The sequence below is a fragment of the Aedes albopictus genome, chromosome 3, assembly GCF_035046485.1.
Source record: "Aedes albopictus strain Foshan chromosome 3, AalbF5, whole genome shotgun sequence".
NCBI lineage: Eukaryota > Metazoa > Arthropoda > Insecta > Diptera > Culicidae > Aedes > Aedes albopictus.
Genome location: NC_085138.1, coordinates 291,697,584 through 291,835,270, shown reverse-complemented (window position 1 = coordinate 291,835,270; position 137,687 = coordinate 291,697,584). Strand labels below are relative to the sequence as shown.

The 137,687-nt window shown below is 38.9% G+C and overlaps 4 protein-coding genes across 7 annotated transcripts; 3 read left to right on the top strand and 1 right to left on the bottom strand.

Moving 5' to 3' along the window:
• The first annotated feature begins 17,275 nt into the window (after positions 1-17,275).
• Positions 17,276-78,469, top strand: LOC109415951 (bestrophin-4). 2 transcript variants are annotated; one of them, XM_062861272.1, is made up of 6 exons: positions 17,276-17,741; positions 41,346-42,417; positions 65,838-65,948; positions 66,107-66,278; positions 70,764-71,594; positions 76,558-78,469. In XM_062861272.1, the coding sequence occupies exons 2-6, from the start codon at positions 42,347-42,349 to the stop codon at positions 77,467-77,469; spliced, it is 2,097 nt and encodes a 698-aa protein (XP_062717256.1). In that variant the 5' UTR covers positions 17,276-17,741; positions 41,346-42,346; the 3' UTR covers positions 77,470-78,469. The 2 variants fall into 2 exon arrangements, with proteins under 2 accessions (XP_062717256.1, XP_062717255.1); XM_062861271.1 differs by having other exon boundaries at positions 70,764-71,660.
• On the bottom strand, positions 55,912-91,767 carry LOC109418709 (POC1 centriolar protein homolog). Of its 3 annotated transcripts, none has more exons than XM_062861274.1 (4): positions 91,629-91,767; positions 90,690-91,566; positions 90,335-90,598; positions 55,912-55,950 (listed from the first exon to the last, which is right to left on the bottom strand). In XM_062861274.1, the coding sequence occupies exons 2-4, from the start codon at positions 91,554-91,556 to the stop codon at positions 55,927-55,929; spliced, it is 1,155 nt and encodes a 384-aa protein (XP_062717258.1). In that variant the 5' UTR covers positions 91,557-91,566; positions 91,629-91,767; the 3' UTR covers positions 55,912-55,926. The 3 variants fall into 3 exon arrangements, with proteins under 3 accessions (XP_062717258.1, XP_062717257.1, XP_019548494.3); XM_062861273.1 differs by lacking the exon at positions 55,912-55,950 and adding an exon at positions 89,739-90,259; XM_019692949.3 differs by lacking the exon at positions 55,912-55,950 and having other exon boundaries at positions 89,739-90,598.
• LOC109418710 (copper transport protein ATOX1) lies at positions 84,818-89,993 on the top strand. Its single transcript, XM_019692950.3, has 3 exons — positions 84,818-84,978; positions 85,245-85,323; positions 89,536-89,993. The coding sequence occupies exons 1-3, from the start codon at positions 84,970-84,972 to the stop codon at positions 89,667-89,669; spliced, it is 222 nt and encodes a 73-aa protein (XP_019548495.1). The 5' UTR covers positions 84,818-84,969; the 3' UTR covers positions 89,670-89,993.
• Positions 91,768-98,212: 6,445 nt separating the features above from the next.
• LOC109415954 (large ribosomal subunit protein bL21m) lies at positions 98,213-99,102 on the top strand. The gene is made up of 2 exons (XM_019689923.3): positions 98,213-98,402; positions 98,475-99,102. Exons 1-2 carry the CDS (start codon positions 98,345-98,347, stop codon positions 99,029-99,031), a joined length of 615 nt encoding a protein of 204 aa, XP_019545468.3. The 5' UTR covers positions 98,213-98,344; the 3' UTR covers positions 99,032-99,102.
• Positions 99,103-137,687: the final 38,585 nt, after the last annotated feature.

Here is a 137,687-nt window from a genome sequence, read left to right as displayed (position 1 = left end):
TTTTCGAATAATGTATTCCACTTCGAGAAATTTGCCTTTAGATTGTATTCGCCATACAATATTTTTGCGATTTACTTTTTGCGATTTTTCGCACATAGAAGCTAGCGCCACATTGGTCGATGCGGAGAGTAGGAAAACAGCCGATGTAGTTAATTCATTGGTTCAAAATTGACTGAGTTATAGTGGAAAACAGACGAATATAGAAGCCACCGCCCAAGTAGCGCGATACCCTAGTTCTCTTCAGTGAGGAATTTCCAAGGAGAATACCTCTAGAGGAACCTGAGAAACCGTTCCATGAAATGAGTAATCCCTGGAAAAATCCTAGAAGGACAATGTAGAAAATTGTAAAGATTTACTTGTTGGAGTCATTTGAAATTCCTACAGGATTCCTGGATCCTTCCGGCTTCGGCAACCTTTTGAATGCTGGGTTCGACGTAGAGCACAGCGAGCTCGTTGTTATTTTTTTGGGCCATACCCCGTTCTCAATGCTCTCCATCCTAGGTCAATCTCAATGCTCGCTAGATCACGTTTCACCTGGTCCACCCATCGCGCTCTCTGCTCCCTGTGCTCTTGTGCCAACCGGATCAGTAGCGGACACTAACTTTGCAGGGTTGATGTCCGGTATTCTTGCAATATGACTTGCCCACCATATCCTTCCGGCTTTAGTCACCTCCTGGATGCTGGGTTCGCCATAGAGTGCAGTGAGCTCGTGATACATTCTTCGCTGCCACACACCATTTTCCTGCACGCCGTCAATGCTCGTGTTTGGCGCGCGTCGCTCGAAAACTCTGAGTGCTTGCAGGTCCTCCTCGAGCATGGACCATGTCTCGTGCCCATGGATGTTTTACTATGGTCAGAACCGAACTATGGTCAGAACCGCCAACCCCCCCGCTCTCCTCCTAACAAAGTCTACGTGGTTTATGAACAGCCCCATGGTACATTTGAAAGAGAGGCTGCCGCATCACACCTTGCAGGGCTGATGTGGAAGATTAGGTATGAGAGCCCGTCACCTTGTCGCAGTCCCCGGCGAAATTCAAATGTAGGGCTTCTATTTAGGGCACTTTTCAGTCAATTTTTGATCAATTGACATATTTTTTGGAACGTGGTGAGATATCTATAGAGTATCTAGCCGTGTACAAAATTGTCAAGTCAATAGGTTTGGAATGACTGACTTATTGCGAAAAACTACCCAAAATACCAGCTACTGGCCAAGTGGCTCGGTACCCCACTGGATAGTTCAACCAGCACACTCGCATGCTTTGAAATTTAAATTGTTTTTGACAGCTAGTTTAAAAATAAATGCCAAATGTTCTATATTTTACTAAAATTTGAATGCACACTTTAGCAATTCCTGAAGAAGACCACAACCAGTAGGCCGAAACGTCGGCACAGTATAAAATTTCTGGTTTGACTTGGAATTCATTTTTTTTAACACAAATTGCTTGGAAAAATTCACTTTATTTATGTATTATTTTAAGAAAGCTTATGGCCAATTTATTATAGCCCACATGTTTACCACTTCTGTTATGTGCATATTTCCTGTAAATTAATTTTGAACGGATTTGTATTTACCAACATTTTCCAAAAAGTAATACATTTTAATCAATTTCACTAAAATTTTTAAATATGACAATAATTGGCACATTCGCCTAACCACACGCGTGCCCTATCGATCGCACCTTTCCGTCAACCAATGCAGAAAACATTCTGCTGACTTTCACCGCAAAAACAAAATTTAATTCACCAGAACATCCAAATCCATGCTAGGATAAAACATTTCCACCCATGTTCATTCAAAATAGAATAAAAAATTAATGAAATAGAGGTATCGAATATGTAATCAATTAATATTTCGGCGGGCAAATCCGCGAATCAGGCCGGCAGAATAAAAAAAAAATGATAATGAATACGTCACGCAAGAGGAATACAAAAAAAAATCACTTACCGTCCTCATCATAGTATTCGTCGGACATGGTTTCGCGCTTTTCCCTGCTAACTATGTTTCAACCCACTTCACTTAAAAATTGTCCTCCAAAACTCTTCACTTTCCGAATAAAAGTCCCACTAATCAACAGTTTTATTGACACTTTTTTGACACTTCAATCTCAGCCGGTTTACTTGCACTTGCATCGCCTCCTTCGATGCACCCTAATTGCTTTTTATTATTTCGCACACACGGCGGCGGATCACCAATCCGGGGCAAAGCACACTGGGATCGCGACGACGACGACGACGAATTGACTGTCCAACACCGCTGCCAATATGGCGTCGACAAAGCAGAAACTTTCTGCTGTCTGGCACTGCTGCTGTACAGCAAGAGAAGAAATAAAAACTCTTTCACCCCACGAGCGCTTCGAACATACGACCGACGCGTCCAAACACTGCGAAAGATTTGACCGAGCGGTGAAAAATTTCCGACGGTTCAAGTCCCGCACGGGGAACGAAGGCACCTACACACCAGTATCCGCCGCAGCAAACCAGATGGCGTAAGCAGCAATCAACCAATCAGGCAGTGCGAAAATGCGACGGAAGATCGCAGTGCTTGTTGCCGGGGCGAGATAGCACACACTTGTGTGGTACACACCGGTGTGGCTGTGTAGGTGCGCCTTCGTGCTCGTGCTGCTCGCGCCCTTGATTGCCGTCACGAGCTTGGCGCCATTTTGTTGTTTGTGGCTTGGCTCGTTGACATTAGCAAAGGCACATTGAAAGAACGAACTGTCAAAAAGTAAGTTTTTTGCAAATATCTTCAAATTGTTTCAATAGTTTGCATATATTTGTTCGAAAACTACTTTGCTAACTCTTTATCAACCTTCTTCCGGTGGATGCGTCAAAAAAGTCGCACTCGTTTGAAAGATATCGGCTCTCAAAGTCACGAGGTACAAGCAGCACAATATGAAAATGGCTGGTCAAATATTGTATCAACCAAAATGAAGTCTTTAGTAACATTTTTGAGTACATTTTTGAAAAGTACAATAAAATCTTTCAAAATATATGAATCTACCATATATTTTACTAAAAAGATATTCAAAAGTTATATATATTTTCGAGTACTACTTTACTGTGACATATAAATAAACTATATAAATACAACTAATTGTAAAATATAAATTTTCATGATATTTTTAAAAATACAAAAAGAAACCTAAAAGAACGTCAAAATTGTGGCGATAATTTGCTAATAAGAATATTTTAACACATTTTTCCATGATTTTTTTTTAAATGGTAAATAAAGACCGGGGGGTGCACCAAACCATATCCGACTTGTGCAACTTTTTGTGCTACGAAGCAAGTAACTCAGAAGTAGTATCAAAACGAGTTTACCTGATATTCGATAATTCATTTTTCTTCAAATGCGCCATTTTACCTGTTTCTGATAATTTTTTTGGACAAATTAGGAAAGAAGCAGGTTTTATATGAGAATGATCAAAATTAACCATAAGAAATTTTGTTATGAGATAAGGCAACAACCTCGAGTGTACAACTCCAGAAAATAATAGACGGTGTTCAGCAATGTGTCTGATTGGTATAGCACGAATCATTACCAAACGAAATAAAAACCTGTCGGTAGTGGGAATTGAACTCTTACTTAAAGCTTGTAAAGCTATGAAATCTTTGGAGTTAGGTTGGCCAGGTCCAATCAAGAAGTACAATGAATTATATTTCACCTCAATAACATTCAGAGGGATCTGTTCATGAACCAAGTGAGCTTACTGGAGCAACAACGTAGCTTTTTTAATCAATGTTACCCCTTACACAGGCAGAAATCTGCAGAGATAACTTTCCAAAAAAATAATCTAAGCTGTTTATAGCTATCGTCCAATAAATTTCATTTCAGTAAGGAAGAGTTTACTTAAAATGAACTCGTCTCCATCGTTACTCAGGAGGTACCGCTAAAACTTCAAACCGATGAATTTGACCTGTTTAAACACTGGCTCCTATTAGCCAGAGTTCATTAGAAGAAAACCATGCTATGAAATCACAATAAATACGAGTGAACATGAACTCGAATGAACACTGCTTCGTTAGAACATCGGAATAGTGAACTCGAGCTGAAAAAATTAACAAGTTCATGTAATATGTTGCAACACTGGGACCGATATCAGTTCTAAAACCGACCTAGATACAAGTACATGCATACATACTTGCACACATACATGAATGAACACACATCAATGTTTGTTCATTGTAAATATGATGATCATTGTTATTCATGGGACTGTTCAACTCAACGAGTGCAACTTCTATAGTGACTTTGTCCTACGATCCATTATTGTATGCAGTGTTGCATACAACCAGCATCCTTTATCAGACTCTGTGGATGTGAAAATGCGCAAATACACAAATATTCAAGAATATTTGCATGAATTAGGCAATGTTATGAATAAAATAGATAAAGTACTAATCGAGAAAGCTTTTCTTCTTTTGGTGACCGATTTATCGCAAAGACTAACGCCGCAATTCTTAGTTTTGCAATGATGAACATATGAATTTAACGGTCGATTTGAAATACATCATCAGGCATTGGTATAGGGCACTTCACGAAATTCTTTCCTTCTCTTTCACTCTTATAGAAATTTTGTAAACAACAAGGCCAAGAAACGTCAAAGCCCCATACAAAATCAAAACAGTGCAGTGCCCTATTTAGGTGCTTTGCAAGTAAGTATCGTTTTGACGATTAACTAGCTTGAAAGTGTGCGTGTGCTCTGATGATACGACATAATGGCGATTAGTGTGAGTATAATATGGAGCATGATATGCAGATATTACCTTGAAATCCATCATGGCCGACAGTGATTCTCGAGATTCCGACTATAGACGGCAGAGATGTTACATTTTCAAGATCTTTATACCACACGTATTATGCCCGCCCACCAGGCTTCTGACATAATTTCATTGATTACATCGAAACAATAAAATTTAATGTCAACATATCAACTAGAGTATTAGCATCTATTAGTATTATCATTAGCACTAGCGTAGCTTAGCTTAAAGCTAGTTGAACAAATTTGAACAAATATTTATCCTAGTCCATTGTACTTTTTTTCCGTTCCGAAAGATATTCTAAATCTTTGTCGTTTAAGGGCAGACATGTTAGAATCCCAAAATGGCCGCCACAATGGCTGAATTTGGGACCTACTCACGATTTCGAGGGCACAAATCTCTTCATTCAGGCCAAACATTTCAATAGGTCCTATCTGCATTTGAGAGGCTCTCTTTGTTCACTTTCTCTTTCAATTATTGCAATGTAATGGTACACTCACAGACAAACAGACGTAACACTCTGATAATTCACATCGTACACCGATTTAACGGTCTTTTTCAAAATTTGATAGTTGGCCAACTGCCCAACCGTGGCGCTCGCATCGTTTTTGTTCGAGTTTGACGTTTGCTCACTACCGCCACCTAGTTGGTGGTCGGCCAAACATAGGCCTTTTAGCATTGGGCGAATATGTTTTCGTGACTATGATTTGAATCGAAAAATGTTCGAAGTGTTACGTCTGTTTGTCTGTGGTACACTTTTCAATTATTTTTGCAGTGCAAATCAAAAGACGATTGTTTTGACCATCGTTCAATGCAAGGAGACAATGATAATACAAATAAACGGCTGATATATTAACGAAAAAGAGGGAAACCAAAAAGAGGCTCTCTTCTGCAGATTGGACCTTTAGACATGTTTGGCCTGCATTGACAACACCAGTGCACCTGATCTTCTTATTTTAAGCTTATTACAAGTGAGCAAGAACAGAATAATAAAATTCACTGTTGTTTGAAGCTCACTTCTCGAGATTTGTGCGTCTGAAGTTCTGATGCACTGTTGAAGCGGGATTTCAAGACGTTTGTCCTTAAGTATATTATATTGCCACGATTTCCAACAATGATGAGCTGCTTTGGTCACGTCCTTGCGACACATGAATTTCCGTACATTCTTTTACAAATTCTCGGAAAGAGGTAATTCAATATGTAATTTAATGATTATCAATTCATAGTGTAGAACTAGCTTTGAATTAAAATACACGGTAATAAAAAAAATATCAATTCATTGGTATGCATTTTTACATAAACAGCAGGGTCATTGTGTAGCACTCTCAAAACATGCCCAGCCTATTATGCTCTTTCGGCTTTTCTTGCTTTCTGTTAGGCAGTTTAAAAATCGAGGTGTTCGGCCATTCAGCACAAGGTCGTTAGGTCGAAAGGTCATACTTATGTGACTGGCAATTAAACTTCATCGGTGATTAAACTGCAATCTGCATTTGAATTTTTTTACTGACAGCTTCCTCTGCCAATGACAATTTTGCATGTGTATTAGCATGGGACAGAAAAGACATTTCGCTCCTGTACACTTTTTGAGTTCCATCTCGGCCCCATATCAACTGTGCAAAATTTCAGCTCGATTGGAGAAACTATATTTTAGCGCCAGCCATTTTAAGTTTTCATACGATTTACTATGGGGAAAATCCCTGTTTCAAAGAAAAATCGCCACAGGTTGCCCTCTAAAATAAAATCGATGAATAATTTCTGTTGGAAATTTAACAACGAATTAACCCTCCGAAGACCGCAAAGCGATCTAAGGCATGTGAAAAAAGTTATAGACTAAAAATTGAATAACATGGCAACGCTGTTTAACATGTAAGGAATGACAATCTATACAGGGGATGGCCAAAATGTTTGGGATAGGCAACTTTTTATCTCCCACAAAAAAATTCAACATGCTATAACTTTTCATAGAGTGCATCAAAAAATCTCAAATTTTGACTGTTTATCAACCTGTTATATGTGCATCATTGGTACAAAATTGGGCTCGATTGAATAATTTTTCGCGAAGTTAGAATCGTTCGGGTAAAACACTATTTTTTAGACAACTCATTTTTGAGCTGTCATATCTCGGAAACCAGTGAACCGAATTGAATGATTTTTTTTAACGTTTATGAACAATATATTGATACTTAATACAACGTTATAAAATGTAATATTTTCTCACGACGAATTAAGTTATACCGGGTTGAAATTTTTACCCATATAGAGGAAAATAGGTCAAATTTACAATACCATACAAAAAATGCTAAATGTGTTCTTTCTTCAATCTAAATAGGCTCTAATATATCTGATTAGAGATAACTTGAGAACAGAAGTGGAAAATCTTTGGATATCAACACTAAAATTTATTGACATTGATGTAAAAAAATACATTTTTTCGAGAAAAATCCAAAAAGTGTCAATCCATGATAACTTTTTTCAACGTTTAAAAAGTACTTATGTTTTAATAGTTTGTAAAGCATTTACATATTGTTAGTGTACGTTCAAAATGTCATTTGATTCGGTTCACTGGTTTCCGAGATATGGCACCTCAAAAATGAGTTGTCTGAAAAATAGAGTTTTACGCGAACGGTTCTAGCTTTGCGAAAAATTAATCAATCGAGCCCAAATTTGTACCAATGATGCACACATAATAGGTTGACAAACAGTCCAAATTTGAGATTTTTTTATGTGCTCTATGAAAAGTTATAGCTTGTTGAACTTTTTTGTGAGAGAAAAAAAATTGCCTATCCCAAACATTTTGGCCATCCCCTGTATATATAAAAATGCATTGGCATACGTGGGACCGCGCATAACTTACGAACGGAAGATTCGATTTGGTTCGTTTAAGTTTTGTTCTGTTAGTTTTCACCCAAGGAAAGTTTATGAGGCAAAAAACATGGAAAAATTGAGAGTTTTTGAAAATCGATGTTTCATACATTTCGAACGGGAACCTGGACTTGGCTAGGGACTTGAAACATTAAAAAATTGCAGTAGGCAAGACAAAGTTTGCCGGGGACAGCTAGTAAATAATAAAATCTAGTCATTTTATCGATTGGGTAAGGCTTAATAACTTTTTCCCCATACGTCGCATAGCTGTGTAGTCTTCGGAGGTCTGAATCCTCGTGAATGTTTCTACAGAAATCATTCATCGATTTATTTTAAGGGATCAAGGGGTGACCCAAAGCGATTCTTCATTGAAGAAGTAAATTTTCCCCAAAGTAAATCGTGTGGAAAACTAAGAATGGTGGTCGCAAAAATATGATTTTTCCGATCGATCTTAAATTTTGCACAGTTTATATGGGACCAAAATGGAACTCAAAAAGTATGCAGGACAAATGCAGGAGCCGCAGTGTTTCTACTTTTTATATTTTCCCATATAAACCATATCTCAGGCTAATGTGTATGTCGAGAGGCAGTCACGAAGACACTCTTTGCCCAAGGAAATCAAGGACATTTCTTTTACAAAGAGAACTTGAACCGATCGGGAATCGAACCCGTCACCCTAGAACACTTGGAACATTTGGAATACTTGTGACATGTTACTATATACCGAATAAAACACATACTTGTTTTCTCGGTCACAACCAAACCGAGGCATACCGCTTTGAATAAGGACCAAAGTTTTTCATTTATTTACTAAAATATGCTGTTCCATAATGATCCACTGCACGAATTTATGCTGGCCTGCGTGTGAGAGTAAGCAGGCCAGAAAAAAATCGTGCAGTAATCCCACAGTAATGCAAACCAAAAAGGTGATCTATCGACGCTGTGGGCTCCTTTAAAGATTGACCAGGGTATCGACTATCTGGAGAAAACTGGAAAGTCAGGGAATTTATTTCTGGACCTGGAAAGTCAGGGAATGTCAGAGAATTTGTTTGATGGTCAGGGAAATTTTCCACGATAGTCATAAAACGATGTGGTACATCATACATTTAAATCTGAATTTAATTTCTAAAATGTTTCACTAAGATCCTTGTTTTATTCTTATTTTACAAAAAAAAGCAATTTCTGAACCCTTGGCGTATTGACGGCATTGTGGAAAACTTCTTATTAAATTTCAGATGGATTCATGTGAAGTCTATAATAAAGAATATTCAGAAAGATCTGGTGGGATTCTTGATGAATTTTATAAAATTATTAAGAACTAGTTGTCCCGGCAGTCGCTGTACTGCTATTTTGGTGGTGGTTGTTTGACAATTGTTGGGGGTCATTTTGGCACCGCAAGGGTGTTCGAGTATAAAGTTGATCATCAATATTAACTTCTTTTCTCGATCAGCCTAGATAGCTGTGTAGTGTCGGTTGCGATTGTCTCAATTGGCTAAGAATAACACTACGGACTGCTTGTTCCGGTGGTAAGAATCCACCAACAGGTGACCCCTAATTCATGGTGTGATGCGGCTTTATGCTTACACAGAAAAAAAATCTGAAAATTATCTCTAGCATAATTGACGAAATGACTGAAAGATAACTCGTGTAATTAGTTTTTACGCGTAATTTTGTGCCAAACAACATGCACATGCGGGGAATGCCAGAAATGATGCTATTTTATGCGTCAACACTGAAATTCACATTCTGTTCCTCAAAGCTTTATGCTAACTTATCGTATTTTTACACGTTTTCCTTGTACCCCGTCGTCAGCATCGGCAGTAGAGTCGACGTGCTGCAGCCATCTTTGGTCGAGGATAGTTTATTTGTTTGTGTCCCGAAAACAAGATTCAGTTTTAAGTGTTTTTAAAATGTGTGAACTTTGAAGTGATTTGGCCAGGTAGCAAGCAATATTTATTGCTTTCCTGGAGTGAACAATATGTGCAATTGTGTTAGTGGCCGTCCTACGAAAACGCGAACGAAAAATCGTTCTGTAAAGTTTGCCTCCATCGATGCAAAACCTGGAAATCCCGTTCCTCAACATTCTGGTAAACTTCGTATGAAGATGTTTCGGCAATCGACACGAACGCTGGAAAAGCGGTGGAAGTGCAGAGCAGACCTTTGGATTGGTGTTTCCCTGAGATTCTTTTGGTGGTGATTTTTGGCAAAGTTTTTTGCGAAGTGTCAGCGGCAAATGAAAGCCTACAAAAAGTATACCAGTACGTGTGCGAGCTAAAGTATTTTTTTTTTCTGATAAAATGAAGCTGCAACTACAAATTCACTGAAATAAATTATATCATCTGACAAAAAGTGGTGTTTTTTTTATTTGTTTCGAGTTCCATGCGCTGTGTTGTGGTCTGAAAGTGGCAACAGCTGATTTCCGTTTTCGTTGATTGGGCTTGGGCAGCTTTGAAATTCTCTTTCTTCTCATGGTTCGTAACACAAATGCTGGCGAAAAATTACACGCTGGCTGAAATTTCAGCGACGATTCGTAAAAATACTTTCGTACAAAATTTGAGACGAGTAAAATTCATATCGCGCTTAAATTTACGACAATCATCGCATTCCCTTTATGTGCATTATTATTGGCGTAATTTTACATGAAATGTTTTATCTGTGTACCGTGCCTAGGAATGAATGGCTGGGGGTCTAATAAAAAACAAACCGCTGTGCCTGTGGAACCTGTGAAATACCAGGGCGCCCTCAACAGTATGTTGCTCTTACTGCGCTAACCGGAGCAATGGTGCAGTGAACCTTGTGTTTCTCAGAGACAATCAGATACCCTTCTTTAGTCTCACTTGAGAATAAATAAGGGCGGGATTATGAAGATGTTGTTAATTAGTTTAAATTTTCACCTTTATACGGTTTCGCATTATGCGATTTACACAGAGTATTCTGTGTATTCTCGCCTTTGGCGTTTTCCAATCGATACCGATCTGGTTTTATTGCTGCTGTTCTTTGTTGTGCTGTTATTGCGAAGAGTTCAATTCAATCTTACCTAGTTTGGGTAGTGGCTACGGTAAGGATAGCTCAGATCAATCTTCAGCATTAAAGAACAGCAACAATCAATCTTTGTCGAGATCTTTGTAGACTTATGCACAATGGCACAGCCCAAGTGGCCTTGGTCAAAGAACCTTACTTTCGTAAGGGGAATTTCTATCTAGAAAACCTTGTGAACCCGGTGTTTGCTACTTTCAATAAACATAAAATGGCAAACTCGCGTGTCATGCCTCGAGCCTGTGTGCTTGTCAACAACGCAATAGTTGCTACACTCATCTCTGAACTGACCACCAGCGATGTATGTGCTATCACAATTGATGTATTTGTTGTAAACCTCAACAGGAAATACGTCTATTGTTCGGTTTATTTACCGCATGATGAACCATCCGCATCCCCAATGGATGCTTTCAAACATACTGTAGCACAAGCATACTGTACTTCAAAAGGCCTTCCGCAAATTGTTGGCAGTGATGCTAATGCTCACCATTTCATCTGGGGCAGCTCAGACATTAACTTGAGAGGCTCCAGTTTGATGGAGTACTTAAGCAGTACAGATCTTGCATTACTTAACATAGGCAACCGCCCAACCTTCATGGTATCTGCTAGAGAGGACATAACGCTTTGCTCTAGTAGAATTAGTCACGAGCTGATCAATTGGCATGTGTCAGATGAAGAATCTTTATCTGACCATCGCTACATCTTTCTTGAACATTTAAATGTTACCTCGCAAACATTGCGTTTCAGGAATCCCCGGTCAACAAACTGGGATCTTTTTACTGATTTGGTTGCGGCCAAATTTCATGGATACTCACCATCCATTGAAACTCCAAGTGATTAAGATGATGCCGTTGATACTACAACGACCTTCATCATGGAAGCTTTTGAAGAAGCATGCCCTCTACGGTCTGTGAAGATCACAAGAGGAACCCCTTGGTGGAACTCAGGAAACAATGTAGAAAGAGTTGGAACAGACTACGTTCTGCTGGATCAGAGGCTTTCAGGTCAGCTCGCAAGGCCTATCAGAAAGCTCTTCGGTCTGCTGAATGATCCGGCTGGAAAAACCTTTGTACAAATGTTTCCAGTTTGAGTGAAGTTAGTCGGGTGACCAAAATCCTTGCAAAATCTAAGGATTTTCAAGTGAACGAACTTCGTTTGCCAAATGGTGCTTTCAATTCCTCTGATGAGGAAGTTTTGGAATGTTTATTCAGTACATACTTCCCCGGATGTGTGGATATTACATCTTCGGATGAACCTGATGTCTTTTCTTGTAGCTATGATTCTATAGCTTCGGCTCGGAGTATCAGAACTGTAGAATCGATTGATTGGGCACTTAATAGCTTTGCTCCTTTCAAATCTCCTGGGGCAGATGGGGTTTATCCTATTTTGCTTCAGAAGGGATTTGATCATTTTAAACATGTTTGAAATAACTACTTGTTTACAGTTTTGCTACAGGGTATATTCCCAAATCTTGGCGGAAAATTACTGTAAAGTTTATTCTGAAAGTGGGTCATGCGTTGTATGAATAAGCAATGAAGAAGCAAAGAGCTTCAGACCTATCAGTTTGACCTCTTTTCTTCTGAAATGCTTAGAACGCATTGTCGATCATCACATCCGTGGTGTTCATCTGGCCAATGTGCCTCTTCATGTGAATCAACATGCTTACCAATCTGGAAAGTCCACTGTGACTCTTTTACACAAAGTTGTTTACGATATCGAGAAGGCATTCGCTCAAAAGCAATCCTGCTTGGGTGTTTTCTTAGATATCGAGGGTGCCTTTGACAACGTGCCTTCCGATACCAAATTGGAAGCCGCACGGGGTCATGGTATATCTCTAATGATTTCCAATCGGATTCACCAAACGCTCAAAAACCGACATCTCTTCTCAACATTGCGTCAAGCGGCGATTAGGAAATTTAGTGTTTGTGGATGCCCCCATGTGACAAAAGTTCGAATGGGACAAAAGGTCGAATAGGGCAAAAGGTCGATTGGGACAAAATGTCGAATGGGACAAAAGGTCTAATGGGATAAAAGGTCGCACTGGATAAAAGGTCGACTGGTCAAAAGGTCAAATAGGACAAAAGGTTAAATAGGCAAAAGACAAATTGAAAGACAAGAACAAATGATCAGATTTTTTTTAAAAACGACAAATCAAATCCGATAAAAACATCAGAACCAGTGATACCAAATAATTCAACAACTTAAAAAAAAAATTGTTGAAAGATAGGAAAGTGTCTACTAAACCTCATACATAGTAGCTTAAACGCCTTCCCGAATAAAACGGTATCATACAAAAATCATACAGGTAATCCTTTTCAGATTATCTATGATATAATAAACTGGATTATAAATCAACCATACGATGAATCATATTGATGATAGCGGTTATCATTCTCGGAGTTTCAATGATAGACCGAATGGGTTGTTAAGTATCGTTACCATTCAAAAATGCCTTTTTTCTCGAACAAAAATTTTCGAAAATCATTCATAATATAATCCCTTTATCATCGACTTAATGATACAGGGAATAATAAAAACAAAATGGAAATATTTCACCAGCTCTGCTTTATCGACAAGAAAAAAGCACACCCCTGCATCCTGTCAACTCTGTGTGTACCATTGCGCGCATCGTTGTTTACTCTTGCGTTGAAACTTTTTTTTTCACTTCGTTGAAACGGGAAGGGAATCGAACTGTGTGATTGTTGGGATTAATGCAGTTTTTCCTCCAAGTGGCGTTTACGCACGGGACTATTTTGTATTAGTGCTCGCGGTTGGTTGAAAGGTGTAAAAGTTAAGAAGGTGCTTACGGAGAACTGAAAGTGGAAGTGATGTGGGGGAAGTTCTGTGGCTGTTCCAAACTTCGTCCGGAAACTTTTATTATTCATCACGGACAAAGTGCTGCGAAAGTGAACAATGAATATTTAAAACAAGCTAGTTCTAAGTTATGTTACAAAATAATGGCGGTGGAGTCGTCAGAAAATGCAAACTGGTTTTATATCGTGGGGAAGAAAAATAACAGAAGTAGTGTACAAAGCAAGTGGTGCCGTAAGCGGTCGTAAGTGATTAGAAAAAAAAACAGTTTGATCCCGTTTCTTGTGATTATGGAACGTATATGTGACTGAGTAAGTCAAACTCATAATTGCTCCGGTTGGTTTATCTACGCTGGTTATTATGCCAAGCTTCAACGCTGAGAGCATTGAAAAATGTGTCATTAAAACTATTACTGTATCATTACACGTATCATTATTATTAGTGTAATGGTGCTCGAAAAATAATAAATAATTCAATGTTTTGACCCTTAATCATAGAATTGTTCACTTATTATCAAGTGTATAATAATCATTCCATGAATAAATATTGAATAATATGAACGATACCGTGAATTGTATTTTTCCATTCGGGTTATTGTATTCCCGAATAAAACGGTATCATACAAAAATCATACAGGTAATCCTTTTCAGATTATCTATGATATAATAAACTGGATTATAAATCAACCATACGATGAATCATATTGATGATAGCGGTTATCATTCTCGGAGTTTCAATGATAGACCGAATGGGTTGTTAAGTATCGTTACCATTCAAAAATGCCTTTTTTCTCGAACAAAAATTTTCGAAAACATTCATAATATAATCCCTTTATCATCGACTTAATGAACAGGGAATAATAAAAACAAAATGGAAATATTTCACCAGCTCTGCTTTATCGACAAGAAAAAAGCACACCCCTGCATCCTGTCAACTCTGTGTGTACCATTGCGCGCATCGTTGTTTACTCTTGCGTTGAAACTTTTTTTTTCACTTCGTTGAAACGGGAAGGGAATCGAACTGTGTGATTGTTGGGATTAATGCAGTTTTTCCTCCAAGTGGCGTTTACGCACGGGACTATTTTGTATTAGTGCTCGCGGTTGGTTGAAAGGTGTAAAAGTTAAGAAGGTGCTTACGGAGAACTGAAAGTGGAATTGATGTGGGGGAAGTTCTGTGGCTGTTCCAAACTTCGTCCGGAAACTTTTATTATTCATCACGGACAAAGTGCTGCGAAAGTGAACAATGAATATTTAAAACAAGCTAGTTCTAAGTTATATTACAAAATAATGGCGGTGGAGTCGTCAGAAAATGCAAACTGGTTTTATATCGTGGGGAAGAAAAATAACAGAAGTAGTGTACAAAGCAAGTGGTGCCGTAAGCGGTCGTAAGTGATTAGAAAAAAAAACAGTTTGATCCCGTTTCTTGTGATTATGGAACGTATATGTGACTGAGTAAGTCAAACTCATAATTGCTCCGGTTGGTTTATCTACGCTGGTTATTATGCCAAGCTTCAACGCTGAGAGCATTGAAAAATGTATCATTAAAACTATTACTGTATCATTACACGTATCATTATTATTAGTGTAATGGTGCTCGAAAAATAATAAATAATTCAATGTTTTGACCCTTAATCATAGAATTGTTCACTTATTATCAAGTGTATAATAATCATTCCATGAATAAATATTGAATAATATGAACGATACCGTGAATTGTATTTTTCCATTCGGGTTACCGCATAGCATCGCAGTTCGGAATAAATGCCAAAAAATGATAGTAAGTAATGTTATTAATTAAAGTGGTGGAAATAATATTTCTCGAAAGAACAACCCAATTTTAGAAGAAGGATGAATCATAGATTGAAATATTGTCATTTGAAACTCCAATCATTACAGAGATTTAATGAAGCCAAACAGTCTATGAATGAGAGAAGGACAAGTCTCTGGATATAATATGAGCACACAAAACCTATACAGTGTAATTCGCAAGAATTACCTATCAATCCAAAAGGTGGAGTTCAATGAGCACAAGTAGTCAATGATTTTTTCTGCAGTATACTTAGGAAGAACTGAATAAAAGAAGGCAAAATTTCTTGTGTAAAATAAGTACCTACAGAGTCAATAATTATTTCAGTAACAAAACTTAAAAGAATAGTCTATAAATTAAGGAAGGAAAAAATATTGAACAAAAGAATAACTAAATTACTATTAAATACGACATTAACGCAACTTGAAAAAATAGCTCATAAACAAAAGAAGGAAAAATAGAAATGTTAGTGGCTGAAATGCATATAGAAAGCATATGTTTCTCTCAATGAGTAACAACAAAGACTCATCGAATATTTTTTTCTAATAAGTGAGACACACCAGCTGGAACTTGGTTTACTAAAATTTTTGTTCATTCGACCGTTTGCCCCATTTGACTTTTTTTCCATTTCGACCTTGTGTTCCATTCGATCTTTGTCCTATTCGACCTTTTGTCCATTCGACCATTTGTCCCTTCGATTTTTTGTCCATTCGACCTTTTGTCCTTCGACCATTTGTCCTGTGATTTGTCCTTCGACCTTCTGTCCTAAAACCCTTCGATAATACTAAACCAATGTGGAAATAATTAATCTATATAAATAAAAATGGAATAGAGTTTGTATGTCATGAATAGGCTCGGGAACGGGCCAACGGATCTACACCATTCTTTTAGTGTTTCATTCATGCAGGGCTCCGACTTGTTCGTACCGAAAAAATAATTGAGAAAATCGACCGAGAACGCACAGAAAACGAGAAAGTTTGAAATTCCATTTTGTGACGACGTTTACAAATATTTGTTTACACAAAATTGTGTTAAATTTTGATCATAAATTGTGCTTATTACTTGACTTTCTTGAGTGAAAAACTAACTATAGGTTAATACATTAAAAATATAAAACACTTGTTTCTCTTAATATGGTGTTTTGATCGCCTTTTACTTGATCTTGTTTGCCTCCGATGGGTTATTACTTGATCTTGTTTGCTTCCGATGGGTTAACACAATTAATCCAGTTGATTTTTATGTATGTTTCACCTACTTCTACTTTTCGATTAGGAGGTTGTATTATCGCGCTTATCTTTTATTAGAGTCCTGCGGCGGTCGTACGCTCGCAAGGCATACCGCCGCATGACAGTCGCAAGGCAAAACAAAAGAAAAAGTGTTCCCGAAAAAAAAACAAAAGCACGTGGGTTTCGCGAAGTGACAGATGTTTTTGAATGTATTTGTGACGAAGGGCAAGAGTAGCTCAGTGGAATGAGTGTTCTTGCTGTCTAACCCCATATAGTGGAATTATATACTTTTAAATCTGGTGACGCTGTTATGATTAGTGACTGTCGCGCTGATATCAGAAGCCAGAGGCAGATAATCGCCACATTCTGATTTTTCATGAGAGGCATAATACACTATGCTACACTATGATAACTTATTAATGTGAATGTTATGTTTTGGTTTGGTATTGAATCAAACCGGTAAGACAAACTGCGTAAAATGTATACAATATAGATAAACACCGATATAGAATTATTATTGAGTGTAAACGTAAAAAGCCGGTATCTGTTTTGGCTCTCTCATTTCAAAACAAAGAGAGAAAGAGTAGAACAAGAAATAAAATAGAGTAAAAACATCTAAATCGAGAGAGCATGGGAATCCGATGCATTTGGCTGGAGTCAGCTGATGGAAATTTGCATAATTGGAGAGCGACATTGAAGAGAGAGATTAATGTTCTCTCCCGCTAGAGCCGGCATTTCACCGTTTCGCGACTCAGCGATGCAATGCGGCTTTTAGTTTTCGCGAGTTGTTCGTTAGAGTCGGAGATCTCGAGCGCGGTGGTGTTTGGTGACGGCCTTTACATCAATGGAAAATGATATAAGTGGCGTTGGTTTTGGTTGGTGAACGATTTTTTTGTAGGATTGCTAAATTGAATGGTACGGTGAATTCGCTACTTTTGAATGTTTTATTTATTGCAAGTGAAACCATCAATGTGATTTTTAAAATTTTTGATCGCTCTTTGTTAGCGAGATGTGCTGATGTGCATTCAATGTTGAACTGCTCAATTGGCACCAGTTAGTGAATCATCGAAACACGGAACAGAGAAAACAAGAATAGTCAGTAGGCATAAAATAACAAGTTCAACGGAAACGGCGAAAACTCCTGCACAAAAAAAACGACAACTGAGATGTGCTTGTTTTACTTTACCTCTGACATGGTGCAATTTTCATCATAGACGATTATGGCTGTTATGGGCACATGTAAGTAAATATATAAAAGTATTCACGTGCTTATTTTATAATGAAAAAATGCTTCACATGCTGATATTCATCATCAATTACTTCGTATGTAGTGTAGGTTCATAATTTCAAAGATACGGATCATTTGCGAGTACCTTTGAGCGCAGGCATTGCCGCAGCAGTTTTCTGCATCTTTTTGCCTTTCTCGTACACCAAGGTGTACCGAAAGGCTATATGTTCACTCCAAAAATGAAATTTTGATAGAGCCCCCGGAGGGATCAAGTGTTATATACCAATCGACTCAGCTCGACGAGTTGAGATGATGTCTGTGTGTGTGTATGTGTGTGTGTGTGTATGTATGTGTGTGTGTATGTGTACAAAAAAAGGTCACCTCACTTTTAGATAGTAAATATCAACCGATTTTAACGATCAATGGCTCATTCGACGCAGAATCTGGTCCCATTGTTTCGTATTGAAAATGGTTCGGATCGGTCCAGCCGTTCCGGAGTTATGGCCATTTAGGTGTTCCGGATCGGTACCCCTGGAAGGGGACAGACATGAACATGCACCAAACCCATGCATGCGACCCATCAAACCACGGCATTTACGATTATCTGATGAACGGTGAGCAGAAAAATAGTCTCAGACCATATCTGAACCGGTAATGTTCCGGAACCGGTTCTGAGTGTCCCGCCGGAAGTGGCCAAATATCAAATTGAACATAACTCATGCATGCGACACATCAAACAGCGGCTTTTTCGATAATCTGATGAACAGTTAGCAGGAAAACACTATCAGACCACATCTGAACCGGTACTGTTCCGGAACCGGCTCCGGGGGTCCCGGCGGATGTGGCCAAATAAAAAAGAGTACCTAACCCATACATGCGATACAACAAATAACGGCTTTTCTGGTAACCTGATGACTGGTTATCACAGAAATAGATTAGAACCACATTAGAGACAGCCGGTTGTATTCCGGAACCAGTTCCGGGTGTCGCGCCTGAAATGGCCAAATATAAAAGTGAACCAAACCCATGCATGCGACACATCAAACAGCGGCATTTTCGATAACCTGAGAAACAGTAAGCAGGAAAACAGTATTAGACCATATCTGAACCGGTAGTGTTACGGAACCGGTTCCGGATGTCCCACTGGAAGTGGCCAAATTTAAAAGAGTACCAAACCCATGCATGCGACACATCAAACAGCGTCATTTTCGATAACCTGATGAACGGTTAGCATTAAAACAGTATCAGACCAGACGGCTTTTTTGATAACCTGATGACTGGTTATCAAAGAAATAGGTTATGACCACATTAGGGACAGTCGGTAGTGCCGTAACCAGTTCCGGGTGTCCCTCCGAAAGCGGCTAAATATATGTGACAGAGCAAAGCTAGGATTTTTGATAACCTCATGAACGTTAGCAAGCAAACAGGCTAAGACCGGTGAAAAAAACGTTTTACGCATATGGTCAAATGTAAACCGTTACGTAGTAATTGAACTTTACATGTTTTTGACTTTGCTTGTCTCAAACTGGCTATAACTTGAAAATGGTCAAACTTATCGCATTTGAAAGATTATTAAATTTGCTACCAAAAAAAATCTTGGAATCTATTTGTTTAGTTAGATAAATTAAGATAAAAAACTATATGTTCACTCAAAAAACGATTTTTCGAAAAAAGGCTCGGAGGATTAAGTCGCATATACCAATCAACTCAGTTCAACGAATTAGGATTATGTCTGTATGTGCGCAAAATAAGTTCACTCACTATTAAGGCACTTCATATTGGCCGATATTTCTGATTATAGCTTGAATCTGACTGGAATTGTCTGCTATTAAAAATGGTCCAGATCGGCCAAGGCATTCCGATGTTATGGCCATTTCAGTGATCCGGACCAGCACCGGTAGAACTGGCCGTATATAAAACTGAACTAGCCCCATCATGCGATACATCATGGTTGGCGAGTTTTGTGCGGAAATCAGCACTGGAGACCAGAAGCTCCACTAAAACTTAAGATGGCGGCTCCGAATTCAAAATCGCGGCTCTTTAATGGAGTTTTAGGGCCTGAAACAATGCATTTTTGGTATATTTGGTATGGGGATGATTTCTGGATTCCAAAAATGGCGACTTGAATATCCAAGATGTTGGTCCAAAATCAAGATGGCGGCTGTTTAACCTTCCAGGACGCGCGCCATCAAGCAACCGAAACTGCACCGCGCGCACGTTGTATACAACGGGCGAGGTTTTTTGGTGGTGTTGTACTTTTTACAACAGCGCGCGCGCTGAAGGGTTAATGAAGTATATTTTTCGTAGGGAAGATGCCTGGACGCCAAAAATGGCGACCAGAACATCCAAGATGGCAATCTTAAATCCTAAATGGCAGCTTCAAATTCAAGATAGCGTCTTTTTCTTAAGATTTTGAGGCTCAAACATTAAAAGCCAGATAAACGATATGATTTCTGGTATCATGAAATAGATTTTTGTTAATTGTATGAAAGTGCGATATACATCAACATTTCGCTTGATTTTTATTGAAATGGGGTTTCGAAGGCACGAGAAAGGCGCCATCACCGCTAGGTGGATTAATTAGGGTTTTTATTTATTAACGTGGATCTTCTAACTATTGTGATTCAGCTCTTTAAAATTAAATTATTTTAATTTTGAAAATGTTTGAAGACATTCATGTATAGGACAAGCATGAACCTAGCAAAAATAATCTGAGAAATTGTTAACAAAAATTTCTGTAAACTATTTTAAAAGAATTCATGACAAGTTTTAGGAACTCCTTATTCTTAAAATTCAAACATTCTTGAATGGAATTGCAAGAAAATCATGAAAATAAACGTTGTAAATTATGTAGGAAGAAGTACTGGAGAATTCCTATAAATATTCATGAAGCAATTTTAGAAACAATTTGAAATAATAATTTTGAAAAACTTCGTGATGGTTTTCAGCAGAAAATTACTGGATCTTCGAGTGTTTTTCTGCAATTTCATTCGAGTGGCTCCAGTGGGTCTTCAGTGGTTAAGGCTTATGGATCGCTAATCCGGAGACGGCGTGTTCGATTCCCGTTCCAGTTGCGACTCCCTGTGCATAGTGTATCATTGTACTTGCCTCACAATATACAAATTCATGCAATGGCAGACAAAGAAAGCCCTTCAATTAATAACTGTGCAAGTGCTCAAGGAACACTAAGTTGAAGCGAGGCAGGCCAAGTCCCAGTGGGGACGTGAAGCCATAAAGAAGAAGAAGGCTATTGGATAAACTTAAAAGACATTCGTCTTGGAAGATGTAACATGATTGTCTCCTGCAATACACAAAATAGTGTATTTTATTTTTCAAAAGCAAAACATTATATTTAAGATTCCACCCTATTACCCCGAACGCCATTACCCCGAACGTCACTACCCCGAAAACCATTACCCCGAATAGGTCATTACAAAGAAAGCCACTACCCCGAATAGACCACTACCCTAAGCAAACATTTTAGATGGGTTATTCTAATGATGGGTTATTAGTTATTTATGCAACAAGTTGCAAAATGATGATTTTTTCAGCACGAGTTGTACATTTATCCAACGAGGCTTGCCGAGTTGGATAAATACGACGAGTGCTGAAAAAATCGAGTTTTGCAACGCGTTGCATACAACATTTTTTGCAATTACGAAAAATACTCGCTCCGGATAATCTATATAGCTACACATACATGAAATCAAGAGGTACCACGTGGGAGCATCCATGCGCACCGGCGCAGTTTTTTGTTCGATCAGGTAGGCTATGGTGTTGAAGGTGCCACACATTTTCAAGCTCCGTCGTCGTCGTCGTCAATCAGCAACATAAGAAGGAGCAAAAGTAGCTTCAGCTGCTGCTTCTGCACCTGATCGACGGTCCGAATCGAATCGTTAATAGTCTTGATTTGGATTCGAGCTGCTAATTGGATGTAGGAGCAACAGGTTTATCTACGGATATCGCGGTAGTGGGCAAAATGTATGTGATGGCAAAAGTGCCGAAAAGTGCTACTTTTCAGCACTCTTAAGAGTGCCGAAAAGTAGTACTTTTCGGCACCTTTGCTTTAGTGGAGAAAAGTAGGCCGTTTTATCGTTGCAACCGCGAGTGAAAAGTAGGGTAATAAGCTACGTAATTGCAAAAAAATATTTTTCGTAAAGGGATATAGGTAAAGAAGCGTTTTCTTTTTACCACTTCCTTAATTTTTTTCGCATTTTCATTAAAATTATGAAATAAAGTGAACCTTAGCCAAATGTGGTTTAATACAGAGCGTGACTACCCCATAGGCAGGCGATAAAATGCACAATTCTTACGATTCTATGCATGCTAAAACCACTCAGCACCTGAAGTGTGTAAGCCCTACTGATAAGTGCATAATTTCCAGACTACACCAAAAATGTGTAACCCTTACACATTCAAAAAAAAACAGCTCTTACACTCTTCTAGATGCGAAATGTCAATATTTTTTGTTTAGCAAGGTCACAAGTAAACCTAGCTAGATTGCCGAACATTTTTTTTTGCGAATTTCACGATTATGGTGACGCGGGAGCTGATCTTGTGAATATGTAAGGGTCACACATTTTTGGTGTAGTCTGGAAATTATGTACTTTAGTGCTGAGTGGTTTTAGCGTGTGACATTTCCCGGAAAATATTGCAGAATGATCTATTTCTCGGAAACCCATTTTCCGGAAACCCATTTGCTACATTTCTTGTCATTTGCTTATTGACACATTTCGGATTAGAAATCAGAAAAAAATACAAAAAATAGCAGTTATGATGCCAACAGTATTAAGGAATAATTCAATAACATTACTGACAGCTTCAATACCAGAAGATACCATTTGAAAAAGTATCCTTAAAACAAAATAAATGAATAATACGTATTAGAGCTGATCAGGTAAGAGATATAGCGTTCAACAAAAACCCGTTAAATACTGGCTGTCAAACTGGCACATTAGGCCGAAAAGACATTCGGCCAAAGTATCACTAAGTACCTATCATTAGGCCAGATCAAAATTAGACCGATCGAAAAATAGGCCTACAAAAAACAGCAAAATTTCTTGAGGAGTAAAAGTCGGTTTGGTAATTTAACTCTTGAACAGTGTAATAATTAAAAAAAAACAATATGTTCTTGAAAAGAGGGAAAAATGTGATTAGTAGGTTGGCCGCTAATAAGGTCTGCAAGGATATTACTAGAAAGAACAGCCTATATATTACAAAACAAAATATTAGATCATGTTTAGATATAATAAAATATAATGAACTCAAGTTGTCTTCGAATGAAATTTCCGAAAAAAATGGGACATTCCGGAAAATAGTATACAGCCAATTCTGCATAGTAGGGCCACAGCCAATATGCATACTGATAGACTCAATCAAGATAATAAGTTTATATAGTTGGCGTTAAGGACAAACGTCTTGAAATCCCACTTCAACAATGCATCAGAATTTCAAACGCACAAATCTCAAGAAGCAAGCCTCAAACAACAGTGCATTTTACTATTCTGTTCTTGCTCACTTGTAAAAAGCTTAAAATAAGAAGCTCAGGTGCACTGGTTTTGTTTACGAAGAGATTTGTGCTTTCGAATTCGTGAGTAGGTGCCAAAGTCGGCCATTGTGGCGGCCATTTTGGGATTCTAACAAGTCTGTCCTTAAGTTAGACCGGACAATCTGTTTTTCAATGATTTTGGGAAAATGTCCTGCAAAGGCTTAGGATATCAAATCAAGCGCATTATTTTTTTGAAAAACTAGGGTATATGTACCATTCCTTGGCCTATTTTGCAAGCCGCCTTGACAAATTTGACCATAACTCATGAATTAATAGCACTAGAAATAATATGATGTCCCTTTTACACACTCTAGGCAATGCATGTTTCACCAATTGGAATTAAACTAACGTAAATATTCAAGAATTTACTTAATTAAGTTGAAAAGATTCGATGCGATGGTATGCAACGTTGGTCAATGGTACAAAAATTGGCCTATTAGTGGATACAACGTTGGCCTATTGCTTTCCATGCACTAGAACCACTTATTATCTCATTTTTTCAATATTTCTGCTGAAGTATTATCTCTGTTTGTTCACCAATCTTACTTGTAAATTACATTTTCGGAGCAAAATTTTCAAAAAACTGTACATAAATTACTTAAACTAAAGTTCTTTCTTAATTTATTAACGAAAACAATGCAACCCTATTATTGTGTTATATTTTTACAGTCACCGTACACAAAATCTTTCTTCCTGTTCGTTCTTTCTGGTTCTTACGCAAGCAATGTTGTTGACGTCATTTTATCGGTGTTGTTGACGTCACTTTACTGATGGGCCAAGATTTGGGTACATATTGAAAAAAATGTCCTCAATATACGGCCCACATTCAATTTATAAAATATGTATTATTTGTTGAAAACAAATATACAAGTTCAGAATAGCGTCTTTAACCGTCGCATCAAATGTTCATTTATTGAAAAGTCAGTTCGAAATGTTCCAGAATCATGCCATTTATGATCATGTGTATAGACTACCCACTAAGCCGAAGAATCATGGCGTCTACAAAAGCTAAACAAAATGACATTTTCATTCAATTTTATAGCTCCAAAGTGCTAAAATTGAAACGAAATGTTACAGTTGTTTGCGCATAGCTTTTCCAATATCGAGTTATGCGTGTTTGTTTGAGTTTTTGGTTAACGCTGTGAGATAGGCCGAACGAGGGGACTATGCCAACGAAGCATCCCGATACCCTATTATTCTTTTATGAAATAAATCATCTGCATCAAAATAGCAGCGAAAAATTCATAGTTATTGAATTCCTTCGCATATCTTTACCTGCCCAAAAAAATCGCGTGGTCCACTCTGACTGAACGCCGACCATAGGTCAACTGGATCGCTACACTCCAGCAGAGTCACAAACATTGAACGGAGTGGTCATTAGGCCAAATAAATGATAGATTGATCGAATAGCTGGCATCGGAAGAACAGTTTAAACCAACAACTTTACTTGAAAGAACAGCCTATTATTTAAAGAAGAACAAATCTCCTATGCAGTTAATGATTCATGTGCAAATAAACTATATAATACTCAAACTCGAAAGAACACATTCTTTGATGTAAAGAAGGAAAACAACATTCTATAGAAAAATTAACAGTTTGGCTGTCAAACAACTCAGCAACAGTATACGGTTCGACACTACAAACTCAAAAGAACCTATTTTTGAAAGAAGGCAAATATTTGAAGGAATTCAGTTTGGCCATCAGCACAACCATTTGCCACCAGTTAACCCCCGTGTTTGAGTAGCTCAAAACAGCCTTATGGTGAAAAAATCATCACATGCGAATGTGAAGGAAATTTATGTTAAGTACAGCTAATCCAAATATACTATATTAACAATATAGGTCACTCTTACGAATTTTTGGCGACTCCTTTTTAGTGAATGTGTCGCCACCAAGCGTCAGAAGAGGTACTACTACACACTAAACGCATGCGCTATCCGAATGACGTTTATTCGTCTAGCTGTCATTGCATGGTGGGGATGTCCACTTCTTTTTAAATAATCGATTAATCAATCATCGATTTTTTTTTTCAACTACTCAAATTAGGACATATTTTATTCATTCTTCTTCAACATTTTCTGGCGTGATGGTCATGTTTACACAACAAAACCAGCTGGTTCAACGATGTTAACGTTCATCCTCATTATTCTCAGCTACCAGCTGATTATGTTTTCATAACAAAGCTGCTTCTGCCTGAATCGGGTAAAAAAGGCGAAATGGTGACACAAATGTTAGGTTAGTACCATATTAGGGCGAATTAAATTTCGTCGCCAAAGTCTAATTATTCGTGAAAAATACAATAATTCAACTGGAAATTTAATTTTGACTAATTTCGTTGTTCTTCCGAAGTGAACTGTGAGTTTATTCGAATACTGATCGTATTATTCTGGACAACTCCAAGAAAAATTTTCCGACTGGAGCGGAAATCGCCCCTGCTCTAGGGGCAAGACACTGTGCAAACAAAAGTAACTCTGAGAAATTCTGAGTAACTCTTTTCACCAATGATCGACGAAATTTGTTGAAAAACACCCCTAAAACTGCAAGAAAGGCGAGATATCGGGCAATATTGTTTTGATTTTGCGATGAATCAGGCAACACCCAAGCAAAAACGGGAGCAATCCGGAGGAATTCTGAGCAGCTCTGTGAAGAAAAATGTACTCTCCAGCGCAGTGTCTTGCCCCAAGCCCCTGCTAGAAGAAAATTGGATGTTATAAGAAATGTAACATGGAACCGATTTTATGAATAAAATTTTGATACGAGCAGGCGTCCTAACACGTGACTATCAATATTATCATCCCCTTTGTTTTCAGAAATTTGACGTTCATTGTGTCCTCCGTTTTCAAATTTCCCGCAGGAGTGAGGTAAACAGCGCAAAATGGTGCACAGGCTAATTAATTATAATGGATAATTATCCATGTTCCAATTATTTTTCCCTTCTTCAAAATATTAGTATAGTGCATAGCACCTTCACGGGGTGTCCTCAGATTACTGTTGAACAAGAATTTTGACACATTTTAAGCAAGGGCTTTTTGACGTAGTTGCCGTTTTTGTAATCGTGTATAAAGTCTAATAAAATCAAGCTTGACTTCAACATAGATTTTGTGTGTTCGATCTCATGAAATGTTTTGATATAAAAACCCGAAATTCTCCAAGGCTACGAAGTCTATGAGTTACTTCCAAATTATATAAAACGTTTCTATTCAAAGATACGCTCGCAAACGACGAAAAAACACTTTGTCAAAGAACAAAACATGTTCACTTTTTTTAACTCCAACCGAAAAAGGATTATTAAATTATAGGTAGATGTCCTGGCCAACATCGTACCCACGTTTTTATATATATATACTTTTTTAAAACATAATTTAAAAATTCAATGTTGTCAGGGTTTTCTTGTATACTTCTCTGGTCTATTTTTTATTCTTATTTTTGTAGTATGACTGAGAATAGTACAGCAGTAAGAACAACAACAACAATAGGGTAAGAAACCCTAACAAAAGTACGACTCCGTCAAGGCGCAGCATAGGTAAAGTGAACTTTTCTCACTTTTTATCGAGTTCTGCTCCATAGAAATACAAACGAGCCATTTCTGTACAGAAAAGTAAATTCTCTTCCAGATGCGTCTAGAACCAATTATACGATTAAATTGAAGAGCTCTTGCTATGGGCATCAAGAATGATGATATTAAAAGCCATTGTCGAAGGAAAATAGTTAGTTTTGAGGGTGAAAAAGTAAAATCTTGATGTTAAACGATTTCGGTGACGTCACAATGAGGAAGCATTCAATATCTTCTATAGATGTATTCGTAGATGACATCTACTGAAATGTTATTTTGTTTGCGTATATTGTAAATCGATTATTTATTAATCGATTATTTGGGAACAAAAAAACTTGGACACCCCTAACATCATTTTCGAGAAATGTCGCATTGCACGGTAAACTGAAATTGATCAAAATACAATTATTGACATTTTCTGACAACAGGTGGTGCTGTTATCATTCACCAACGGTGTCCCCATGTCGTTGTATGTGAAAACGCGAAGTGACCTATATTGTTTATATAGTATATTTGGCTAATCTATCCCAAACTTTTAGGTGACAATTTGGCATTTATCTTCATGACAGTCGACCTAAATGATTTTTTGGCCAAATGATTGAACATCTTTTCTGTCATTTTCATCAAAAAGCCAGCCAGTTGACTTGGTCTGGAGCAAGTATTCGGTGTTAAATGATGTATGTTTAAAACGAATGTAATGAGGGTATGGTTATCAGGCCGTTTACTTGAATTGCCAGCCAACTTTTAAAAGAAGGGAAAATGTCAGATTGAAATATTTGTAGCTTTCGTAGCAATAACTACTAGGGTAAGAAATCAAACTTTGAACTAGTCAAATTGTAATCTTAATTTGAACCATTTCGAAATTAATTAAAACGACGTACTTTTTAGGCAAATATTGTCCCGAAAAAGATGTTAAACAGCTTTCCGTAATAAAACCTGATAACATGGACTTTAAAAGCATGGAAAAAAGCGTTTTTGTCATGGAAAACAGGCAATTGAAAAATCACTGTGATTTCACCCATTTCCCCCCAGAGAAAGCACATTTTCGGTGCAATCGTAAGCTCATGCATTGTATCACACGCAATATGTAAACACGTCAAATGAAAGCTTATTACTCGTAGAATCAACCAACCGAATAATATTCCGCATGATTTGTCATCAAATTATCAAATTTAAGTAAATCTTACTTGGAGAATGTTATCTTAAGTTGAACCATTTGTAATCTAAATTTGAACTAGTAAACGGGGGCAAGCTTCCAGTGTTGGCCTGCAGACTGCGCTAGTGGTTGTTTTGTTTACTCTTGGGGGAGGAAAAAATCCAAATTTAGTTTCCAAGTTCCTGAAGAGTTTAGAACATTCTTAGTTGTAATTCCACTGCCTAATGAAAAATTGTTATGGGAATTAGCAGATCCATGTGTTTTTCTATTGTTCAGCACGAAATTGGTTGTTGCGGGAGATGCTCGAGCTGCTGCTGCAAGCAGTTCAAATTAAGATTAAAATTGGTTCAAATTATGATTACGATGGTTCAAATTAAGATTAAAATCATTGTTGACGAATAATCGAATTTTTCAATGAAATTCGGTGCAAATACAAACTTTTTACCACTAAACAGAAAGCTTATACCCGTGGCTTTCATGTACATAAGATTTTGCCGTAGTAAATTATTTCCATGTGGGAGATAAAATCACTCAAAATTTGCGGTACTTCGGAAAGCCGCGATTTGGTTCAACTTTTGATTACCTACCCAAGTAACCACTAAGCCGTAAAAATTGGCACCAAGTTGGTTCTATATCCACATGAAGAGCAATGTTAACAGAGCTCATTAGAACTACATCCTAGAATAGATCTGCTTATAAGCCAATTTTGGCGAAATATTCGGCTGATATACGGCCAGCTTCAATCTGCGTACCGAGTCTCTGGTGAAAGAGTTGTCAAAAATGGGTCAAGAAAAAAGAAAAAAAAGTTATTTACTTTCTTTATTTTTTTCTCCGGATGTTTTCCATCGAAGTCTACTTTTCTTTGATTTTTACGGCCTGATCCAGATTCGATCTGATGTCCTCGGGGTTGTAAGTCTTAAGTGGATGACGTCAAGTTTCCCATCTGCTCCATCGATGCACCTAGAGATCGGTTTGCTCAGCACCGTATTTAAGGAAAAGAAGGCAACAAGTTGGGACAGCATTGATGTTCCGATCCGAATGTTCCAGATGATTCGATGTTCGGATCTGAAATCGGGCACAATGTGGCCGCATTGGAAATGTATAAAATGGTTTTATGGAGGGTGGAGAGAGATCTGCAGGAGATACAGCTAGGGAACCCGAGCAGGAATGAATAACTGACACATAACTGGAGCATTCCAAATTCAGGTATCATACCAAAACCAGGTATTGGTCGGTTGTCCAGGTATTGAAAATAACTTATTTTGGTATTTTGTAGGTATTGATAGAATACCTCAACCAGTTATTATTTTGGTTTTGAGGACTGATTGAGGTATTATTCAATTATGGAAAAATCACTATTTGTATGGAAAAATCGCCAATTATTATTTAGGTTTTACCATACCTGAAGTCATTATTCGCGTGTTATGCACAGGAAACACATCAGTTATTATTTCAGGTATTTTACCTCTTATGCAAGGCTTCTTAATACCTCATTCAGGTTGTATGTATTCGTTTTTCCATACCTGAGTTTGTTATTCTTCAGCTATTTTCTCCTGCTCGGGAAGTGTATGAGGTTGACGAGGTTCCGTAACAAGAGGAATCAAAATGGGGCCCATCGATTAGTTTTGGTGTTCGTCTGCAGGAAAAACGATTGAAACTCCACAGGTAAACATCCGATGCATTTATGTCATAATCGAGGAAGCAGCTATACATTTTATGTTTCAATTTAGTGCTTGAAGTGTCCGACGACAAGCTTCCACCGCCCTATCGATCGTACGAAATTACCGAGGAGATTTTATTGTCTTGCTTCGGATCAGTTTTGTTTTGCTTGAAATCAGCTTTGATTGTTATAAACGTCATGCACGCCAAGCCTTTTAACAGAACTGTCAGGCTTCTTATTCGGCTGATAAACATTGGGTTTACAAGCACTTTAGCATAGCGTCATATACTAATATACGGCTTATTTCAGTGCTTACTATTTATAATGCCTGAGAGCATTTGAAAATTTCCTACTGAGCCTATTGACACGAAAAAGCTGTTGTATGACCTTTAGACCGCTTAAGCCAGTGCTCAGTGGTTACTTGGGTACCCTAGTTAAAAAAAAAAACAGCCAGTTTAAAAAACAACAAAAAAGATCGGTACCTAAATCCACAGTTATTAACTGGGAGCTTCCTCTGCCAATGGACATTTTGCATGTGTAAATCGTACACAGGCACGAAGATATTCTATGCCCAAGAAAGTCAAGAAAATTTTCTTTTACTGGATTTTTTTTCCTTGTGGAATTTTTAGTTCAGAGTCATGCGTATACAATTGCGAAAGGCAGGCCATGTTCCAATTTATTTCGAATCGTCGGCAAGGTGTTCAAACTCACAGAGCCGCTAAATACCAATAAGTTGAGCATCGTTTCAGCATAGGCAATACAGCCAATCTCGTGACGTGACCTACCCAATTTACTAGCTAGAACCCCATCATCTGAATGGTAAAAATCCCCATTTATACCATAACAATTCTCCCTATTTCTTCCTCTCTGGCGTCTCTTTCAGTTCGCCGCAGCACTTTGGACATGTCATCAATTTATAGTGGGCAAAAACTGTGATTTGTTCATGTGAAGTTTGTAAGTTATCTGAAATTGGCTCAAGGCATTCAACGTTTTGTAAAAAAAAAAATATTTCAAAATATCTTACTGGTTTGGGAGAAAGCATAAAATTGACTGAAAAAACGTACTCAAAAATGCATTCATTGAAATAAATTTTTCTTGTACTTCTCTGATTAATTTAATCTTTTAATTTTCCTAGTTTCAAAACAGTAATGTAGAAGAAGAGGGACATGTTCACATTTTGACCACCTTATACCCACCCGGTCCCATTATGCGCAATATAGTCACACGTTAAACACTAGACTGACGCCTAGATGCCAGAGGGTATGCCAAATTGGTAAAAATGTGAATGAACTTCCCCTTCCAGGCACACGCTACGATGTTGGGCGGTTCAAGGTCAACTTGTGCGTTTTATACGCGTGAGATTTCGTAGCTAGATAATGATGCTGTTCGGTGGCGTAAATGTTGTCGTGATTCTTGATGAATCAATGGTTGTCGGAATTCCGTTTCCATGTTTTTTTTTTTATATATTAGGTGTTTGAGTGAGAAATCCCTACAACTATCGGACCAATTCGCAATTATTGCTTTGTTTTCTATTCGCCTATCTGTAAACCAAATACATGGTTGTCATACTGAATCGCTACTATTACTGCACAGGAAGCCGCCATCCACGCTGTTGAGACAGGTGCTGACTATTATCTATAATTAACTAATAGAATCGTGAGACTTACTTGGGTATAGCACATCATACTAGAACAACCGGCAAACAGAGCATCTAAATGCTGCAATTCACTCGCGAGTTTCTCTCCGTTTTAATTCGAGTGGACTTTCCTAGATGTGTGCTCCGTCTGGTCACAGTTGGTGGGATTTCAATTAAAGTTAGCGATTTCAGCGTAAATTTGATGCGAATCATTAAATGTCGCAGCCCAGATTACTACATGCAGGAACACACGTCTCGCGTTACTTTTGTGATGAAAAGATACATTCTCTACAATAAAATCGAAAGGAATGATTGTTTTTATGTAGGTTTGTTTTTGATCTAAGGCTTACAACTTTTACGTAAAAATGATAACAATTAATTTATAAAAGAGTATATAAATCAAGTTTCTTTAATTTTACTTAACTTTTTGCTAGTCGCAGTAGAATTTTAAGCATGATTTCAACCTAACACCAGCTAAAAAAGAGCTGAAGGTAGATGCAAGGCAGCTGAAAAATTGCGGTCAGCGAAAAATGAGTTTCAGGAAAAGTGGAATACAAATCAGTCGGTATACGATCGATGCTATTACCTTATACAATACGATACGTATACGTACACCGCTACACACAATAATTTGAACAGCACCTGATCACGATACCTAGTGAATATCATAGTTATATACAACTCTTAAATCATCACCGTCTGGAAAGCGTGTCCCACGCAACAACGCGTGCATATCAATTGTGATGATTATAAGTAGATATATAAAAATTATTGTTCAACATATCATCATAGAGAAATCGTCATATTGTATTAGAGACTATCATGACGACACTAGTTTGGCGAAAAAAAAATGGCTAAGCATATAATCATTACTCATCAGTGCGGCTACAGTTAGTCTCCAACTAGAAATTATTGAGTTGAATGCTTATGCAATTTGCCTGTCTCGGCACAACTAGTTATGGAAGGGTTATCATTTCACATCACAAACCGTTGCTGAAGAGACCACCGAAGATCAACTTGTACATATGTTAAAGGACAACTTCAAATGCCAAACACCATTGGATAATAATGGTCATCCGAATGCAATCAACATTTTGTGGTCATATTGTTAGTCATAGGCATTAGGCAGGGCTTCATATTTTAGGTATTTTCCCATACAACTCAATAGCACAGACAAACAGACGTAACTCTTAAAGGAAATTCATCAAAAACTTTTGCCCGGTGTCTTTTTCATGAGCACACTGTCACCTGTTGGTATAACCGCGCGAGACACTGTCGCCATGATGAATTTCGATGTGGCGTACACAAATCGCCTGCAATTTTCGTATGCATCATTCAGCAAACGTCAAAGCAATCGAACACTAGCGCCTCTGGTGGAAGGATCGCGCATATCAAATGAAATTCGAATTGATCGTTAAATGCATCTGTCAAGCTGTTTTGAAGAGTGTTACGTCTGTTTGTCTGTGTCAATAGATTTAATACCAAAAGACTTTTCTGTGCATGGTGAGATACAGGGGGTGGCCAAAATGTTTGGGATAGGCAACTTTTTTTTCTCTCACAAAAAAAATCAACATGTAACTTTTCATAGAGTGCATTAAAAAATCTCAAATTTTGACTGTTTGCTAACCAATTATACATGCATCATTGGTACAAATTTGAACTCGATTGGTTAATCTTTCGTAAACCTGAAACCATTCTCATAAAACACTATTTTTTAGACAACCGATTTTTGAACTGTTATTTCTCGGAGACCAGTGAACCGAATTGAATTAAATTTTGAGCGATAAATTATCAACGATATATTAATGCTTGGAAATTCTTCAAAACAAAGGTACTTTTCAAACGTTGAAAAAAGTTTTGATTTGACATTTTCACCCATATAGAGGAAAATGAGTCAAATTTACTATACCGTACAAAAATGTTCAAAGTGTTCTTCCTTCAATCCAAAAGGCTCTATATATCTTATTATAGATATCTTAAGAACAGAAGTAGAAAATCTTTGGATATCAAAAATAAAAATTTATGACATGGGGGTAAAAAAAATCATGTTTTCGAGAAATATCCAAAAAGTGTCAATCTATCATAACTTCTTTCAAAGTTTGAAAAGTACTCATGTTTTAAAGAATTTTTAAGCATCAATATATGGTTGATAAACGTTCAAAATTTCTTTCAATTCGATTCACTGATTTCGGAGATATGACAGTTCAAAAATTGATTGTCTAAAAAATAGTGTTTTAGGAGAACGGTTCTTATTTCGCAGAAAGATTAACTAATCGAGCTCAAATTTGTACCACTGATGCACATATAATAGGTTGACAAACTGTCAAAATTTGAGAATTTTTGATGCACTGAAAAGTTACAGCTTGTTGAACTTTTTTGTGAGAGAAAAACAAGTTGCCTATCCCAAACATTTTGGCCACCCCCTGTACGTTCAGCACCTAGCCGTATACAAAATTCAAGTAAGTTGATATAAATTTTGGCACAGTATACGCTGGCTAATGCGTAATTCAGATCCCATTGAGATCACTAAACTCTTCTCAGCAACTCCTATCCATGCTTTCCCGTGGTACCGGCCGGATACTGCGAGCAACTTATTAGGGTAGATCGAGTAGCCACTTAACCAGCCCCGGTGAAGCTTTAGCCGTGAGCTAACAGCTCACGGCGTGTGTATGGGAAAAGTTTACAACAAAAAAAATGGGCATCGTCAAACTTTTCGCTATTCAAAAATAGAGGCTTTCAGCTTTCATTTGCAGGGTCCCTCAAAAAAATCCACCGAGGGATCCCGAACAACTTTTTCAGAATACTGTTTTTCCCCATACAAAATGCACGGTTCCAAATTAATCCCTATTTCTACTTAACAAACATACCCAATTTTTGTATGAAAAAGTTCCCCCGATGGAATATTTCGATGTTGGGCTTGAATGAAAGCTGGTAGCGTCAACTTTCACGTAGCGTAAAAATTAGCGATGCCCATTTTTTTGTAATAAATTTGTTCTACCAGACACACCGTGAGCTAACATATCAAAACGGGACATGCCACAAAAGTTCAGCCTATTGGACGCAGTGGCTTAATTTCCCCAACAGGGCCAACAGGGGAGGAAAAAAAGGGGTTGATGTCCAGCCCTACGAGCCAACCGCCAAAAAGAGTTGCAACGGAAAATCAGCAACAGAATAATATAAACCGAGACTGTCAACGACCCCAGCGTGTAAAAAGGACTTGCGATCGGAAATTCGGTACTTGGAATCTGAGACCTTGGAATTGGAGATTTCTCACTTTTTATCGGGAGCATCCACATACTCGTCGATCTACTGAAAAACCACATGTTCGGCATCGTGGCGCTGCAGCTACGGTCGCATAGGAATAGGAAACTCAGCAGCTGAGCTCAAACGCAAGTACGATTGCTGCTCAAACCACAACGTACCATTTTTTTTTTGTCAGCAATTTTCCACCAGTAGATTTGCACTAGTGTTCGTGAAACCGCGCTGCGAAACGCAATGAGTTTGTGTGAAGTTTTCAAGCCAGCTACATCGACGAATGATCGACAACGGACCAGACTTAAGGCCGGACGGGACGGTGGTTGAATCATCCGCCATTGCTCTTTTGCTAGTAAGATGCAAATCTCAACTTCTACTTCATATTATTGGCTAGAAATTTGATCGTTCATTTGCTCACTTTTGGTGCACAATCGACTAAAGTTTCAGCTACGTCAGTGCAGTGGAAATTGATATTTGCTTCTTCAAAATCGCGAGGCAAATTGTTTGAAAGAGAGGGAAGATAGGAAAAATTACACGTCGTCCCGTGCGGCCTTAATGGTGCACGGCAAATTCTACATTCTGCCGTGAATATCAGGTCCTAACGCATCACTTCAAGCCGGCATACTGTCGACCGCTCAGAGTTAAGGAAAATTATTGCTTTCGGTAATCAATTAATCAAGCATGCGATTTGAATGCAGCATTCAACAAAGTTGTAGCTGATAGAGTAGCCTAGACGAAACAAGGATCAACGAATGCTCTAGGGTACTTGGGAAAATACGGTCGATTGAATAAAAAACATCGTTTTCCCATAGTAATTCCCATACAAACTTTGAAGAGCTTGTGCAGTCTCAATTTTCATATATATATATAGATGAAGTCAGAAAGGGAAGTATGAGGTTAAGGTAAATATATAAAACCAAGAATGTTATGAGGTATGCTTTGGCGCTATTATGGATGCTCCACAAAACAATTTATTGATATGAAGTTCTCCGCGCGTCAAAAGGCTGAAAACCCTGGTATTATAAATCATCATAATTCAAACTGCAAGTTTTAAACTGATTGGATATTAAAAATTTTACCATTAAAAAATGTACAAAATTGAATCGAGGTAAATAGTGGCTGTGGCAGTGGCTGGTATTTTGTGCACTTTATCGCTATAAGTCAGTCAATTCCAAACCTATTGACTTAAACTTTTGTACACGACTAGATACTATAAGAATCTTACCGTGCTCTAAAAAATGGTTCAAAACTGACTGAATTGTCACAGAAAAGTACCCAAAATAGAAGCCCTGCCGAGATGCTTCCTTGAGGTTCTTGTAGAATCGAGAGTCCACTAAATCGAGGTATACCTGTATAGATTTAGATGTTAATTATTGTAAAATTTCAAAAGTAGGTAGTTTTTGTATAAAATTAGATACTGTACGTGCCTAACTCTGTACAAAATTTCAAATCAATCCGTTTGAAATTTGCTTAGTTATAGCGGCAAGTGCCCAAAATAGGTACACCTGCCCAAATGATACAAGACCCTAGGTTGATTGACTTTTATACACTGAAGTTTTTTTTACGACGGTAATGGTACCGCGTAAAAAAAACGCGTTATTTCAAAAAACGTCGTAAAAAAACCGCGTTATTTCAAAAACTGTCGTAAAAAAACCGCGTTATTTCAAAAAACGTCGTAAAAAAGTAAAGTCACGTTAGATGTGATCCTGACTATTTTGCGTGTTTTCAAAAAAATTCGGTTTTTTTACGACGGGTTTTGAGATAACGCGGTTTTTTACGACGTTTTTCGAAATAACGCGGTTTTTTTTACGCGGTACATACTGTGTAAAAAAACCGTGTTGTAGCAGGCGATATAATGGACAACACGTCTTATCTGTTTTAACGTTTATTACAGAATGATGTAAATCGGCAATGATTTTTCATAAGGGCTTAACTGACTTGATCGATTTCTCTCCATCGACTCTCTTTGTCGCTAATAACTTGATCAAAACAAACAAAATCATTATTCTTTTTGTTTCTATAGTGTTGAAAACCGAAGCAATCGTGCACCCCATGTAGCAACCCCGCTACGCCCCTGACAACCGTAACATGGAGTGAAGCGATACATAGCAACTAGGGTTGTTACAAAATTTTCTCATTCCTAATCGAACCACCAATTAGTTCAGACGTGTTCATTAATAAACGTTAGTTCCTGTTCAACCCCGCCTTGTTCTTCGTCTCCAAACCTCTGCAACATCAACAGGTTATGGGTGACCAACGTAAGGAAGCTGCGGTGCACGGAATTCAACAGTTTGCCGGAAGAGGCTACGACGTCTGGCAGTTCCGTGTCCAAATCTATTTGGAGTCGGCGAACGTATGGGACGCTATCGTAAAGTTCCACGAAATGGATAGGAAGGCCAAAGCGATATTGGTGGGCTTCGTAGCGGACGATTACCTAGGCTGCATTCGGGACAAAGGCACGGCGAAGGCAATGTGGAAAAGTCTCGAGGACACTTTCGCGAAGAAGTCAGCAGGTAGGCAGACCCAAATTAGGAAGCAGATAGCAAGATTGCACCTCAAGGATGGCGCCTCGGTGCGGGGGCATTTGCTGGAGTTCGAAGATTTAATCCGTCAGTTGCGAATGGCCGGATCGAAGCTTGAAGAGAGCGATGTTTGCTCGTCTCTGGCGCTAACACTTCCAGAGTCATACGATGCACTGGTGACGGCGCTCGACAATCTACCGGAGAACGAACTCACCTACGAAGTTATGAAAACCCGTCTGATCGATGAAGAATCCAAGCGGAACGAGCGAAGCTACATCGTAGGGGACAAACCGGCGGCGTTCGTTGGAGAAAACCAGAAGAACGGTAACCGATTCAACGGGAAGTGCCACGCCTGCGGAAAAAGGGGACATATGAAGAAAGATTGCAAGAAAGCGAAACGGGACGAGGCAAGTTCTTCAAGACCGATCGTATTCATGGCGGATCGGAATGGTTCGTAGCGAGACAGTGTCGGGAAGATCGTGTTCAAGTTGGACTCTGGATCGAGTGACCATCTCGTAAACTCGAAATCGTTTTTCGCATTACTGAAGCCAGCTCCCCAGACGGTTATCATCAACATTGCTTAGGATGGACAATTTCTAGAAGCCCGGCAGGTTGGGGTCATTGCAGGATCAAGTAACTTTGGAGTCCCGTTGCACGTCAAGGATGTCTTGTACGTACCAAGTCTCCGGGACAATCTGATGTCGGTTAAGAAGTTAGCGAAGGCAGGTATCGAAGTCGTGTTCAACAGCAAATTGGCAACGTTGAAGCTCAATGGAAAACCTATTGCGACGGCCTATCTACGAGGAAATCTGTACGAGCTTGAAATTGAATTCCCGGAGAAATCAGCAAACCTGTGCAGTTCGGACGTAACAAATCTGTGTCACCGGCGACTAGGTCACTTGTGTGAAAACGGAATGAAGACGATGGTGCGAGAAGATTTGGCCAAGGGACTGAACTTCAAACCCGAGAAGCTCAAGTTTTGTGACGCCTGTGTTCAAGGTAAGATGTGTCGAGAACCATTTGACGGAACGCGAGAACGAGCAACGAGACCCCTCGGAAAAATTCATTCGGATGTCTGTGGACCGATAGAGCCTGCGTCCTGGGATGGCTGCCGCTATTTTGTCAGCTTCATCGACGGCTATTCGCACTTTGCGATGGTGTTCCTCCTGAAGAAAAAGTCGCAAGTTTTTGAAAAATTTCAAGAATACGAGGCGATGATGACGGCCATGTTCGGAAAATCGATATCGAAGTTGACCGTCGATCAGGGACGTGAATACTGCTCCGGGAACCAGATGAAGTTTTATAAGGAAAAGGGTATCCAAATCGAGGCGACAGTGGCGTACTCCCCCCAGCAAAACGGGGTGGCGGAGCGGTTCAACCGAACCCTGGTGGAGAAAGTCCGGACCATGCTCATCGACTCGAAGATGCCCAAAGCAATGTGGGGAGAAGCTGTTCTGACAGGTACGTTTTTACTAAATAGAAGTCCTACAGCTGCTCTCCCGAAGAACCTCACCCCGGCGGAAAGATGGTCAGATCGGAAGTTTGGAGAAGTTGAAAGTCTTCGGCTGTAAAGCATTCGCTTGGATCCCGAACCAGCTACGCAAGAAGCTAGATGCAAAGAGTCGTGAGCTGGTGATGATCGGATATGCCGAAAATGGATATCGCTTATGGGATAGAAATGCTCGGAAAGTCGTCATCGCACGGGATGTGAAATTTGATGAGCGCAAGTTTCCGGGTAAGTTACTGGATTATTTAACTGGTTTTGAAGCAACTGCTGTTGGCTCTTCACCTTTCCCAGATGTACCGCAAAAATTCTCCGATATTCCGATGTACGATGATCGTGACCGTTGGATGAATGCTGTGAACGACGAGTTGAAATCGATGGAGTCCAACCACGTGTGGCAACTGGTTCCACGGCCCGAAGGTGTCAAGCCCTTGAAATCCAAATGGGTCTTCCGGTTGAAGGAGAACGAGCATGGTCAAGCGGTGCGGCACAAAGCAAGGCTAGTCGTGAAAGGTTTCCTGCTACGTCCTGACGTCGATTACGAAGAAACGTTCGCTCCTGTGGCTCGTTTGGCAACAGTTCGTGTGGTACTGGCGGTGGCTGTGCGGTACGGTTTCCACGTGCATCAAATGGATGTGAAGACGGCCTTTCTCCATGGCAACCTGAAGGAAGAGCTATCGGAGGTACCGGATGGAGTCAAATCAGCACCAGGGACCGTTTGCAAGCTGCTGAAGTCAATATACGGACTCAAGCAATCTCCACGATGCTGGAATGAAAAATTCAACGCAGTGTTGCTGAAACTCGGGTTTTCAAGGTCGAGAAGAGATTATTGCCTGTATACTTCGACCAACAAGGATGATAAAGTCTACTTGGTGTTGTATGTGGATGATCTGCTCATCGTTGGAAGAAACATCCGAACCATTGAAAAACTGAAGCAACAACTATCTTGTGAGTTTGAAATGTCGGACTGCGGCGAGGCGAGATTCTTCCTGGGCATGAAGATGGACTATGACCGCAGAAGAGGGATTTTGAAGCTGTCTCAGGAGAACAACACTCAGAAGATTCTAAATAAATTCAAAATGACGGACTGCAACGCGACGAAAACGCCTATGGAAAAGGGACTGCAGTTGAGCCGATCCGGACATAGAACTCAAGAGCCTTTACAGAGAGCTGTTAGGAAGCGTGATGTACCAGATGCTTTGTGTTCGACCTGACCTCTGCTTCCCGGTGAGCTACCTAGGCCGTTACCAGCAGGACCCGGTGGACCATCATTGGCAGGCCCTGAAGTGCGTTGTGAGGTACCTGAAAGGCACTACCAAGTTTGGATTGCTGTACAAGCGTAATGAGTCCTCGTCACCACTAACCGGATTTGTGGATGCAGATTGGGCGTCCGATCAAGAGGACTGAAAGTCTGTAACAGGCTTTGTCTTCAAGGTGTTTGGATCAACCGTATCGTGGGCAAGCAGAAAACAGGTGACTGTATCTACTTCGTCGAGTGAAGCGGAATACGTGGCCCTCAGCGCCGCTGTCAGTGAAGCGATTTGGTTGGGCGGACTCCTGGAAGATCTAAACTGCAACTCGAAGGGAGAACCAATCCCAATATTTGAGGACAACCGTGGATGTATCGGACTTGCAAAGAACGTGGAATCAAAACGGATCAAGCATATTGACATCAAGCATCATTTCCTGAGAGACCACGTTGCGGCTGGGACCGTAAAGATCGAGCCAATTGGAACCACAGACCAAGAAGCTGATTTATTCACGAAGTCACTGGACAATGTACGATTCCAAGATTTGAGATCAAGACTTGGAGTAACCGATTGAGAGGGGGTGTTGAAAACCGAAGCAATCGTGCACCCCGTGTAGCAACCCCGCTACGCCCCTGACAACCGTAACATGGAGTGAAGCGATACATAGCAACTAGGGTTGTTACAAAATTTTCTCATTCCTGATCGAACCACCAATTAGTTCAGACGTGTTCATCAAACGTTAGTTCCTGTTCAACCCCGCCTTGTTCTTCGTCTCCAAACCTCTGCGACATCAACATATAGCAACATGTAGTCGTCTTCTTCGCATTTCAACCAAAAAATCTTTGGAAAACTCAATACACATTCTGTGATAACACAAAGAGAGGATCGATGAAGAGAACTTGAAAATGTCAGTTAGGCCCAAATGAAAAATTAGTGTCGAAATGTTCCCTACGTCAATCTATAAAAGTCAATGACTACTGTGTTCAGTGTAATGTTGGGAGTGGCTTAGTGACATACTTAACATACTTAATTACTACACGCGTAAAAAAATCAGTGTACTACACATTTCATGAATTCATTGAATTTCATAACACTAGCTAAACTTCAACATTATTGGATAATTCATTTCATTTCGCAAAACCGGTTTCTGTAAATATTCGCTTTGCGAAGTCCTCCATTCACCCCAAAATTTATTACGAGGGCCACATCACACGATCATTCAACCATTAAGTCAGTTGCACAATTGAAATACCTGTGCACTTTAGGGGCTGTCCAACCACGTGAACATTTTTTTGTGACTTTTCAAACCCCCCCCCCCCCCGCGTGGTGATTAGTCCATACAAAAATGTTTAATTGTCCATACAAAATGGTCATTGGCCGAAACGCCCCCCCCCCCTCCCTAATGACCACGTGGTTTATGGACAGCCCCTTAGTATGAAACACAAACGATGTATAATAGTACATCCTGATTCGAGGGTTTCACGCTGTGTCTAATCAAATGTCTCTCTGCCTATCCAAATTTTAATTTTAGGAGCCGTCGTCAGTCATCAAACTGAAAAGGTTTATAGCACAGCTTGACCCAGTCCAGTCAGTATCTGTATATGCTCGGAATGTATGCTAGCAGCCGACTTGGGACAGAAGCATAGAAGACTTCTGAAGTGTATAATCAAAGCTAATAAGAATCCGCAGTACCTACACAAAACAATCAGCAAAACCGCCCTGCCTGCCGCAAATACTTCTTCCGGGACGAACCAAACGAACAGCGCGAGCGATGATGAATGATGATGATTCCACCATCATCGACCGCCTTTGAGCTCCGCCGGGCACCGAAGCCGTCCAGCGAGCGTGCAGAGCGAGAGTTGATGTCATTCTAGCTTGAGCCCGCAAGCCGGCGACATCCATAACGGAGGCGCGCGCGACACGTCCGGTCCCTATTTCAGTGCTAGTGTGAATCGAGCCGGGATTGGTTGTGGTGACCGCGGTTCTCTGCGTAGCGGGCGGCGGATTGAAGTCGCGCGTGAGTCTGGGTTCGCGTAAAGTGTGCGGTTGAAGTGAATTCCGCATATAAAACGAAGAGTTTTTATAGTGATTGTTTCTGGGAAAAAATGTGAGCTGAGCCACTGCCAAGCTGGTTGAAAGTTGAAAAATATGTAATTATTGGCTGTCGAGAAAGAAAAGGTGCCGAAAAATTCACAGAGCAGCAGAAAAAGGTTAAGTGAAAGTCTTCAAAGTTGTTTGTTGTTGAATAAAAAGAAAAGAATTCGTAAATGTTGGCCAAAAGTTTATCAAGTGTTAAATGTTTTTCGTGATTCGCATGGCAAACCCGTTAACAACCCAACAGTTCTATGGTGTGATGTACGAGAAGCTTGACTGAAATCTTGCTAACTGGTAGCGATAACTCATCATTTGCTAATTAGCCCAACAAACAACGTATCAACTTTACCACCACCGCATCGGCAGTCAACCGCCACTCTACTAACTACTGAGCTAACTAACTAAGCACTGCAGAAACCAACGGACTAGTCACGCAAAATGACCGTCACCTACACCGCCGAAGTTGCCACATGTCGAGGATTCGGCTGCTTTCTGAAGCTTCTGGTCAGGTAAGAATTTTCGTTTATTAAGAAATCATTCCTAGCAGGTGCAAAATCACCTGACGTTCACTGCCAGAACCAACCGATTATAACATACTTGTTTGGACACGGATTTGATGTTATCAGCGAATGGCTTATCTTACAACTGGCAGAAAAAGTCATATCACAAGTCTGATAGTAATCAAAAGCAGTAACAGTATAATTATTCTTTCCGTTTGCCGGAATGGATTTTCTCATGACTCATTCCCAAATAATTAGTAGCGTTCCACTGAATTTCGCTAAACTTCATGGAGCCGCGACGCGATGACTACACTATATTATTGAGCCAGCATTCCGCAAGGTTGAAAAGGAAACTCAAATTGGCGTCGTCGCGGAGATGATTTTGTTTTGTGTGATGTGATGCAAGAGCAAAAGCAAACAATGCCGGGTCCCGGCGGTGAACAGTTCATATTACTCAGTGTTGCTCGGAATCGTGTCAATATGTACCTACCAAGAGTTGAATGGATTGTAGAAGAAAATCATGGGATTTACCACGAGCAGACATCCTTTGTTGGCTTAAACCTCTAACAAGCCACTGGGAATGGTGTGGATGAATCAACTTAAAAAAACATTTCTAAAACCTTTTTTGTTTGCCCCCCTTTAAGGTCAACTATTGAAAAACAATCATTTGACTAGGTAGTGTTATTTATTTTGTTGCGAGTTTTTTTTTGTAACAACGGTTTTTATAAAGCATGTATATTAAACCGAAAAACCGTTTTTGTTCCTGTACACTATTTGGGTTCCATTTCGGTCCCATTTCAACTGTGCAAAATTTCAGAACGATCGGAGAAACTATATTTTAGCGCCCGCCATTCTAAGCTTTCATACGATTTAATATGGGAAAATTACCTTTAAAAAAAAAACCGCCACAGATTGCCCCTTAATAAGTCGATGAATGATTTCTGTTGAAAATTTTACGAGTAACCAACCCTTCGAAGACCGCAAAGTGATCTGAAGCATGTGAAAAAAGTTATTGACTGAAAACCGAAAAGCAAAAGGAGATGGTGTTTAACATGTAAGGAATAACAATAAATAATAAAAATGTTTTATGTTTTTTATCGAGAAAGGCTTAATAACTTTTTCCATCAACGTCGAATTATTTTGCGGTCTTCGGAAATCAGATTCCTCGTGAAGTTTCCTACATTATATCTTAAATTATCGACTTATGTTTAGGGATCATGAGGTGATCGATAGCGATTTTTCTTTAAAAATGTCTTTTTAAAAGAAAAATGATTGTAAAATTGAATAAAAATGAAAAATGAAATGAAAATTTGTTAAAAGCTATTATATGAATGTGCATGATATAACAAATTCCTCGCATCTTAAAAAAATAAAAATTGAGACATATTTCGGATGACGTCTTGAATCTGTTTACCAGATGTAGCAGTCAATGTCACATGATTGTTTAGTTTCCATATCTTACAAAAACATAAGGTACACCGGGGCAAGTTGAAACGGGTGAGGCAAGATGCAACGCGAAGTTTTGAAATAGATTTCAATATAATTTGAAAAATTGTCTTTCGCCAAAATAATGTTTGAATCAAAAAGTATGTGTTATGGCATTCATTCAAGCTGTTTACCATCATTGGATAACATCATGTTAACCCGTTGTTTCATCTTGCCCCACCCGTTTCAACTTGCCCCGGTGTACCTTATAGAATCGGAGCCATAAATACTTTTTTTGCAATTTGGCACTATAATATTGAATTTTATACTTGCCGTTTTAGTGTCACTAGGGCCTACTTTTCCTCACTATAAAAAGCAGTTGCATTATGAGCCATAACGCAACTCATTTGGATTGAATTATGAATCATAATGCAATTGTTTTGGCAACAACCTGTGTTTCCTCGTCAAGAGCTTGAAAAACTGTGACGGTTATAGCATAGCTTGCTTGATTCAAGTTTTGCGTCTAGCTTGATGGAACACGTGGGTGATCCCGTTCAACCACCAGGAAGCATGATGATACTGATGGAAATGGTCATAAAGGGTGATACGGTCAAAATTTGGTCACACATTTTTTTTCATAACTTTAGACTGCGTACACCAAAACACCTGATTTTTGTACCAGTAATGCTACATTATATGTAGCTAATACCATAAAATTTTCATCAAAATCGATTGAGTATTGGTTGATACACTCCCGTTCAAAAGTTTGGGGTCACCCCCTCAAAAACATGTCATTTTTTAGGCCCATATCTCCGCCAATTTGCGTCCGATTTCAAAACCCTAGGTTTCATTCAAAAGATAATAAGTCAAAGAAACTTTGAACATGATTTAAAAGAAACTTTTTCAAAAAATTTTGTATGTAAACTTAACCGAAAGTTGTCAAATTTTCTAAAAAATGAATATAAACTTACGGCAGTGTCGCTGGAAATTGGGTCGACCAAATTTTAAGATGAGAGCGGCAATATGACCCATTTTCTATTAGCTTTCAACTGCTTTTTACAGAACTTAGCTAACAAATCAAGAAAAAAAGTTATTAAGTAAATTAATCCTTGATGTCATCGACCAAAAATAATTAAAATTGAACTATAGATGACGAAAATATCTCCAAATCACTTTTCCACGTTTTACGAAAGTGACCCCAAACTTTTGGCCGATACATCATATTGAGGGGTGACCCCAAACTTTTGGTCGATGACATCAAGGATTAATTTACTTAATAACTTTTTTTCTTGATTTTTTAGCTAAGTTCTGTAAAAAGCAGTTGAAAGCTAATAGAAAATGGGTCATATTGCCGCTCTCATCTTAAAATTTGGTCGACCCAATTTCCAGCGACACTGCCGTAAGTTCATATTCATTTTTTAGAAAATTTGGCAACTTTGGGTTAAGTTTACATACAAAATTTTTTGAAAAAGTTTCTTTTAAATCATGTTCAAAGTTTCTTTGACTTATAATCTTTTGAATGAAACCTAGGGTTTTGAAATCGGACGCAAATTGGCGGAGATATGGGCCTAAAAAAATGACATGTTTTTGAGGGGGTGACCCCAAACTTTTGAACGGGAGTGTATATAGATAAAACCATCGACCTACCTTTTTAAAATTTTGTACAAAGGCGCTCCATAGTAAGTTTTCGGAAATTCAAGGTCAGAAAAGCACAATTTTGATTATAGAACTACCAATACTGCTCCGATTTTTATCAAAATTTTACAGTATAGTACTATTATGAAAATATGTTCTTAGTATAATTTTGAGCCATTTTGTATGAATACTTTCAAAGTTGCAGCAGTTTGAATATGAAAAAAACTGACCGGGTGCCACTTAAGCAAATATAACTTTGTAACGGCTGGATCAAATTGAATGAAATTTTTACACAAGATTTTGATATGCATACTTTACATACAGAAAAATTTTCATTGAAATCGGTTTAGTATCTCTGGCTCTATAAATAAAACAATAAAAATGTGAGAATTCTTTTTGCACAAAATTTTAAAATTTAAGATCTCAGGGTTTAAAAATATCTCCGCAAATACTGGACCGATTTTGATGAAAATTTTATGGTACAAGCTATATATAATGTACCATTACTGATCCAAAAATCAGCTGTTTTGGTGTACAAAAACTGAAGTTATGAAAAAAAATGTGTGACCAAATTTTGACCTGACGTGAAAAAATTTGATAAAATTTGACCACCTAAACAAATACAACTTTAAAACGGCTGGATCAAATTGAATGACATTTTTACACAACATTTTGATATGTATACTTTACATACAGAAAAATTTATATTGAAATTGGTTCAGTATTTCTGGCTCTATAAATAAAAGAGTAAAAATGTGTTCTTATTTTTTAAACCTCTTTGTACAAAATTTTCAAATTGCAGTTTTCAGGATTCACAATATTTCCGCAAATACTGAACCGATTTTGATGAAAATTTTATGGTATAAGCTACATATAATGTACCATTACTGGTCCAAAAATCAGCTGTTTTGGTGCACGCAGTCTCAAGTTATGAAACAAATTAGAAGAACTAATGTAAATTTCGATGTTATAGGGGAACTTACGTATTTTCGGCAGTTTTGTTCTCTTCGTCATGGGGGTTTTTTTGAAATCTGTAGATCCTTCCAAACCAAGCTGGGTTATATGCCCAAATTTCAGGCAATTCGGCCCACAAAAACCCACCATGGCGAAGAGAACAAACCTACCTATAATACCCTTCGTCACCCTATATGCTCATATTCGATTACAGTTTCCAAAACTAAAACTATTAGCTGAGATTTTAATAAATATTCGTACTACTTGATTGCTCAGAGAATACAACTTTTTTTTATCCGTACAACAGTATTTCAGTACCGTAATCTTCCTCTATTCTTTTCAATAAAATCAGGTACAATGCATATGATTCAAAACGAACATTTTTAAAACATGTGGATCTGTATCAAATTTCGTAAACTAAATTCTTAAAAGAAACTGCTACATTTTGTAAAAAATGTTCAAATGGCCAAATTTGAAAACTTTCACACTTAGATTTTTTACAGTATCCGGTAATTTTTTTACCGAATTCTCAACAGCTGAACGTTCGGTAATCCGTTCGGTAATCCAAACCGGTACCGAACGTCCGGTAAATAGAATTTTCGAAAAGCTGTCAAAAATTACCGAATTTCTCCGGTAGAGTTTATTCCTAAATTACCGTAGAGTTCGGTAGTTTTTCAATTCCTATTGGATATTTTTACAGTTTTTCGGTATCAATGAAAATGAAAGATGCAGGGCAGAGTTTATTTGTTTTTATTTACGGTAATTGTATAAAAAGTTGTGTATCTCGGGATAAACAAGCTTCGCCATTTTTTGCTCTAATTTCCGCTCGATCTGGTATATAGTATGAATGCGACGTAAACTTTCATCGTTTCGGAGTTGGAGAAGCTGCTAGCGGCTGGAATTTTGTGTTGATAATTTTAATAGAAGATGACCAGATTCAATATTTGGATGCATATGTACTTACACCGATTCAGCAAATATGATGCTTTACCCGATAGTTACACCATCCTCAAGGAACTAGAACTTTATAAAACAATATCTGAACTTTAAAATATGGAATTACAAATTCCATTTGCCACAACTTGACGTTTCGTAAGTGTTTTTTACCACTTTACTGATTGTTCGGTAATGTAGGGTGCGATATACGAACTGTTCGGTCATTTTTCGTACAGTATACTGCATTTTTTAGTTTCTGCAGTACGTACGGTAATATATTTGACAGGTAGGTGTCAAATTACAAACTGTTCGGTAATCAAATCACCGAACTTTTGTAAAATAGTTGATTTTTACCGAACAACGGTATTTTTTTCGCTCTACCGAATTTTTCCGGTGAAAAAATTACCGAACAGCGAAATAGAAACTGAGTGTGTTCAATATGGCGAGAAGTTGATCAACCAATGACAAAACATTCTAAGATTAGAAAATTATTTAACTAATTTTGATGATGCTGAATCTGAATAAGTTTTTAAAATTCTTACAACTGGTGTATTTTGTATGTTATAAATAAAATAGAGTTTAGTAGGTTACATAATAACCCACATTAAACGCCTAAAAAGAGGCAATTTCTTTAAAAAAAACTTGTTTTTTTGCAAAAATATGCAGTTTTTAAAAAAACTTATATGTTAACATCAATTTTTACTCAAAGCTATGTTCAATAAGTCTGCCATGAATGAATAAACATGTTTTGTGAGTCATGACGTTGATCGGAGGCGATTTTTGAAAGACAGTTTTTACGAAGTTGTAATACACATCCAAAAGATTGATATTTTTATGTCAAATTTGAGATGGGCAAAAATGAGTCTACGTAGTTTATGGGCAGCGCCTTTAAAAAATATCTTGAATTAATGATAATGATGAACCTGGGCGTGTTAGTAAAATACCTGTACGTAAAAAGAAAATCGGGTTAAGTACTGTTGATTTTAATTCCACTGAGAATTTGCATCCTTTGACAGATACGTATTTCGACGTCAACTGTAAGGTCGTCTTCAGTATCTCGTACTTGACTCGACTAAAATACGAGATTGAAGGATGCAAACTCTTTGTGGAATTAAAAGGAACAGTACATAACCCGATTTTCTTTTTAATTTTGTATTAATGCTTTTAGAAATATCTCACAAAACTTCAAAATGAGATGTATGAAGCAACTTTGCTTAAAAATAGATCGCTTTCAAATCGTTAGCCTCGTATGGAAAGGCGAATAAAAAACCTTTTTCCGAACTCAGGGCATGATTCTAGTCTAAAAATGATCATCAGCTTACCGAGTTCAAAAATGCTGTAGACAAGTGTAAACAGTAATTTCAATTATGCTTCTAAATCTTTTACGTTTATTTTAGTCCATTAAATCTAAAGTAAGATGTTCCAATCAGGCCGGCAAATAATAAGAAACTTAAACTTTGACTCAGAACTGACAGACCTCTTCTGTAGGCTAATAACGAGTCTAATAATAATTTTAGTGATATCTGGTACTGGACACTCCCTTGCATGTACAACTATCCGCACGCGACTGAATCGGAAGCCGCACGGTAAATTTCAAGGTGGAAAATAATTATCGGGGAACTGAGCTCACGATGATGATCGTGAATAGTACGAGCGTTGGACATGTTTATGGCAAATTAATAGTGCTGTTGTATGTAGTTTAATAGCACTCAATGCCATTTGTACACACCAGTTGACATGCTACCATTTCTCCATCACAAAGCAATAGGGAAAAACATTGCGAGTTGAACTACAACGTCGCCAAGATGGAATGAAGCTTGCGTTTCCATGTGTATGAATAAATGAACGCATACCAGCTTTGCCGTTCTACGCCCGATTGTCCCATGTTATGTGCGAATCCCATATAACATGGGACAACTATGCTATGCTTAAAGCTGTGTGTGAAAAATGGGAATACAGTCAGGTATTTTTTTACGCGGTTTTCATTTACGCGGCCGCGTAAATGAAAACTCTATACAAAAAAAAATTTATCGTCTTATTTGTGCATGATTCGTCGAGAAATGGTGAGACTTTTTTTACGCGGTTTTTCGAATTTTGAACTGAGTTTTTTTTACGCGGTACGTATCCCTCGCGTAAAAAAAACCTGACTGTATTCCAATAATTATTTTTCTTTAGAGCTTAACTAACAATTTCTAATAGTTGATTTCCTTGACCAATATCTAATTCTAATTTCTAATAGTTGATCTGGGCTAGAGCTTTGTATTTCTTGTTTTTCAATATTTAATTGCGACCACTGTGCGAATGAAGGTTAATAAAGTACAGTCAGAGAAAAGTATGTACACAGTTGTCATTTTTTCGAAAAATTTGCTCAAGTCAAACATTAAATATTGCCTTTCGCGGCAAGTTGATGATTGATGACCTGATAATCCGTACATACTGCGTTCATTGTTCAGTTGGTACGTACATTGACCGACCCAACCCATCAAAAATTGTTGAATTGATTGCTCACCGCAATCAGACGCGACTCACCAACCAAATCGTGTATCGAGTGACATGTTCGATATTAAGTACAAAACGGTCCTCTAGAAATGGAGCCCATATCTGAATACAGTCAAAGACAACTGAATGGGTAAAATATTAGGTGCTTTTCTTGAGAGACGAAGGTCCAATCGATGTAAATCTTGACACAAATGAAGGGGCATGTGGTGATAAATCAAACAAGTTCGAGATAAATCATTAAGTGATGTGATTCCAACTATGCTTTGCTATCAAAGCATCAAACTAATGTAAATCCAACAAAGTTTGTTCACAGAGCTGTTCTTGCCCTACGGAAGACCTTGAATTGTTCATGATGGATAATTCCCCCGGTGCATCAAACTAATCGACAACGCCATGACGATTAACTCAAGCTTCACCGAGCCGTGATTATAAGTTATCGCTTTTCAACACGGCCAAACGCACACTAAGTGGATGAATCTCATTTGCATGTAGTAATTAAGATTTCACTTCAAACCACCCATGGTACGCAGTTATTAATTAGATTGGCGATTAGTCCTGTCACCATAATGGGATATGGAGAGTAAACACATTGATAACGACTTCCACTTGAACAGTGATTGTAGTAGTATAATGGGTTTCTTTTTCTTCGTGGGAAGAAATCAACTTGTTACTGGTGGTAACTAGTTACTAATGAAATCCGATGTACATACTGCAAAGAAAGTAAAATTTCTTGAACAATCAAAACATTTTATTAAGTCTAAAACAACTTTTACATGTAGGTAACATTTATTGTGTTATAATTATCAAATCAAACAGAAATTAATAACATAAAACACGTTTAAAATTGCCCATCTTGAAATGAAATTTACATCACATTCCGTTGTAAATATTAACGCAGACCCAGATTTCTTTAAACGACCCTCTCGATGCCAACCAAGTGTTTCAATAAAATTATTTTAGATAGACTTAATCGATTGATTTTCATACTCGTTCATTTTTTTTCAATTTAGGACGAAATAGTCCTTAGTATTTATAGAAATAGTAATTATTATTTTCCACCAATATTCAAAGATATTTGTTACAGATTTTTGAGTAGAACAGCTTTGCTTTTAGTCCTGTGTACATAACCGGTTCAGTCAACGCCGACGGGATAGCATCAAACGCGAACCACTAATAAATAAGCCACTGATTGATTGTTATCTACGGTTGTAATTGTTTTTATTTGCACTTGGAAGATAACTACTAGTACGGCCACTTACGACTTCATAACACTGTTTGTTTATTGTCGGTATGTTCCAAAGGCTTTTTTGTTCATCAGAATCAGCATTGCCTCTTCGTATAGTAAATATTTGAAAACGAAAACACAAAAAAAAAACTTGACGAAACCGAAATAGGGGAACTTACGTATTCTCGGCAGTTTTGTTCTCTTCGTCATGGGGGGGTTTTTTTGAAACCTGTTGGTCTCACAGTTGACCTCAAATCCTTCCCAACGAAGTTGAATTATATGCCCAAATTTCAGGAAATTCGGCCCACAAAAACTCCCCATGACGAAGAGAACAAACCTGCCGATAATACCCTTCGTCACTCTATACCCTATGTGCTGTAGATAACGAGTGCATGACGCTAAGAGTCGTTAAATGCTGAAACGAGACCAGTCAATAGGTAGCTCGATATGGGGCCAAAACGGACCAGCTGCTGATTGGTTGATTTCATGCTATTAGAAAAAAGCAAAAACCATCCGACCGCTCCCGACCGCGTGTGGACAGTGTTGTCAAAAGCGATTGAAAATACGGTCCGCATACATTTTCAATATGGTATAAGTGCATTATAATAATGAAAGAGAATTATTTTTTTCATTCGTAATAATTAATTAAATGTATTGAAAATTTAACAAAAATTTCAACATTCAAAAACTGTTATTACGGAGATTGTTTCAACTGCTCGGGGGGTTGCTTTATCAATTCAATCCTACTCAAAATGAAAGATTGATTGAAAGATTGTTTTGTTCACTATTTTTTTTTTGTATTTTTGTTAGAAATGAGCACTTATAATAACACCAAAAGAAGGCAATGAATCGGTGCCTTCTCGCTTCTTTTCGATGATGAATTTGGGAGTATTCCTATTTTGACCTTGTTTGTTTTGTAGCTAATGCTACAAAAAAAAAAATTAGCTTGAATAAAAACCGAAGACATTTCTTCTCGTCAAAAAGTAAGCCTAATCTTTCACCAGGAAGCAGAGTTACAGCATCTCAACGGTGACTATTTTGTATGAAAATCGTGATACGTGATCAATTTTGAAGCAAATCTAGCTTTAGCGTTAAAGGTATTTTTTCCAAAGAATTATGTTTATAAATATCATTTAGAACTAATCCTTCATTGCTTTTGATTTGCGAACACGCTATGGATAATCAATTATGGAACTTTCCTTCATTCGCCCGGCCCCCTAAACTCATGACAAAATTTATGGGCACTTCTCATTCATGTTTTATCCGTAAAAACTTGAATCTTGAAGCAACATAAAATGTTTGGCAACACTAGCCCGAACGACGATCGGAGCGGAACGTAAATAAACAACAAACATTTTGGAAGAAAATAAGATCAATAAGAAGCCAGTTGTCCGGTCTCGTCTCAGGTTAAATGCTAAATTGTCATGCATGAGTACTGAGATGCGTTTTGAGTACACAAGAACGAGAGAGCATTACGCTTTGATAAGCCTTTGACACGGACGCGTACAGAATTTACAGAATCATGAACAGTTATGCCCGGAACTCGCTAATTGAACTTGCGTAATTCAATGCCTGTTAAGGGGTTACCTTCTTACGCTCATCCATCATCTCCGGAAATGGAATGATGAGTCAAAGTTTTCATCTTCGACAAAGTGTCACCCTACCTTGACGTAACAGGTGCTAAATTCAAGACACTGATTTCTACTTTCGGAATCGCTTTCAGTTATCTTATCATGCACCCGCTATTGTTCAAATGACAGATGGTACTCGGGGTACATTTAATTGTGATTCTCATTTTTCGTGAATTATGTCGTTAACTTTATGAGGCGCTGATTCATTTCCAAAATTATGTCCAGTTCGTAGAAAAATATTTTCATTTGTCTGTCAAAAAACGACGAGAACTCTTTTCGTTTGTTTATCAAGCACTATCAACAAACTCATCGTTTCCATTATCGCTCCCATGAAATGGTAACCGCTGTTGTGAATGAAACTTGTCGATTCACTTTTCATTTCTTTGACCATGACGTAGTATATACTATAGGGACGATACTACTATTCAAAACGATGTAGAAGGCACACACTAAGCACATATGTATAACTACTGCCATGCTGATTTGACGGCTGTTGAGTTTGAGCCCATGTGAACTATTTCCCACCCTTCAATAGACGATGATGCTGGCACTTGCCAGACTTTGCAGGTTTTGGTCACGCGATTTGTATGTGACCTGCCCAGCTGTAAAATCGATTATTTACATCCATATAGGAATCCTAAACATGCCTTTTACAATTGGGTTTTAAAATTTAAAAAAATGTATTGATTTTTTGTTTTTATATGAAAGAGCACCTTTTTCTGAGCAATTATGATTTCTTTTTCAGATCTTTAGAACTTTATTTTAGTACCTAAAATCAATTACAAATAGATTTTTTGAAATCACCTTTTGACAGCTGGGCAACTGTTTGACAGCTCTGTCCAGTACAAAATGCGACGAGGGGTGATTTGACAAATCGCTCCCATACAAACATCAAATTGATTTTTAAACAGGTTCCCGGGCATCAAAATTCATGAAAATTTGGATTTCGGCTCAGTTTGGCATGCAGATTCAGAATATGGGATTATCTCAACACCGTTAAAGAAGCCAATTGGTAACAGCGGAACAACGTCTATTAAATAGAAAACGATTTGCTTAAACCACGACTTCCCATGGTTAGACTAGAGAGAACCATTGATTTTCGACGAATTCAAGTCAAATTGAATTACATGAATAGGTATGATGCAATAGTTTTTTTGCAATTTCTCATCGTAATAGGCGGTTTAACCTCACGCAAATGTGACTGAAAAAAACCTACTTTCCCACACCAATTTGGGGTTTTAAATTATGAAAAATGTATTGATTTTTTGATTTTGTGCGAAAGAGCGCCTTTTTCTAAGCCACTTTTATTTTTTTCAGATTTTTAGAACCTTATGTTGGTACCTAAAATCAATTTCAAAGAGATTTTTTAAAATCACCTTTTCACAGCTGGGCAACTGTTTGACAGCTCCGCCCAGTACAAACTGCGACGAGGGGTGATTCGACAAATCGCTCCCATACAAACTGCAAATTGAGTTTTAAATAGGTTCCCGGGCTCCAAAATTCATGAAAATTTGGATTTTAGCTCAGTTTGACGTGCAGATTCAGAATATCAAATTATCTCAACATCGTTAAAGAAGCCAATTAACAGTGCTGTAATGGTTCATTACAGCACTGATTTGCGTTGCGTAATGAACCATTACAGCACTGTTTTCAGTTTTGGTCAACTTCTTGATGCTTTCTGGACACAGTTTCGAAAAATTGTGACAACTGCACAGTATAACCTGATATGTTCAGATTTTCTTAAACATGGCTATGAACATCAGTGTGCAGTTTGATGAAAAAGTTTTGTTATAAACTATTCTCAAGGGTAATTTATGAAATTGCAAAAAACGTTGTACGTAACTCGGTGCAGAACTCGATTTTTCCAGGTCATTCTGCACCTTGTTGCGTAAACTACTATTACAGTATGATTGCAATAATAATAAAATAAACCCAAATGCTAACTACTTGTTGAAATTACATAACAATTGATAAACAATAAAAATATCAGAGATTTACAACATTTTTTGTCATCTTATTGATAGCTACAACAAAAATCAGCGAATTTGCAATATAAACTTTTGGTCAAGGAAACGCTTCGGAAACGCTTTTTTTGCATAGAAATAATGACCTTAAAGTCCTGGGAAGGAAAGGGTGTAAGAGAATAGCAGTCATTGTAAACTAATTCAAGCTCACAACCAGTGTTTTACATAGTAACTATTACTTTGGATAAGTTGCGTCTAGTAAGTCTATAATACCTAAAAAAAAATAATTTTTTGTTGAAGAATCAATACCGAGATCTCCATGATTAACTTTTTAAATGATGTATCATTTAGTTCAAATGAAAGTATTAAGAATACCGCAACGTCATACTATAATGTCATACTATAATAGGGATTCTAATGATGTTGTATACAAAGATGTTTAGATAGATAGGGAAGATAGTAATTTAAAATACCAACCTTAATACATACATTAATGGCTTCAGTGTATCGTCATCCAGCGCCGAGCGTTTCCATCTTCGTCGATCTTGGGTGATGTTGCTCCAGTTTACTCGAACGTTCGAGGCTGCAGCCAGTGCGTTAGCGGTCGAAGTTACTGAAGTCTACTTGATCTCCAACCGACTATTTTTTTTCGCAATTCTTTCTGAAGTCTTACGTGTTAGATATGCTTCACAGTATTTTTTTGTACACTTTTTTGCACACTCGATATAACTCTTGACCATTATCTAGTGCCCACCGAGAAATGTCCGAAGCACTTTCGAAAATTGTTCGGTCCACCTCTTTTAACGTCGACGCATTGTGATCGTAAACAGCCACCGGAAAAAAATCAACGCTTTAAACAGAGCGACTTCTGTTTCTAATTGCAAATTACGAGATCTAAATTGGATACTTAGTCAATAAGGGCAACAGCAACACGACTTTTCACTTCACGGGAAACGTTTTTGTGACATGTCACAAGTGTTCCAAGATACACGGATTCTCCTACAACTTGAAACGCGTCCCCATCAATCACTACTACATCACTAACACCACTGAGTTTGCCTCTGTCTCTATCCGCAATCATGAACTTAGTCTTGTCAAGTTTATCATTATCACCAACACGGTAGACACTTCTTCTGCAAAACTCTTTAAACACTTTCCTTCTATCCATCCAGAGTAGCACATCGTCGGAAAACCATCATCTGACATAATCTTGGGAAGCTCGGTACCTTTAACTAACTTGTACGTTGTCTTAAAACCAATGAAGATGTTGTGTCTGCAAATTGAATCAAAATTCAAAACGAGAAAAATCTAAAATAGTATTTAGTAGATCACAAGTTCCATGACATTGAAGAAAAACAACGCAAAAAGTACATTAACCCTAAAGGCGCCTGGGGTCCAATGGACCCCAGGTAACCCTTCCTGGGGTCCATTGGACCCCAGGCGCCTTTCAGAATTCGTCTTTGATGGAACACACTCAGCGAGGTGACGAAACTGAGGCCATGAAGGTATCCCTTTTAGGGTTACTCGAGTTCAGGCATAAAATTATGTTTAGGTTGAAAAAAAAAATACAATTGAGGGTTGAACTAAATCGACAACGATTCACACTAGTCCATCATCCAGTTTTACCAGTAAACATGCCTTTCAGCGCCTCTACTAATGTCGTTTTCGTTTATTCATGAAGCGAACCTAGTTTCGCTCTAGATCCGCCCTAACTGCTGTCGAAACGTTCGTTTATTCGATTGGGTCGGATCCGGATCCGCCCCAGATCCGACCCAAACATGGCGAGGTTCGCTCTGCCGATTTTTTCCGATCCAACCCGAACGAGGTCCATCTGTCCAAATGGATATAAACAATCCATCAAAACAAAACCAGAAAATCAAAATTTTCAACTATTCAAGCAAATTACAGATAAAGAACTCGCTTGTGTGTGATCTGCATTGACTAATGAATGTGTCAAACTGTCAACTAACATTTCCACGTGAGTTTAATCTCTAAAAGGAAGAATTGAACGAAAATGTGCTGCTGACAGTTCGAATGATTTGCACAATGTTTACATGTTGACTCAATTTGGGTCGGATGCGAATCCATATTTGTTCGGTTATTCTTTATTACACCAGCGAACTTAACCTCCAAATGACTGACTGTAGTACCTATTACAGGCAGCAGAAGAAAAATAAATAGCAATGAAAAGAAATGAAATAAATGTCTATAATTTAACATCGAAGCAAATTTTGATTCATACTGACAGACAGAAAATCTCCCTTAGTGTTTGTTAATTCCCATCAGTTCAACCCTGCATCGCTGTTACTTTTAGATTTAGAAGCTTGACGAACGCCGTAAAAGGTTCTCGGGTAAGTACAACCCTGCATTGAAGATCAGAAAAAGAGGAAAAGCTTAGCGAGGGTTTTGACGAAAGAATGAAAGCTTCGTGAGCAAGCGGGAATGAGCTAGCTCTGTGGCGGTGAACGAGTCATTCACTCGGATAAGTTTCGACAGTACAGTCGCGCGTGTGAGAAATTAAAAAAAAAATGGACGCTCGTCGCTCGGAAGCGGAAGGGAATCCGAATTCCCAGGACGACTGTCGTGAGGATTACGACACTGACAAGTCTCAGGTAATTTTGACAGATGTAACATGAGCTTGAAAAGGACAGCAACAAGATCGATAAAGTAGAATATGCTATCCGTCTTTTTCGTGCATGTGTGTGGTCTGTCAAAATGACCTGAGAAGTGTCGAACATTTTCATGGCTAGCTTTGTTGGTGTAATGAAGTAAAAATAATAATAAATGATTTTTTAAACTAACATGATGCCTGCTATGATCAGTCCAATATTTGCTGGGTTTCCTGCTGGGCGCTTTTTCTCCCTGCAAAAAAGGCGGGTGCTGTTTCCGCTTCGGTTTGTAACGCTACACGTGCTGCCGGGTTCCTCGCTGCAGCATGACCGTGCTGCGTTGTTCTCCCCCAAAATCGCTCTGCACTCCCCGTCAAACCAATCGTTTCGTCGATTCCTTCTCACGTACCCGATTGTGCTCTCGGCTGCATCGTTGATGAAGACATCGCGAAATGTTATCGGCGAGCAAGCAGAACGGCGAGAGCATGAGGAACAATCCAGTGATTCTCAACAATGACGGAGAGTTTTGTGCGCAGTTCGACCATCACCAGGTTGTTGTCGGAGTCTATGTTAGCTTCACGATAGGTTCTGAAGTCGTTAATGTCGGAGAAGTGCCGTCCGTCTTTCAGAACGTAATCGATTTGCGATTTTGTTTGCTGTAACAATAAGGGAGGCTGTGTTGGAAAAAGATGCTACGAATTGCCATGTTTTTGGAAGCGGTGGCGATATCGATGAGTCGTAGACAAGGTCGTAGGCTGTTTTCGTTCGTCGTCAGCTGGTGGGTGCTGAACTTTCCAATCATCGATCGGAATTTTTCCTCCTCGCCTACCTGAGCGTTTATGTCTTGACGTCGTGGATTGGGCAGGCCAAAAATAAGAGTGATATTAGAATTCAGCGCTTGCATAACCAGTATTAAAAAGCATCCTGGAAATAACAGAATTTCATCTGTTATTTTCTTGTCAGCATTAATATTTGCAGCATATCAGCTATAATATGATACAAATCGACACTGATTTTTCATTTGGGGCTAACTGACATTTTCGAGTTCTCTTCATCGATCCTCTCTTTATGTTATCACAGAATGTGTATTAAGTTTTCCAAAGATTTTTTGGTTGAAATGCGAAGAAGACGACTGCATACTGTTATAGAAACAAAAAGAATAATGATTTTGTTTGTTTTGATCGAGTTATTAGCGAAAGAGAGAGTCGACGAAGAGAAATCGATCAAGTCAGTTAGGCCCTTATGAAAAATCATTGTCGAAATATTAAAATGGCCAGGCCCACTATGCAGACTGATGGGTTTGACAATAATTCAAAAATTTACGGGAATCAGGTTATCCACTTATGAATAACATGATAGACGCATGTTTTTGAATTTGATAATTGAAGAAACGGGGACAACCGTACCAATCGTTTCATTTTTAGGGGAATGGATTTCAAACGTAGAATCAGTGGAAGTGGCGTAGCTAAGAAACTTAATGCACTTTCCATATCAGCGCGATCTCCTGGGATGGGACACTGATATTTGCTTTGAATGCCCTGGCTCTAATGCCTAAGGCTTAAGCGCCTATACTCGCTCTCTGAAACGAAAAGGAAAGTACCACTAAGCCCCTTCATTTACAAGTTCAAGTTGGATGGAAAAATTCAATAAGTAGGGGGATTAGGGGCATAATGGACACCCCTGTTTTTGTTCTCGGCTGTTCGAGTCCGTATGAAGTTGATAATCAATATTAACTTCTTTTCTCGATCAGCCTAGATAGCTGTGTAGTGTCGGTAGCGATTGTCTCAATTGGCTAAGAATAACACTACGGACCGCCTGTTCCGGTGGTAAGAATCCACCAACAGGTGACCCCTAATTCATGGTGTGATGCGGCTTTATGCTTACCGTGCCTAGGAATGAATGGCCAGGGGGGTCTAATAAAAACCTAACCGCTAACGGAGCCTGTGGAGTACCAGGGCGCCCTCCACAGTATGTAGCCCTTACTGCGCTAACCGGAGCAATGGTGCAGTGGACTTTGTGTTTCTCCGAGACAATCAGCTGCCCTTCTTTAGTCTCACTTGAGGCTAAATAAGGGCGGGATTATGAAGATGTTGTTAATTAGTTTAAATTTTCACCTATATGGTTTCGCATTATGCGATTTACACAGTGTATTCTGTGTATCCTCGCCTTTGGCGTTTTCCAATCGATACCGATTTGGTTTTATTGTTGCTGTTCTTTGTTGTGCTGCTGTTGCGAAGAGTTTAATCTTACCTAGTTTGGGTAGTGGCTACGGTTAGGATAGCTCAGATCAATCTTCAGCATAAAAGAACAGCAACGATCAATCTTTGCAGACTTATGCAAAATGGTACAGCCCAAGTGGCCTTGGTACAAGAACCTTACTTTCGTAAGGGAAATTTCTATCTAGGAAACCTTGTGAACCCGGTGTTTGCCACTTTCAGTAAACATGAAATGGCAAACTCGCGTGTCATGCCTCGAGCCTGTGTGCTTGTCAACAACGCAATAGTTGCTACACTCATCTCTGAACTAACCACCAGAGATGTATGTGCTATCACAATTGATGTATCTGTTGGAAACCTCAACAGGAAATACGTCTATTGTTCTGTGTATTTACCACATGATGAACCATCCCCTACGGATGCTTTCAAACAAGTCATCGCATACTGCACTTCAAAAGGCCTTCCGCTAATTGTTGGCAGTGATGCTAATGCTCACCATATCATCTGGGGCAGCTCAGACATTAACTTGAGAGGCTCCAGTTTGATGGAGTACTTAAGTAGTACAGATCTTGCATTACTTAACATAGGCAACCGCCCAACCTTCATGGTATCTGCTAGAGAGGAAGTGTTAGATATAACGCTTTGCTCTAGCAAAATTAGTCACGAGCTGACCAATTGGCATGTGTCAGATGAAGAATCTTTATCTGACCATCGCTATATCTTTTTTGAACATTTAAATGTTACTTCGCAAACATTGCGTTTCAGGAATCCTCGGTCAACAAACTGGGATCTTTATACTGATTTGGTTGCAGCCAAATTTCATGGATATTCACCATCCATTGACACTCCAAGTGATTTAGATGATGCCGTTGATACTACAACGACCTTCATCATGGAAGCTTTTGAAGAAGCATGCCCTCTACGGTCTGTGAAGATCACAAGAGGAACCCCTTGGTGGAACTCTGATCTGGCGAAACTCAGGAAACAATGTAGAAAGAGTTGGAACAGACGACGTTCGGCTGGTTCGGAGGCTTTCAGGTCGGCTCGCAAGGCCTACAGGAAAGCTCTCCGGTCTGCTGAACGATCCGGCTGGAAAAACCTTTGTACAAATGTTTCCAGCTTGAGTGAAGTCAGTCGGTTAAACAAAATCCTTGCGAAATCTAAGGATTTCCGGGTGAACGAACTTCGTTTGCCAAATGGCGATCTGACTTCCTCTGATGAGGAAGTTCTGGAATGCTTATTCAGCACACACTTCCCTGGATGTGTGGATATTACATCTTCGGATGATCCTGATGTCTTTTCTTGTAGTTATGATTCTTTAGCTTCGGCTCGGAGTATTGTAACTATAGAATCGATTGAGTGGGCTCTTAATAGCTTTGCTCCTTTCAAATCTCCTGGGGCAGATGGGATTTATCCTATTTTGCTTCAGAAGGGATTTGATTATTTCAAACATGTTTTGAAAAAACTACTTGTTTGCAGTTTTGCTACAGGGTATATCCCCAAATCCTGGAGGGATATTACTGTAAAGTTTATTCCGAAAGTGGGTCGCGCGTCGTATGAAGAAGCAAAGAGTTTCAGACCTATCAGTTTGACCTCTTTTCTTCTGAAATGCTTAGAACGCATTGTGGATCATCATATCCGTGATGTTCATCTGGCCAACGTGCCTCTTCATGTGAACCAACATGCCTACCAATCTGGTAAGTCCACTGTGACTCTTTTACACAAGGTTGTTTACGATATCGAGAAAGCATTCGCTCAAAAGCAATCTTGTTTGGGTGTTTTCTTAGATATCGAGGGTGCCTTTGACAACGTGCCTTTCGATGCCATATTGGAAGCCGCACGGAGTCATGGTATATCTCCAATGATTTCCAATTGGATTCACCAAATGCTCAAAAACCGATATCTCTTCTCGACATTGCGTCTAGCAGGGATTAGGAAATTGAGTGTTTGTGGATGCCCCCAAGGGGGAGTCTTATCACCGCTTTTGTGGAATCTCGTAGCAGATACGCTATTGAGGCAACTCAATAATAGCGGTTTTCCTACTTATGGTTTTGCCGACGACTACCTAACATTGTTAGTTGGTATGTGCATCAGCACCCTTTTCGACCTGATGCAAAACGCCCTTCAGGTAGTTGAGGGTTGGTGTCGCCAATATGGCCTTTCGGTTAATCCGAGTAAAACATCTATTGTTCTTTTCACGGAAAGGCGAAACCGTAATGGCGTTCGACCTTTGCGTCTCTTTGATTCTGAAATCGATGTGACTGAACAGGTAAAGTACGTTGGAGTCATTCTTGATTCCAAGCTTTCCTGGACACCTCACATTGAGTTCAGAATCAAGAAAGCTTGTATGGCCTTCGGGCAATGCCGGCGTACTTTTGGTACAACTTGGGGTCTAAAACCCAAGTATATCAAATGGATTTACACAACTGTGGTTCGGCCAATATTGGCTTATGGATGTCTTGTGTGGTGGCAAAAGGGTGAAGTGAGAACGGTCCAATCAAAGTTAGGCCATCTCCAAAGGATGTGCTTAATGGCGATGTCTGGAGCGTTCTCTTCAACTCCTACGGCAGCGCTAGAAGTTCTCTTTGACGTTGCCCCACTACACATTCATCTCAAACAAGAAGCCCTTTCTTGCACTTACCGGTTACGGGTACTCGGTCTACTAGAGGAAACTCCTGTGAACCGCAGTTCAACACACACCTCGTTGTTTCCACTTTTGGTGAATTGGGACAAAATTGTCCTTGCTCCAAGTGATCTTACAATTGCTTGTAATTTTCCATATAGGACATTTTCCACGAAATTCCCTTCCCGGGAAGAGTGGACATCTGGTTATCTGGAAAGAAGTATTTCAGACGGCATCGTATGTTACACTGATGGCTCCCTTCTCGAAGGTCGAGCAGGTGCTGGTGTTTATTCTCGTGAGCTAAGGCTGTATCAGTCTTATTCACTTGGTAGACACTGTACCGTTTTTCAGGCCGAAATCTTTGCTCTTATGTGCGGAGCGCAATCAGCACTTCAGCAGCACGTAATGGGCAAAGTAATATACTTCTGTTCAGATAGCCAGGCTGCTATTAAAGCACTTGCTTCGGCCAACTCCAGGTCGAAGATAGTTATCGCTTGTCGAACTCAAATCGAGGAGCTGAATTCAGCAAACGCTGTTCACCTTCTATGGGTACCTGGTCATTCTTCCATCGCTGGAAATGAATTGGCTGATGAGTTAGCTCGCTCTGGAGCATCACATGACTTCGTTGGCCCTGAGCCAGCTATTCCGATATCGAAGTGTTGGATTAAGCTTCAGATTCACACCTGGGCTGTCACTCAACACAGACAATATTGGAATAGTTTGGAGTCATGTCGTCAAACCAAATTGTATAGTGCTGAGCCATCTCTACGGGTGGCGAAGTATCTAACTAATCTGTCTAAGCAGAATTGCAGCATGCTGGTCAAAGCATTGACTGGCCACTGCCGACTCAGCTATCACATGGCGAATATTCAGCAAGCTGATTCATTTGCCTGTGATAGCTGTGAATCCGATTATGGAACTTCGTATCATTTGATATGTAACTGTCCAGTTTTCGCGCAACTGCGTTCCCGAGTATTCGGTAAACACTTATTAAGTGAAACTGACTTCAGAAACCTGAATCTTCAGGATATTCTGTTGTTCTTAACCCGCTGTGGTAAAGAGCTATAGGCTCTCTTTCGCTTTATGCGTTATTACAGTGCCCTTTTCAGGGCGCTGTTTGAACCCATTGTGGTACGCTTGTGCGTTAGTACCCTCTTCCAGGGTATTTTTCCTATTTCCCTACCTGTCCCTATCCCCATCCAAATCCTTTTTCCTTCCTTTTCCCTCGGGTAGATGATGAAATAGGCTGTTATTTTGGCGATGGCACAAATGTCCCAAATGGAGGATAACGTGCCTCTGGAGCCGGCCTTCTGATACCTGATACCGATACCCCTGTTTTTGCCAAAACCGTTGACTTTTATGGTAAACTTCTAATGCATAAGTGTAAAGCAACAAGTCATGGTTCTATTTTTCAAAAGTACCATTTATGTTGCTCCAAAATAACCAAAATATCATTGAAATTGAAATATGTTCTTCATATGGTGAAATCCTTATAATTTCGAAGCAGCAGCAAATAAGATATTACGAGTGTTAGAGTGTGTCCACCATAAAAACAAATGAATTGTTACCTTATCTACATGTATACGGAGATTTAGCAATGGATGAAGTATTTTATTTTTAATTAGAATTTACTTAAAATAACAATTTTAATGTTGTAGTCGATTCGAGGCGAAATGAACACCGGCAATTACAAATGGATGTACGCGCATTGCATACTGTTAGGCGTTTTAGATAGTTTGGAAAAAATCATTTTATTATTTTAGCCTAAAGTTTACCTAAATTATTTTGATGTTATGTAAACTCATTACATCTTTGGCATTGATCTCCGTAAGTAGATTACTTAACTGATCGATGTAATCAAAGAATTAGCATGAAATATGCAGGGGTGTCCATTATGCCCCGATGGGTGTTCATTTCGCCCCGTACCTTTCCTGCCAGCCCCAAAAAAACACACGATTTAAAATTCGTTATTTCTTCACAATAAAGACTATCTACCTGCTGTAAATGATTGAAATACGGAGGAAACAAGTTAAAGTTGTAAGTCAACTGATAATATGTTAAGTTTTTCTTCGTTATACAGGTCTAACGTACTCATTTGCTTAGGGTGTCCATTATGCCCCTAATCCCCCTACAAAAAAAGTTTCATCTTTTTTACAAAAAATGCAAGCACAATAACAAAGCAGGAACGAACTCACCGGAAATAATATAAGGAATGCCTACAGAGTTCTTTCTCATCCTCTCCCATTAGGCGGCGAAGTATTCTTAGACGGTCTAGACCGAAATTTCTCCATTCTTCCTTTACTCCTGCGAGTCTGGTGGGAATTTTGCAATAATCGCTCAAATCCAAACTGCTTCCCCTGTTCCACTGTTGAGGACCGCGGCTTAGTTCAGATGACGGGAGATCTGTTCAGCAGCTTCTGAAACTACGACCACGGCAGCAGAGCATCAACTCGACAACGACATTGATTTTCCCCTCCAAACCGAACACCAGCGAGAAGAAGACGCGATGAACGGAAACATATCAAATTTAAGGCTCAATCATCCGTCATCATTTTCGGAAAATAAAAAGCAGTTTTCTCGCTGCAAATCAAAACAAGGATCATGAAAATATATTCACTGCATTATATTCCTCATGTGGAGTACAGTGAATATATTTTCTTAGCATAAACTTTTGTTTTGAACGAAAAAACTGCTTTCAAATGTTTGATGATGACGATGATTTCAATGACGAAAAGTTCAACGTTAAACTAGGCGCGTAATTCCCTGACATTCCACACAGGAAACGTAGCATAGCGTTACTACTTTTCCTCAGTCCACTCAAACGCATCATCGCAAGAAAAATGAAAAATAGTTAAATTCGGTTGATATCAAATTATAAATGCAATAATACAATTGCACTAATGATACAGAGTAAAACCGCTCAGCACTAAAATGTGTAAGACCTACTCATAAATGCATAATTTCAATACCACTCATAAAATGTGTAAGAGTTACACATTCACAAAATCTGCTCCTGCGTCCACAAAATCGTTGAAGTTGCATTTTTTTTGTATGGCAATCTAGCTAGGTTTACTAGTGACCTTGGCGAACTAAAAAATATAGCCATTTCGCACCTAGAATAGTGTACGAGCAGATTTTGTGAATGTGTAACTCTTACACATTTTATGAGTGGTGTGGAAATTATGAGTAGGTCTTGCACATTTTAATGCTGAGCAGTTTTAGCGTATATATCCCTAGATTACTTTACATAGTTTACTAAAAGATTTGAAACTATTCCAACATTTAATATTTACATTAATTTTAAATGACAGCAAACCTAAAACAAAATTTGAAATCAATTTAATTAAAAATAAACTGATATCAAAATATGATATCAATTTGTTGTAGAATACCAATCGGACTTTGCTCGGGTAACGAATGATCTTCGGATTTACTGTTCACAAACTTGCTAATCACAAAACACACAACTTCTTGTTTCTGATTAGAAAAATATTTTTTTCATAAAATGAAATTTTCACTTTTCGCGAAACAAATTGATGCGAGAAAATTTTTGGCTTCCGTCATCTTTCACAGTACACTACGATCTCTTCCATTATTGCATTTTTATAACAAAAAATACATAAAATTTGAAATTTTCTCATTTTACAACTATAGTAACTAAATACAATATTTTCTAATTTTCAATTTTTCCTTCTTCCCTTTGCTTCTTCAGATGGCGTGGCAGTATTTACAAGCTGGTTTGGCTGGACCTCACCTGTTTTCTATTGTTGTACTATATTCTCAACATAACTTATCGATTAGCACTAGACGAGTATCAGAAGAAGTAAGTAGTTTCTGAAATTTTATGTAAGTTAAAGTAACTTTTAAATATTCCCTGATCAATGACTACTAATATGAGCGATACAAACGCCTTTCAAGCTCATACGCATACCGTATTCACAATGCATATGCAAGCATAGTAATGTCTTATCACACTTTCAGAATCTTCGAAGACATCGCTCAATACTGTGCCACCTATAGTAACCTAATTCCACTATCGTTTGTGCTTGGTTTCTACGTCACCATCGTGATGACCCGATGGTGGAACCAGTACACCAGTATACCCTGGCCGGACCCGATAGCAGTATTCGTCAGTGCCAATATTCACGGACAGGTAGGTGAACTCGCCCATTGCAGCATCGAAATAAAAATTACGACCAAGGGAATAAACTTGTAATAGTGCATAACGAATAGTCACGGTAGACAACGCTTTGATGCGTAGGGTGGAACGTAATTGTAAACAAACATCTGTTATTTTTATACACCGGAAGAGATTCATCATGCCCGATTAAAAAAAAAGGTTCCAAGATAAACATTAGGACTTGAAATAGCTTAAATAAAAAAAATACGAATAGAACTTTAAAGAATATGCTAAATTAATAAAAATGAAGTGGAAGCTTATACAATTGGGTTCTTTAGGGGTATCCAGATTATTGCATAATCGGTATCTCCTTCCAAAAATTAGTCGAAATCCAAAATTTCATCATTTTTGGTGCCTGGGAACTATTTTTAAAATGCATTTAAAGTTTGTATATGGAAAAATTTTTGTTCGGGGCGAACTGTCACTTTATTGATTGAACTGTCATCATATCCACGGAAATAAAAAATGTTTTGTTTATTTGACCATCAAAACAAAGGAATTGGAACGCAATAAAATCACCTTAGACTCAGAAAAATGAGCTCTTTTGATTAGAAGAGAATTAAAGAAAATGGCAATATTTAATTCGATAAACAACCCAATTGTTGGCAGCATTGCTTATTGATTGATGATTGAAATTAATGAAAAAATGGATATGGTAGAAATATAACAGTGACTAAGTTACTCTAAATTTTGAATCATTACTCATTCTACATGTACATCACATAAGCGACGCTCAAATTATCCACCCACAAATCCCCGCTCACTATTCAACTAAACCCAGACTATACCAAAGTGGACTACCACAACTAGGAAACGGGTTGGGTAAACGAAGCATTCAACAGTCTGTCTGGCGCCATTCTGGATGAGAGACAGTGCGCGAGGTATCGACATTACACGGTTGATGGAAATATCTAGTGGACGTTAAGTTTACGAGCGCTTTTTGAAGTTACCTACTATCTCATGGGGTTGATTGACTGTATCATATCTAGGGAAAAAAATCAATTTAATTTATTATTTATGTGTGAATTTCCTATTTCTTGTTCGGTTACGAAGCTTGAGAAAGGATTTTGGATTTTCAATATTAGTCTTTTGGGAAACCCGATCAGAAATGGTTGCCTGAAAAACATATGGTTTTATTAACTTTGGAAAAAGAACTAGGTGTAGAATTAGCTCTAGGGTAAAATACACGAAATACAGATACCGTGGGGTACCCTAATTTCGCGCGGGTTCAAATTTCGCTCACTGATAATATTTAGAGAACATAATCATAGAACTAATCGTTGCATTGTCCAAATTTCACTTTAGATAGTATAGTTAAAGTGAATTTGGGACAATTGCACAATTGTTTCTATGATAATGATGTCTAAATATGAGCAGTGAGCGAAATTTGGCCCCGCGCGAAATTAGGGCACCCCACGGTAATCGATACCGTCGTGCGGGGCTTCTTTATACACTTTTTCATGGTTTTTCAACTTTATGACATTATAACTCCCAGACTAGTGAATGAATTTCCGCAATTTTTATACACAATAATTGTGAGTATGTATGTAGGATGTATGCAAAATTTGAGCTAAATCCATCAACAAACAAATAAGTTGTTCATACACCAATCGAACACATCTCATATAGAACCGGATGGGGGCTACTTTGGACATTTCAACTGCATTCCAAATTTCAGGGTTATTTGGAAAGCTACGTTGTACCAATACTGTATCATACATAATTTCAATAAAAATATGCATTTTAAGATGGTTCTGTGCTACCTTTGGTATTATGAGCAGCGTGATATTGCTATAGAGATAGCCTGAAAAAAGGGACCATCAATCCTTTATTTTGGTGAAACGGTCATTTATAACGTATAATGATACAAATATTCGATTGTATATGCTACGTTGATACATTTTGAATGAATTGATCAACCCTTTGAAATTTATGAACTGTAGAACAATGCCTACAGACCAAATGTTCTGATACGTTATGTATATTATATTGGTTTATTCGATGTATTTTCGCGTCCTGACAAGCAATAAACGGTCTGTTTGAAAAATAATTTCAACCAAATGAAGGGAAAACTATTGTTTCATAATAGTTCCTAAGACATCAAACAGATTTGAACAATATTTTGAATTCAAAAAATCCATATTCAAAAGTGTCCAAAGTAGCCCAGCATTTCAAAAGTAGCCCCACACGACGGTATCAATAATATCAAGTTAAAAAAATGTGGAATTTATTCAAATTAAAGTACCGTGACCGGCCCTAATTCTGCGCAGTCCCTAATTCGGCGCACTTTATCGAATATACTACAAAATCATGGACGCTAGTTCAATTTTAGCTTCAAATATATTTTTTGAATATTGTTTCAATAGTAATGAAATAGTTTGTGATGAAAATTCAAAACTAACGACCATTATTTTTTTTAAATAAAATGGTGTTGCAAGTACTGGGGAAATTGCCTGAAATCTGTGTCCGTTAGCGAAGCTGCTAAAAAGTTGTCTCATCAACTGAAGCATTTTGCGACATAAATAATAAAGATAATGTCTGGTTTTCCATGTGCATCCTGTACTGCTATCTTCGAAGAATCAGAATCGACAAAAGACAATAGAGTTTTCTTCTTCTTTTCTTAATCTTCTTGTTTTTCTTATGTGCGCAGAATTAGGAACCGGTATTAAATGGTGGTCCTAATTCTGCGCAGACATTTCAACACTAAGTTTTGAACATATAATTAATAAACAAACAACATATAAATGCCACCGTAGTTATAACTAGGATATTCTATGTTTCTAGCAATCCGGTGAATGTAATTACGTTTGAACAAGTAAGTTTAGAAACTTTAAAAGCTAATTTACGCTTCTTGCATTTTTGATCTGATAGTTCAACCGGACTAATCACTGGTTTTAAACATTTGTTATCAGGGCCCTACATTTTCAATTTCAATTGAAATTTTCAGGTGAAGTTTGTAAACAATGTTTTCAATCGTCAATGGAAGCAAGGCGCCGTCGTCGTCGCCCAGTCCGACTGTCATCGTCACTGATGAACCGACGGTGCTGCGCCGTCGCAGATGCCGCTTTGTTTCGCACTCACAAGCTCACGCACGCTCGTTCGACATCAAATGAATTTCTCTGTTGTAACTCAATTAATGAGTGTAACAACCGACAAATCTGTGTAATGTTGATGTATGCTATGCATATTTTACTGAAATAGTCTATTAACCATAAAAAAATTAAGCAAACAAACATTTTAGATAATTTGAAAATTTCAATTGAAGCCCAGTCGGTGTGAAAATGAGCCGCCGTCCGTCGTTGCGTCGAAGAAAGCGACAAAAAGAACGGATGAAGCGAAGCGCTTGGATGTTGTTGTGAATGTTCCCGTCGTCGGCGTCCGTCCGATGCTGATTGGCGCTCGCTTTCAGCGTCATGTTTTGGTTTCGACGATGTAGGCCCCTGTTTGTTATCAACCTCGGGGGAAATTTTATGTATTCATGCAAGCATTCGTGTGACATATGATGTAAACATGGAATTTTCTTAAACAGAGGAAACTCTGGAGCTTGACAAGTTAGAAGTCTCAGTTTGCAAACAAAGATTGTGCCACCTTGTTATGGCGAAAAAGTTTATATTGCCTTTAGAAATGAAAATAAATTTTACTCAAATTTCATGAGTGTACATATGATGCGGATAACTAAAAAGCTTTACATAGTAATTCGATAATGCTACCAAATCTTTTTGTATATCCTGATTAAAATTAATTTTGCTTAGTAATCAAAGTGGGTAGAATCAATGTTGGAGACATGCAAAGTTCCAATACGGTCGTAATGTCGTATGAAAGTTGAAAATGAAGAATTCAATTGAATTTGATCTATGAATCATGTTTTCATTTAATATGTTATCTTTTTGGAGTTTTTTCCATGTGCGCAGAATTAGTGAACATTTATGCGCAGAATAAGGAACATTCCAAAAAAGGGTGCGCAGAATTAGGAACAACGACACATTTTAGAATTTCTATGATTTTGCATAAAAATTTAGTGTTTTGTATAAGAATTATATTTTTCCCTTATTTACAACGCTAATAACTATGCGCAGTCAAAAATTCAGCCAAATCGGTTCGATTTGGAATTTATTACAGCTGATTGAAATTGAAAAAGTCTTAGGTGCGCAGAATATGGGCCCTCCACGGTAGCTTGTTTTGTAGTTAACTTATTTAAATTATTCTAGTCCAATTAGAGAAATAAATTTTTAATGATATTTTTTTAGAGTGATAGAAAATAATATGTACAACAATAGATAGAAAGAAAACAACAAAAACAAGATAAAAATCTGAAAATCTCGATAATAAAGAAAAATAATAATAATAATAACAAGATAAAAAAGAAAGACTTAACTTATGTTGCTCATGAATTACATAAATTTAATTATTTTCGGACCCTCAACTAACCCTAATCTTCTATGTCTTCCGTTCCGACAGGATGAACGAGGTCGCGTGATGCGTCGGACAATCATGCGATATGTGTGCCTGTGCTTCACCATGGTGTTAACGAACATTTCGCCACGGGTGAAGAAGCGGTTTCCCACGATTGATCACCTGGTCGAGGCCGGTTTGCTGAACGACAACGAACACAAGATCATGCACGATTTGAACCAAAAGTTCCCTCGACACTCGAAACACTGGCTACCGATCGTGTGGGCCGCCAGTATTGTGACTCGAGCTCGGAAGGAAGGCCGCTGCCGGGACGATTTTGCTGTCAAGACGATCATTGACGAGCTGAATAAATTCCGGGGACAGTGTGGCTTGCTGATCTCCTATGATACCATCAGTGTACCGCTGGTCTATACTCAAGTGGTGACGCTGGCCGTTTACTCCTACTTCCTGTTTTCGGTCATGGGACAGCAATGGGTTGCATCGAAAGAGAATGTCACCGGGGTAGTGACAAGAATTGATCAATACTTCCCCATCTTCACGACGTTGCAGTTTTTCTTCTACATGGGATGGCTCAAAGTGGCCGAATCGTTGATCAATCCTTTCGGTGAAGATGACGACGATTTCGAAGTGAACTGGATGATCGATCGAAATGTTCAGGTATCGTACCTGATCGTGGACGAAATGCACCACGAACATCCAACGCTGGTCAAGGATCAATACTGGGAGGAAGGATTCCCGGCGGAACTACCGCATACAGTCGCATCGGCAGAGATCAAGGAAGAACCACCCGCTCCATCGACGGACAATATTACGGTTAATCGAAAGCAGGCCGAAGTTATACCGGTGGTTCCATCGTCAGTGCGGGTGGACGAACTGGTCGGTAAAAAGAGTCAAAATGTTGACTACACATTCCCTGAACAGCAGGGAATGCTTGACGACGAGGTTAGCGAACGAGTGCTAGAACAGCTCCATGAATTTACCTTTTTCCTTGAATTTAACTATTCAAGATTCGTATGTTGAGAGGCGCAGTGGATATATTTGAGTTTGCATTTAGCGTTTGCATGATTGACTAAATCAAACAGAGTATAACCAAACTGCGTATTCCTCACAAGAACGAATCGAAATTAACGGTGAAATCCTTAACAATTCCCGGTGGAAGAATTAAAATCCTCTGTGATAACTGCATTTACCCTTAGATTTAGAAATATACCTGCCAATTCAGTCTGTCCGTAGAATGCAGCTTTTTGATTATAGCAATTCGTCCCGTCTGTTATATTGCATTTAATTATTTACACCTTGTTTTATTTTAGCAAAAAATGAACATTGGAAACCATCAAAAACAACTACGCCATTCGTGAGATGAAAACACTTTCGAGCACTCGCTTACTAATCTGGTGGATTATCTAAAAAACATGAATCTCAATTTGTAGCGCTTAAGTATTAGTTATTTATCTTTTGAAGACACGGAACAGATGACACAGAAACCTTATACAAATTCAACCAAATTCTCAGATACTTTTCGTTTATACCTATGCACTTTTTACACCAACTTTTTCACACAAACACCATTTTAACAACTGCACATAAATATGACACACTTTTTACTAAAACACAACGGAAAACACGCATCTAGATTCGGTGACACGAGAATGCTCTCGAAGTGATAAAAAGAATCATGATTGATATCGATAATAGAAAACGAATGGATGTAGCGCAACGCGTGGTGGAAGGCTTTAACATCTACTGAACATTCTTCGTCGGTAAACAATGGCTCGTTCTTGTTGTACAGATATTTAGTGACTAATAAGAAGCAGTGCATGATTTGGGTGATAGATTACGATAGATAGGGTGGGGCGGGGCAAGATGGGTCACCTAAGGATGGATCACCATAACTTTGTAAATACAAATCGTATTGGTTTGTATTCGTCCGCTACTCTTTAATACACTAGTTAGCTATGCTAAAAGTCGATAAAAAGTTCATTAAATACAAAATATGATGTTTAACAAGCAGTTTTAAAAAGTGATCGATATTGGGCCGTGAAAAAAGGGCGGGGCAAGATGGGTCACCTTTTAAGTGATTCACATTTTCTCAACGAAAAACGTCAAAATATAAGATTTTTTCCGCATTCAAATATGCTCCATATCCATACTGAGTAAACAAAAGCTACTAGTAAACATTTTATAAATTTATTTGGAGTATAAAAAACTTTACGATATGAGTGGTCCTAAAACGACTTGAAAATCGATGTTTTCACTAAAAAATTATCATAATTTTATGTTATAATTTTGAGCGTTCATTCCGCTTGATTGAAGTCATTTATGAGATAGGGTAAATCGGGGTAATTTGGCCACCTTAAGCAAAAGTCGATTGAAGATGCAGAAAACAATGATTAATCTCTCGTACATCGTGTGGTCAGAATGTTTCTGATAATACTATACTAGTTGCATAAAAATAACATAGTCTAATCGTGTTTGAATGCCAAAAAATGATTTTTGAAAAAAAGTGTTGTTTTTGGGTCGATTTTGAACCGTCGGGGTAATATGAGCACCCTATTTTCAATAAAGAATTTATATCGCCTAATGCAATACAAACTTAATATGCTTCGCTTGATGTTGAATCATATAGTATCAACCTAAAGTGTACAGAAAACAAACTAATTTGAAAGTTATTTAAGGTATTTGAACAAGAGAAGTCTTATGAGATGTTTTTGTTCAGTTCTCATCGGGGTAATTTGGCCAACAATTTTAAATTTGATTTTTCTAATTTACTATGAGACTAAATTACGTCGTTCTAATGTTTCAATCGCTTCAATATCAGGCCAGTATTGGAGCTCCCAGGTGGATTTTCAAATAATACTAGATTTTAGGTGATTTTCCAGTGGTGCTCAAAGTGCCCCATTGGCCAAATTACCCCGACTACCCCTAGTCTTGTAACAAAAAATAAATAACTTTTGAATGCTCCAAAAATACGTTCTAAATTGAAGGTGACCCATCTTGCCCGCGGCCGTTTATATGGAGATTATATGGAATGTATCGCATAAGAAAAATGGCTAAAAACCATTTTATTTTTTATTTCAAATGAGAGTGAATAATTTTTCAATCAATGCCCCAAGCTTTTGTATATTTACGCTGGTCATCTAACAAAATTATTAACATAATCAAAACATGAGTAATACGCCCGAAAATGGCACTGATCCATCTTGCCCCGCGACCCATCTTGCCCCGCCCCACCCTATTAGAAAGACGAATTTATATAGGAACGATACTACGACCCGAAACCTAAGGACATGAATAAGACATCTAGTTCATCCAAGATGTAATGTCAACTTATCCAAGAAAGTTTGAACTAATTTACTTAGACAAATTTATAGAAACGATATTTCTAACCAGATCGTTTTGTAGACCAGAGAATATTATTGTAGACCACGCGACCCACGCGACAACCGACAACCGAGAGTACCGAGTTAAAACTGCTGGAGAGAACCCAGTATAAAAATGATAAAAAATACCGAACCAATCTTAATGTACAGGTCAACCGAATATTTAAGTAATGCAAGATCAGTACTGCTTAAATACGCCATCAAGCTGGTGCCTCTCAAATTTGTGTCTCAGCAGTCCCAGAATACGCGATAAGCATTAGCGTTGCTCACAACATTTAGTTGAAGGCCCTTTTAAGTGCAGTAGCTTTTGAGGTTTACTATTTAGCAAGTTTTGATAGATACAGTCAGAAAGTGATGTCATTCCATGTGTTGCACTGTGTTATTGACAAGCACACATTCTCGATGCATAACATGTGAGTTTTTTTTCCTAAAAGTAGACCAAATCCGTGTCGAATGAAGAACACCAAAAGCGACAATACACAGAGTACACTGTGTAAAGCGCATAATGCGAAACTATATACACTCCCGATCAAAAGTTAGGGGTCATCCCTCAAAAACATGTCATTTTTTGGGTCTATATCTCCGCCAATTTGCGTCCGAATTGAAAATCCTAGGTCTCATTCAAAAGATAATAAGTCAAAGTAACTTTGAACATGATTTAGGTAAACTTTTACTAAATTATTTGTATGTAAACATAACCCAAAGTTACCAAATTTTCTGAAAATTAATATAAACTTAGGGCAGTGCGCTGGAAATTGGGTCGACCAAATTTAAAGATGAGAGCGGTAATATAACCTATTTTCTATTAGCTATCAACTGTTTTTTACCGAGCTTGGCTGAAAAAACTATGAAAAAAGTTATTAAGTAAATTAACTCTTGATGTCATCGGCCAAAAGTTTCGGGTCACCCCTCAATATGATGTATCAGCCAAAAGTTTGGGGTTTCTTTCGTAAAACATGGAAAAGTGATTTAATTTTATCTTCGTCATCTAAAGTTTAATTTTAATTCTTTTTGGCTCATTTCAAAAATAACCTAACTAAATTTACGTTTGATGTCTTTAATTTAACATATTCAACGATTTTTATACATAAAAATGTTATGTAAAGTTAACACATTTCACTACATTTCAAAAAATGAGGCAATTTTACGTTAAGTTATAGTATGTAAATTTTTACAAATATATGTGGTCCGATGACTATACAGGAAGAACCATTCATTATGTTTCAAATAAGCTTAGAATTAAAATTGAATGCAAGATAACAAATACATCAACAAAACACTTTTCCATGTTTTACTATAGTGACCCCAAACTTTTGGCCGGAACATCATTTTGAGGGGTGACCCCAAACTTTTGGTCGATGACATCAATATTTAGTTTACTTAATAACTTTTTTCTAGATTTTCTAGCTAAGATCGGTAAAAAGCAGTTGAAAGCTCATAGAAAATAGGTAGTATTACCGCTCTCATCTTAAAATTTGGTCGAACCAATTTCCAGCGACACTGCCGTAAGTTTATAGGTATTTATTTTATAGAAAATTTGGTAACTTAGGCTCAAGTTTACACATGAACATTTTTCACGGTGTACAATATTTATAAGGTGATACCTTCCGGTAATCTGACAGTTTTTTTTTGATGACGTAATTCAAATCGTTCTTAGGCGTGAACACAATGATCTAGTACTCCTCACAAATTTGATCAACGTAAAACGATAAGAACGACGTCACATGTTTACATCCAAAAGTGATGTTTACATAGATTACTAGCCTGCCTTGTGATATTTATGCAGTGAACACTTTTGAAAAAGTTTCATTTAAATCATTTTCAAAGCTTCTCTGATTAATTATCTTTTGAATGAGATCCAGGGGTTTGAAATCGGACGCAAATTGGCGGAGATATAGGTCTAAAAATGTCATATTTTTGAGGGGAAGACCCCAAACTTTTGATGGGGAGTGTTCATTATTAAAGCTAATGAACAACATATTCATAATCTCTGTTTATTTAACTTGAATTTAAGCGTTGCTGGTAATCTCCTATCCCTAAGTGTTTAGCTTACGCGTTCATCCGTTCTAATTTAGCCCTTCACTCAAAAGCAAGTTCACTATGACTGTAATGTTTTGTTTGATCTAATTACAGGTGGTGAACAGCCCACTGCTGTCGCGCTAAACTACCGTGCTGCAATGAATGATGAAGATTTATCATCATTAGGAGTTTAAATTTTATGAGACTGCGCCTAAGATGAATTCTTAGTGTCTTAAAATAATATTTATTATCGTTACGAGCTGCGAGCCATTGCTAAGCTTTTAGAATGTGAATTGTGATTAATGTCGAGCAAAAAGGCAATAATTGTATAATTGCTTCTAGGCCATTCTTTAGTGCACCAGGACATACTTAGGTTGAGGGCCATTTCAAAATCATCTAGCCTTTTCATTATACTAACATCCTTTCATGATTTCCCGCAGGCCGATGACACCGCGAGTGGAATTCACTTTTCAGCGTATGATAACAGACCGTTCCACCGGACTGGTCCCTCTACAAACAGCCTTGGCAGTGTAGTGAACACCATGACCCGCGTCAATACGGTGGCGTCCGCATTGAAGAGGTTTTTCAGCAAGGACGAAGGTAGCAGCGCCAGCAGGCCACAAAGTGCAACTCCAGAGGCCCAAGCTGGTCCATTCAGATTCCCGGGATCGGCAAGTTCAACTAATCTTGGACAGCGGTTACCTGACCGGGGGAGTGTTCGAATTACGGATCAGGTTATCGAGGAGGTCGATGAACAGCAGATGACCATCACATCTGTACAGGGCAAAAATGATGCTCGACCCATGGCAGCTAGCTTGTGGGAACAAGGTCCCCCGAAACCTACCGAGCCGGTAGATGTGCCCCAACCAGCTTACAAACGTACTCAATCTGCAGTGGCACATGGTCCACACGGTTCCACCGCTATTTTTCCACCTGGCGGTGTGGAGTCCTTACTAAGCGCATCTGCACCAGTAGGCGGACGCTTTGAAACAAGTTTCGTCCCTATCGACAGCCACAGAGACGAACCTCACTTCACGGACAGTAAAGAATCGCACAAAACTATCGATGATGGCCTGGACGGTGGTCCCGACGGAGACATGAGTGAAGCGGATGATTTCGAAAAGTTACGCCAGGCACGCGAAAAAGAACGTGCCGAACGTCAAAAAGTTAAGCTAGCAAGATCGGTCAGTGGACTGGCTCCCATAGATACCGATATTTTGTTAGAAAAACTAACCAAAACAGCTGAACAGCAGCAGCAGGACGCCGCAGGTCCGTCTGGTACGGATACACCCGACACTCAATTACATTCCGGAGTTCCTGCCGCACACCAACAAGCCGACACCACCTTATGATTCTACGTCTCCGAGGATGACAACGTGATCGTGGTCAATCTAAAGGAGGGTAGCTAGTATTAGGAGAAATTTGTGAATCTGTTTGTCCCGGGGTGGCATTGGCATTGAATGATTCATATATTTTTTACGTTATCCTTTTTTATAATTTTCGACAATCACTTAGATGTGAGTTTTTTCGGACCAGTATTGTATCAGTTAATCTGTTTCTCGTCTTTACCTTGTTAAGCACAAAAATGATAGATATTAGAATTGACCCCACTACAACTGTTAGAAAGAAAATGAGTAATTTTCATTGGAATCAAGCCGCCGCTTACATACACGCTTTGCTGTTTTTCTTTACGTTTTTAAATGATATTGTGTGCTGTTATGGTGCGGCTTTTCATTTTACCCCCGCGCTGGAATTCCAAATTTCCTTAATCGCATCAAATGTGATGCTTTCACAAAAAATGGAGGCCTGGTTTCAGTGAAAGTTGCATAATTCCGTTAATTTTACTCAAAAACGTTCTCGATGAACTCGCTTCCCTTTGAAAACGCGAATGAAACACCAGAGAAAACAAAAAACTCAGTGATATTTAATGTAAATATAGGCACAATAGTAGTTACTTCAAGGCTTTTAAAGTTGGAACAATAATTACGCGGCTTTACATAGCGAGAATCATTCTAATTCGAGATGCCTTTCGAACAAAAATAAAATTGTCTGCCTTGTGATAGCATGAGTCGACTTTTACAACAATTATTACCTATTTGTTGCGCGCAGTGTGTCGATATTAGTATTCAATCTCGTTTAGATATTTCGAATAAAACATAGCAACAAATCAGACATGTGTAAAAAAAACATTACAAAAACTGCATATTTGCAGCTATAAATGGATATAGGTATAGCATCCTTCCCAGAAGGTTTTATGCGCATTTTGCTAAGAAGTCCAAACTACAAAACAACTTAACTTTGAAACAAATAAAGGTAACTATTAAAAGACCAATAAAAGACAAATAACATATACGCCATTTTTTGTATTGATACTCACTGGAGCATATCCAAACCATAAACTTTTAAAGATGACCAATAACGAACACTTCTTACACCGGTCTAGCGAATACGAATTCATGGGTTCTAATCCCACTAAAACGATTTTTTTTCACGAATTCACTTCTCAATTTGTCAAATAGCAACACTCTGTGAAGAAATCTCGGCAGAAATCTATATTCTTTTCTTTTATTTTTTCGGGAGGAATACCTAATGGAATAACAGCAGGAATTCCGGAAATAATCTTTGAAGGAGTTCATCAATTCCCGAAATAATGCCGAATAGAATAACTAGAAGTATCCTTCCAAGAATTTCTAAAGAATACCCCATAGAAATCCCTGGAGAGATCCCAATTGCAATCCCCACAGCAATTCCGAAAGGAATACCTGAAGGAATCCTCGAAGATTCTCGATTCAATATGGCTTCGGATATTTATTTCGGATATAGATCGTGACAATAAGTCCAGTAGTACACAGGGACAAATATTTGGCAAGGAAAGAACTCATGAAACAACATCAGTTTGACACTAATGAAAATTCGATCGAGCCAAACAAGAGTTTGAACATTGGCTTCTTTTTGGACAAATATTTGACCCTGTGTACTAACAGCTTAAGTAATCTTTACCGCATCGTTTACGCCACCTAGTGAACTAGTGCGAAAGAGGTAATCCAGATAATCGGCAGACTCAGAAGAAATCTGCTGATCAGGATAACAGAAACTTCGTACTCGAGAAGAGTCAAGAATCTTCTCTGTTTGTGTTCGACTTGGGGGTTTTTCATCGAAATGTAAACACGCGGTAGAAATGGCCATTCCGAAACCGGATAAGGATTCCACGAATGCATTCAACTATAAGTCAATTAGCATGCTGTCTGCCTTTAGTAAGCTTCTCGAACGCATAATCTTGAAACGTGTCGAGTAAATTAGTGATCATGCCATCGATGACATACATGATGACATACGTTTTCCCTGCCTGGTACGATTGTGCCGCTTTCCACCGGAAGAAACTACAAAGGAAACAAAACCGGCTTCTGAAGATGATGGACCCGTTTTATCCTACTGAAGATGCAGGGTGGCCACTCAGAGCAGTAAATAAAATTCCCGAGTTTTTCCCGGTTTTCCCGATAGCTTTTTGAATTTTTCCCGATTCTAAAATAGAATGATTTACAGTGAAAATTAAACGTAACTTACTAAGAAAAACTTAAGAGAATTAATATTGCATATTTTCAAATTCTTACATAGTATTCATATGAACTTGAATATAAGTTATGTGTTGTATGTCTCGTATCAAATGATGGGCATTGAACTTACGACATCTTCATTTAAGATTTCTTAAATTCATAAATGACTAACTAGTACAAATTATGCAGTTGTTTAAGCAAATAAAAATAAAAAATATAATCCTGAGGGGGTCGAAATTCTCAGAGAATACACTATGATTATAGGATTTACAAACTTATTATTAGTGGATTTCTTAGTAATATTCCAATAATCTCTTCTGAAAAATTCTTTGTAAGTTTGTTTGGGAAACTTATATATATAAACTAATATAGGCAATAACAGAATGCCCAGAAAAAAAAAAAACATTCTGGATGAACTTCTGGTGGAATATCTGGAAAGATTACTCGTGAAAGAATTTTGGAAACGATTTCTAGGGAAATCTTCAGTGTAGTATTTTTGATGGTCATTTTCAAGATATTTTAATAGAAAACCAGTGGCGAACTTTATGGTAGCGTAAATGGCTACTGCAGAAAAACAGGAAGGTTTCTTAGGCTGGTATCGTAAATTCTGAGAGATCAAAGAAATCTTAGCATCCGTCTAGCATTCCGTTATTTCATCAGCGATTGCAATATGAAGTTCTCAGAGATCTAATTTATTAACACATTTTCAGATATGTCAGGAATTCCTAAAAGATTAGTTTTTGAGAAAGTATTTCCCCCAAAATTTGGAGGCAGATTCATTATTTGGGAATTATTTAATTCCATAAATCATACAACTATATTGCTCCAGATGCTTTTGAATACTCACTGGAACTTCCGCGAGAATTTCAATTGGTGGTTTAACTAGAAACTACGAATACCCTAAATTCTTGAGAATTTGCAGAAACAGGAGTTTTTCCAGGGACTTGCTAAAGTTTTACCAAAAAGTGATTTTCCCGATACTTACTCCGGTTTTCTCCGAACATTTTTATTCACAAATTTAATAAATGAGTACATCCAAGAGCTTCATGAAAAACAACAAAAATCTTTCAAACAAAATATTAGAAAAACTTTTATGATTGCGTGCTTTGAGGAATGGATCACTAAAATAACTAAAACGGCCGCTATGAAATGAACAGATAGCGCCACGGTAGCCTTGTGTGTTTGACGTAACTCGACTGCTGTCACTGTGTTACCGTCCATATACGGTGGCGCTTTTGTTTTGATGCGGTGAGTAGCGGAAAAGTCGGCTTCAATGATCCATTCCATCAGATACTAAAAATCCCTATTTTGACTATTTTGAAAATGTAAGAATGTTTTCACCAGAATTCTGGATGAGTAACAGAATTTCATCATTTTTAAACTTAATTTATTCTTGGGACAATTCATTCATTCATTCAAAATTTTGTCAGCATCCTATCCAAATTTCTCAAAGACTTTTCGCTCAAAGGACAAAGGCTATAGCAAGTATTCTCCTAGAGATTGCCCAAGGATATTTTTTTAGAAAGAAGTTATAATTTTTGTTATGTTTTATAAAACTTTTATGAGAACGCTTGATGTTTTCAGGAACATGTAAATCCTGAAATACATAAGTGACATATGAATCTATAAATATTTGAATGTGTCTCAACCAGTCTTTCCACCAGAATAGAATGTTCTTTAAAATACATTCTTTGAAATTGTTCAAATTGTGATGTTAGGCAACTTCATTATGATTAACTTCAATTGTCATGACTCGACGACAAGATAAAAATTTCCAAGAATGGATTTTACCTGATTTTACGCCATTTCACCCACTATGTTATATAGTTCAACAGTTTCGTTTCCCACAGATTCCCGTACTTATGCTTCTGGAGACTGTACAAATTTTAGAATCTTGGAAATTCCCGGTAACTAGCAACGATTCCCGAGATTTTCCCGACTTTTTCCCGGTGGTTTCGAATTCCCGAGCTTTTCCCGGTTTTCCCGAAATTCCCGACTGGGTGGCCACCCTGAAGATGTCACAGGTTAGAACTCATCGATGGAAGGATTCAGCGTGTACTACGCAAGTTCTGGTTAGGATGTGAGACTTCAGTAAACCCGTTGCTGGAATGACTGACGGCGCGCAAACTGTGATATTAGAATAACATTTTTTTTCCTTTCCTCTAACTATTCCCCCCAACCATTTTTTTTTTCTATTTCGAAGGGGTTTTTCAATATTTTTCTCTTTTCATTGATAAAACTATTCCATGGTAAATTAAATTCGTTGGTTCCATAATCATTCGTAAAATATTGAATAACTAAGCTGCTGCAAGGAAGCCTAAATCTCAGCTAATGAAATTATGTCATTTGTATTGCTAAAACGCGACTCCGAATCACAGAAACGACTGGTACGACGGCGACTGTGAACAGTTGAAAAAGAAACATGCAGCATAAGCGAGAATGTTGCAACACCGTACGAGGGCGAATGAGGCACGTTATAGACAGGCGTAGAACAGGCAAAATTTTGTCTTCCTGAGGAAGAAGCGCCATCAGGAAGAACGAGATCGCGAAACGATGCGCGAGCTGTACCGCGTTAAAGACAAACGGAAGTTCTACGAGAAACTGAACCGATCGCGCAGAGGTTTTGTGCCACAAGCTGACATGTTCCGTGACTATCATGGGAATCTTCTCACGAACAAGCGTGAGGAGTTCGAAAGGTGGCAGCAATATTACGATGAGCACCTCGATGGCGACCGTGCAAGTACCGAAGGTGGCGTGGTAACAGATCTTGGAGTATGTGCACAGAACGAAAGACTTCCGGCCCCTGACCTCCAAGAGATTGAGGAGGAGGAGGTTGGCCAGTTAAAAAACAACAAAGCCGCTGGAGCAGATCAACTACCAAGCGAGCTTTTAAAATACGCTGCAGAAGCACTCGTGAGAACACTGCTCTGGGTCATTACCAAGATTTGGGAGGAGAAAATATTACCGGAGCAATGGATAGAAGGTATCGTGTGTCCCATCTACAAAAAGGACAAGTTGGGTTGCGGAAACTATTGCGCGATCACACTATACTGAGCGCTACCTACAAAATACTTTCTCAAATTTTATGCCCCCGTATACCACCGATTGCAAGAGAGTTCGTGGGACAATATCAGACTGGATTCATGGGTGAACGCACTACAACGGACCAGATGTTCGCCAAGTGTTGTAGAAATGCCGCGAATGTAACGTGCCCACACATACAATCAATCGAGACCAGCTATGGTAGATTATGCACAAATACGTATTCCTGGATAAACTGATACGATTGATTGAGTGATGTGCGTAGTTCGAGTATCAGGGGCAGGTGTGTAATACGGAGTGCGGGGAAAAACACGAGTGGATCAATTCTCACGAAGCCCGTTCAGTTGCTTGGTTTTGCTGATGATATTGATATCATAGCTTGCAAATTTGAGACGTACATCCGACTAAAAAATGAAGCCAGGCGAATCGGATTTATTTTTAATATGTTGAGGACAAAGTACATGAAGCCAAAGGGCTCTAGGGAGGAATTACCGCGCCCGCCATCACGAATTTCTATCAACGGTGATAAAATCGAGGCGAGTGCAGAATTCGTGTATGTACTTGGGCTTACTTGTTACTGTCAACAACGACACTAGCAAAGAAATTCATAAATTGATAAACCACGTACACCAATTTTTGACCATCCCTTTCCCTTTCATTGACTTTTGTCAACACAAAAAAAATAAAATTTGTATGGAGCGTAGACTACAAAACGCTGATTAGACCAGTAGTCCTCTATGGGCACGAAACATGACCAGCACTCAACTGTTCGAAGCCAGCAATGTGTGAGGAATACGATTCTTATTAATAAATTATGTATGCGTGGAACCTATGCATCATCCGATAGGAGGGAAATCTACCCAAAGGAGATAAAAGCCCTCTGCACCCACCATGAGGTCTCTTAATCCTGGGAAATATTTCAAAGTGTACAGAGTCCTATTTTTCAAAGTTATAGTCAGGTTTGACCTGGTCGAAGTGTAAAGTTAGTGACACGCTACATTATCAGTTCGCTAATCGCCAAAGAGTTTAACTCACGACTGAATACCGTTGTTCACGAAGTTCCAACCGTGTAGTGAGTAGCCCTGAAGGTCTAAGAACCGAAACGACACGAGTTAAAGAGTGCTAGTGATAGGAAATCTCCAAACTATCAGCACTGGGACTTCCCAGGTTGTCCATCGGCCGTCCGTCGAAATACGGCCAACTCAAGCGCTCCTGAGGACTGTGCCAAGTCATTCCCGCCACCCATCAAGTCACCATCTACGGCGGAGTGCAGATGGAAGGCGGGACTTGGAGAAGCCGAATGAACCACGAACTGCATAAGCTGCTGAAAGAACCAACCATCATCCACACCACGAAAATAGAGAGGCTATGATGGGCGGGTCACGTCATCAGGATGTCGGATAGCAACCCGATTAAAATGGTTCTCGAGAGTCATGTGACCGATACAAGAAGACGTAGTGCGCAGCGAGTTAGGTGGGTCGATCAAGTGGAGGACGATTTGCAGACCCTTCGCAGAGTGCGGAACTGGGGACGCACAGCCATGGACCGAGTCGAACGGAGAAGACTCCTACGTACAGCAGAGGACACTTATGCCTCAGTCTAACTGATAAGAAAAGGTAATTTCAGTTTGCTATTCTGATTTGTGTAAACTAACATTTTCATGTATTAGCCAAACTTTTTTCTCCGTCTATAGAAAGTAAAATTAAGGTCCTGTCCATCAGCGTATGGGAGTTTCAAAATGGATCAAGAACTGCATTTTGAGCATCTTGAGCAAAACATTGACAACAAAGGAAATTTGTAACTACTGTGCTTGAGATGTAGAAGAAAGTTTGATTCGTTCTATCTGATTCGGTTCCGCTTCCGTTGTCGTTTCGCAATCGTTGCGTTTGAGGCATAATAAAATAACATTCGCCTGCATTTATGCTGTCAATCACACTCATGTTATACAAATTATGCATGTATTCGAACCAGTCAATCTACCCACAAACATCTCATTATAATGAGCAGAATGGATGGCAATGTATGAAATATAGAAGCATTCCACACTACCATCATGAATGTGCATGTATGGCACTGAACACATAGAAAAACAACTGAAATGTCATTTCTTATACAGAAGACCGAAACATTATTTGCTGTCATCTAGACGATTACAGTCCAACGTAAAGGACGTTCTGCACAAGACATATACGAGAAGACGAAGTTTAAGAACTGTGAAATTAATTTAAATCAAAGGAAAATTATCCTAAAATCATAATGACAACAGTAAGTATCTCAAATACACCCTAGGAATCGTGTACAAGTTAGTTGCCAAGTGGATATTCATGAATGATCACAATACAACCCATCAGTCTCAATCAAGATTAGATTAGTGGCCCTACTTTTGAATGCCTATTAGTTTCTATACAAATATTAGCATCCTCAATGGTTAGCGATAAGACGCTCTTCGGCGTCTTCATCTTGGCTTGAGCACTGATGGACACTGATGTTTTGCGCCAATACACTCTAACAATGTTTATCGGTGGTTCCAGCCAACGCACGAATTCAAGGTGGAAATGACCTGCACCGGTTGTTCGGGGGCGGTGGAACGCGTGCTTGGGAAGCTAAAAGGTAAGCAAATAGCCAACAGTTGGTTGACAACGGGACCGGGTCCGGCACAAGGCTTACCCAAATAAGGATGCATGTTTTGTGTCTCTCAACATTGGAAGCCTTCTTACAAATGTAACAATCCTGAATTACACTAGTGAAAAAATGTAATTAATCTTTTAAATATTAGATATTTTAACCATCCTGTCATCTACTGGAAACTGATTCAGTTCTTTCTATGTTGATTATAGGATTTAAAAAAAAAATGCTTACAAGGACTTGGCCAGGTGTGTGGAGATGAGTGAGTTATATGTTATTTTTGCAATTTCTCATCGTAATAGGCTGTTTTACCTCACGCAAATCTGACAGGACAAGGCCTACTTTCCTACACTAAATTATCAGTGCTGTAATGGTTCATTACAGCACTAATTAGCGTTGCGTAACGAACCATTACAGCACTGTTTTCAGTTTTGATCAACTTCTTGATGCTTTCTGGACGCAGTTTTGAAAAATTGTGACAACTGCACAGTATAACCTGCTATGATCAGATTTTCTTAAACATGGCTATGATTATCAGTGTGCAGTTTGATGTAAAATTTTTGTTAAAAACTATCCTCAAGTGGTAATTTATGAAATTGCAAAAAACGTTGTACGCATCTCGATGCAGAACTCGATTTTTACAGCACTCGTCGTACTTATCCAACGAGGCTTGCCGAGTTGGATAAGAACGACGAGTGCTGCAAAAAATCTACATTCTGCACCTTGTTGCGTAAACTACTATATTGTAGATCAGTGGTGCTCAGGCTGGAGGATACCGCGGGCCGATATTGCAATTCGGGATCGATCTGCGGGCCGCATAAAACATCGATGCACAAAAACAACAAAAAGAACAATTCTAAAGCATATTTATTAAAAATCTGAACTTGTGTAAGGGTCAAACTTTATAATCTATTGCCCTTAGTGGAGTCCAATTTAGATTCATAAGTTTGGTTAAGAAAAACGTTTGAGCTTCAAAATTAATTCAAACAAACAATTTAGAAGTTGCCCCTAGAATTGCCTTGAAGTCACTTCAAGAACTTGTCATGCAGCTTTTACAAGAATTTCTTTTGAATCGATCCAAAAAGGTTTGCTGGATTTTCTCCTGAAATTTCTTGTGGAGTTGCTCCTGAAGGTTTTCGAGAAATTTTTTTGAAGTTTCTTTTAGTTTTGCTAGAATTCTCTTAGAACACTTCCAAGAACTCCTCTTAGATTTGCCATGCACTGGACTGCCCTGAAGTTACTTCAGGAATTCCTCATTAGGGGCTGTCCATAAACTACGTAGACTGTCAAAGGGGGGGACGGGGGGGACGGGGGGGTCTGGCCAAAGTCTACGCTACATACAAATATCGAAAATTTTGTATGAACAAAAGTCTACGAGGGGGGAGGGGGGGGGGTCTGAGATGGCCGAAAAAAAGTCTACGTAGTTTATGGACAGCGCCTTAATCGTTTCCAAGAATTTCTACTAGAGGGAGCGAACCTGGTGTGATGGTTAGAACACTTGACTATCACGCCGAGGACCTGTGATCGAATCCCACTCCCGACAAACTCACAAAATGTGGGTTCTTCCTTCGGAAGGGAAGTAAAGCGTGGGTCCCGAGATGAACTAGCCTAGGGCTAAAAATCTCGTTAATACAGATAAAAAAAAAATCTACTAGAAAAGCTTCCGGATTTTTCCGAAAATTTTCCACGGTTTTCTAGAAGATTTTAGTAAATTATTTTAGTAAAGTCTCTTCTAAAATTAATGAAAAACTTCATCATTAAATTTCTTCAAAAATTAGATTTTTAACAATTGTTTCCGGAAGTTTCTTCAACATTAACTTCTAAAGTTGCTTCAAATTTATTGTTCAAATTTTCCTCAGGCGTTCTAGGCATCTTTTGTGTCTTGATGCAGTTGGTCCTGGAATCTTGTTTGTAGTTACTCCTGAAAATTCTCTTTTTGTTGCTCGAGGAATTTATTCTGAAGTTGTTTGAGAAATTTATGTTTTTTTTTTATTCCTTGTTGGGTATCTAAGTCACTGCGACCAGTTGTTAGATCTATTGTGACATAGAAATTTATGTTAGAGTGGCACCAGAATATTTTTCTAGGAGATGCTCCTATAATTTCTATGCAGTATCGCCACAACTTTATCATTGTGTTTTTTTCAGGTTTGTTTCTCCATATGTTTCGCTTAGAGTTGCTTAAATTTTTTCTCTATTAATGTTTCCTGGAGTTTCCCCAAAAATGTATCCAAAAGTTTCTCCAAAAAGGTACAGGAGACGCTTTATGAATCTCGCCTGAGATTTTTTTTCTTTAAGTTCGTCCAGGAGTTTCGCTTAGACAATTCAAATTGGATTCGTAAGTTTTGTTTAGAGAAATGTGAGTCTTATAATAGAAATTTAAATAAACAATGAAAACTAAACAATATTGGTAACCAAGTTGAGATTTGTTGAAAATTTTGTCAAAAACTTCGTGCTTTGTGTTTTTATGTTCTTCGAAAAGACGAAATGTGAAATATTTGCTCAGCGTTGCATTGCCTGCGCTTAAAAACAACTAATTTTTAAATGATTCAAGATGACATTTTTAACAAACTTTCATTTGATTCCATTTATAAATAAAAATAACTATAAGCTGGCTTCGTGACTTAGCTGAAATGCCAAATTTCGATTTCGAATCTTACAGAACGGATTGTTCTTTTTGTTTATTTATCATTTAATTTGTGTTCAACACTGTGATCATTGATCAGCATTTTTTTTGTTTGATTTGTTAATAAAGTTAACGAGTTATTTCAAATAATCGTTCAGAAATTTCGATTCGTCTTAAAGTACTCCGCGGGCCGCATCTTAAGGCTTGGAGGGCTGCAGGATGAGCACCACTGTTGTAGATATAGACAAAATGTAGTTCATCTTTTAAATACCGTCTACGTCCGTTACGCAGCGTTGGTGGCAATTTTTTGTCACTGCACGTTTGGGATATAGTCGAGATATGTATTTCAGCACATCTGTAAGTGAATTTCTGTGCATAATTTCTTCGAGGCAAAGGCATTTTCTTCCAAGATTTTTTTTTTCTTAAAAGAAATCCTGCGCCAGAAAACACTTACCGATCTGTTTCAAAAAACAAAATGCTCAAAATAGTTAAAAAATAATTGCCTTCAACAGAAAACTTGACTTTACCTGAAACGTTTTGGACTAAGGAGTGACTGACTTGAAAATATTTTATTTTATTGGTGCACCCCCTTGGTCATGGGACCAAGTCTTCAATGCAAGTCCAAGAACTCATATCGTCCATAATACATCGTGGAGTTTGGGAGTAGGCATTGCAACCATTTTAGCCCGGCGGCTTTTAAGTTTTGCGTGGCCTTAAGGATGAGGAAAGATGGAAGACTTATTTTGCGTATTGAGCTGTGAAAGAAGGCGTTGTTAATTAAATTGACAACGCTATTTACCTTTGCGTACACAAAATGGACATGTTTGACGGTATGGTGCTTGATTATCAGTGAACCGTTTATGCTAGTTCTTCTTGGGATTCTTGTTCTTGTATCTTTAATATATTGAAAGCATGATTAATAATAATTTAAAAAAAAAGAAGGAACAATTGTGTATCAATTTCCTTTCTGCAAATAGAAATCAGATATGTCAAAAACAACAAAAAATCACCGTGACGCTTCTTTGTTTAATCACGTAAAGTATCGGTTCTTGTTGGCGCCACGAGTGTGCATCTTTCTCTGTAGAGTAAAGATATATTTAAGCTCCGAGACCAGGGATGGCATTCCGCACTGAAAATGTGCACAGTGCAGCTCATTTTCATATTAAAACCGCGCACACTTGCACTCACACTGAGGAGCATGCCATCCCTGTCCGAGACCTGACAGCAATCAAGCTGATTACAAGGTTGTGCCATTTCCCAGGGAAGTAATGACTGACTTGAAAATAGTGACAAAATCCATCAAAAGCGATTATCTACCTGGTCTGTCTTTATACGGACAATCCGGGCTAGCGAGAGATACGTCGCAACACGGCGAACTTCACGGAAAGTTTAGAATTTCAATAATTCAGGTGTTTTATCGAATTGTTTTTTGCTTATCTCGTACAAGAGAAATCTTGAAATTAATTCGTCTAGGTGGAATGAGGTATCTTCGCAACTGCAGCTTGCATTGCATTATAGTAATTTTATTTTATTCCATAATTGTATCTTTGATTTATCTTTTTTTTTTATTCCAGAAAAAGTCGAAAAGGTAGACATTGATTTGGAAAACAAGAAGGTATTTGTCACCTCGATGCTCTCTTCTGATGAGCTGTTGGAAACAATCAAGAAGACAGGCAAAGAAACGAGCTACGTTGGACTGAAAGCCTAGGAATAACCAGCGGCAAGATGCAATTCAGGGATGTTCTCAACTTACATTTCCTTTGAGAGTACTATTCAATTTGATATTTTGCGACAACGAGAGGAATGAGTCCAGTTTATTTTTACGTTACGAATAGGTAGCAGCGCAAACGCAAATTGGGCAGGCATATTGTGTAACTATGTGCTAATTTCATCCGAACGAATGAACCAGCAAGAAATGGTTATTAATATATAGTAAATGCGACAGGGTTTATGTGTTGTGACTGGTTTCTATTAGACCTTTGATTGCTACTAAAATAAATTCGTTCAATACTATGCACAATTAAAAAATAAACTTGCTTCAATAGAGAAATAGAACGAACGAAATATCTTCCCACCAAATGCTCAGCTTCGTTTGAGCACAACATCTTCAAGAAGCGAAACTCTCCTCTCGAGACTTGAAACAGCACTCTCAATCAGACCCAGCTTTCGAATGACGTGCTTTTCAAAGTTGGAGCTAGTTTTGCTGGAGTCGTATCCAATACCGCCAGCGGACGGATTCAAGCAGGATTCCGACAGACAGCGAAGGTTAGGCTTCTGGCACAGTCTTATTACAATTTCCTTAAAATTACCGATGATTACGCTTAAATACCATAATATATGAGAATAAGGATTGAAGAAAAACTAATCGCTAACCTCGTGGACATCTGTTACGTGGAAGTTGTCCGTCTTTCTGGCATCCACCAGAATGCTAGTATCCGGATGGTTTTCCTTACCCTTGATGAACCGAACTTCCTCGTCTTCGTCGGTACCGTGAGAATCATAGCTGAGTTTTTTACTCGAGGGCATCGGGAACCTCGGCCGAGAATTATTCTGCTGCAACTGTATGTCACTACACTCTGACGAGTATAGCGAATTTTCTGACGATTCTCCATTGAAGTTTGCCTTCCATATCATGATCTACAAGAGAGAAAGGGTATGTTAGACATAATCTAGTATGAATTTTGGTCTAGTTGTTTGTTAGAGATGTTCTGGTACCCAATATACTTACATGTCGATCATCGCTTCCGGTTGCAAACACTTGTCCATTTGCCGCAAATTTCACCGCCGTAACTGGTCCGGTATGGCCGGTCAGCGTATAAATGTGCCTTCCTTCCAATAGATCAATAATCTTCACCGCGCCATCATCACTTCCAGTGATCAGATAATTTCCCGAAGGGTGGAAATCCAGCGAGTTGATTGAACCCTCAAAGATCCTATAGTATTGGATCAGCTTCCGAATCTTGATGTCGAAAATCTTGACCCTGGCATTGTCCAATGCAATGGCCACGAGCGTTCCATCCGGATGCCAAGCGACTTTATTTCCCGCTCCCTTCTGATCCACGAAGCTGTGCACGCACTGTCCGGACTGTGGATCGAACAGCTTCAACGCCCGGTCGTCCCCACACGAAGCTATCAGTTTATCGTTCGGGCTGAACCGCGCACATCGCACCCAGTTGGTATGACCGGTAAACGAGGATACGAAATGCTTCCGCGACACCTTCCACAACTTGACCGACTTATCGTCCGACGCGGTAATCAGCTTCTTCCCTTTTGAGTCGAAATCCACCGACCGGATGTTGGACGTGTGCGCCCGAAACTCGTCACAGTTGCCCATCAACGACGGGACCCAGATTTTGACGGTGCGATCCTTGGAAGCCGATGCCACAATCCGGCCATCCGGCGACCAGCAGATGTCGTTCACAACATCCGTGTGGGCTTCAAAGCGCATGCACCGTACCTGTTCGTTTATGTTCCAAACGATGGCCGTGTGATCTGTCGAGCCGGACACGAACCGGTTGCTTTCCGGGTGGAACGAAATTCCCGTTACTCGACTTCGGTGCCCTTTGAGGTGGCGGAGCAGCACTGGATCGGACATCCTTTCGATGCTGAGGAAGAGATTTGATTACTTACTGCGTTTCAAAAAAGTCTTGCATAACGAGAAGCTTACTTAGATGAAATTATATTTTAAATTTTACAAAATCACATACAAAAATACGATTTTTCAAAAATTTACAACCAAAAACCGTTTTAGCATGCAAAATATCGTTGGAAATTTAATTTTTGTTTACATCATAATCTACTGTGGCAACGAAGGTTAGGTCGAATTTATGAATTCGATTTAAAATTCTTCAGGGTTGCCATTACTACTTTTATTATAGTCCATTTTACGAGCCGATTTTATAAATGAAATTTTGACAGGAAGTAGCGTCCTAATGCGAGGTATGCACTTCAAACGGTATCGCTCAAGTAATTTTCGTTCAGTGCATTATTTATTTTCCGTGACCGGTTTTATATCCTTCAAAAGAAGAATATAAGACATTTTATGAGACGTTTCAAATCAGCTGTTTTTTGAATGTTTACCAGTTTTGAAGTCCAACCGTTGGGCCCATTTCAGGCCAAACATTTCAATAGGTCCTATCTGCATTTGAGAAGCTCTCTTTGTTCACTTTCTCTTTCAATTGGCTTCTTTAGCGGTTCTGAGATAATTCCATATTCTGAATCTGCATGCGAAACTGAGCCGAAATCCAAATTTTCATGAATTTTGGTGCCCAGGAACCTATTTAAAAATCAATTTGAAGTTTGTATGGGAGCGATTTGTCGAATCACCCCTCGTCGCATTTTGTACTGGGTGGAGCTGTCAAACAGTTACCCAGCTGTCAAAAGGTGATTTCAAAAAATCTCTTTGAAATTGATTTTAGGTACCAAAATAAAGTTCTAAAAATCTGGAAAAAATCATAGTGGCTCAGAAAAAGGTGCTCTTTCGTATAAAATAAAAAAATCGAAACATTTTTCTTAATTTAAAAACCCAATTATTGCTATCCAGCTTTTTACGCTAACGCGAGGGGTGATTCGAATATGACGTTTCTTGCCGACAACTGAATTTCAGTTCAATGCTATCCTAGTAGACTGTTAGAAAGTTTGTTGATTGAAGTGTCAAAAATTTTCACGGTATTTGTTTTGTACCAACAGTGTTCCTCAGCGTTTTTTGAAATGGTGTTTTCTATTTATTCTGCAGGACAAATCCTAGTTTATTTTTTACTTTTTAGGTCAGCTGTAAAAGGACTCAATGCATATTGACTGGATTTTTATGTGGAAATTCGTTAATATACCCTCCTGATACTCTTGACGATTGAATCTTACCCACACCGCGAAGCACTTTCCATTTGGCGGTGTCCAGTGGAAAAGAGCCTAAAGCAGCTTTTTTTTCCTTTAATGATCTCGTATACAGCAGAATGTCGTTTAAATCTCGATCTAAATAAACCAAAAGTAATGAAAACGGTTAGGGATGAAGCCTATGGTCAATATTTGTATAGTAATAATTTAGTCTTGATCAAGTTAATCCGGTCACGTCGTGTACTGAGTACACGCACCATTAAAAAAACCACGCTTGTGATACACAGCGTGAGCGTGGGCCGTTGAAGGTGGACGTAGACGTGACTGCTCGAGGGTTAATAAAACTATTTCGTCTGTTGATAAGAAATATTTTCCATTCCGTTTCTTATAATGAAAACATAAATATTGTTCAGCTCAAATAATGCATCCAGATCAAATCCAGGCTTGGGCAGTATGTTGCTTTTCAACTGCGTCGCCAAACACGGTGAAATCGAGTGAGTGCGTTAAAGTTTTCGCGAATTTAGCCAATTTGAACTCTCGGACTTCCAATTAAATTGCGTTACACCTGCTCTCAGTTGACCTAAAAAGACCCAAAATCTAGATTAATTGAAGTATAAATAGGAAACCATTTCAAACTACGCTGAAGATGGCTGATCCCGTGAAAATTTTTGACACTTTCATCAACAAACTCTTAAACAGTCTACTAGGATGGCATTGAACTGAAATTCGAATGTCGGCAAGAAACGTCATATTCGAATCACCCCTCGCGTTAGCGTAAAAAGCTGGATTTATGTAATGGCACACTTTTCAACTATTTTTGCAGTACAAATCAAAAGACGATTGTTTTGATCGTCGTTCAATGTAAGGAGACAATCATAATACAAATAAACATCCGTGATATAAACGAAAGAGAGGGAAACCAAAGAGAGCCTCTCTTCTGCAGATAGGACCTTTAGACATGTTTGGCCTGATTTATTTACATTTTCGCTAGCATAACATGTGATACAGACCCATCCAACAAACAAGATTCATTTAGCTGCGAAAATGCGTCAATCCGTCCACTATAATCAATACCCGTAGACCGTGGGGATGTTTTTTCATCTGCTTGTGACATGTTGCAGCTCGGGGGATTGATACATGCCACATTAGAAATCGAAACATCTCTGCTAGCTAAAATCTGATTGGCGCTCATCAAATGTTATGCAACTTTTCGGGAAAACAAAAACATCAAATGTAAACAATAACAATGAGCGGCCCACCGGTAGAACGTCTCGTAAAATAGTTTATTATTTATAGAAATCAGTAGCTCTGCAAAATATACTTAAGTAATTCCTGAAAATCTCTTAAGATTCTCAGGAATTCCCAGTAATCTGGGATGTAATCCACTAACTTTTGAAAATATTCTTAATTATTTACAGAGGCCAGCAGCTGCACGGAATAGCTACAATAGGGTCCTAAAATTAAAGACGAAATCTTATTTATATTGAATAATACGATCAAGCATAGTATTCTAATCGGAATTGTACTTTACTCGAACTTGAAAAACAAAGGAATAAATATGTCGTTTCCGTTTTTGTGGCGGAGCTACACCGCTTCGTGCTCTTGTTCGTGCTAAACTTTTCACTGCAAAACGAACATTTTCGGTGCAGTTTAGTGAATCAAAATTCAACCATCACGCAACAATAACGACAATGTCACAACCTGAATTTATTGCGATATTCTTCCCAATGCGACATAGGTTTGTCCCAACTTGAACAGAATAGGACAAAGATCATGCACCACGAGTTTAAAGATTTTTAAGCCTTGCACTCGGCCTTGCATTGTGATTTACGAGCGGTAACTTCGAGTCGGTAAACACCAAAGACATAACTAAGACGTCCAACTTCCATACAACCCATAGAAATTTTTGGGCCCATGAAGTACTAGAACAGAAAAATCATATACTATACCTGTTTCTTGAGCAACCTTGTACTTTGCTCTGAACTGAAAATCTGTTGCTAAGAGAAAATTGCTGTTTACTCAACAATAAACAATCGCGGTACACTGCTTAGTGCATGGTAGACGGTATTCTTTAAATGAATTTTCATGTTAATCTAACGTTTGTTTTATTTAAGGAACCCGGTAGAGCTGCCTTGTGGTCATTCCAGGATATTAAACCAATTTGTCGCTGAACTGTCGCGAACTAACTCGCTACTGCACGGAGAGACGAAACTACCCAAAAGTGAGTTCTTTCCACCCAACTTCGGGGTTGCGTGCGTCAAGCCAATTTTGAGTTGATGGAATCGATGTTTTTGTTGGGTTGTTCCCGCTTGCTTCCATGTTGAAAAAATACCTAATTTTAAGTTTTTTCCACCCAACCGCAATTTTGACTAGGTTGTATTCACTCAAATTTGAGTACTGTGCTATAAACTCAGTTTTGGCTTGACGCACGGAACTGCAAAAGTTGGGCTGTTTCTCTCTTCACTCTCTGACAACAACAGAAAGAGCGCATGAAAAGGGAGATGAAAAAGAACTCAAAATTGAGTTTAAAAGTACCTAATTTTGAGTTTTTCAGTTTCTCCGTGTGGGGTTTGAAGAAAGTTGCGTCACCGGTTCTTTACTGACGCAAAAATCGCCACCGGCGAGTGCTGCCGGATGTTTCCAGGTGTCTATCTGCTGACTGCTGCTGATCCTGTAGTTTTTGCCTGGTCCAGCACGTCACCTGTCTGCCAAGATTATTTTCTTTATGAAATTCCAGATATATTTAGCATAATTTTGAAAAATACATTGAGATTGAATTGAGGTTTTATGATAATTTGTTTTAAATTCTAAAGTAGAACTTTCATTTGAGATTATTCGTAACCAACCTCATCGTTTGACAGTGAGAGGGCAAACCTCCGGCAGTGGTTGCCATCCTCTTCCAAACCGAGGGAGCACGTTATTGAAGATCGTTCTTTAACGACGCGTAGTGCGTCATCAGCATCATTGAAATCTCGCTCGAAATTTCAAAGTGATAAAACTCAGTTACCAAAGCGCAAATTCGGATGAAAATGTATCATCCCATATGCTCACTCGTGGTGAGTGTGATGATACTTTTTCTACTGCGAGACTGCAAAATTTCCCGTTTTTTATCACTTCAAAAACGCGAGGCAAACAATCATTGAAAATTAAAAAGTCAATGATTCCTATGAAAATTCTGTGATGCACCAAGTCACCTTAAGCTAATGGGAAACGCTTGATAGCAATGATCATTAGATCTTACTTGATTTGTTGAGAACAAATTATAGCCCTGGGGAAATTCCAAGACACAAAGCGTACGGATTGTTGGTGGCATAACAGAAAATGCACATCAGTTGGGACATACAAGCAAGCTTATGAGCCATCCCATTACGGAAGTACATAAAGGGTTGATTTTCTTTTATTACATGCAAGAAAAACACCTTCCTTTCCCCATGCAGACTTTCGCCAAATGTGCACAAAAAGTCAAAACTTTTCCTTTTTTCATCAATGTCATTAACACATCAACATAGCCTACTACAAAAAATATTGAGTAAATTACACGTTCAAGGTGAGTCGAAAAAAGGTAAACTTCGATCTGTCATACTTGGGTACCTGGGGACCAAATGAAGTACTAGATGTGGTCCCCAGTTTGAAGTCAAGTGCGACGTCTTAATTCGGTTTTTGGTAAACACTGCAACGCTACTGAATATGCACACTTAATTTGGAATACCGTATTCGGTAATTTTTTGATGAAAATAGAACAGCTGAATACAGCTATACTGCATTGTTTACCTTTTGCACCCGGTATTGACATTTGTTGTACTGAGCCTCAGTAAAATCGGTTACCGAAGCTAGGGGCTGCCCATTAATTACGTAAGGGAATTTTTGCGATTTTTCGACACCCCCTCCCCCCCTTGTAAGATTTTTTGTATGGAAACCCAAACATTTTTGTATGGCGCGTAAGATTTCTCAAACCCCCCCCTCCCCCTATAAACCCTTACGTAATTAATGGATAGCCCCCTACCGAAATATTTCTGCTGTTCTATTTTCGTCAAAAAAGTGCTGAACAGGCAATTCAGGATTGAGTGTGTGTATCATCAAAAAGTTTCAATTTTGGGTCAGTAATAATTGATTATTCACGAGTTGAAAAGTACGCAACAAATTCAGCTTCAGTTTTGTCTGCAACAAAAATTTTCGAGATCATGTCATTATCTGTTACCAGTAGGGATAAAGCTTGGGATAAAGAGTAATCGCCGCGTCTTCTTTGTTGCTTGTTTTGTGCCTCTTTTGTCTGAAAATTGGGTTGTTTAGTGAATAAAAAATTGCAATTTTCTAAAGCCTAATAGAAAGAGCTCATTTTACTGAGCATAACGTGATTTTATTGGATTCCAATACCTTTGTTTTGATAGTTAAATAAACAAAACAGTTTTCATTTTCGTGGATAGAATGACAGTTCAATCGATAAAGTGACAGTTCGACCCGAACAAAAAATTTTCCCCATACAAACTTTAAATGCATTTTAAAAATGGTTCCCGAACTCCAAAAATTATGAAATTTTGGATTTCGACTAATTTTTGGGCGGAGAATCCGATTATGAAATAATCCGTTTACCCCTAAAGAACCCAATTCTCTTCACTGGTGCAGTTGCATTAGTGTGCGTGAATAAAAACCAAAATATTTACAACTATGCAAACGTTGATTGGTGGACACGGTGTACACCCGCTACACTCTCGAATTTTTGAGTGCTGCACTATCTTGAGCGGTGCAGGAAAAGTGCTACACCGGTGCAGCACGAAAATCAAAAACGAACACTTTCGGTGTAAAAGTGCTGCACCGGTGTAGCTCCACCGCAAAAACGAAAACGACATTAGTGCGTAATGAAGGGTGTATTTCGATTAATTAGTTTTCCCAAGCCAAAATGTCCCGGGGCGTGCACAAGTTACGTTACGTTTTCAGGGGGCGAAGAGGTTTTGTAGAACGTGACGGTCCATACAAACAATGGTAAGGTCCCATACAAAAAGTACGACATAGGGGGGAGGGAGTTGAAAACGGTAGTTTATGGGTGACATTATTTGTGTATCACCCCGAGTATCACCCCAAAAATAAAAAATAAAAGGTAATTTAAATAATTTAAATAAAATATTACAAATAATCGGTATTTAGCCTTTTTTGCTTTTTCGAGATATCTCGACTTGGCAAAACTAGTAATGCCTACCCCCTCCCCTCTTCGCCCGCTTCATGCAGTTGATATTCACGAGTTAGGACGCCACCTTCTATCAAATTTTTCATTTAAAATCGTAAAATTCGTATAATCTTGCGTAAAATGGGCAGCAGCAAAACTGGCAGCGCTGCTGTAGACGGTGTATCTTCTGGGAGGCGTAATAAATCGATACCTAATGGCAAACACCACTTAGATCAACTGTGGGACTTAACTGTCAAAGACCATAACAAAAGCATCGTCGGACGGAGGTCAGCCAGCATGCCGATTTTGATACCGTGAATATTCTTTTTTGTAAAATTCCAATAAATCAGTGGTTTTAGAAAAAAAAGTATTTTGCTTTTCGCTTGAAAATGATGCTGAATCGATTAACATCCCTATTTAGAGTCCCCTGCACAAACCTGATCACCAGTAAGTAATATCCCATTGCACGTTCTGATCTTGAACGAACTGATGTTGATGTAATCGTTGTTTTGATTCTAGATGTGCTGCGGACCGCGGCGATACCTGCATCTAGACTGCAATTTCCGGCTGTTGCCGGTTTACCACCAGCTAGTTCGCTCCTTTCCCGCTTAAACTCGTCGCTGGTATCGTCGCAGCAGAGTGGTGCTGCCTTGGAGGATGTGAACAAGCAGGTGCAATCCGGCACCGAAGGCCGCCTTTTCGCCGTGGTTCAACTGTGTGGAAAGCAATTTAAAATCACATCCGGGGACGTTATCATAGTGGAGGGCTACTGGCCGCCCACCAACGGGGACCAAATCCGGCTGGATAAGGTGCTGTTGGCTGGAGGGAAGGACTTCTCGCTCGTAGGAAGACCTCTGGTGCCCCAGGGATTGGTGGAGGTTCGGGCGACGATAATTGAGAAATCGCTATCTCACACGAAAACGCATTTCCGCAAGAAGCGGAGGAAGCAGTACATGAGGATCAATTTCTTCCGCACCCAGCAGACGATGATCCGGATCAATTCCATTGAGGTGAGCTCCGAGGGATTGAACAACCAAAGCCAGGTGGGAGCGTCTGATGTGGAACGGTTTTATTAGGGCTTAGAGGAAAGGAAACCCTATGTTGTCGGTTTAATAGATTCAGTTACAGATATATGAATAGGAAATAATATTGTCGGTACCTATCGTTTTCGTTGTTGAGAAATTTCCTTTGACCTGAAGTGCGAACTAATCTAAAATTAAGGAAATATCCAGGAAAACTTGGGGGCATTTTAAGCTTTATACTATCTTCGGGCATGTGGAAATTTCCTTAACTTCCTTGGATATGGCGTATCTTTGTGCCTACCACACGATATACACATTCAAAATGGTCATGGGCAGAGGAAGCTCTGAGCTAATAACTGTGGGGCCGTTCATAAAAAACGTAGACTTTTTGGGGGGGGAGGAGGGGTCTGACCACAGTCTACGTTCCATACAAATTGTACGAACAGAAGTTTACGAAGGGAAGGGGGGTGGGGTGGTGGGGTTTCTGAAATAGCCAAAATTTGGTCTACGTGGTTTATGAACAGTCCCATAGAACACTCATAGCTGAAAGCTGAGAAGCAGGCTTTGTCTCAGTGGGCACGTTACGCCAAGAAGAATAATGTTATGCGAGTGGGGGCAGTTTAGGAATCCTTAGACCGGCTCTATCAAAAGCATACTTAAAGTGTACGTGGTCGTCATTCACCGCTCGTTTCATACATTTTGTATTCAAATCGTATGAAACGAACGGTGAATGGAGCATAAGCGGTGAATGAAGACCTAGTATTGTATGACGCTTTCACAACAAAACGCGCTGCCAACTTCCAGTCGGCTGTTGTTGTTTTTATTTATGTGTATTTTAACTTAGAGCTAATTCTACACTTACGTTCCAGTCGGCATTTCAGAATCATCGCGACCAACCAAGCACCACTTCGAGGGCGTAGCCAGCTTTTTGGTCAGGGGGGATAAGCAGCCTTAGCAATTTTGTACCTACTTGCTATTTTAACTAAACGCAATACGATGAAATTGAATATAATAACATTATATTCGAAAAGCATTATTTAACCCTTTAGCAGTCACTATGTTGTCTACATAAATCAACGTGGTTCTGGTGGCGGTGACCAATTTCTGGAAGATGAGAAATTTTATTTACTTTATTTTAGTTACTCGTGCATTATTTTGCTCTGTTTTTTTTAATGTCTACAAAACATTCATGAGAAGTTATAGCTGAAATCTTTTGGACATTACGAACTCTTTTGAAGACTAACCTAGAATTTCCTGGGTATTGTATGAGTCCTTTTTAAAATATCTTCCAATACTATTCGCTGGAGGAATTCTTCCAGAAATTCTTAAAATGATTAAAAAAAATCATCAAGTGATCCTGTAGAAGTTCTTGGGTACATCCCTAAAATACCTAGAGAAATATCTGAAGAGATCTCAATCTGGCAATCCTAGAAAACATCCAATTCTGGAGGATTCCTTGGAGGAAATTCTGGAGAAATTCTGGGAGGTATCCCTAGAAAAATTTCAGAAGAAAACTCTTGAGGAATTCCCAGAGGAAATCTTAGAGAAATTTCAGAAGGAATCCTTGGAGGAATTCCTAGAGGAATCCTTGAAGCAATTCCTGAGAAAATCTCTAGAGAGAACCCTGAAGGAATGCCTGGAGAAACTTCTGAACAAATGCCTCGCGTAATTCCTGGAAGAGTTATGCAGGCCTGGTAGTGAGTCACTTTTTAGTGATTTGGTCACTATTTTCGAGTCACTCACTAAAAAGTCACTATTTGCATGAAAAAGTCACTAAAGTCACTTTTTTCAGTAAAATGGTCACTAAAGTCACTATTTTCGTAAATATGACAACATTTAGAAGAATTTTGGTAAAACAACAATACCAAAATTGCTGCACAAATTTTCCTTGTTTTAAAAAAAGTTTCGGCTGCGCCGCTTATTAAACCATTGTTATGTCGACCTTTAGCTACAATTTTATTGTATTTTGGAGAAGTGAAGGTGGATTTGCAGCTAAGATTATAGATGAACTTCTGAATTACTATACTTTTTATTAGTGTTTAACACATTCCTGTATTTAAAAATTCAGTTTACATCACCCTATATCCACGTAATTCAAAAACTGGTAATGATTGAATATGTGAAATAAGTTTATCGGATCGAAATACGATAACAAACAGTGCATTGTATTCCCCTGGATTGGTTTATCTCGAGTTAATCGGAAGTTTTCAATAAATTTTAGAGTTTGCAGAACAATTTCTGTTACAAATGCGAGATACATTTCTGATGAAATTACTGGAGATAGTTGTGACGTCATTTGTTTAGCAGCTTTTCGCTGAAATCCGAAAGAGTTTATGATGGAGTTCATTTTAGAGTTTCTTATGAAAATCTCCATGCACGTGATAGTGATGAAAAATCTGGTGGAGTTATTTCAAAAGTATTATGTATTTGAAATGAATCCAGAAGTTTGTCAAAACATTTCTTCAAGAATCTTTTGTTCATCTCTGAGTTCAAACTGTTTTTACCAAGAATCCTTAAGCTTCATCAAAACTTTAATGATTCATCCAATTTCAGAAGTTCCCCAAACATATTTTTGGCTGCATTTTTCAGGAGTGCTGTATGAAATCTTCAATATTTCAGTGAGAAGTTTTTCAAAGCATTTCTTGTGGCGTATGCCAGACAGGGATTGGCGGCATGCACCGTGTGGTGCGAAAAAAGCATGTGCTTCACACAATCTCAAGTGCTTGTCTCCCGTTTTGCCGAGAGACAAGAGACGTATGAGTGAGAGCTTTCGTAATTGTGCGAGAGACAATCGCAGCACTAGCTCTACGGCGCAGGGAGTAATGTACGGTGCTTAAGGGCGGACGGGACGGTCGAGAAAATATCCGCCATTGCTCTGTTGCTACTAAGATGGTAATCTCAGATTCTACTTCATATTTTGCAACAAAAACCTATCATTGTGTATGCTCACTTGCAGTGCATATGCTGATTGGTTTTCAGCATCTTCAGTGCGATAGGTCTCGAGATTACCATCTTCAAAATCGCGAGGCAAATTGTTAGAAAGAGAGGCAAGATAGGAAAAATAACACGGCGTCCCGTTTCACCTTAAACTGTGCTTGTCTCCAAACAGCAAAAATCACTTAATTAATTCCGTGTTGCATTGATTTTCCAGAATATTTCTGCTTGAGTTGTGTCAGTTGTTTGTCTCGGGAATCTATCAGTATTGAGACCTTAGGATCATTGAAAAACATGAGTGGGCGAATTTCGGCGCATAATTTCTTCGAAGAAATGGAAATTTTCTTGCTGATGGACAATAGAAAAAAAAATCGAATAAAGTTTACATTGGAATTCAGCCATAGTAATATAACATTAACAATGGATTCATTAAGTCTCAGCAAATCCATCAGCATATGAAGTAACAAACATCAAGCATCGAAGGAAAACTTGTTTTTTTTTTACCTGGTATCTAATTTGCTTGAGATTTCTACTTGTCAGAGATTTTCACGGAACTTATTACCTGCAGTTTTGGTGTAATAATCAAACTGGGCCCTGGTCTTGGTTTATATCTTCCAGGAAGCTTTGATTTCAGACTTGTGGCCGATGTACTACGCAGTAATGATTGGAATAGATGAATGTATAAACAATGGCAAACAGTTCTGTTAAGGTCAGGTCTCAAAGTCATCTGATATAGTTATACCACAAACGAATTCATCAAATGTTCAGCATATAAATTCAATTTTTCAATAATTTTGAGGTCACTTTTCAGTCACTATTTGGTCACTTTTTTGATTATTTTGGTCACTAAAGTCACTATTATTTTGCCACCTGAACGCTACCAGCCCTGGTTATGGGATGAGACCCAGCAGGAATTCCTGGAGAAATTTCTTGGATGAATTCTCAGAGCAATCTCTGGAAAAATTTCAAGAGGATTTCCTGGAAGAACCCTTGGAAGAATTTCTGGAGGATTCCCTGGAGGAATCTCTGAGAATATCCCTGGAGAAATTCGTGGAGAAATCCCTGAAGCAAATACTGGACGAATCTCTGGAGGAATGTCTGGAGGAAACCCTGAAAAATTCCTGAAAGTATTCTTGGAAGAATCTCTGAAGAAATCCTTAGAGGATTTCCTGAAGGAATTCCTGACAATTTCTGACGGATGTCCAGGAGCAATTCCTGGAGAAACTCCAGGAGGAATTCCTAGAGAAAAACCTGGAATATTTCCTGGAGAAATTCGTGGATAAAATCCTGGTGGAATGCCTGGAGAAATTTCTGGAGGAATCTCTAGAGGAATTCTTGAAAGAATTACTGGATGAATTTCTAAAGGAATTCTTGGAGGTTTCTATTTCATTTTCTGCTATTCTTCTATTTCTGAAAAAAAAATCCGATGAGAAATTTCTGGAGGATTTTCTAGCGGAATTTCTGGAGGAATCCCTGGGAGAATACTTGAAGAAATTTGTGGAGATATGCCTGGAGGAATTCCTGTAGGAATATCTGGGGGAACCCCTAAAAAATTTCTGAAGGTATTCCTGGAAGAGATTCTGAAGAAATTCCTAGAGAATTTCTTGCAAGAATCCTTGGAGGAACTTCTGGAGGATTTCCTGGAGGAACTTCTGGAGGATTTCCTGGAGGAATCTTGGAAGGATTTCCTGGAGGAATCAATGAGAAAATCTCTGGAGAAATTCGTGAAGAAATCTGTGGAGGAGTTCCTGAAGCAATTCCTGATGCAATCCCAGGAGAAATTCCAAAAGAAATATCTGGAAGATTTCTTGAAGAAATTCCTGGGGTAATTCCTAGAAGAATTCCTGGAGGAGTTCCTGAAGAAATTTCTGGATAAAATCGTGGAGAAATTGCTACAAGTATTCCTGTGGGAATTGCTGGACGAATCCATGATCAAATTCGTGGAGGAATCTCTAGAGGAATTCATAAAAGAGTTATTGGATAAGTTTCTAGAGGAATCTCCACAAGAATTCTCGGAGGTTTATATTATTTTCATATTTCGAAAAAAAAAACCCTTGAGAAAATGCTGGAGGAATTCCTGGAGAAATCCTCGAAGGAATTCCTGAAGGAATCCCTGGAGGAATCCTTGTAAAAATTTGTGAGAAACCCCAGGAGGAATCTCTAGAGGAATTCCTGGAGGAATACCTGAAAAATCCTGAAGGTACACTACCCGTCATAAGTACGGACTCACAAAAAGTATTGCATCACCCTGACTCACCTCGATATCTCCAAAACCAGAGGACTTACAAAGATGCTGTGAGGCGGCATTTTTGTAGGTGTTCTGGTTTAAGGTGAAGATATGACGAAGCCACAACTCACATTTTCAAGAGCACAAACCTGAAGAACCAAACATCGGATTGCGCTGAAAAGTTGATCGATTGGTTACCCGCTGATGGTGATCAATCGATCAACTTTTCAGCGCAATTCGACATTCGGTTCTTCAGATTTGTGCTCTTGAAAATTTGAGCTGTGGCTTCGTCATATCTTCACCTTAAGAGATATCGAGGTGAGTCAGGGTGATGCAATATGTATTGTTGCAAAACTTTTTGTGAGTCCGTACTTATGACGGGTAGTGTATTCCTGGAGAATTTCATGGAAGAGATTCTGAAGAAATCCCTTAAGGATTTGCTGGAAGAATCCTTAGAGGGAACATCTGGAGGATTTCCTAGAGGAATCTTCGAAGGATTTCGTGGAGGAATCCCTGGGAAAATCGCTGGAGAAAATCTTGGAGAAATCCCTGGGCGAATCCCTAAAAAATCTTGAGGGTAATCCTGGAGAATGTCCTGGAAGGATTTCTGAAAAAACTCCCAGAAGATTTTTCGGATCTTAGTGAAATTGGTGACATAATTTCTGAAGGATGTCTAGCAGCAATTTCTGGATCAATTCCTACAGAAATTGCTGGAGGAATTCCTGAATAAATTCTTGAAATATTTTCTAGAGAATTTCCTGGAGAAATTCCTGGATAAAATCTTGGAGGAATTCCTGAAGGTTTTCCTTTGAGAATTCCTGGAGGAATTCTTGCAACAATTACTGGATGAGTTGCTGGGATAATCCCTAGAGGAACCCTGGGAGAAATTTCTGAAAAAAATCCCCTGAGAAATTCCAGGAGGGATTTCTAGAGAAATTTCTAGAGGAATTCCTGAAGAAATCCTCGAAGGAATTTCTGAAGGAATCCCTGGGGGAATCCTTGAAGAAATTCATGGAGAAATCCCTGAAGAAGTTCCTGGAGGAAAATCTGGAAGAATTCTTGGAGGAATTCCGGAATAAAAGCTAAAAGGTATTCCTACAGAAAATTCTGGTCTAAGAGTAGAATTAGCATAAGTTAAAATACCCAAAAAAAGAAAATCCTTGAAGAATTTCTGAAGGAATCCCTGAAGAATTTCCTGGGGAAATTGCTGACATAATTTATGACGGAATTCCTTGATTACTTCCTGGTGAAATTCATGGAGGAATATTTGAAGACATTCCTGGAGGAATTCCTTCAGGAGACCCTGGAAAAATTCCTGATTGAAATCCTGAATGCCTGCATAGATTCCTGAAGAAATCCTAAGAAGAGTTGGGAGAATCTTTAGAGGAATTTTTAAAATAAGCTGTTCCAGAAAGATTCACAGAAGTAAGCAGAAATTCTTGGAAAAATCCCTGGAGAATATCCTAGAGGAATGCCTGTAGGGACCAACGGAGGAATCCTGGACTAGCTCCTGGAGTAATCTCTAGAAGAATTCCTGGAGGAATTTCTGAAGGAATCTCTAGAGGCATTTCGGAAGGAATCCCTGGATGAATTTTAAGGGGAATCTCTGTAGCAATTCCCAGAAGAATCCCTGGAATAATTCCAGAAGGAATCTCTGAAAAAGTTCGTGGAGGAATCCCTTGAGAAATTCCTGGAGGAATCCCAGGAAGAATTCCTGAAGATATTGCAGATGGAATCCTTGGAATCCCGAAAGCGGTTCCTAGAGGCATTCCTTAGGGAATCCTTAAACAGTCCCCGTAGGAAGTACTGAACTGATTCCTGGAGGAGTTCCTGAAAGAATTCCACGAGGAACTCCTGAAGGAATTCTAAAAAGTGTTCCTGGGGGAATCATTTGAAGATTTTTTAAGTAATCCTTGGCGTTGCTTCTGAAAGAATCACAGAAGAAATTCTCGGATAAATCCCTGGAGGAATTCTTGATGGAAAACATGGAGGAATTCCTGAAAAAATCCCACTAGGAATCCCGGAAGCAATCCCAAGAGGATTTTCTTAGGAAATCCCAGGAAAGCTTTCTTAACAAACTCCTGGAAGAATTTCTGTAGGGAAAGCAATATGAAATCCATGTCTGCAACAAGTTTTGGACAAAAGAATGTTTTGTACAATCTTTTAAGGAACTCCTGGAATCATTTTTGGCTTATCTCTGGTATAATTTCCTGTAAGGGTTTCTGGAAGATATTCCTTCAAATTATTCCAGATTGAATTATTGGAACAATCACTAGTGGAATTCTTGAAGGAATATATGGAGACATCCCAGAAGAAATCTCTGATGGGACACTTACAGAAATACCTAAGCCCTGGAGAAATTCCTGGAGGAATAATCGAAAAAAGCACTGGAACAATCACTGGAGCAACCTCTATAGATATCCCAGGAGAAATTCCCGAAAGAATGTCTGGTGAAACCCATAGAGGAATTCTTGAAAAATTCTCTGAAGCAATCCGTGATGGAATCACTGAAGGAAGCTATGGAACAAAAAACCTGAAGGAATTCGCCGATGCATCCTTGCAGAAGTATCTGTAAAAATGTCTGAAGGAATCTTGGGATGAATTTTTGAAGCATATCTTGGAACAAACCCTGACACCATTACTACCGGAACCCTGTAAGATACCAATGCAAGAATTCACGAAGGAGAAACTCGTAGAGAAGTCCCTTGTGGAATTTATGAAAGAATCCCTGAGAAGTTCCCCTGAATAAATGCCTAAATGAATTTCTGAAGGTGTCCTTGAAAGAATTCCTAAATAAATCTCAGGTATTTTGCTATTAGCATGATGTTTGTTTGAATTGAATACTAGTGAAAATTCGTGTACCAGTAGCACATAACTTCACTATATAGCAGCATATACAAAGTCGTCACCGGAACCGGTTCCGGTATATCTGGAAAATTTGGCATGCTGATTTTGAACTCCATGAATAAACATTATGAAATTTAGCCATTCAACCAAGCTTGTTATTTGGTAAAATTCTGAAGCGGTTCTCTTGGAGAAATAATTGGTGAAATTTTATGTGGTATTTTTTTGTGGATAAAAACCTATATTATTAGAATAGTTTGTTTGTTGAGATATTTTTTTCAGAAACTCTGAATTTCGGTTTAAAAGAAAAATCTGGCCCCCTCTGGCTACACCCATGTTGTTTGTGTTAGTGAGATCGGAGAAACGTCAGACTCCCGCACGCTGATTGGCTGGCGACGACTCTGGCGATGATTTCATTCGCGACGGGTTCAAATCGTCGCGTTCGATAAGGGGGGAAATCGGCAATATAGTATGGTAGAGTGTATTTCTGTTATTCTCCTGAATTCTAGGGGCAATTACTGGGGACGTATCAGCTGGGAATATTATTAAATATCTCTGGAGAGGTTGGTTTTTTTTTGGTTAACTACACCTCCCCCCCCTTCTTTAAGGCCAAAATTTTGGAACAACTTTCTGACGAAAAAAAATCGTTTCGCTGTTTCGAAACTACGACTCAAATTTAATGTTTTTGACCTCATTGTTCATAGCTGTTTACGAAATGTGAGTGTCAAATAAAAAAAAAAACAGTTATCATAGATCGTCAAAAACCCCTCCCAGAGCAAATTTCTGGCTACGCCACTGCAACGGATAAATGCGGATTTTTCCGGTTAGCAAAGAAAGTGTCATTCCACCTGTAGAAAGATTAAATTCTTACTGGAATTTCTTAAATTCTTAAATTCCTTAAGGATTCTTGAATGAATTGTGCAATATGTTGTATTGTGATGTTTTAGTCCTGAGCACTCATGGTGGAGCAGAGGGCCGAAAAATCGCTTGAGGCAAAAGAACAATTGAAGAATTTTCCATAAAGAAAAATCTTGAAGGAATTCCTATTTAAATAATTCCTCTGTGAAATTGTTGAAGGGATCATGTGGAGTAGTAAAAACCAAAATTTATCCACCTAGTGGTGATAGTGCCTTTCTCGTCGAACATGTTCTAGCCGACCCAAAATCAAATATTTTCTTTAAGTTGAAAAAACTTCTTTGGCAAATCTAGTTCAACTTTCAGATGCCCAAGTGATTCTATCTATTTTATTAATTTTTCTGAAACTTTTTTTGGCGTATCTAGTGAAATTTGCTGGCGCCAAATTAATTCAATTTATTTTGTTAATTTTTCTGAAACATTTTTTGGCGTATCTAGTGAAATTTGCTGGCGCCAAATTAATTCAATTTATTTTGTTATTTTTTCTGAAACAATTTTTGGCGTATTTAAACAGAAATTTATAGTTAGGGGGGTCAAGTGCCCCCCTTGCCCCCCTTTGTCTTCGCCAATGATGTTCTCACAATCTTTCCGACAACGTAAGTCAAAGTGTTTTTGAATCCGAATATTTTTATAGAAAAGCAAGCATTTTATCAAAGACATCTTTGAATTGACTTAAAACTTATTGATTGCACATAGTCCGACGTTATGTTCAACGTATAAGTAGAGCTGAAAAATATCAGACTTCTCAGTTGACTGCTTGAGCACTTTGTTGAGCACCTCCATTAACACTGGAGGCTGATCAATATCAAGACGATACTAACAAGCTAAGCTATAACTCTTTACACAATCACAGATCACAAATTTTTTTTCTGAACATTTGGGCTATATCTTATGAACCGTTGAAAACAAGAGCGACAGGTAGTGAGTATAGTGCGACGTCTGTTTGTATGTGGGTTTAATTTGTAAGATTTTGTTCTCTTACACATATTTATCGCTTGCATTGATTTTATTTACTTTCGTAGTTCCGGCGAAGCACCAAACGCTGGTTGTGCAACCCTACCGGTAGTCTGTAATGTAGTGTGAGCCTATTTTCTAGTTAACCGTTCCTCGGGTTATTCAAAAAGCCGTGATGTAATATGTTGCATGGTACATTTGGTTACTTTCGATGCGGTACCGGAACAGGTTCCGGAGCACACCGGGTCTCCCAAATATAGTCTGAGACTATTTCATTGCTAACGTTCATTAGGTTACCCAAAAAAAAACACGATTTGATTTATCTCATGCATGGGTGGATATAGATCACCTTCACATTTGACCACTTCCAGTGGGACACCCAGAACTAGCTTCGGGACATTAGCGGTTGTCTAAAATATGGTCTGAGGCTATGTTCTTACGAATCGATCATCGTGTATTCAAAAAAGCTGCTATTTGATGTACTGTCAAACACTTATTTGTGCATTTCGCCAGTTCCGGCGAGACACTCGAAAGTGGTTCCGGTACACTACCGGTAGTCTCAAAGTGGCCTGAGACTTTTCTTGCTGACCGTTCTGCGCGTCATCGAAAAAGCCGATATTTAATGCGCGGTGTGCATGCGTTTGGTTCCGTTCTACATTTGACCACTTCCGGCGGAGCACCTGGAACCGGTTTCGGCACAGTATTGGTTTTCCAAAGTGTGGTCTATGATTGTTTCTCTTGTTAACCGTTCATCAGGTTACCAAAACAGCTATTTATGGGGTTGGTTCTCCTTTACATTTGATCACTTCCGATGGGGCACCCTTAATCGGTGAGGAATACTACCGGTTGTTCCAAATATGGCCGGAAACTTTTTTTGCCAATCAAGAAACCTAAAAATCCGCGATTTGATTTGTCGCATGGGTTTGGTTCACTTTTTTGTTTGGCCATTTCAGGCGGGAAACCCGGAACCCGTTCCGGATCACTACCGGTTCAGATACATATGGTCTGAGAATATTTTCCTGCTGACTGTTCATCAGGATATCAAAAAAGCCACTATTTGATATGTCGCATGTATGGGTTTGGTTAACTTTTAAACTTGGCCACTTCTGGCGAGACATCTGGAACCGGTTCCGGAACACTACTGGTTCCGATATGTTCTGAGAATGCTTTCCTGCATACTGTTTATCAGGTTATCGGATAAGCCGCGGTTTGATATGTCGCATGCATGGTTTTAGTTCAATTTCATATATGGCCACTTCCGGTGGGACACCCGGAACCGGTTCCGGAAGACAACCGGTTCAAATATGATCTGAGAATATTTTCCTGATTACCTTTCATCAGGATGTCAAAAAAGCCACTATTTGATATGTCGCATGCATGGGTTTGGTTAACTTTTATACTTGGCCACCTCCAGCGGGACAACTGGAACCGGTTCCGGAATACTACCGGTTCCAATATGGTTTGAGAATGTATTCCTTCTTACTGTTCATCAGGGTATCGAAAAAGCTGCGGTTTGATATGCCGCATGCATGGGTTTAGTGCACTTTATGTTTGGCCACTTCCGGCAGGACACCCGGAACCGGTTCCGGGGCACTACCGGTTCAGATATGGTCTGAGACCATTTTTCTGCTTACCGTTCATCAAGTTATCGAAAATGCCGTAGTTTGATGTGTCGCATGGATGGGTTTGTAACGTTTTCATATCTGGCCCCTTCCTGGGGTACCGATCCGGAACACCTAAATGGCCATAACTCCGGAACGGCTGGACCGATCCAAACCATTTTTAATAGGAAACAATGGGACCAGATTCCCCGTCGAATGAACTGTCGGTCATTAAAATCGGTTCAGGTTTACTGCCAAAAAGTGATGTGAGTTTTTTTTGTACACACACATACACACATACACACACACATACATACACACACACATACATACAAACAGACATCACCTCAATTTGTCGAGCTGAGTTGATTGGTATATGTGACTCGACCCTCCGGGCCTTCTATTGAAAAGTCATTTTTGGAGTGAACATATAGCCTTTCCAGTACACTTAGTGTACGAGAAAGGCAAAAAGGAACCATCAAGAAAGTTTTTATGGAATCCTTGAGAATATTACTAAAAGAATTACTTCAGAAATGCTGAATTTCCGAAGCAATCGGTGGAGCAACTTTTGAAGGAAATCTTGGAGGAATTCATTCAGAAATCCTCGAACTAATTCGTAGATGAATCGTTAAAGGTATCTAAGAAAGAATTCTTGGAGAAGTTATACACTTGCAAAAAATACTTGAATTAATCGTTAGGAAATTTTCTTAGGATGTTTCGTGAAGGTAATCCGGATAAATCCTTGATGTTATCGCTAAAGAAATCTTTGTCGGTATCAATAGAAAAAATCCTGATGGAAACCTTGGAAAAATACCCAAAAGGCCATTGAAGGAATTCCAGGAAAATTTTCTGGAGGCATTTTTGTTTCATTTTCATATTTGAATTTCTTTAGTACTATTTGGAGGAGTACCTGAGTTTTTGAAAGGATTTTTGGAAGAATTTCTACAGCAATACCAGGAAAAACACTCAAAGGAGAAATTCCTATAGAACTTCTTGGAGGAATTTGTGTAAGAATCTTCGAAAAAATCTTACAGGAGTAATTTAAGAAATACATGAAGAAATTCTTGCATGAAAGAATTCCCGAAGATTTCTTCTATTGAAATATTTGAAGAATAATGAAATCATTTTAAGATATGATTTAAATCTACAAGAGTTGAAAGCCCCATTAATAAAATGTAAGAACATACTTGAATAAAATTCTGAACGAATCTTGAGAGAAATCGCTAGACGATATATTGGATGAACTACCAAAAAAATCTTTGGAAAAAAAATCTGAAGGAATTTTGGCAATTTTTGAAGAAACTTCTTTAACCCTTTGAAGCCGAATTGTTTCGCCGCTGCTGTCGCAACCTCGCTGGTCTCGAACATGGTTGTTATACTCGGTTTCATCGCCGGGGTCATATATGACCCCTCCGGCTTCAAAGGGTTCAGGCGTTTAATTAAATCCTAAAAAAAATCCTTAAGCAATCCCTGGAACAATCCATCGGAGGAAATCTTACATAAATTAAACAATTGCTGCTTGAAACAATGGCTGATTAAACCTCGGCAGGAGTTTTTAAGAAGATCCTCGGTGACATTCTGAAAGAATCCTTGGAAAACTTTCCAATGGTTTTTTGGAGGAAATACTTAAGATTTTCTTGGAAAAAATCCCGATGGAATTCCTGAAGTGATTCCTGAATGAATCCTCTGAGTCTTAGTCTTGAATTAATCACTTAAAGGGTGTTTCTAGCCTTTCTTAAAGAATTCCTGAAGAGAGTAGCAAAACAGTATTAGCAAGAATTCCTGAAGTAATTCTTGGAGAAATTTCTGAAGAATTTTTGATCATTTTTTTAAGATGGGGTACCTGTACCATTACTAATCATAAACGCTCCCATTTTCATCCTTCTCATAACAAGAGAATAAAGTGCTTTTTGTTTTGATATTTTTTTTGTTAAAAGTGAGCACCAATGCTAACAAAAAGTCAATAGCTTAGTTTTCGAATAGGATGAATTTTGTATCGTAAACAATCCTACCAGGAATCCTCAGTGATTTTTTTTGGCGATTTTTTGCAGGAATTTCTAGAGGAAGCATTTATAAATCTTAAAGATATTCTTGACTGAGATACTTAATGGAAACTTGGAATAATTTCTCTAAAAAAGAGTCCTCAATATTTGCAATAGGAATGTTTAGGAGAGTTCCTAGAGGGATGCAAGCAAAAATTCACGAAGGAATCTTTTTGGAAACTCCTTGAAAAAATGGATTTAACGCTTTAGGGTAATTTTTCACCCAAACCGACACTACGTTTGTGAGTTGCTGCCAACGCGAGACTAAAGAATTATATGGAGGAATTCCAAAAAGATTTTTCGAAGGAATTCCTGTAGATTTTCTAAGAGGAACTTCTGTAGGAATCTTTTTTGAGGAGTCCTTGAATTACTATATATCTTTGGGTATATCCACAGGATTCTTTGGAAATTTCCCGGGGGAATTTCATAATTTTACAAATTATTCTCCAAGAAAGATTACATAAGGGAAACGGTAAAGCAATCTTTGAAGGAATTCCTGAAGGATCACTTGGTGGAATAAAATAAATAAATTTGTAAATTTTCGACACAATTCTTAAAAAAAGTTACGCTCATTGTTGGAACTCCAGGACGCATTCTTGCAAAAATCCCCAAGAAATTCATAATGGAATACAGATTTTTTTCTAAATATATAGATTTAACATCGTGAAATATGTAGGGGAGACTGGGGAGACTTGATCCCTTTTTCTTAATTTGCCTGTAACTTCAAGAAAAACACAAAACTTGATCCGTTTTTCGTACAGAATGGAAGGTAAACATCTATTGCAACTTGCAAGTTTATGCACAACAGAAGGACTTTAAATTATTATTGTTAAAGTTTTCAAAACTGTGTTTTTATGCAGGCATGTCTTATGATGTATTTTTCAAAAATGGGCCACAATTGATCCCCTTTTGAGCACATGGTTAATTTAAAGGGAAAATAACTCCAGAAGCTTCCTATTCATTTTCATTTCAAGTTTTCTTGTATTTTTGATGAATATGGTGAATTTGAAATTAAAAGATTTCCTTAAATTGTTAACGTTATGCTGTATTTTGAAAATGGGGAGACTTGATCCCTCTTTTGATGGTGTGTAATAAAATAATAATTATCTGACACGTTTTATCATTGAATATACTAGAATTTCGAGAAAGTAGAGGCTTCCAAATAGAATTTTATTTTCACATGTATAATGTGTGTGTAATCCTCGAGGGATCAAGTCTCCCTATGTCACTGTTGTATATGCCAAGCTGCAATAATTAAAATAATAATATAACAGCTTTGTTTGAATAAATACGTTTGATAGTATTTTACTTATTGTCGCGCTTATCTTTTATTAGAGTCCTGCGGTGGTCGTACGCTCGCAAGGCATACCGCCGCATGACAGTCGCAAGGCAAAACAAAAGAAAGTGTTCCCGTCAAAAACAAAAGCACGTGGGTTTCGCGAAGTGACAGATGTTTTTAAATGTATTTGTGATGAACGGAAAGAGTGGCTCAGTGGAATGAGTGTTCTTGCTGTCAAACCCCATAGAATGGAATTATATACGTTTAAATCTGGTGACGCTGTTATGATTAGTGACTGTCGCGCTAATATTGGAAGCCAGAGGCAGATTATCGCCATTTTTCTTGAGAGGCATAATACACTATGTGCTGTAAAATTTTGACACGATTTGGTTCAATTTTTACAAAGTTATTGAGTTTTTTCGGAATCGCCTAAAATTTTTCTGAAGGACTGAAAACAAAATGCTAAAAAATAATGCAATGCACAATCAAAATCAATTGTAACCAAAACATTGTCGTCTGTCAAGATGTTGTTTTGGAAAAAATATGCTAGAAAAAAACTGTTTTTGATTCTGAGAAAATATGGGGGAACAAGTCTCCCCAGGGATCAAGTCTCCTCAGTCTCCCCTACATTTGTCATTTTTATGGAGGTACACGAATATGGTTCCGCACCGGGCCCCCTAATTCCTAGCTATGCCACTGTTTCCGTCTAATGGTCGATTTAGTCCATTGTTTTACCACAGACAAATGAACGTAGCACTTGCAAAATTTCCATCGACCACGCTTTTAACGATTATAAATCTCCATAGTTGTGACTTCACAACCCGAGGCGTTTTTCTTTGTGTTTGACGTTTCACACTAGCGCCTTCTGTTGACGATATTGCACAACGCAGTGTTTCGGAAACATTTCCACCAGGTGATGGTAGGTAAGCTGGGCGATGGATTTTCACGAACATTGTTCTGGGTGTTAGGTCCAAGGTTGCGACCATTCATTTGCAAAGATTTACATTCATTTGCTATTATCTCAGTTCAGAAGCATGCTATCGAAAAACAATGTATGGATGAATTTAACCTTTTATTTTTATCTGAAAGTTTGCCGAATAGCATTGGGGTCGCACACGCATACCAAAGTCGTGAGCGAGCTGTGAAGGCAACTTTCCACCTCATTCCACAGCGTGAATGTACAGGGGATAGACAAAATGATCGGGACAGGCAAAATTTCCACTTTTCAAAAAATGTCCAATTAGCTGTAACTTTTCGATAAGTGCATCAAGTATTCTAAAATTTTCACTGTTGATCAACTAGTTGTGTATTAGTGGACAAAATTTGGAAACGATCGGGCTATTCTGCACGAAGTTATAAGCATTTTAGAAAAAGGTAGAATTATCCGATAGCCAACTTTGAGCTGTTATATCTCCGGATTCAGTGAACCGAATGCAATGATATTTTGTCCATTTATGACTCATATAATGAGCTCTGAAAAACGTTTGACACAACTTGAAGTTATTAACGAGAGAAAAAGTTACAGCGATGTCATTAATTTTATGATTTTTTAGTAAATTGTTCTATTTTAATATGCATCCCATTACTTTTACAATGAATTGCCGCCTATGTTGTTACTTTCTTTCAAAACATATCTGTATTCAAGAGAATCAGAGGGAATTTAAATGAACTATAATTAGCACCTTGAATTTTTAAACGATGTTGAAATTTAAGAAAATTTGGTGTTTTATTAGAAAAATAATCTAATCGTTATAATTTTCTTCCGTGTTAAGAATTTTTAGTTATGTCAAAAGTTTTTCGAAGCTCATTATATAAGTCATAAATGGTCAAAATTTCATTGCATTCGGTTCATTAAATCCGGAGATATAACAGCTCAAAGTTGGCTATCGGATAATTTTACTTTTTTTTTAGAATCTTTATAACTTCGTGCAGAATCGTTCGCCATTTTCCGAATTTTGTTCACTGATACACGAATAGTTGATCAACTTACAGTGAAAATTTGAGAATATTTGATGCACTTATCGAAAAGTTACAGCTATTTGAAATTTTTTTGAGAAGGGAAAATTTTGCCTGTCCCGATCATTTTGTCTATCCCCTGTAATTTACATTCACCTCGTGGAGAGTTGCCTTCACAGCTCGCTCACGACTTTGGTATACGTTTGCAACTCTAATGTTATTCGGGAAACTTTCAGATAAAACTACAAGGTTAAATTCATCCATACATTGTTTTTCGATAGCATGCTTCTGAACTGAGATAATAGAAAATGAAAGTAAATCTTTTCAAATGAATGGTCGCAACCTTGGTTAGGTCTGTTTGTCTGTGGTTCTACCATGGAAACTAAAAAAACATTTTCGTTTCCCAGGTAAAATTTTGTTTTCATAAAAGTTGGACGCAGTGGCTTAATGCCTCTCGCTTAATGTCTCTCAACATCGGGAAGGTTTATCTAAAGCCCTTAAAGGCCCATTTCATCATGGCTTTTAACGTATCCACACAGAGAAATAGACGTAATACTCTCATCGCTTCCCTTTTTAACGGTTGATTTTCAGTAGTAGGTCGATTGGTCACTCACGGCGCTGGTATTGTTTTTGCTCCTGTTTGACGTTTGCTCACTACCGCCATCTAGTGGCGGCCCGGCCAAACACCGTACATTTAGCATTGGGCGATTACGTTTTCGTGACGATGTTTTTAATTAAATTTGTTCTAAGTGTTACGTCTGTTTCTCTGTGGTATCTAGATAAGTGTTGTTTGCTGTCTTTCATGTAATTCCTTCGTAATATGTTTTTACTTTTACTAATTTTCACTCCTAGAGGACGATTTCACCCACTTTTGGGATTCAGTAGGAAGTCCTAAAAATAGGCACAAAGTTAGTTTACGGAAAACTTGAGAAAACAACGGCATAACTTAAGAGGAGGGTTTAGCATTTGCTCATTTATTTCCGCATCATTTTTTAGCATAGACTTCGTCGATAGCCTATAGTAACGTTTGAAAAGATGATTGATATTCGAACCCAAACCAAACCCTGGCTGTAAGCTCTCAATTTTGGAGTATCGCAACAAAAGCAAACAAAAAGTCACCCATATATTTAGCACCAGTACAACGGAGTTGATGAAAGCGTGGGTCGAGTCGGTTTCAGTTTTGGACAAGCTTTGGCTGGACGCCATCCGATCGATCCATCTCAAAAGGAAAACGAACAAAGCGACTCAAATTTCATTATGAACTCGGAAGGAGTTCCTAGTAGGTATGTGGAAGGTGTTTTCAAATCCCTATATGCCCCGAACGAATGATTGATGAACAACTGAGTTTTACAAAGTCGAGCAGTCAGTGGTGCTGTCGACCAGTCGTTATTAATTTAGACCCCACATATGGCAAAGGAGTGACAGACGGCCGAACTATGTAGAGCGTAACATGAGCTTCTAGATATCAAGAATAGAAAAGTATGACTGGCAAAAGATAGATTGATTTGATAAAGATATAAATCAGATAGTAGCATTCTATTGGTGATTGTAGCAGCAGCGTATCTGAGAATTTCGTCAAAATGCTCCTTCAGAAACCCAATAATAAATTTCGCTTATCATTTTTTTTCTTCAGATTTGCTTATATGTTTACGAAATTGTGCCGGAACTTTTAGATGTTCCTGGAAATGTAAAAAACAAATAATTCACAAAAATGACAAAGTAAGTTTGTTATGGTATTTAACCTTTAACAATAGTTTCTTAAGACATATATTGATCTTGAAAAAAAAAAACAGTAAAAGATAACACAATTGATGGAGTATGTTTATTTTAGATATAATTATCAGTAGTCAGTACATATAACAATAATAAAAAGACTTTTTTGTTTTCATACTTTCTGCACTTTCTTGGAGACCTCAACCAAGTTAATGAAAACCTTAAAAAAACTTTTTGGAAAATATCAACAATTTTCCAAAAGCATTAGAGATACGCTCATAAAATCACATCTTTTGAAAGTTATTCGCCAGAGTTACTAGAAAAACTCTTCTCTATTTACGTAGGTATTCATGATCTATTTTCCCCGTTCACACTAGGAACGAAAGTACCTCCAACTTTGCTGTAATTGATACCTGAGCAATAATGTCAGCCAAAACTCCCACGCTGTCTGGTCCACTTGAGCTTCATTACCGTAGTCCACAAATGAGCAAAAGGAGAACAGTAAAAATGGATTTAAGTAAAAAAAAATGAGCGACCAGTATCGAGAGAAGCGAAGTAACGCATGGTAAACAACAACTAAGCAACATGCAGCCAGTGTTCGGATCCACCACCTCTTCACTTGGTCCACTTCATGAAGGACTGGTTTTAATTATTCTTTCAATATGTACTAAATAGTGTTAGAAGCTTGATTTTCCTGCGATCGCATTAGGCTCTGGCTCAAAATGAGCATAGATAGTAATTGAAATAAATTGCAACTAGCACCTGGTGCAGGCGTCATATTGAACCGTTGCATGAAGTTGCTTGCACCAATATTTCGAACACGAGGCATAAGAATGACAGACAGTATGTGTAAATTGAACGTCATAGAACAAAAATAGTGCCTCATTATTCACTTACTTATGATGATTTACTTTTATTTAGATCGGCCCACCTTGTCTTTAGAAATGTTTTAGGTATCATCGAAAGCTGACACAACATAATATGATATTATCAAAAAAAAAAAAAAAATAGTGATGTCTTTTTCTTCTATCAAAAAATATTTGCAATTTTGTAAATCATGTCACTGTTGAGCACTGCTCCCCGCACCATTCAGGTGTTCGTCGTAGTGCTACTTCGACCTTTCGATCACATCACGTGCGTGTGCCAAAATGCTCCCATGCTCATCCCTGCACATTTCGGCTCGCAGCACGAAGCCTTTGCTGGATGCGTTTCTTGTGAACGGCACAGCAGTTCCATTTGTTCGCATTCCACTTCTTCCAGACGGCGATTTTTCTTCCGGAAGAGGCGAGTCTGCTGTTTCCCTTTCTGTTTGTAACGTTCAACATTTTGTCGGGTTCCATGCTGCAGCGTTACCGCCCGCGCTGCATCCCTCAGTCAACCACCTATCGAAAATCATTGTGTGGAGAGTGTTGTATATTGATCGTTTGCGTCGTATTCGAAGCGAACGAAATCGTAGAAATCACATATTCATTTTTTTTTGTTGTGACAAGTCAACTATGGTAGCAGTAATTTCAACAAAACATGAAGGTTTTTAAACTATTCATATACATAAGATGATCTAAAATTACTGGTGTATAAATTCCAACAACGACGTGAATTTCGATCCTCTTACACGGCATCACTTGGTGCCACTCAATGCACAACATCATCGCTCCCACCAGAAGAGTCGCACCGAATGAAGCTATTTTTAATTTATTTTATCTTATTCACTTTGAACTTCCCAGCGGTGATGACGCCTTTCTCATGCCTTCGAAACCCTATTTTAACAAAACTCAAGTGACATATTGATGAATATCGCACTCATACGTTTAACAAAAATCCGTAACATGGCGCGCAGACATCATATCGTTTATCTGGCTTTTGATGTTTGAGCCTTACAGTCTTAAAAAACCGCTATCTTGAATTTTGAGCCGCCATTTTGGATTTATGTTCACCATCTTGAATATTCTTATCGCCATATTTGGACTCCGAACATCTTCTCCATACCATATATACAGTGCCGATTCGCTCGTTGAGAGCTCGTTAGATGGGCTGTCTCGATGATTGGATGTTCACTGGTTGGGGCAAAACCAAACTAAAAAGCACTGTCAATGTCAAAATCAATCTCAAAACGAGTTTGATGTCTGACCACCGTGGCATCGTATCTCCTATACACGAGTGCACCGATGAACATTGAGTTCACAGAGCCTGAACATTTCTGACAGCACAGCGGGGTCGACTCTCAACAACTTCTACTCAGCGATGCATCACCAATATGCGCTGATATTTTTTTTTCTTTGATTTCTTACATGAATTTTCATTTGAAGTGATGCATATGCATATAGTTAATGCGCTAGTCCATATTTTTGCAACTTCATTGCGAAAACTAGTTGCAATAAATTATACAAATATTCAGCTGGGTAGAAGTTGTTGAGAGTCGACCTCGCTGGGGTGTCAAAATTCGCTGCCCGAGTGAACTTTCAGCGGGCAGTGCATTCGTCTATATACAGAACGTTTGTGCAAGTATGTGAGTGTTTTGTGAAGTATTGAGGGATTTGCACAAAAGTGCACGCGGCCTATCGTTTCCGAAAGGTACAACCGCGATTTTCACCCCCTGTTTACTTCATGCTTATGGGAAATAACATTGCGGCGTTTCCTATGGTGCGGCTGTTCCTTTCGAAAACGATAGACCGCGTGAACTTTTGTGCAAAGCCCCTTTTTGAAACATTTCAACGGCCGCGCGGTGTTTACGTTTCAAGAAATCTGACAATATTTCTCGTCACTTACGTACATCGAGAGCATTTTGATCAGTTGTCAGTTGTATTGTTTTGTATTACATAAACCATATTATGTTATATTATCTTGTCCTTTTCCTCCTGTTAATGGTATCTTAGGCTTACTAGATTTATTAGAATGCGCTTATTGAATTCTCCAGAGCGTTTTGGATAACCCTTCATATATAGTATCGCCCACGTCTAAGTCTGAGTAGTCTCTGATTGCATTAACAGTTGAAGCTTAGGCTCAAATGCCCCACCAGCCAGATAACCGGGTTTTGCAAACTAAGCATTATTTGTAGCAACACTTTGAGCGGCATGATGGAACTATGCCGAGCGCGCTAAGTGTTATTAGACCACTAATGTAGTTGCATGAAGTGGGTGACGAGGTACATAAGTATCATTACAGCGTGCTTAACCGTTATTGCAATATTGAGGCTTCAGTTCGACTAAAGTTTGAAATACATAACAACTTATAAGAAAACTGTTCATGATTCAAATATAAGTTAGGTTAAAAAGCGAACCCGCAGACGAACCTATATTAGAAGTCATTTCAGTGTTCAGTCCGGCTGTTCGAGTCCGTATGAAGTTGATCATCAATATTAACTTCTTTTCTCGATCAGCCTAGATAGCTGTGTAGTGTCGGTAGCGATTGTCTCAATTGGCTAAGAATAACACTACGGACCGCCTGTTCCGGTGGTAAGAATCCACCAACAGGTGACCCCTAATTCATGGTGTGATGCGGCTTTATGCTTACCGTGCCTAGGAATGAATGGCTAGGGGGGTCTAATAAAAACCTAACCGCTAACGGAGCCTGTGGAGTACCAGGGCGCCCTCCACAGTAAGTAGCCCTTACTGCGCTAACCGGAGCAATGGTGCAGTGGACCTTGTGTTTCTCCGAGACAATCAGCTGCCCTTCTTTAGTCTCACTTGAGGCTAAATAAGGGCGGGATTATGAAGATGTTGTTAATTAGTTTAAATTTTCACCTATATGGTTTCGCATTATGCGATTTACACAGTGTATTCTGTGTATCCTCGCCTTTGGCGTTTTCCAATCGATACCGATTTGGTTTTATTGTTGCTGTTCTTTGTTGTGCTGCTGTTGCGAAGAGTTTAATCTTACCTAGTTTGGGTAGTGGCTACGGTTAGGATAGCTCAGATCAATCTTCAGCATAAAAGAACAGCAACGATCAATCTTTGCAGACTTATGCAAAATGGTACAGCCCAAGTGGCCTTGGTACAAGAACCTTACTTTCGTAAGGGAAATTTCTATCTAGGAAACCTTGTGAACCCGGTGTTTGCCACTTTCAGTAAACATGAAATGGCAAACTCGCGTGTCATGCCTCGAGCCTGTGTGCTTGTCAACAACGCAATCGTTGCTACACTCATCTCTGAACTAACCACCAGAGATGTATGTGCTATCACAATTGATGTATCTGTTGGAAACCTCAACAGGAAATACGTCTATTGTTCTGTGTATTTACCACATGATGAACCATCCCCTACGGATGCTTTCAAACAAGTCATCGCATACTGCACTTCAAAAGGCCTTCCGCTAATTGTTGGCAGTGATGCTAATGCTCACCATATCATCTGGGGCAGCTCAGACATTAACTTGAGAGGCTCCAGTTTGATGGAGTACTTAAGTAGTACAGATCTTGCATTACTTAACATAGGCAACCGCCCAACCTTCATGGTATCTGCTAGAGAGGAAGTGTTAGATATAACGCTTTGCTCTAGCAGAATTAGTCACGAGCTGACCAATTGGCATGTGTCAGATGAAGAATCTTTATCTGACCATCGCTATATCTTTTTTGAACATTTAAATGTTACTTCGCAAACATTGCGTTTCAGGAATCCTCGGTCAACAAACTGGGATCTTTATACTGATTTGGTTGCAGCCAAATTTCATGGATATTCACCATCCATTGACACTCCAAGTGATTTAGATGATGCCGTTGATACTACAACGACCTTCATCATGGAAGCTTTTGAAGAAGCATGCCCTCTACGGTCTGTGAAGATCACAAGAGGAACCCCTTGGTGGAACTCTGATCTGGCGAAACTCAGGAAACAATGTAGAAAGAGTTGGAGCAGACGACGTTCGGCTGGTTCGGAGGCTTTCAGGTCGGCTCGCAAGGCCTACAGGAAAGCTCTCCGGTCTGCTGAACGATCCGGCTGGAAAAACCTTTGTACAAATGTTTCCAGCTTGAGTGAAGTCAGTCGGTTAAACAAAATCCTTGCGAAATCTAAGGATTTCCGGGTGAACGAACTTCGTTTGCCAAATGGCGATCTGACTTCCTCTGATGAGGAAGTTCTGGAATGCTTATTCAGCACACACTTCCCTGGATGTGTGGATATTACATCTTCGGATGATCCTGATGTCTTTTCTTGTAGTTATGATTCTTTAGCTTCAGCTCGGAGTATTGTAACTATAGAATCGATTGAGTGGGCTCTTAATAGCTTTGCTCCTTTCAAATCTCCTGGGGCAGATGGGATTTATCCTATTTTGCTTCAGAAGGGATTTGATTATTTCAAACATGTTTTGAAAAAACTACTTGTTTGCAGTTTTGCTACAGGGTATATTCCCAAATCCTGGAGGGATATTACTGTAAAGTTTATTCCGAAAGTGGGTCGTGCGTCGTATGAAGAAGCAAAGAGTTTCAGACCTATCAGTTTGACCTCTTTTCTTCTGAAATGCTTAGAACGCATTGTGGATCATCATATCCGTGATGTTCATCTGGCCAACGTGCCTCTTCATGTGAACCAACATGCCTACCAATCTGGTAAGTCCACTGTGACTCTTTTACACAAGGTTGTTTACGATATCGAGAAAGCATTCGCTCAAAAACAATCTTGTTTGGGTGTTTTCTTAGATATCGAGGGTGCCTTTGACAACGTGCCTTTCGATGCCATATTGGAAGCCGCACGGAGTCATGGTATATCTCCAATGATTTCCAATTGGATTCACCAAATGCTCAAAAACCGATATCTCTTCTCGACATTGCGTCTATCAGGGATTAGGAAATTGAGTGTTTGTGGATGCCCCCAAGGGGGAGTCTTATCACCGCTTTTGTGGAATCTCGTAGCAGATACGCTATTGAGGCAACTCAATAATAGCGGTTTTCCTACTTATGGTTTTGCCGACGACTACCTAACATTGTTAGTTGGTATGTGCATCAGCACCCTTTTCGACCTGATGCAAAACGCCCTTCAGGTAGTTGAGGGTTGGTGTCGCCAATATGGCCTTTCGGTTAATCCGAGTAAAACATCTAGTGTTCTTTTCACGGAAAGGCGAAACCGTAATGGTGTTCGACCTTTGCGTCTCTTTGATTCTGAAATCGATGTGACTGAACAGGTAAAGTACGTTGGAGTCATTCTTGATTCCAAGCTTTCCTGGACACCTCACATTGAGTTCAGAATTAAGAAAGCTTGTATGGCCTACGGGCAATGCCGGCGTACTTTTGGTACAACTTGGGGTCTAAAACCCAAGTATATCAAATGGATTTACACAACTGTGGTTCGGCCAATATTGGCTTATGGATGTCTTGTGTGGTGGCAAAAGGGTGAAGTGAGAACGGTCCAATCAAAATTAGGCCATCTCCAAAGGATGTGCTTAATGGCGATGTCTGGAGCGTTCTCTTCAACTCCTACGGCAGCGCTAGAAGTTCTCTTTGACGTTGCCCCACTACACATTCATCTCAAACAAGAAGCCCTTTCTTGCACTTACCGGTTACGGGTACTCGGTCTACTAGAGGAAACTCCTGTGAACCGCAGTTCAACACACACCTCGTTGTTTCCACTTTTGGTGAATTGGGACAAAATTGTCCTTGCTCCAAGTGATCTTACAATTGCTTGTAATTTTCCATATAGGACATTTTCCACGAAATTCCCTTCCCGGGAAGAGTGGACATCTGGTTATCTGGAAAGAAGTATTTCAGACGGCATCGTATGTTACACTGATGGCTCCCTTCTCGAAGGTCGAGCAGGTGCTGGTGTTTATTCTCGTGAGCTAAGGCTGTATCAGTCTTATTCACTTGGTAGACACTGTACCGTTTTTCAGGCCGAAATCTTTGCTCTTATGTGCGGAGTGCAAACAGCACTTCAGCAGCACGTAATGGGCAAAGTAATATACTTCTGTTCAGATAGCCAGGCTGCTATTAAAGCACTTGCTTCGGCCAACTCCAGGTCGAAGATAGTTATCGCTTGTCGAACTCAAATCGAGGAGCTGAATTCAGCAAACGCTGTTCACCTTCTATGGGTACCTGGTCATTCTTCCATCGCTGGAAATGAATTGGCTGATGAGTTAGCTCGCTCTGGAGCATCACATGACTTCATTGGCCCTGAGCCAGCTATTCCGATATCGAAGTGTTGGATTAAGCTTCAGATTCACACCTGGGCTGTCACTCAACACAGACTATATTGGAATAGTTTGGAGTCATGTCGTCAAACCAAATTGTATAGTGCTGAGCCATCTCCACGGGTGGCGAAGTATCTAACTAATCTGTCTAAGCAGAATTGCAGCATGCTGGTCAAAGCATTGACTGGCCACTGCCGACTCAGCTATCACATGGCGAATATTCAGCAAGCTGATTCATTTGCCTGTGATAGCTGTGAATCCGATTATGGAACTTCGTATCATTTGATATGTAACTGTCCAGTTTTCGCGCAACTGCGTTTCCGAGTATTCGGTAAACACTTATTAAGTGAAACTGACTTCAGAAACCTGAATCTTCAGGATATTCTGTTGTTCTTAACCCGCTGTGGTAAAGAGCTATAGGCTCTCTTTCGCTTTATGCGTTATTACAGTGCCCTTTTCAGGGCGCTGTTTGAACCCATTGTGGTACGCTTGTGCGTTAGTACCCTCTTCCAGGGTATTTTTCCTATTTCCCTACCTGTCCCTATCCCCATCCAAATCCTTTTTCCTTCCTTTTCCCTCAGGTAGATGATGAAATAGGCTGTTATTTTGGCGATGGCACAAATGTCCCAAATGGAGGATAACGTGCCTCTGGAGCCGGCCTTCTGATACCTGATACGTACATCGAGAGCATTTTGATCAGTTGTCAGTTGTATTGTTTTGTATTACATAAACCATATTATGTTATATTATCTTGTCCTTTTCCTCCTGTTAATGGTATCTTAGGCTTACTAGATTTATTAGAATGCGCTTATTGAATTCTCCAGAGCGTTTTGGATAACCCTTCATATATAGTATCGCCCACGTCTAAGTCTGAGTAGTCTCTGATTGCATTAACAGTTGAAGCTTAGGCTCAAATGCCCCACCAGCCAGATAACCGGGTTTTGCAAACTAAGCATTATTTGTAGCAACACTTTGAGCGGCATGATGGAACTATGCCGAGCGCGCTAAGTGTTATTAGACCACTAATGTAGTTGCATGAAGTGGGTGACGAGGTACATAAGTATCATTACAGCGTGCTTAACCGTTATTGCAATATTGAGGCTTCAGTTCGACTAAAGTTTGAAATACATAACAACTTATAAGAAAACTGTTCATGATTCAAATATAAGTTAGGTTAAAAAGCGAACCCGCAGACGAACCTATATTAGAAGTCATTTCAGTGTTCAGTCCAGTCCATATGTTGAAGATGGCTCTATGTCAAAGATAAATTTCGTCAATCGCATTTGATTCGGTTGTGGTCGAAGGCAAGTTCACATGAGGGAAAGAGAGAAAACCCTGGAGAAAACTCTGGAGCCTCGTAGCCGTGCGGTTAGGGTCACCAAGCTTCTAATCGCATCATGCTGTGGGGTGAGGGTTCGATTCCCGCTCCGGGTGATGAAACTTTTCGTGAGAATAGTTTCGTTTCCGTATCCACTGGTGCATGCTCCGCACGGCGTGTGTATGGGAAAGGTTTATAACAAAAAAATAGGCATCGTCAAATTTTTCGCTATTCAAAAATAGAGGCTTTCAGCTTTCATTTGCACGGTCCCTCAAAAAAATCCACCGAGGGATCTCGAACAACTTTTTCAGAATACTGTTTTTCCCCATACAAAATGAACGGTTCCAAATTAATCCCTATTTCTACTTAACAAACATACCCGATTTTTGTATGAAAAAGTTCCCCCGATGGAATATTTCGATGTTGGGCTTGAATGAAAGCTAGAAGCGTCAACTTTCACGTAACGTAAAAATTAGCGATGCCTATTTTTTTGTAATAAATTTCTTCTACCAGACACACCGTGTCCGTGTTTGTCCCTTGTCTAGTGTTAAATTAAAATTCAGTCTGTACAGCCTCTGGCTGAAGACGGTGTCCGCGTCAGAAAGAATAGTGACGGACTCATTCCCTGATTTACGGTAATCTGACCTGCATCTTTCCGGGTAGACCTACATTCGTATTCCTCTCATCGCAGTCTACATACCTAGCCCACTGTATCTCTTGGATCTGCAGACTTTAAGACATCTGTTTTACCACTTTTTTAAACATTTTATTGACTAAGCTGATGTTTCAACTTGTTCACTTTTTCTCTTTCTTTTCCTTTGCATCGAAAAAGTCACGAATATCAACAAAACAAAGCGCGGAAAAAATCTAAAACTGAATAAATAATTAAAAAGGCACGGGAAAATAATGTTTCGGAAAAGTGAATGATTCAAACGTAAGAAAAACAGTATAATATATTGTTACATAAAGATCGGATGTAAATGTATAGTAGCTACAATGTGCACAGCTTTTAGCGAACCATTCCATTACAATACACTTTATTGTAGCTGATTCTCACACCCTATGGTTAGTTTTTATCCGGGTACTCATATTCCATGGTTTAAGAGCCTAAAACTTCAATAAACAGCCGCCATCTTGGATTTTAGACTACCATCTTAGTTATTTTGTTCGCCATTTTTAGATTCCGGACACCTTCCCATACCAAATATGTATACCCATATTGCATGGGTTTATAGCCCAATACTCAATAAAAGGCCGCCATTTTGAATTTGGAGCCGCCATCTTGGATTTTAACCCGCCTTGGATATTGTGGACGCAATTTTTGGACTCTGGACATCTTTCGCATACCACATATGTACATTCTTATTGCATGGTTTTAGAGCCTTGAATTCTATTAAACAGCCGCCATCTTGAATTTGGAGGCGCCATCTTGGATTCAAAATCTCCATCTTGGATATTGTGGTCGCAATTTTTGGACTCCGGGCATCTTCCGCATACCATATATGTATACCCATAAAGCCGTTAGGCCGAATGCCGTTAGGCCGAATGCCGTTAGGCCGAATGTCGTAAGGCCGAATGTCGTAAGGCCGAAAAGGTCGTTAGGCCGAATGGGTCGTCAGGCCGAACAGGTCACTAGGACAAATGGGTTGTTAGGTTGAACGATTTGCTAGGGCAACTGGATGGTAAGAAACTGTTTGAAGTTTGAGGGAAATAGTCTTCGACTTTAAAATTTGGGTGACCATACTGAGCATTTAAGTTAATTGAATAACACAGTAATATTTTTTTCATGTTGCAAAGTCTCAATATCATTCCCTGTTGTGCATTTGGACGAGTCGGACGTGTGCTCCGTATCTCACCACGCGATAGACCTCGTAGAAGTAGAGTTTTTTCCCCCGCAATTGCGGAAGGTTTTTTATATCGTGCGTTCTCCTGCTTGTGCGAAGTGTAGTGTCGCAAGGTGGTATCCAGCGCAACGCGGAAGCGAGGTGCTTGCATCATCGTACATCAAGATCAACGAATAATCGCATCCAAAAGTCATCATCATCGCCATCATCAGCCCCTCCGTCAACAAAGAGGACGGCGGCGACGGGTGCGAAGGCAGACGCGACGGACAGCTTTACCATCTGCCTGCCTGTGATAAATATCTACCTGCTCCGGTCAGATAAGTATCACTCTTTCGATACACTCTTTTGTCCGCCCAATTTGTTTTGATCGCTTTTGTCTATTGTATCCCCAGTCCACATTCGACCACGTGCTTTTTTTTTTGACATCCATAACAGTGGTTCCCAAACTACTGTATACGGGTAAGGGTGTACAAACTGTAAATAACAGAACATTTTTTTTTTGTTTTTTTTTATTAGCTATTTTTTTTTTTTTCAATACCGTTTTTTTTGCATCCTACAGGGTGCGCTAAAATAAACATAAGAATTGAATTCGTATATTATTAGTACAAGTTTTTTTTTTTTTTTTTTTTTGCTTTATTTTTTTTTTCTATATATTATTAACATTGTTTGGTTTACAAACCAAACAGTTGTCGTCCTAAGGAAGAAAGTGCACTGTAAATACTTTAAGGTTTTTCTCTTCCTCTTTTGCACTTTTGAGTTATTTTCCATAAATTTGTTTCCACATGGACGATTCGATTGGAGGCGAAACGCCTCCCAATGATATCATTGCTCGTACGCGGTTTTATCAGCCATCTTCGCCTGGACCTTGGGTTGTCTATTTCCGGCGCAAATGCAAACCATTGAATATGCTTTCGATTTCTCGAGAGCTGACGCGTAAGTATCCTGGGACCGTTATTCACCAAGTGAAAGCATCCAAGCTGCGTGTTACCGCACCTAGCTACAAAGCAGCAAATGAAATTGCTCAACACGAAGCGTTTACTGTTGAATACGCGGTCTATGTGCCAGCACGAGAAGTGGAGGTGGAGGGGAAGATCCTCGACGAAATGCTGACATGTGAGGACATCAAGACCGGCTTTGGTCGATTCAAAAATAGGTCAATTCCTGATGTGGCTATCCTAGACTGTAAACGCTTATCTAAGGTTTCCATGGAAGGAAATAAAAAGGTGTACTCGCCTTCAGCGTTTTTTCGAGTGACTTTTCCAGGTTCCGTCCTCCCGGAATTTGTTGTAATTGATGGTGGTTTTTACCCAGTGCATCTTTTTAGGCCGAAGGTTTTTAATTGTACCAAATGCAAGCAGTTTGGTCACAGTGATAGCTTTTGCGACAACAAGCCCCGTTGTGGCAAATGCAACCAAGCTCACTTGGAGGACTCTTGCACACAGGAAGCGGAAAAATGTAGCTACTGTGGCGGAGATCCACACGACTTGCAAGTTTGCCCGGCTTACAAAAGACGCATTCGAAATGAGAGTCGCTCTATCATAAAGCGCTCCAAACAGACATATGCGGAGATGGTGAAATCTTTTAAAACACCAGATTCCGTGTCTGAATCAGCTGTCCCAGTTGAAAATCCCTATCAGGAGTTGTCTTCCGATGATCAGGACGATGGCGAAACTGATGAGGGCGGATCTCTTTCGGAGGTACACGCACCAGGAAAAAGGAAGTCATCATCTTCCCCGGGATTGCGCCGAAAGGTCTTTTTAAAGTCTTCCCTCAAAAGTTTGCCTAATGTTAAAGGAGACGGGGTAAACTTAAAAACTCCGAAGAATCAGGTTCCTCTAGCTTCAGATCCATGTTGTAGCAAGAACCTGTCACCCCCGTCTCCGCCTGTTAAATACACTTCAAAGAGAAATAATCGACAAGGTAGCAAGAAAAAAGCTACCAAAGTTCCTCGCAGTTCAAGCAAGCCTCCTAGACCCAAGCGAGGACTGTTTACTTTTAGGGTTCTCGTGGATCGCTTATATAATGCCCTCAGCCTTCCAGAAACATTAAGAGGCATTATTGATATGTTTATACCTACAGTAGAAGAATATCTTCGGAATCTGACACAATCATGGCCCCTCCTTGCTGCGATCATATCTTTCGATGGATAATTCATCAAGTGAGGTACAAGATATGATCACTGTGCTACAGTGGAACTGTCATAGTCTAAAACCTAAATTAGACCTGTTTAAGTTTTTGATTCACAACTCTGATTGTGATATATTTGCCCTTTGTGAAACATGGCTTTCTTCTGAAGATGAACTCAACTTCCACGATTTTAACATTATACGCCAGGATAGAGATGACCATTATGGGGGAGTTCTTTTGGGGATCAAAAAGACTTACTCATTTTATAGAATTCCAATCGCGACTCATCCTGGCGTAGAAATCGTCGCTTGCCAAATAAACGTAAAGGGTAAAGAACTTTGCGTAGCTTCCGTTTACATTCCTCCAAGAATTTCAATTAACCGCCGTCATCTTTGGAATGCGGTTTCTGCACTATCACATCCAGTTTTAATTCTGGGTGATATGAACGCGCATGGTACAGGGTGGGGCGAACCATATGACGATAATAGAGCGGCCATTTTCTATGATTTGTGCGACGATTTCAATTTGAACATTTTAAATACAGGTGAAGTGACACGTATTGCATCTGACGGCAAAGAAAGTCGTCTCGACCTATCACTGGGGTCAAGCTCACTATCATTCGATTGCTTGTGGAAGGTAATCGAGGATCCTCATGGTAGTGATCACTTACCCATTATAACCACCATAAAGCATAATAGAGAAAGGTCAGACCATCCAATTCAGGTTCCTTTTGACCTCACAAGGAATATCGATTGGCAAAAGTATGCAGAAGCGGTATCTTTTGGCATCGAATCATTCAATCCCCTCCCACCTTTGGATGAGTATCGATTCCTGTCTGAACTGATATATAAGAGTGCATTAGAATCACAAAAACGACGTGTTCCAAGTGCAACCTTCAAAAGAAGACCAGCCACGCTAGGTTGGGATGATGATTGCACCCAGTTGTATCTTAAAAAATCTGATGCTTTCAAAACTTTTCGTAGGCACGGTACCTCAGATCTTTATCAAGAGTACGCAAAGCTCGAAAGACAGCTGAGAAACCTGCTGAAAGCGAAGAAGCGTAGTTATTGGCGACACTTCATTGAGGGTCTCTCAAGAGAAACTTCAATGACAACGCTTTGGAGAGTGGCTCGCAACATGCGAAACCGCTCTCCTTCTAATGAGAGTGACGAATACTCCAACCGTTGGATATTCAGCTTTGCGAAAAAGGTCTGCCCAGACTCAGTCCCAGCACAACCGATTTCTTGGGAAACATCCCCAAGAGACGGTTCTCTGGACAGACCCTTCACTATGCTGGAACTTTCTATGGCTCTTCTTTCATCAAACAATTCCGCTCCGGGACGCGATATGATCAAGTTCAATCTTCTAAAGAATCTCCCAGATATCGCGAAAAGACGATTACTGGACCTGTTCAACTCATTCATGGAGAACAACATCGTTCCGCATGAATGGAGACAGGTCAAAGTAATAGCTATTCAAAAGCCTGGTAAACCAGCGTCTGATCATAATTCATACCGCCCAATTGCTATGTTATCATGTTTAAGGAAATTGTTGGAAAAAATGATCCTATCACGACTCGATCATTGGGTCGAATCGAATAACTTGCTTTCAAATACACAGTTCGGGTTTCGCAAGGGCAAAGGAACAAACGATTGTCTAGCGTTGCTTTCAACAGATATTCAACTGGCCTTTGCGGAAAAGGAGCAACTGGCTTCAGTTTTCTTGGATATTAAGGGCGCCTTTGATTCAGTTTCCATAGGAATATTGTCAGAAAAACTGCACAATAGTGGACTTCCAGGAATTTTAAATAATTTCTTGTATAATTTGTTGTCAGAAAAACATATGAGTTTCAATCTCGGACAACTGACAACTTCCAGAATAAGTTACATGGGCCTACCCCAAGGCTCATGTTTAAGTCCCTTGCTTTATAATTTTTACGTGAAAGACATTGATAGTTGCTTGGAAGGACAATGCACGCTAAGACAACTTGCAGATGATGCTGTGGTTTCTCTAAAAGGCCCACATGCAGAAATGTTGCAAAGACCATTGCAAAATTCTCTAAATAATCTGTCAATCTGGGCAAGAGATTTAGGGATCGAGTTTGCTCCGCAAAAAACTCAATTGGTTGTGTTTTCTAGAAAGCGGAACCCAGCCCAACTGAAACTCAATCTTTTGGAAATAGAAATCGACCAGTCTTTGACTTCGAAATACCTTGGGGTCTGGTTTGATTCAAAAGGCACTTGGGGTACCCAAATCAAGTATTTGGTGCAAAAATGTCAACAAAGGATCAATTTTCTACGCACAATTACCGGAACGTGGTGGGGTGCTCACCCGGAAGACCTCATAAAACTTTACAAAACGACTATTCTCTCTGTTATTGAGTATGGCTCTTTCTGCTTCCACTCAGCAGCAAACTGCCACCTAATAAAGTTGGAACGAATTCAATACCGTTGTTTGCGTATTGCTCTCGGCTGTATGCACTCAACGCATAATGCGAGCCTTGAGGTCCTGGCAGGGGTGAAACCTCTCCAGAACCGATTCTGGGAGCTCTCGCTAAGGTTACTTATCAAGTGTGGAGTGAGCAACACACTTGTCATTGAAAATTTCGAAGAAATGCTCAGTCTGAACACTCAATCAAAATTCATGAGAATCTATCTGTTCTACATGTCATCTGATATAAGCCTACCAAGTTATAATCCTCCCCGTGTACACTTCACTAATGACAGTTCCTCTGTTAAATACGATCTGTCCATGAAACAAGCTATTCATGGAATACCAGATCAACTTCGATGTATATCTATTCCTCGCATTTTTAACGAAAAGTACCAAAATGTCAATTCCTGTAAGAGATTCTTCACTGATGGGTCTCGCATAAATGGATCCACTGGTTTCGGTGTTTTCAATGAAAATTTCACCGCCTTCCGCAAACTTCAGGAACCTTGTTCGGTTTATGTTGCTGAGCTGGCAGCAATCAACTTCGCTTTGGGGATGATTTCCAACATGCCCGTAGACCATTTCTTCATCTTCTCGGATAGCCTTAGTTCGATTGAGGCACTCCGGTCGATGAAACCTGTAAAACATTCATCTTACTTTCTTACAAAAATAAGGGAGCAGATGGGTGCACTGGTCGAAAGATCATACAAGATTACCTTTGTATGGGTCCCCTCACATTGCTCAATTTATGGCAATGAGAAGGCGGACTCTCTCGCAAAGGTGGGCGCACAGGAAGGTGAGATCTATGATAGAAGAATTTCACATGATGAATTTTTCCATTTTGTTCGCCAGAGTTCTCTTCAAAGTTGGCAAAATGATTGGCGAGATGGCCAGCTGGGACGGTGGTTACATTCCATTATTCCTAATGTTTCTTTGCGAGTGTGGTGGTATGGTCTGGATGTAAGTCGCAATTTCATTCGCGTGATGTCAAGACTTATGTCCAACCATTACTCGCTAGACGCGCATTTACACAGGATTAACCTCGCGTTGAGCAATGTTTGTACTAAGTGCGGTTCCGGTTATGATGACATCGACCACGTAGTTTGGCAATGCCCGGATAATGACGCCTCCAGAGCGCTACTTTTGGATACCCTTGAGGCCCGAGGTAGACAACCCTTTGTGCTTGTGAGAGATGTGTTGGGGACCCGCGATGTCACATACATGGGATGTATTTTCGACTTTCTTCGCTCTGCTGGTATAAAAGTTTAATTTGCTTGTGTTTTCTTCTCCAGTTTTTTTTTTCTCTGTTTTGTCCTCTTTGTGTTACCAAGCTGCTCCTGGCCATCCGGAAAACCAAGTCCCACAACAAGCTGGTACCAACACCACAAGGCACCGAATACGCTAGCAAGATGCGATTCACCCCCGGATGAGCAGCAGTGAAACCTTTGGCCCAATCCTTACCCTGTCCATCCCTCAAAATGTGACCTTCTAACCTCGAGCTGCCACGAGTACCCTGGCTTCCACCCATTACTAACAGATATCATTAAAAAGTTATTACTCTGTATAATGTATACTATTAAGTACAAAGAAAGATCCTCGGCTCCGTAAAGCGTTATACGCGATTGAGCCCCAAATAAACGAACTAGATAAAAAAAAAAAAAAAGTCTCAATAGTGCTTATACCGAGCACAAATTCAGAGTTCCAGTACGAACATGATTAGCATGATTAAATTCAATTAAATCAAGTCCTCCAAAACGTAGAATGAATAGCCTATGTTTAAAAGAAGGAAAAATTTCCGATGAAAAGATTATTAGCTGTAATGCTTATACTTACTATAACATAACAGGTAAACTAAAGAAAAGCTATGTTTAGAAGAAGGAAAAATCGCCGATGAAAGATTTGACGACTGTAATGAGAAAAACAGTTAAATTAGAAAAAACAGTCTATGTTCAGAAGGAAAAACTTATGAAAAAGTTAGTGGCTGTAATACTAGTCTGTAATACTTATAAATGAACAGGTAAACAAGAAAGAATAGCCTATGTTTAAAAGAAGGAAAAATCCCGAGTGAAAAAGTTAATAGCTATAATTCTTATAGTTAGTATAACAGTTTAACTTGAAAGGACAGCCTGTGTTTACAAGAAGGAAAAATCTCCAATGAAAAATTCAATTGCTGTAATGCTTATAGTGAGTATAACAGTTAATCAGAGGCGAATGAACCAGAAGGTTTAAACCCTCTATAATAAAAATAAATAAACAAAAAATAACAGTTAAGCTAGAAAGAAGAGCCTATGTTTTAAAGGAAGGAAAATATCCTATGTGAAATTTAACAACTCTAATGCTTTTTTATTCTCAAAAACTGAAACTCATTTAGAACCAAATATTGTGGCGTTAGCACTAAATTGGTTTCCGAAAAAACTTAATTGACTTCCGCTGCCTTTCCTATGCGTTAAACATTACGTCCGAAGTGGTGCGCTGTACAGAAAACCAGATTTACTGTACAGCGCACTACTTCCGACGTTATGTTTAACGCATAGGAAAGGCAGCGGAAGTCAATGAAGTTTTTTCGGAAATCAATTTAGTGCTAAACGCACAATACTAGAAAGAACAGCCAATGTTCAGAAGAAGGAAAAACCTCCGATAACAAATTGATAGTTGTAATGCTTATACATATAAGTAAAACAGAAAAAAAAGAAAACAGCATATATTCAGAAAATGTTCATGGTTGTAATACTTAAACAAAGTAGATCAGTTAAACTAGAAAGAATAGCCTATGTTTTGAAGAAGGAAAAATTACCGATGAAAAATTTAATAGCTGTTGTGCTTGTTAAAATTCTTAATCACTTAAGGACAGACTTGTTAGAATCCCAAAATGGCCGCCACAATAGCCGACTTTGACACCTACTCACGATTTCGAGGGCACAAATCTCTTCGTAAACATAACCAGCGCACCTGAGCTTCTTATTTTAAGCTTATTACAAGTGAGCAAGAACAGAATAATAAAATGCACTTTTGTTCGAAATTTGCTTCGAGAGATTTGTGCGTTTTAAGTTCCGGCTGAGCGTTACAGCCCATACAAAAAAAAATTGGGCTCTCCGTTACGGAGAGGGGAGGGAGGGTCGAAAAATGCTGATTTTTGCGTTACGTAATAAATGGATGCTGCCTAAGTGGAAAATTAATCTCATGAAAGAATATTTGTTCTTCTAAGCAACACGTGTGAAATTCAGTTAATTAAATGAACCCCAATTGACGGTACCCCGTTTGAAATGCATGCTAGTGGAAAACTGGATATCTCATTTGCATACCGAAGGATATCTTTCAGTGCTTAGGCGGTGCTTGATCGTTCGAAGAAGGTGTCCATCGGTTCGCTCGGTTGTGCATATGACCGGTGACCGAGAATGACATAATCTAAAGCAGTCGATGTCGGTGAAGCAGGTGGCCGTTAATTTGCTGCAATTTTTCATGCACCCCGCTGATGGACGGGTTTTCGATACTGGATGTACTGAAATTATGTTATTAATTATATTAGATAGCATTCATTACCACGTTTTATGGATACTACTAAATTATTTAAATGGTTTCAATAAGCTGTACATAAGAGACGGTGTTGAGATAAACTGAGTGAAACATTCGATCCAGTTTCCCAAGAACTGGTTCAATGCAAATATCAAGATGCAGAATTTAATAAATGGTACTTTTATGACAAACGTGTTTACGTCACCTTCGTATCAATATCCTCACACCAGTTGTTGGTGATCACAGAACCGGTTTCGATTTCACCCTTTGAAAGAAGTCTTCTCCCCCAAAACGACTTTTGACTGATTCATATCGGTCATATCCACCCTCGCACTTGTCCAGAAAAGCCGCGCGGATATTATTAATCGAAATGAATTGGGGATAAAAATAAATATAAAAATTAAGCTCAATAAAAATAAAACATCCTACCTTACATGCTTGCAATTTTCTCACAAAGCCATCAACGAGGATGGCGAAAAAGATGACGGGGCACGATGTGATGCGGTGGCGTATACGTCCTTTCGTGTTTGTTTGTCTACGGATCAAGCTGAGGATCAAGTGGTCAACCTTATCGAGTAGGTACTATACTTACTTCGAGACTGGGTTTCTCGGAGTTGCCCGCTGCGCTGTCGGTGAGAAGGTGCGACAGATTAACTGCCTTTTATGGCACTGGCAAGTCATATAAAAGTTGTTGGGAAGTCTTCCTACACAAAAAAGTGAAGCACTTTGCAACTTGCTTGTTTATGGGGATGAATGGCTTCAACGAACAGAGAAGTGGCTGTGTGCAGATAATACAAAGTTCTAGTGTAAGTAAAACCCAAGAGATCAATAGATTGGTGTATACTTTTTTTTGTAACACTATCAGCTACTACTTAAAAAATAATAATAATAATATCTTTTTCATTAAGCTGGATAGCAAAACATATAAACAAAAGTCTTTGAACTTGATCTTGTCTTCTCCACGTAACCTCTTTCGATGGATCTCAAACCGAGACCGATCGCCCTAAGCTGGTTACACATTATGATGGTTCAATTTCAAATGAAAAAAAAAAGTTAAATTTGGAAGAGCTCGGATGCTACCTTCTGAATTTGTTCTTTTTGTAATACTGACGTCTCAGTAAAAGTTAAGTTCGAATCCATCAAGTCTAAGAAAGTGTTCAACGAGCTTGAAGTTTCGACTAAATGTATGCAGAAAAGACTTTTGTCACTATGTGGCGCTGTAGGCGTCCAATCATTATTTGAAGGTAGAATGCAATATGTTTTGGTCTCCAGTTAACCTAGCGGTTAAGGCTATGAATCGCCAATCCGGAGACGGCGGGTTCGATTCCCGTTCCGTTCGGGAAATTTTTCTCGTCTTCCTGGGCATAGTGCATCATTGTACTTGCCACACAAAATTCATGCAATGGCAGGCAAAGAAAGCCCTGTGGAAGTGCTCTAAGAACACTAAGTTGAAGAGAGGCAGGCCAAGTTCCAATGAGAATGTTGAGCCGAAAAGAAGAAGAAGAATACTATATGTTGAACAACTTTGTCGAATACCGCAAAATGATCCAACGCTTGAGAAAATAAATATATTCTAGATAAAGTGTGCCGCAAATTCAAAAGGTTTGAGTTTTTCCATATAAAGTTGACCATCCTATTATAGATACATCGGCCAGCAAATTAGTTATTAGCTACTTCAAACAAAAACCAACGTAAATGAATGAAAAGGAATAAAATAAAGCTTGATTGGATCCCTCAAGGGAATAATATTAAAATCTTATTTTTGATTTGAACAAAAATCTTATAATTACATGGCGACCGTTACATGAACTTATTAACCCGTAAACACCCAGGGCGATCTTCTTTCGGTTGATTACGGAAGATTACGAGTATCTCTTAAGGTTGTTATTTGTGCGTC

Excerpts from the sequence above, each read along its gene's own strand:
- LOC109415951 (XM_062861271.1), top strand. The coding sequence starts at position 42,347 with ATGACCGTCACCTACACCGCCGAAGTTGCCACATGTCGAGGATTCGGC. Across the intron at positions 65,949-66,106 it reads CTAGACGAGTATCAGAAGAA|AATCTTCGAAGACATCGCTC; the intron begins GTAAGTAGTTTC and ends TCACACTTTCAG. Across the intron at positions 66,279-70,763 it reads GTGCCAATATTCACGGACAG|GATGAACGAGGTCGCGTGAT; the intron begins GTAGGTGAACTC and ends CCGTTCCGACAG.
- LOC109418710 (XM_019692950.3), top strand. Across the intron at positions 85,324-89,535 it reads CGTGCTTGGGAAGCTAAAAG|AAAAAGTCGAAAAGGTAGAC; the intron begins GTAAGCAAATAG and ends TTTTTATTCCAG.
- LOC109418709 (XM_062861273.1), bottom strand. The coding sequence starts at position 91,556 with ATGTCCGATCCAGTGCTGCTCCGCCACCTCAAAGGGCACCGAAGTCGA. Across the intron at positions 90,599-90,689 it reads CCGGAAGCGATGATCGACAT|ATCATGATATGGAAGGCAAA; the intron begins GTAAGTATATTG and ends TCTCTCTTGTAG. Across the intron at positions 90,260-90,334 it reads ACGTAACAGATGTCCACGAG|GAAATTGTAATAAGACTGTG; the intron begins GTTAGCGATTAG and ends GGTAATTTTAAG.
- LOC109415954 (XM_019689923.3), top strand. The coding sequence starts at position 98,345 with ATGATGCTGAATCGATTAACATCCCTATTTAGAGTCCCCTGCACAAAC. Across the intron at positions 98,403-98,474 it reads CTGCACAAACCTGATCACCA|ATGTGCTGCGGACCGCGGCG; the intron begins GTAAGTAATATC and ends TTTTGATTCTAG.